General features: G+C 39.1%; 1 protein-coding gene across 1 annotated transcript; it reads left to right on the top strand.

Moving 5' to 3' along the window:
* Positions 1-31,981: 31,981 nt before the first annotated feature.
* Positions 31,982-129,977, top strand: TRPC6 (transient receptor potential cation channel subfamily C member 6). The gene is made up of 12 exons (XM_054381205.1): positions 31,982-32,124; positions 94,039-94,813; positions 104,223-104,408; positions 106,515-106,679; positions 112,200-112,413; positions 114,281-114,508; positions 116,575-116,839; positions 119,689-119,884; positions 121,515-121,718; positions 127,070-127,153; positions 128,283-128,358; positions 129,826-129,977. The coding sequence occupies exons 1-12, from the start codon at positions 31,982-31,984 to the stop codon at positions 129,975-129,977; spliced, it is 2,688 nt and encodes an 895-aa protein (XP_054237180.1).
* Positions 129,978-144,179: the final 14,202 nt, after the last annotated feature.

Here is a 144,179-nt window from a genome sequence, read left to right as displayed (position 1 = left end):
ACGAGCGTCAGGAACAGCCCCGGGGAGGCGCACAGAGGCGTGCTCAGTGAGACCGGAGAGGAGCATCGCCAGGGGGAGGGGTAGGAGGACCCCGGCAGAGTCCATTCCGCGCTGTGCAGGGCCTGCTTCGTCTGGCTGTGGTGCCACTTGAAGGCTTGGTGCCGCGGGGTTCTCCAGCATCCCCACCCTGTCTGAGCTGCTCTTTCTTCTAAAGCTCCAGATGAATTGATTTCCGGTGCTGGGGTTGTCAAACGTTTAGTTGCTTCACAGAATCACAGAATAATACGGGTCGGAAGGGACCTCTGGAGATGTAGTCCACCCCCTCTCCAGCTCTCCAGAGCAGGTTCACCTAGAGCAGGTTCACCGGTGTAGTGAAATCCTCCATACTTACCTATATGCTTCACATCCCCGTAAAGTGCCTGGAAAGGAAAAGTGGTGCCCAAAACTGTCCAAAAATAAGAGCAGCTAAAACACAGTGCACTGCCTGGGAAGCCACCTAAGGTCACTCAAAATAGGATATGTATTAAATATCCCCAGGGCAGAAGTGCCTCATCCAGTGTAGCAGATAAGTGCTTCTCTCCACTTGGGACTCTGAGTCCTTCAGCAGGGATGGCACCTCTTTCTTTCTAAAGCTGAAGCAGGAACAGTTGCTTCTTTTAAAACTTGAGTCTTCAGTATTATGCTGCTGTTCTTGTGCTGTATCTTAGCACTTGCTTGGAATGTGGCACCCTCACATTTAATTCCCTCTTGCACCCAAGTCCCTGGAAACATCCTACTTTTAAGTTATTGTTGGGTTATAACATTCTTCACCTCTATAGGTGAGCAGCAACAATTCCCAATTGGAGATGGAATAAGATTTAATTTCCTCCCCACTCAGTGGAGTGTGAGGAGTGGAGCTGCAACTACTTCATGTCTCTGTTCCTACAAAATCAAATGGTGTAAAGATCAGGCCCTGTAATTCTATAAACTGTAATTCACCTACATGATTTCCTGGCATTGGTTTATGGCTAATTACAGTCCTCACAACACAATTATAGATCACTGTATTTTACCAAGGCAGCAGGAATATTCATGAGTGATACACTATGTGCAACTGATGGCTGCAGCTCTGAGCACAATGTCGCATACAGCCTAAAGTTACAAAGTGCAGAAAAAATTTGATATACTGGGGCTAGAAGATAATTTTACAGCTTTGACTTGGATGCCTGTGTTAGGACCCCAGGTCCCTTTGTAGAAACGTAGCCTTTAGAGAGTAATTTGAGAACAACCACCTTAGGAACCTCCCTCACTCCCCCGCTCCCACCTTAGGCACAAAGTTAAATGCCTTATGTAAGGAGGGTTAATGTTGCCATTTTCATTAAGCTTAGTAGAAAAGGCCAAGTTATCATTTGCTGGTACCCTAGCAACCTTTCAATGCAGTGCTGGTGGTGTAACAGCAGAGAATTTTGTCCTATAGGACTACTGCCACTGTTTGCCAGGAGAAAGGTTAGGAACTGATGAGAACAAATATCCTCACATAACAAAATCTTTTGGATTTGGCATTGGATTATTCCTCAAATAGTGAAAAGCTACATGGAAATTCTGAAGCTTAATGTTTCAAATATCCATTTTGCTGGTGGAAATTAACCCCTTCATGTAAAGACAAACCCAAGATCCATACATGTCTCAACCACAGGACTCAGTATTCAAGCGGCAGCTTAGCTGCTTTTTGAGACGCAGTGTGTGTTCAAGAAATGACAGGTGGCTGCTGATGCCATCTATAGTCCCAGGGCTGCTGAACGTCTCTCAGCATCTCACTGAAAAGCTGGAATGTTTCAGTTACCTTCACTAGCAATGGCTGTAGACAAAGGAGCACACGAAGCACTTTGTCATTCTGCAGTTTCAGACTAACACAACTGAATAAAAAAAGGCATAGGTCTTTACTGAGACTTTAGAGGAGGGATTTTGAAACTTTGTGTGCAGTAATACTGCAGGGGAACTTGAGCTAATACTAACTGGGTTAGTGGGATACTGGAAGCTGTGTGTCTGTTCTGGCAAGGTATGCTCATGAGAAGCTCAGTGACTCCTTTTGGGACAGGAAACTATTTCAAATTAGTTCAGCTGATGAGCAGACGATATTCCTGTAGAAAGTCCACATGCAATTTGGAATCCTCATTCACACTGGTCTCCTAAAGAAACTTACCATTATGGGATACTTATGCTGTACAATTTCTGTTAAAGTTGCCATAAATTTATGTTTTATCATCAAGATTTCTGGTTGTTCTTCTGGCAACTTTTTTGAAATTAAGCTGTGGTAATGCAAACATCTTCAGAATATCTTATCTGAGGTGCTGTAACACTTCTTTAGTTTATAAGAGCAATTTCAGTAAATATTCTTGTTTTGCGGAGTGTAAGGCTGCAGCAAATATGCAACCAGCACAGGATGACCATGCATAGGTAAGAAATGAAAGGTAATGTTGCCCATCTGTTACTGAAATGAGTAAAAAGTATGCAATATTTTTTCCTCACACAGAATTAAAAAAGACAGAATGAAATTAATGCATGCACGTGGAAAAAGCAGCATTGTAGTAGAGTCACAGGTTTTTTGTAAAAAGCATTTGCAGGGCTTGCAAAGTTACATTTGAGTTTGACAGGCAGCTGAACCTGAGCCAGCAGTGTGCCTGGTGGTGAAGAAAGACAACACCACCTGACTTGTATTAAAAATACTGCATCCAGCAGGAGTACGGTGGTGATTTCCCCCCTGTACTCAACACTGGTGAGGCCACACCTCAAGTATTGTGTCCACTTTAGGGCATCTCAATACAAGAGAGAGATCAAGGTGCTGAAGTGAGTACAGAGGAGGGCAATGAAGGTAGTGAAGGGCCTGGAGAATAAATCATATGAAGAGTGACTGAAGGAGCTGGGGCTGTTCACTTTGAAAAAGAGGAAGTGAAGGGGAGACCTCATTGCTCTCTACAACTACCTGAAAAGTTGTTGTAGGAAGGTTGGTGCTGGTCTCTTCTCAACAAGAAATTAGCAATGGAGCAAGAGGGAATGGCCTCCAACTGCAACAGGCTGGGTTTAGGCAGGACACTAGGAAACATTTTTTTGCTGAAGTGTAGTCAAACAGTGGAATAGGCTGCCCAGGGAGGTGATTGAGTCACCAACCCTGGATGTGTTTAAAGGTCATTTAGATGTGGTGCTTGAGGATATGGTTTAGAGGTGAACTTCACAGAGTAGGGTTAGTGGTTGGACTCCATGATTCTAAGGGTCTTTTCTGGCCTGAATGATTCTGTGATTCTGTGTTTATCTCATAAGTATGTATGTAATAGATACATATTACTAAATTGTATGATATGTATCAGAATATATTTCACAATATGGTATTATTTAGGTGATTTAATCCTAAAAGAACTGGTGACTACTGAGCTATTGTGAGTATGAGAAAATATGTTTTATCTTTTCCTTTTTCTGTTACCATTAAGAGCTATATTATAAATAGCATGGCTGGCTGTAGGCAATCCAGGAGATTCCTGGAGTGCCTAGATAACAATTTCTTAAGACAAGAAATTAACAGCCATACACAAGGGGATGTGTTACTGGACCTGTTGGTCACAAATGCAAGTGAAGTCATCAGCTCTTCAAGGAGTTAGTAAATAGGACCCTATGGGAAATGGCCCTCAGAGACAAGGGTATGGAACAGAGCTGGCAGATCTTTAAGGATGCTTTCCATAGAGCACAAGAAATCAGGCAACAAAGGCAAGAGACCACCATGGCTGAGTTGTGACCTACTGGTCAAGCTAAAGGGCAAGTTGGGACTACACAGGGAATGGAAGAAGGGACAGGCATCCTGGGAAAAGTGTAGGGACAATGCCCAGTTATGTAGGGATGAGGTCAGGAAGACCAAGGTGCAGCAGTACAAAATATGTGATTAAGGAGCCCTTCAACATGTCAAGAAGTAATATTTTGTCATTATCAGGCTAAAGTTTTTCAGTGGTGTAAAGCTTTTCACGGTAGAAAACATAAAAGTTTTGATTGTGCATTCCAATCTGAAATTTAATTTTAAATGTACTTTTACCTTGAAAATTTTTCTCCCACCAGGGGCAATTAGTGCAATCTGTTCCTGCTATGAGAGGTTCAACATCTGAGAAGAATTTATCCACAATTGTATACAGGCAGTCTTGGTCTCCTTCTAAAGATTTGAAGGCTTTAAATTTCTGCCCAAGGCCATCCCAGGTTCCTGAAAAGAGGAACAGGCAAATTGAAGAACTGTTATAATCCCTTGAATGCCTTCAAGTACATAAACTACTTTTAAAAATTCCATGGCATGGTTGTTTTACATTATTAGAAACACATATGCTTTTGAAAGCCTTTCCATTAGCAATTAATAGTATGACCACTTCTTTCAGCTCACATTAGCCCACATGTGTTTATAATAATGATACATATAATGTGGAATTCTATAGTTGGAATATATGTTGTTAATCATAGATCATACAAGTTCTGTTCAGAATAATGGCTGAGCACATCTGGTTGTTTCTTTTTGAATTAATTCAGTGTGAGCCTTTGAGTATTTTTGCTTCTCAGAAGGTGCACTCATGAACACTATCCTGATAAAAACAGATGTTCCTTTTCGTTTTAACAGTATGAAATCCCTTGAGTGTCTGAACTGCTCTTTTAGGCATTTAGGCTGACATTATTTATGGTGGTTAAATCTTTCTCTTTCAAAAGATACCAGGTAGATGAAAATTACTATTTTTGAAGGCTTTAAGAGCTAGCCTTTTACTGATGAGGATAAACATTATATAGCAAAACCAGGAAGGTTACCTTACCTTTCAGGACCACTTAAATACTGTCTTAAACTGAATGTACAGAGTAAACATTTGGCACATGTTTCACAGTAAAGATTATATCTTGCTAGAATATATTTTCTGTTAAACACCAATATTTTGATTTACCTGTCTCTGACAATGAATTTCTTCAGAATTAGGATTTTTAAGATTAAATAACAACATAAAAGCTTGTAGAAGGAACATAGGAATGAAAAATCAGAGCTGTGCTATCATTTGATATTTCAGTTTTTCAGCAAAATGTAAAACAAAGTGGTTTTGATTAATGCAGTACAAATTGTCTCACTCAGAGGATCATCTGAGGAAGCTGGGTTTGTTCAGCCTAGAGAAGAAGAGGCTGAGGGAAGAACCTTATTGCTCTCTAAAACTACCTGAAGGGAAGCTGGAACAAGGAGGGGCTCAGCCTCTTCTCCATGATGACAAGCAACAGGACTAGAGGACTGTTTATAAGCTGTACCAGGGGAGGTTTAGGCTGAATATTAGAAATTATTTCTTTGCTGAAAGGGTTATCAAACACTGGAATGGTCTGCCCAGGGTGATGGTTGTTTCTCCTTCCCTGGGGGTGTTTAAGCAGTGTGTGGACCTGGCACTTAGGGACATGGTTTAGTGTTGATCCTTCAGTGCTGGGTCAAGGGTTGGACTGGATGACCTTTGAGGTCTTTTCCAACCAGATATATTTTGTGACTGATTCTATGGAAGCAATCCAAAGATATGTGGCTCAAACATAGACATCTACATACATACATAATTTCAGACATTTTAAATTAGGACTAGGTCTCACTATCTTTGTGTAGGAGGTCTGTGAATTTTATATGAGAACTAAAAACTTTTTGAGGGATTAGACACAAATTTATATTGACCATAGAACCTGTAATTTGATGAATAGTATATTTAGCTACAATATTTTGTCAGGCTTGCAAAAAAATGAACAAAATCCTGAAAATTAGCTGTTATAGTAAGCAAAGATTAAAAAGTTATTAGGAGTGATCATTAGCTTATATAAGAGTCATTTATAATCTGAAAGATGTAGTCAATAGCACTTCAATGAAATTCAGCCACAAGGTGTTGCTAACAATAGGAGAGGAAATGAAATACAAAGGAATCACTTTTAGAAAGGAATGTAGCAGAATATCAGGAAAGACATCAAAGACACTGGACTACAGGAGTAGGGTAAAGCCATGTCTCTTGGATCTAGGAGGTGAACATTAAAAATTGGCAGTGGGAGCTTTCTCTGCTCTACAGGGACTGACAAATCACTTGTGCTTCACAGTAAGAACTGAATATTTTAGGGAAAATACAGAGATATGCTTTTATCCTAAGATTTATAAATAAGCTCTAAAAATAGGATCATAACTGATTTTTTTTGAGCTTTATTCTTAGGATAAGGTCTTTCCTGTTCTGCTAAAGTAATTTCTGATGTAGGTGGTGTTTTATTTCTATTGCACATGACAATATGCAAGATTCAGTTCATTCACCCAACAGAAATCTATACATGGGTTAGTTTTCTGCCAGGCTATTGAGTTGAATCAGCTCACAGCAGGATCTGCCGGAGCAATCAAGGGGGTGGAGGGGTGTGGAGCTGAGAAGAAAGACAGAAACTGTTTTGCTTGGAGGCAGTGAGTAATGTGGTTAGATCATCTCCTTTCATGAATCAGCATCTAGACTTAGGTCACACAGATGTTTCATGCCCAGAACTGGATTTTTGGTTGTCTGCGTCTGAACAAGGACGTCCAGACCTGTGGCAAAACTGCTTTAAATTATCAACAGTGTGTGATTACCTTCCAAATGCTGTAAAGCAGGCTTCCAGTCTCAGCTCTGAAGAAGGGCAGAAATTACAACCATTTGATTTTACTAAAAATCAGGAAAGCATTAATTACCACATTTTCAATAGTCACATATAAGCATGTGCTATCACCTTTCAGGCACCCCTAACAATCAAATGGGATTCCACAGACTTAAAAAATTATTTCTGTATAGAGAAAGCTGTAAAGGGCTTTTCAATGGAGAGTACTGGAAAAAAGTTATGCATATATGTACATGACTACATTACCCTTTGTTGACACCTGAAGATGAAACACTGAACTTCAAGACAGGCACAGATTTGTAACAGCTGCTCAGTTTCACTAAGCTGTAAATAATATTTTTAAACTTTCATTAGACATTTGCTGATTTGCGTAGTGTTGAGAACTGTGGGAATATGCTTAGGAGAAATCCAGGAAAACTTATCACATTAAGTGGCTGTAATGACATGTGACACAGATATGAAATGAAAAAGCCTTGGGCTCCTCCATCTGGGTTCATTTACATAAAAGAGAGCCAAAGATAGGGATTGATTTGTCTTGGTCTTGCAGCAGGGTCTGGGGTATGGGGATGGGGTAAGTTCTTGGCTCAGGTCAAAGTCTCCAGAAACATAAAAAAGCTCAGTACAGTGGAGATGGGCAAGTGGTGAATGGTGAGGGAACTACAGGCAGGCCGGCCAGGAGAACTGCTAATAACTCTAAAGAAACTTTGGTGTTGGAGGCTATGTAATCATACAGAGCTGTTTTTTACCCAGGGAAATCATTGCAGACTTGAGCACTTTCATCAGTCGCCCTTTTTAAAAGGCAAATTCTGCTTCTAAAAATGGAATCCAAAATCATAATTTTATGCTGATGCTCCTGATGAAGTCCCACTAGATACAATTGTCCTGGTTTAGGCCTGAAGAAGTGAATTTCTTTGTGTAACTATTTCGTTACCTCTTTGCCAAAATGTTCTAATGAGATGTTTCTGTAAGAATTGTCAGAGGTATGAGATGAGCATTCTCACCTCTCAGCCTGGCTCACCCTCTCTAGGTGGGGTGGGATGTGGCACAATGTAGAACAGGATGAAGTCTTCTCATAAGTTGAACAGGAATAGGCATTCTCAAAAGAAAGAAACATTTTGGATTAATCTCAAATGAAGTTTTCATGAGTTTTAAAAATGTGCTAAAATATTCCCATTTCATATGAACTTTGTTTCAGCTGTTGGTTTGGGTTTTTTTTTTTCTTCCCAGTCATTTGGGCACTGAAGAGGCATTCTTCATATAGCTGTACATTTAAAGCCATTTGTATATTTTTACAGTGCACATACCGTCACTGACAATAAAGACTTTTGTCTCTAATCCTTTCTAAATGTTATGTCATATGTTTTTTATAAAATCTAACCCATGGAAAATAATCCAGAATTTGAGTGTTATGGTATTTCCAGGATAGATGACTATTAGTATCTCTGGATTTGCAGGTGGAATGCCTGAAATATCCAGAGATTATGAAACTCACTCTGGGCCACTGAAAGAGCTCAAATGGGATTCTGCGTAATTTTTCTGGCTTTTGGCATAGCACACAGTGTTGTGGTGTGTCTTTCACCTTTCTGCTTGAATTTTGTGAAGAAAAGTTAAAGGCACAGCCTTAAAACCATCACACAGAGTCAGCTGTATTTCCTTCTCTTTAAGAAGTGTAATTGTAGAAGTTTATGCAAACAAAATTTTGAGCAGACTCTATTAAACCGTATTGCACTTTTCCCAAGATGTGATTCGAGGAAGCAAACCTAAACAAGTATTAAACAGCAACTGATCTAACTGAGCTTTTACAAATGATTTAGATAGGAGTTGCATAGTTAATTTGGCTCATAAATGCACAAAGCAACATCCTTTCATCCTGCTCTATGACAAGATTGTTCATTGTCTAGTTTTCAAGTAAGCAGAGCCTGATGATGCATAGAAGCAGCCTCCTACGTTTCTTTAATCTTGTTATTTTTGCCTTTCACTGTAGTAGTTCCATGACCAACAATTTGATTTATGCCTCTCCATTGCTGTTCTTTTCCTTTACAGGCAAAAATATTGTTTAAAGGCTCAGTTCACTTTACGTGTATTATGGCCTGCACGTTCCTATCTGTGAGATCCATTTTACATTGTCAGATGGAAAAGCATTTCGTGAAGTATTAGAAAATAAATGCAAGCATAATAATGCCTCTGTCAGCTTGTGAAACATCTAATTTGGGGAATGTTTGTATAAAAATGAAATATTGTGTTTGAATTTCCCAAAATACCGCATGATTAACTGAAGTGCAAGTGTAGCCTGCTACTTTTCCAAGGCACCACCGCAACCAGAAAGAGGAAGGAGGTCTGCCAGAGACATTCCTGATTAATCATGGGTAAATCACTGCACTTTGCTCTTTCTCCGTTCTTGGTTATAGACTGTAGATAATCTGAACTTCATAAATACTTGACATGCTTAGAAATAGTTCCTTGTAATCCTTTCTTGAAAGTGGTTTAAAGCTCAGATGGATTCAGATGATTTTTTCACATTAATTTTTCATGTAATGATGATATTTTCTTAAAAAAAAAAATCCAGGCTTTCCCAACTTGTATTTTCTTTTCCATAGGAATATCTTTAATCTTATGCATAAAAATTTTACTGTAACTTTACCAGAAATCTTTTCTTCCCCAAAATGCTGGACTATACATAAAAGAAAACCAGATTTGCATATTTTGCATCTCAAAAGTTATATAATGATCTGTAAGTCTCATGTAATTTTGAAAGATTATTTGATTTCTAAAAAAAAAAAAAAAGTAATAAATTATGAAGATGAAATGTAAAAATTTTCTTTCTTTCATCAATAAAAGATTTTAACAACACCAAAAATGATCATCCACATTGCAGAACTATAAACATTTCAGGCCAGTAGCATGAAATAGTTTCAAGAAATCTGTTGAAAATTATTGTAAGGCATTGAATGCTTCATCAACTTGGGAAAATGAGCAAAGACAAAAACATGTCTAGTTAAATAGGGTTTTTGTAAAATATTGCCAACAGAAAGCTGAATTGTTGCAGAAAACCAATGGGAACAAATGTGCTCTTATCACACAGTGCTTGAGTTCATGCTGTTGTGTTGGTATCTCATCCACAAATAGCTAAGCCCCACCTAGCCACTTGCTTACTTCCCACCCTTAACTGGAGAGGAGAGAGAATAAGAAGAGCAAAAGCAAGAATACTCATGGGTCAAGGTAAAGGGAGTTTAATAAATGATAGAAAGAGATAAAAGGTAAACAGACAAAATCTTAGGTGATGCAAAGGCAATCACTCACTACCTCCCATTAGTTGAACAATGTCAGTGTCCAAGCAATAGCTACCTCCCACAAAACTCCCTCTTCTTTTTTGCTGCTGAGCATGTTATACAGCATGGAATACCACTTTGATCAGCTGCAGTCAGCTGTTGCAGCTGTGCCCCCTCCCAGCTTTTTGCTAACACCTAGTCTACTTCCTAACAGGGCAGAATGGGCAAAAGAGAAGGCCTTAATGCCATGCAAGTACTGTTCAGCAACAGCCAAAACACTGTTGTGTTACCAACACTTAATTACAATTCCAAAACACAGCACCATTCAGGCTGCTGTGAAGAAAATTAACTCCATCTCAGCCAGATCCAGCACACTCCTATGAAGATAGGCTGAGGGATTGGGGGTTGTTCAGCTTGGAGAAGAGAAGGCTCCAGGAAGATCTAGTAGCAGTTTTGGTTTGGCTTTTTTTTTCCCCCTCTCTCTTTTTCTGGGTAGTTGGGTTTTTTTCCTGTTTTATTTATTTATCCCCCCCCCCCCCCCCCCCCCCCCCTTATTCTGTTTGGGAAGCACAAATGATGAATTGTCTCCAGGCTCTTTGCAGATAAATGACTTCAAAACACTCGGAGCCCTGATTTGTAGTGGATTTGGATGTCTCCACATGTCTGGAAAGGTCAAAATGAAGCAAAGAGTAAAATATTTGCTTGTTCCCCTTTATCTTTACTTCATAGTAGTGTAGTAGATGCCTGCTGCACAATTGTCTGAACATAGAATTAAGTCAGAATCTGCAAATCTGATTCAATATGCTATTTTAGCTGGATCAATTCTGAAGCCTTCAGTAGGCCAAATATGGCATAATATGGTTGGAGTGTCATTGCTCAAAGATAAATTTGTGCTACTCCTCAACACTAAGAAGTTTAAGAGATACCGACGAGTTAAATGGCATTTGAGTTTAATTATTATGTTGTTAAATATCTATCTATCTATCTGTATAGAAGGCTATGTTTTTCATAGATTCCTTGATTCTCAGATTTAGGGAAAATAGGCTGAAAATTGACTGAAATGTATTGCTTATTATATTAATTATCATAATTATAAATGTTGTAGCAAGTCCCTGTGTCCACTGTTTGCAGACTTTCCACAGACATGTATCACTACACTGGTAAAGGAAGCTTCTGTCAAATCAATTTCTCTCTCCCACCATGGAAACTTCAGAGGGAGTAAGGAGGTGGATCCTCACAACAACAGAGCTCAGAAATAGTATAGGCTCTTAGAAAATTCCAGCTAGCATCAACAAAGAGTGATTGGATTGTCTTAGGAAGTTTGCCATTTCCAGCATGGCCACTTCAAGTGTTACCCTTGCAGGCAGTCAAGCAGTTATCTTGTTGGAGTCCAACTAAAAGCATGTTTTTATTCCATACCTAGTTAGCCTTACTCTCCTTTTCCCTAATAACCAGGCTTTGACAATGCAAGTGCAGGTTGTAAATAGTGTTTGCAGCTCCTTTCAAGCAGTTTTACATTGCTGAAGTGGTGGGAAGGGCTCTTTGTAGGAGAATCAGACCTGGCATCTCTGTTAATATTTTTTAATTAATTTATCATGAAAGGTAATATCATTGAGATGGGTTTCAGGAGGCCCAATAGGAGAGTGTTTATGTACAACTGGGGACTGCTGCCTTTGAGAGGCTTTTCAGGCAAAGACTCATGTCTTACAGGAAAGATTTTAATGTCATACAGAAATAGTGGTAAGTCGTGGAATGTAAGGAACAGGAATGAGTTGCAAAACCATCCAGAAGTCTTGATGCAAATTATTCTGTTCTTCATTCTGATCCTCATTTGATATTGAAATTCAGCAAATCAGAATTCTTCTATGTCTTTATTTCTCCATAATTCATTCCTGGCTTCCAATGTTGCTTCAAAGATTCATTAATTAATTGGTGTTCATGTAGTAATTAAAGTCCTCAGATGAAGTAGCTTGTAAGTGCTGTCAAGAAAGAAAAAAAATATAATGGAACTTGTAGAATGGAGAGGGAAAGTTCAGTGATAGTGCATTTTATCAGACATCAGAAAAACTACTGTAGGACTATGAGCAGTTTTATTATTTGGATTGTGTGAAGATGGGACTGTAAAGTACAAAAATATAGATATAAAATCAAGTAAGTACTTGTATGTGATGAAAGTTAAGCACAATAGTACACTAGGCTTGAAAAGGTTTTATGCAAGACATCTCTGAAATACTAATTCCCCCTAATTAATTATTTAACACAAATGGTTGAATTATTCAGGTTTAACAGTTGTTCTAGTTTATCACAGCCTTCTTTCCCTCAACACAGACATGAGGGAAAGTAACACAATAAAACCCCTCTGGGTTGAGATAAAGACTTGAGTTGAAATGAGTTTACTATAAATGAGATAATACAATGCACAATTACCTTAGCCTGCTTTGCAGAAAAATGCAGCAACATGCAGAAGCAGCAGCAGAAGCCAGTGACCTACTCCCACCCCTCATCCCATGCCACCCCAGGGGAAAAGACCAACGCCCTAAACCTGGAAATGGAAAGCAGGAACCAGAACAGGAAGCCACTCATGTTACTTTTAGGCCCACCATACTTTGTTCCAGACAGTATTTTGATTTTGAAGCTGGCATGACAGCAGCATGCTATGAATATCAGCAGCAGGTTCAACTCAACCCATGGCAAAACTATGAGGCTATGAACAACAAAACTCATTGTGTGTTACAAAGGAGGTACTAAATCTTCTGGGACAAGTGCTGAGATGTTTGCTTAGCCTTCACTCAACCCAAACTCACAGGAAACTTTCAATGGAAACCTTGTTGAATGAAAGCCATGCTGGAGAGCTCTGAGGATTTTGCAATAACTGAAGGTTTAAATGAAAATCAGTGTATTTTATTTAGAGTTTGATGATTAGGGGGGGGGGGGGAAGAGGGGGGGAAGTTCTTAAAGTTTCCTAGATCTAAGGATTTTACAGGGAAATGAAAGTTTGCTCAGGCTATTCTAATACCTTAATTGTAATTAAGAATTAAAGTTTTAACATGACAGCTTTAATGTGCATATGTAAACTGTGACGCAGCACTAAGTTGGTGTCATAAAACACTGGAACAGAGTCATAAAACATTGAAGAAGCAGTGCATAATAGCTGCTTAATACTGTTTCAGCATCTTCAGAAACAGATTGCTTAATGATGACTTACTGCTAATGCATGATTAGTCAAGAACTTGGATTGCATTATTTAAAAACCATATATCGTGAACTCTCTTAATTAGAACTGTTGCATGATTTCACTCTCTACTGTATACCAGAAGCAGCAACTAGTGTCCTAGTGAAAAACAGTCAATATGCTTGGGAAATGGCATGGTCCTATGAAATACCACCATTTCTAAGCTTTTGTCACAGCCTCAAAACTGCCAGTTGTTTCTGCCCAAATGACACAAAGAAATAGCTAGCAGTATTTCAAATGACTAAGGGTTCTTACCTAGATAAATGTTGGTATCTCTTACCTTTCCTCGAATAAAATGAAAAAAAAAAGCAGTTCTTTTTCAGCATTTGTTTTCGTCATGCCTCAGAGTGTTATCTGCGTCATACAGACAGAGAATTTAAGGTGTGGAGACAGATAACAATTTAACATCACACAGCAGTTAATGGCAAAATTAACAGCAGTTCCCAAGTCAGGTCCCAATGGGTCCCAAGCCAGTGTTCAACCTCTAGACCATGTTTCATCTGTTACTGAACTCCTTTTGTGAAGTCCAGATAAATGGGTTCAGAGGAACTGAAGATGAGAACAGGAATACCTTGCATAGCTCTTCTGAATGAAGGCTTCATGATCCCTCTGTTGCTATGGTGGTAAATGAGATCCTGTGCATCCCATGAAAAAGGATAAATATGACAGTCAAAGATCTTTTTGTACTGAGGCAATTACAATACCTGCTTCTGAATCTTATTGCTGTAGAGATAATTTTTTTCTCTTTTGATTCAACCTATCACTAGCGTTGTCATGATTTGTCATTCCCCAGATGTGTGTATTATTGACAGTTACAAGGCAAGTAGTGTTCAAATGAATCACATGAAAACCAACATTAGCACCAAAATAGCTTGAAGAGCTGCTCTATGCCTGTTCAACTCACCCCTTTGCTTCGGGAAGAACTGCTACAAGAGATTTTCCACGTATAAATTTTAATTCCAAATGTGAAATGCAGAATATTTCACTTCAGGTAACATTTTTAAAATCAACCATGGTGCAGTTTCAGAAGCCAAGCAGCAAAACAAATGAGCCATGGGCCTTTAGTGGTACTTCAACTAATTTAAAGCTAATGCCTTTAGTCCTTTACTACCCTACTATCCAATAGATGGCTGACCTGCACATTTTCTGTGGGAAATCAGGATACTTTCATGCATCGGTAAATGCACAGAAACATATCCCATATTCAGTTTGACTTGGGTTCAAAAATGCATTTTTAAAATCATGTCTTGAATGTCTAAGTCAGTTCAACACTTCTGAAAATCTGTCCAAGATCTATTCATCCATGAGGGAGACAAGATACATACTGATGTGTGTCATACAAACCCCACAAGTACCATACTGATTTTTCACACAAGGAACAATTGTTTCAGCAAAGCATAGCTTAGCAACACATTACAGCTAAAACTGAAATGAGAAAGGCAAGGAAGGAGCAGCAGGAGAAGAGGAAAGGATCCTACAGTGGTAGTGGGATCAAATTTAGAATACAGAGAAGACAAACCTGGGAAAGGTGACTTCATGAAACACCTTGCTAAAATATATAGGTACTGCAGCCAAGATACGAGGTCATAGTATCTCAGCTAAGCTTAATCAAGCTAACATGGACAACAAGACAAGATCATGAGTTTCAGCCCATATAGCATCAAAATTGTGAGAGACACCAGTTTACATTCACAACCTATTTCTAAGCCTGCACTGTTACCTGGCCACTCAGTCTGCTTTGCATCTCCCCCATTATGGACTTGATGTCTGTGAAAATACTTTCACAGCCACAGATGACAAGACGCTTTCAACTTTTGATTCTCTTTTCTCTCCAGCTTGCACACTCCTTGTCTTCTATAACCCAAATGAATATCAATGCAAACAGATACTGTCATACATAATACCTGCAATCTGTCTGGATGACAGAATAATTTCCTTCATAGTGGGAAATGACAAAGAAAAAGATCAACAGGTAAGTCCTGCTAATGTGCTAGAATTAGATCAGCTGGAACAAACTAATCTCTAGCATTTAACATGCTACATGAGCATCAGTGATGATACATTGTTAACAAAAATGTTGTTTCTTGTCCGTCTTTTTCGTACAAACTCTACTTCCTGTTGCACCTGCCTCTTGATGTTACCATCTTGGCATCTGGAGTTTACACAGCTGAATTTGATTCATGGGATTTTAAAAATATTTATAGTCCTTTTTGCTGCAGTAATGTGGGCATTCAATGATTATGATTCAGCATTATCAAAATCCATCACATCAGTGAAGAATTCGTATAGATTGCAAGTTCCAGTTTTATTTTAGAGTGAGTGCTCTTGTCCTTTTCCATATTAAAGATGAATAGAAAGAAGTTTTCTTACCTTCTGAGGATTTTCAAGTTTCCCAACATTTTCTTGTTTGCTTCAGGATGAAATTTTAAAAAGTTTTCCTTGAAAAAGGTGAAACAGTCTTACATTTCCTCCTTGAGAATTATATTCAAACCCCTTGTTTAGAACAGAGTCCTGTGCTTGAGTGCTTCACACATTCTTTCCTGTTTTCTTTTTTTCCTGTTTTCTTCCATTTTGAACAAATTTCACTTCCAAGCAAAAAAAGCTCATTTACTTTCAATGGGTAAACCTTTTTGGTTTTCACAAAAACAAAACAACCCCAAACAAACAAACAAAAAACAAACAAACAAAAAACAACCACAAAACAAAAACCCAACAAAACCAAAAAACAAAAGACCCAAACCCAGCTAATTGCACAGCCAATTTTTAACAATCTGTTTTATGCTCTTTGGTGGTAGCAAGGAAATGGTCTGGAGTATGGTAAGCATGAGTGGGGTAGTGAGCAGCCAATTCAAACACACTGCAGATTGAATAGAGCTGTCCAGAAATACAAAATATTTCTAAATGAAGACCAGGAATAGGGAGAAATGCTTTAGTAACAAGACCATGCACTAAATCACATAGAGAGGATTTTGACCAACTGCTGAGCCTTACCATTTAAAAGGTATGAAAAAATCTCAGCTGGCTTTCTGTGGTGTGAAATAGTTTTTGAAAGACAGTACTGGTTGCTGGTCTCCAACTATAGGGAAGAGATCTGGACGTCCAACTAGAGGCCAAAGAATAATTTTCAGGAGTACCAAATGATATAAATTGTTTAAAAGGTTTTCACCAGGTCTTGTAAGAATCAGTAGGTAGTACCTGTCTGTAGGCATAACTTTATGCTGCTACAAAGACATCAGTTACCTGTCCTTGTCCAGAGCAGATGAGCTGTGAGCAAGGTCTCTAGGCACAGAAATGTCCCAGAAACACAAAGAAGATGCATCAGCTTGAAATGCAATTTTAGCATTTACTGTGAGTGTCCAGGCAAAGAGTCAAGACTAAAGCTGTTACATATGCCCTATTAGGTTGTTTCAGATGTTACAAGGCAGAAGAAAATAACTGTGAGTTTACAAAACAATCATAACTATAGGAACATATCCCATAGTTGTAACAACTCTATTTATTCCTTGGCTCAGGGATGAACTTGCTTCAGACTCCATCCACTTTCTGATTACGGCTTGTATGAATTTTCTAGACCAGGTGAATTTTGCTTAGTTACTCATGAGAAAATAAGGCACTGGGGGAGGCTCTGCAGCCTCTCAGCTGTGGCACAAGAGCATTGATGACATTGGTCAGTTTTAATTACAGAGGCTGCTGCCCTCTTAGTTCCAGTAGAAAGTAGTTTTGGACTGTGCTATTACAGTTCTGTTTTAATAAGGATGGAAGTCAAGAGTTTAGGAAAAAATATTTGCTTGAGCAGGATTTGGAACATATGAGTTGTGTACACTGTTATCAGAGTTGTAAAGCATCCCAAACACAATATTGCTTTTTGTATTCTTATTTTTCCTATTTGCACCCTATGCAAGGTAGCAATATCTGTGCATTTGGAAATTTATACTTTCCTCTGTTCCTGAGTGGCTGCTATCTGTTCTCAGCAGGATGATGTATGTTGCTTAACATACCATTTTAAACATAAATGTATAATAGATTTTCTAAATCTATTACAACACATTGTTAAAGATTAGGTTTAAAACTTCTCAATTTCACAGCTGAAGATCCAGCTTTTCTGGAAAGCATCAAAAGTGCATCTCAGCTCCTCTCAGCTGCAAGATATGGCTTGGAAGAAGTATTCTCACTTTGAACACAACACTTTGAATGGAATTTAGTGCTAATTTTAACTTGTGTGAAAAAAGTCCTTCTTCTGGACTGCTGTAGGGAGAGCTTAGAAAGGCCCTTTCATTGATGCATCAGTGGGAAAGAATGGAGGACACAGGGAACTTCCTAGAACTGTTGGCTCCAAACTGGAGGTCTATTGAGATTTTTTTCCCCCTTATAACTGGAATAAATTCCTGCTCTACTTGAACTTAGAATTAATCTTAACATTAAAACCTGATTTAAAAAATAAAAACAGCCCAAAAATGTTAATCCCAAGATAAATATGAAGTGTTTTCTTATTTTCAAGTCTAGTTTTGCAACCCAGAGTACTAGTTTTTTGTAGTGAGAACCCTTGTGCAAGTAATATGATCCCAAGAGACGCAGAGGGAAGATGAGCAGATTCTCTCACTCAAGTTTCTAAATAGCAGTTTTCAAAATGCAATGTTTTAATCAGAGACCAATAGCAGCAATCTTGTGGTTCATAAAGCAGTGGCATGGCGGTTTTATCAAGAACTTATTAAATCAGTTAAGTCACAACAATTTATTGTCTCCCATGAAAACAAACTTCTGAAGTAAATGTTGCCTGAAAAATCCCTCTAAATGCTATTGTAGCCCTGGTAACCCTAGCACATCTTAAAAATCTCAGTGTTTCAGTAAAAAACCTGAAGGAGACAGAACCTGAGGATTCATTTTTGCAGAAATTTCCTATTTTTATCCTTATACCTCATATATTTCTTTCCAATGGAACAACATAGACTCTGTGGAAAGTATCATAGCTGAAATAACTTATATACATTTATCCACTGAATGTACCTTAGCATAGAACACAACCCATTATTAAATATGGGATTTAGACAGCAGTTCCAAAGATCTTCAGTCCTACAGATGTCTAAGCATGTACATAGTGCCACCAACAGTGAACAAGGTTTCCTACGTAGATCTAAAAAACCCTGCAGTATTTTAGGTATTACGAAGTGAAAATATGATGATATAGCAATCCATTAGGTCTTCCGGAATTCATTTGCTGTATTTAAAATTGATGATTCTAAAAGCATCTATCAAACAGTCATGATATTGCAGAATATGCTATCAAGTGACTTAATTCGTACAATGATATTTTTCAAAATGGTTTTCAACAATTCCCAGTAAGCAAAGACAAAACAATCAAATGAAATTCCACTGGGCAGGCTGGTAGTTGTGGGAATGTTCTTGGTATTATTATGAACTGGTAATAAAACAAATATTCTGATCTAGCTTAAAGCATTTGTTCCAGTCCTGCTAATATTTAGGATAAACTTGATTCTGCTGTAGTCCAGTGGTAGCATGATTTCCGTGGACTCCAGTGGGATCAGAATTTCATACCAATAATTAGTTTTGTGATGAACTATCGACAGAGGGTGACACCATTAATTTGTTTCTTTATCAGCAATTCAAACAGTTCAAATTAACTGTCACTGTCTGAAAAGATAAAAATGTTCCAGTGCTTAATTGATGGGAAAAAAACTCAAGGGTTTTTTTTGGCTCCTTGAAGTATTTCACTCTGAAAGCATTTGAAGTACTTCATTTTGGTTTCAAATGCAATTACTAAAAGTGAAGTAATCACACAAAAAATACATCAAGGGGGTACATTTTGAAGTGATAAAGAAATCACTGTTTTTCAGCTGGGGATTTAATTGCTTTCCAAGACAAAACCAACAAGAACAAAAAAACAAACGACCAAAAAACAACAAAAACAAACAACCCTCCCTGAAAACAATAAAACAAAACCACCAACAACAAACCAACCAAAAACAACAACAAAACAATCTGTTGAGTAATAACTGAACCTTTTGGAGACACTGAATCTGCTGAACATTGACAGAGAAGAGTTTTGTGTGAAAAGTTTCGCCTGCTTTTGTCAGGATGTAATTAACATTACACAGGTTATCCCCTGTACCTTGGATAAGATTCAGCATTTATGTATTTTTTGATTCTTCAATATGCTCTCTAACTTTTTCTTGGAATTGTTTTCTAGGGACACAAATTGCTTTGACAGAATAAATGCATTCCTTTTGGTATGAGTTTATTGTTATTAATTGAATTTGTGAAGTAAAACTAAGGGTGTTGCCTGCTTGACACAACGTGTATACTGGTGCAGGGGCTATTTTTCTGGTAAGTTACTGGTTTGTTCTTGTTACATGCTTATATATCAGTTAGGAAAGACTTACCAGAATGATCCTGTGGAGACCAGGAGGATATTCTGTTAGCCAATCTTTCAAAGACATTATGTAGAGTTAAAAATACAGTGGTTCATCTATCTGTACAAATGATCAGGGTTTTCTAATTCAAAAGAGGAGATTAATCTATGGTGTAATTAGGAGGCCCCAGTCAGGATTTAAAGTATATTGTATGACAATGGCTCCATAGAGGTGGCATGGAATATGACAGAACCTGCAGGACAGTTACAGAGTTTTTATTGCAAATGTACTGCCATCTCCCATTGGAATTCAGCAAAAAGCACTCTCAGAATTGAGGTGAACTGTGCAGAACAAACTGTTCTATATAACTGATGTGTGTATTGCTGTGTGCATAGATCACTGCTGTGGTTAGTATATATTTAATGTATGTTTTGCAGTCTGTTTTCTTAAGCATACAGGAATCAGCAGACTGGTGAGAAGATGAGAACTGTAAAGTCTGGGACAAGATGTTTTGCAGCTGCAGCTTATCTTGCAACTTTGGCTTGGTGAAGAAAACATAGAGACCTGTTGATTAATCAGAAGTCTGTTAAACTGTACCTGAAAATACTGAGTGAATAACTTCATCTGTCTCTCAGTAGGCCTGGTTTATTAAAAGAAATTGTTTTGGTTGAGAAAGACCTCTAAGATCATTGAGACCAACCATCAACCTAAGACCACCATGGCCATTAAACCATGTCCCAGACTGCCATGTCCACATGTTCTTGAACACCTCCAGGGACAGTGACTCCACCACCAACCTGGGCATCATATTTCAATGCCTGAACACTCTTTCAGTAAAGAAATATTTCCTAATATCCAAACGAAATCTGCCCTGGTGCAACTTGAGACCATTTCCTCTCATCCTATCAATTGTTACTAGGAAGAAGAGACCCTGCAACCTTCTTTCAGGTACTTGTAGAGAATGAGGAGGTCTCCCTTCCCTTTCTTTTTCTCCAGGTTAAACCTCCCGTTCCCACAGCTGCTCCTCATAAGACTTCATTGCCCTTCTCTAGACCTGACCCAGGATATCAATGTCTTTCCTGCAGAGAGGGCCCCAAAACAGAACACAATACTGAAGGTGTGGCCTCAGCAGTGCTGAGTACAGGACAGTGATCACTTCCCTACTCATATTGGCCACATGGTTCCTGATACAGGCCAGGATGCCGTTTGCCTTCTTGGCCATCTGGGCACACTGCTGGCTCATGTTCAGTTATTTGTCAAGCAGCACCTTCAGGTCCTTTTCTGCCAGGCAACTTCCCAGCCACTCTGCCCCAATCCTGAAGCATTGCATATGATTGTGACCCAGGTGCAGGACCTGGCACTTGGCCTTGTTAAACCTCATACAGTTGATCTCAGCCCATTGATCCAGCCTGTCCAGATCTCTCTGCAGAGCCTTCCTACCCTCAGCAGATCAACATTTCCACCTGATTTAGTGTCATCTGCAAACTTACTGCGCATGCACTCAATTCCCTCATCCAGGATATTGATAAAGATACAAAAGAAAACTGGCCCAAATACCTCAGTAGTGGGGAACTCCATTAGTGACCAGGGGCCAAATGGATTTATCTCTGTTTACCACTGCTCCTTGGGCCTGGCCATCCAGCCATTTTTTTAACCCAGAAATCCTCCACCCATCCAAGCCACGAGCAGCCGATTTCTGCAGGAGAATGCTGTAGGAAATGGTGTCAAAGGCTTGGCTTTCAGTCTAGTTGTGCCTTTTACATATTTATCCATTCTTCACTAAGCCTACTTGTCAGGAATGAACTGAATACCCCAGATTTCCTTTTGTGGTGTTCGTGTATATTGATACTTTGCAGAATCTCATTACATGTAGTACATCTGGTCTCAGGGGATAAAATAAGATCCCTGAATATTTATTGAAAAGAAAATGAACATAACAATTCAATGCATTTGTTTTCACATTTTATTTCTTCTCTGGCAGTATTTACAAACACACCAACTATGCAGGTATTTTGCAAAGCCTGAATAGAAAGTGTCCAACCAGTTTAATATTGCCATTTTATTGATTATTGCTACCAAATGCAAGAAATTGGTAGTTTGGAAAGATTTCTTACTGTGTATCAGTTATCATAAGAAAATGGTTAAAAAACCCTATGGAAATATAGATTTTCTCCAATTCTTAGTGAGTATTTTTAATCAGAAGTGGAAAATAGTATTTCTTAGAGTATGACTTCCAGGGGAGGGGGAAAGGCACCCACAACTTCTCTGGGCAGTCTCTTCCAGTGTCTTACCACCCTCACAGTGGAGTATTTCTTGCTTACCTCTAATCTGTATTGATCCTCTTTCAGCTTACAGCTGTTACCCCTTGTCTTATAATTTAATGTTTCAAGAATGATCATGTTTGACAAGACCAAGTCATCTGTCAAATGTGGTGTTCTGAATCTGATAGTTACCGATGCCTGAAGACAGTGCAAAATATAAGGCAAACAGAAAATGTGTCTTTTTTTTTTTTTTAAACAAAAGATTCAGTGAGTTGTGTCTGAAGCATTTCTGGAGTTAGAGTTGACATCCTTTTGCTTGGTGAAAAATGGTATTAATGCATTTAACTAAAACCTCTCTCTCTGATTATAAAGACTAGGCTTCTGCTATCTGGCAGCCCTGCAGTGCCCGTTCACAGGCACTTATGCCATCTCAGGGATGCCCAAAACAGTGAGGATGGAGCTCATGGAGTAAGGCATATAAGTTTCCCTCCCAAAGGTGCAATGACACAGGAAAAGATTCCAAACAAGCCAGGATGACTCCAAGCAAATAAAATCCCCAGAAATGCTGCACATTTTCTATCCTGAAGCCGTATCACTTTTTCCCCAAAACCAATGTCATAACAGTCCAACGCATATGTAGAGACCAACAGCATCTCATATCCCAGAGTCTGAGTTTATCTGGGATTTAGAAAGAAAGTTAACACTTGAAGAACAAATGGTGTCAGAGTCTGCCTTCTTTGGCTAATTACTACAACCAATTTCCCAAAAGAAATCGTGGACAGAAATATTATGACATAAACCCAAAGAGAAGGAAAGACATGAAAATCTGTGCAATATATCACAGTTGCTAGTTCATATAATGATGCCACATGCAATTCAAGTTTCATAAAATGTAATTAAACACCTGGCTGTCCCATCTGGTGTCAGGACACTGACCTTTAATTAAGATCTGAAGTAACAATGGGTAGAACTGACTGTCAAAGCATATCCTGGCAGATGCCACCACAGATCAAACTGGATGGAGGACATATAGAAGCAGAATATATTTACACAAGACTTGATGTTATCCAGCACATTGAGTAGAGTTTGTCAACCCACTATGTGGCAGACTGAGTTGTCTTACATTTTCTATATCAGTCCTGTTTTCTTCCTCAGTATAAATATAGCTAATTATGTATATAGTATGTTTTATAATTTATAATTTAGCTCATAGAATTTGACAATTAATGTATGTAAACAACCTCTATCCTAGAAATCTGCTTTTGTGTTTGCTTGTTTTTTTTTTTTTTTTTCCCTAAGGTTACTATAAGGAAATATTTATCCAGGCTTTATGATATTATTTCTTCTTTAAATTTGCATATGTGGGAATCATCTCCTGAACATGAAAATCACCTTGTGAATGTGACAGTTACATCAAGAAGTGCCTCAATAAAGATAAGATCGTTGTGAATGATCTGTCTGATGTGTCAGCTCTGCCCACTCAGATAGAGGGTGTGGTGGACAGATAAGAGAGGTGGAATTCACTCATTGCCAACCTAGTGTAAGCCCACTGGGAGGCATCTGGAAGTCAGGTATAGAATCACAGAAACATTCAGATTGGAAAAGACCTTCAGCATCACCAAGTCCAACCAATAACCCTACTCTACAAGGTTCACCCCTAAACCATACCCCCAAGCACCACATCCAAACAACCTTTAAACACATCCAGGGTTGGTGACTCAACCACCTCCCTGGGCAGCCCATTCCAATGCCTGTCCACTCTTTCCATTATTTTGTTTTTCCTAATGTCCAGTCTAAACCTACCCAGTCGCAGTTTGAGGCTGTTCCCTCTTGTTCTATCACTAATTACCTGTGACCAATATGTGCATTGTAATATGACAAGGGTGTGGCTATGATGAATGAACCAGTAATGTATAAAACCCCTGAGTTATGCCATCTTAGCCAGGGGAATGTCACCTGGGACATCTCAGGCTGGAAGCAGCAGTGCAGAAGCATCTGCCACTCCTCCCCCACTCAAAGAAGGCCCCTGGGGTGGTAATTATCTCTCCATCTCTCCTGCTCTCTTTCTCCATTCTCTCTCTTCCTTTTCTTTTCCTTCTTTCTCTGTTTGTAAGTAGTAAATAGTCTCATTTTTGATAGATGACTTTGTCTGTATCTTAATTTCACTCACAGAAATGTTCAAAAGAACCGTTGTCTCCTTCCTGACTTCTGGATCGAGACAGCAAGTAAAGAACAGTAGCTGTCTTTTCTTGAACAATCTTAGCCACATGTAGTTGTTAATGGGTGATTGCAGACAAGAATTTTCTCTCAAAACAGTTAATCAAACAAATCCTTGCTGATCTAGAAATATGTGATTACCAAATAAGGGATGCCACGTGTGTAGAGGAGCCAGAGAGTTACTCAGATGGGAGGGCTGGTGGTGTACCTCATACCAGCTGAAAGCCTGTGGTTCTCAGATGGAGCTGGTTTAGGTACAACACAGCATTCCTTTCCAATCTCACTTTGCCCAGGTTTCCAAACAAAACAGATCAGTCAAATATCCTGCCAAGAAGACAGGGTGAGAGAACTACACCACAAATACACAAAATACAGGCCTGCCAGCAGGGAAAGCCTCCCTTATAGTTGGCATGTGTATAGCATCAACAAACAAATAAAAGAACATTCTCAACTTGATGCTAGTTTCTATCACACTGATGCTCTTAGACCCCAGAATGATAAGGGGAAAAAAAAATCAGCATCCTATATTTTAGAAGGTGGGATCCTTTAAAAAAAATAATGCCAGGAAGCATAGAGCCCTCTATACTAAAGTCAATGAGTAAGATGGTGCAACATCTACTTGTAGCAAAATAAACAGAAATAGATAATGGAATGTAATTCCATACTGGGTTAGTTCATTTCTTAGACAATTGCCAACAAGAAGCTTATGGTAGAAACTGATGTACTATAAAACAACATGATGCCCATATGGAATTCAGAGAAAACATAGATTAGAGATAATTTGTGGATCACTTAGAAAATATATCTTTCACAGATAAAGTGTTCTGAGTTATTATTTTTAATACAGCAGGATCAAATCTGTGGGATATGAATGATTATAAATTCCATCTTGAAGGCAGCACTGCAACACTAAAAATATCCATCATGTCAGAATCTCTAAATGATAAAGTCGACAGAGCAGTGAGACACATTCAGAAGATATTCACTACAGTTAGTCTGCTTTTAAAAGCAACAGATCTCTTCTATTGGTCTCCTGCAGATATATTTTTGACATTTTGTGGCTCTATCTGTTTCTTAAAGGCGGCAGAAAATTGTTACTTATGCTTTTATATGAATAATTGATAGTTATACTGTTACATGAGTGTCATCAATAAGCATGGGTAACTCCTCTCACAAAATCATACAATAATATTTCTATGCATGATAATTTGGTTTGAGAACTAGAGCAACTACTAGTTAGTAGTTACTAATCTCCTAATATGACATAGATATATGTCTGATTATTACTGGAATCTGTTAAGTATTTATGTGAAAGGCTTCAACATATCACTTACTTTAATTTGATAAAATTAGGCAGTAAGTAGAGAAACTTTGAATCACTTAGGCATGACACAGAAGTTAGGATTATCTTGTGTAAACATAAGAGTATCTTGTGTGAACATGGAACTTACATAGAAAACTCTGTGAAAGTGTTATTGAAAATATTTTATTTATTTAGGTAATGACAGAAGGTACACAAAGGAAAAATCTTGCTTATACTGATTTAATAGTGCTGTAATTCTGTTGATTTCTGCCAGATTACTCTTGCTTTTCACAGCAGACAAGATATCTGTCCCAACATCCCTTTACATATATACTCTTTTCAAAAAGTTCATGCTTTTCTAATTCCTTGGAAACTAGCAAGATATTTTCCACTTCATTCTATCTAGTTTTGACTTCAAATATCCTCCTACTCACAATACAGTAGGAGTATCACAGTACAGAAGGAGTATCTTATCATCTCTAATGGGAATATGGGCTTGATGACTACTAGTGCTCATTGTCTTTGAGCAGCATGCCTCAGACTACTGTGTTGGAAATATAGTATTTATCCAAAACCCACAAAATCATGTGTAATGAAACTGCAATGGATTTAATGACAATATTTCAGTTGCACTGCCTTTCACAGTGTAGATACAGTACAGGTGGGTGTTAGTGCATTTCAGATTTTTAAAACTAATTGACACCATGTAAACCAAGGCAAATGTAGCATGACAGACATTGTGTGCAAGTGCATAGAGCAGAACTGTGTGTTTCTGGCAGCAAAAAACGGGATAATGGCTGAGTGGGATCCTTTAAGCCGTGCGTGCGTAAGTCGTGTGTGCTTAAGTGATAGCGGTAAGAACAGCAATATGGTGGTAGTCCAGCAATAATCATGTCCCTAGAGATCTCTGTCTCCCCACAAACTAAAGTCCTGAATATAAATGCTCAAGTAGGAAAACATCCTTAATTTCATTCCTTTTCTCTCTTATAGTGCAAAACTACTTCAATGTTTTCTGCCCCTGAACACCACTGAGTCTTCTTAGCCAAAACTTTCTGGACAGCTTTTGAAAACTTTTCTACTGCTTCTGTGATCCAGTCCTAGTGCTCTCATCTGGGTGCCAATATTCATTAGCCATCTGAGCCCATCTCCTCATTCAGCTCTGCTTTACAGAAAGAAAGCCACAGCTTTACTTTCTGACAGTGATTAAAATTTTCACTTCCAGCATACTGTGCGAAGAAAAGGAGTGCAGGTATGAGATACACATGTGAAGGAGTTCGTGGCCAGAAAAGAGACTACTACGGAAGATTTTTAGACATAGAGAAGGTTTCCTACAACATGATTCTGCCCACACTCACATTTAGACAAAGGCAGAGACTAATTATGATTAAAAATGGTAGTTGAGAACAGTTATTTCATTTTTTTTTTTTTATGGAGAGAACTAAAAAAACTACTGAGGAGCAGCGGTTCATTTTGCTGGCTTTATATTTATGAAATAAAATCTTGAGTCTTGTACTATGCAGTAGGAAGGAATTCCAGCAGGCAGATTACACATCTTTCACACCTCCAAGAAACCAGTGCTCCCTGGCTGTACAACATATTTCTTTTCTTTCCAAGTGATGTTGAAACGCACAGCACTAACACTGCTTGGAGAGGGCACAATTACACTGACTTGCCCCTTTCCCATTGTAAATAAGTGTATCTTGGATAGTATTCCTAGTGCAGAGCAGAGAGTTAGGAAACTATGGCTGTGGAGTGTGCTGGAATACCTTTGTTAGTGGAGTCTAACCAGCTCATATAACAAGATTTTAGTTAGACACCAGCAACTCAACATCATTCTATGAATCCTTGAAAGTTTCTAAGCTGCAAGTACAGGTTGATGTTGTCACTTCCTTTTGCTCTTGAATGGGTTTAGATTAGTGTGAAAGTGAGCAATGCAGTTGCATATTTTGCTGTACAGAGACAACCTTTATGTAAGTTATTCAGTGATGCTGAATCATGGTACCATCCTATTCTGCATGGCTCAGCTTTCATTGCCATGGTACCCAAGTGACTTCCATGAGTGCATTAAGCAACGTGCCTGTCACTCATCAGGTGAGTTCACTCATCCTTTCCCCTGTATAGGGAATAGGAGCTTTCAGGTTTTGTTTTTCATCTTTCTGAGTGAAATATCTCAGTCTCTATACTTTATTGAGTAAATGATGATAGAACAGTTTGTAACTTTGCCTGTAATAAAACCAATTAAGCCAGCTCTAAACTAACACTTCCATTTCACACTAAATCAATTCTTTTTATCTGAGAAGACAGATATCTTTTCAGATTATGTAACAAAAAAACGTTGCACATAAGGGAAATATTAAGCAGGGAAATACTGCAATTTTGTATCATCAGTCAGGGTTATAGACTTTTTATTCCAAAATAACAAAAGTTCAATATGTGTACAAGTCAAATAAAGACTCAGGAAAAAAAAAGAGCTCTTTTATCTAGTTCTGTATTCACTCTGATTTAAACTATATATTTGGATGGGAAAGACTGCAGTGAATAACCTTTTCTAGAATATGTACAGCAATTTTATTGCAATTCAGTTTACAATTTTAATGTGTTAATGAAACACTGCATAAATACCAATAATGGGTAATTACTTAAAACCCAGCATATGTTTTTTATCTTTGCAACAGAAACACTGTCATTAGCAAAGCCAAAATAATATATACATTTCATTTTGACATTAGAAGTTTAATGAATAAAGTAATAATTAATCTTTGTGACAGGAATCTCTTTTCTTGTCTCTCACAGACATAAAGGACCACTCCTCTGCTTCTTCATCCCAACATCTTGCCTTGTGAAGCAATTCTCTGTAGCCTCACTAGCTTTCAGGTACTGTTACAGTTTGAAGTGAGAACTTTAGCCTAGTCTCTGACTGCAAAGACTGAAAATAAATTACCATTCGATGTAAAAGGAAAATAATGATAAGGTCTATATAATTAATTGGATTGCTAATGGGAATATAAAGCAGAGGCATAAACAGTTCTTTCTTTTCTTCTTCTGTCGCTTTTGCTTGCAACTTTCCTCTCTCTCTTGTGGTCTTGCCAGGGTATCTCTGTTTTGACTACTGTGTGAGGTAATGGGAAGGAGGGAGAGAGGAGGCAAAGAGGTGAATGGGTCCCCTGGTCTGAGCAGTTTCTGTTGTTTCTAAATTGTAAATATATATAGAGAGAGTACATATATTCTATATTTTGTACATATAGTGTATATTTTGTACATATTCATTGCATTTCATATTTCTAGATTTTAGTTTGCTATAAATATAGCTTCATTTGCTTCCATCCCAAACTGAGCTACTCTGGCAATTTTATGTGGGGGGTAATTCTCTCAAATTAGTTGGGGGTAATTTCAACCCACCACAGGTAGTTACAGAATAGATCATCAGCCATAGACTATTACTCAAAGAAGAAAATTTGTGCAGACTCACTCTTTCTATATCCTGAACTGACATAAATGTGTCCAAAGGACTGTAAGTGCAACAGAAGACATCGTCTTTAGCTAGGGTTTGCCTCACCTTGTGACTCTTGGTACATTCATTGTCTTCAGGGGATGTGTGTTCATCTAACATCTGGTAGAAGTACAGCCCACTCTGTACTGCTGCATGTTTTTACTCTGTAACCAGCCAACAGAGACTAGAGAGTTGATATAGCACAGTAAAAGAGACTTTTAAAAATTTATAAATCAAGTTGTAAAGATTCAGAATTTCATCTCAGCATCTTTTTTTTTCTTTCATGAACAATGAATGTTTTTTGTTTCTGTGACTTGATCTGCTCAATGTTTATGAAAAATCATGCAGTTGTATAACTTAAGAAGTCCTACCAGTCTTTGAGGAAGTGAAACAACCATACTGAGGTGGTTTCCTAAGGGTAATTCATACTTGGCAAGCACGTAGGAATGCAAAAGCATGGATATTTTAATGTATCACCAAACTGAATACAAAAACCCCTAATATAACTACAAGTTGGGGTTTTGTTGTTGTTGTTTTTTCACTGTTCCTGTGTTAATAGGCACTTCTTTGAGATGACCAAGAACTGGAGGAGTTCACATTGCTGATATGTATCTCAACTGTCAAATACTCAGAAGCAGCTATTTGTGGTTAACTTTCAGAAAGTAGTGACTAAAAATACTGAGGTAGGCTTCCCTGTTGATGTTGGCTGGTATTTTCATGGTATTTGGGTTCTACAGCATGCACAGATAAGAACACCATATTGTTTTCTTTCACTTTCCATTGGTACCACTGTTGCAATATGTCCTTAAAGAAACCACTGCAACTTATGAGTGCAGTTTCAGGATTTGTGCAGGAGTTGGGATAGGTAAGAAAATAAGAGTGCCTGAGGTGATACCAAAGTTTATGAGGCTGAAATAAGAATGAAGATCAAGAAAGACTTGGGATCTAGGAAGGGAAGTACCTGAGAAAATGAGAAATGTCACCTGGAAGCTGAAGGAGATAAACAAGTATCATGAGAAAAATGGGAAACACTCCTAGGGACATGCAAGCAGTAAAGAGAAGACTGAAGGAAGGAGATGAAGAAAACAGAGAAAGTGACTGAGCAGGCTCTGAAATCAAGGATCTGATAACAATCAGCAAAGTAGCATGGTGTTAGTTTTGAAAATGAAGTATTTATCCCAGAGGGTGAGCAAGAAAGAACAGAGGGTTAAAAAACCAAAACAAACTCAACTGAACAAGCAAAGAAGACCTAGTAGAGAGAATCTGAGATGCCAGAGTAGTCTCAAATGAAACAGTTGAAATAACAAGGAGAAATTTTAAAAATGCAAGTATTTGGGGAATACACAAAAAAGTCTAAATGAAGAAACACTATATGGCAGCGTAGGGCAAGTGAAATTACATGGTTATGCACAAGAGTCGAGGAACACATTAAAATTCCTCCCATCAGAAAGTGCTCTGTTACTGCCAGTTTTCTTACAATAAAAATATGAGGTATTACCAATAGCATATTTCTTGAATACAAATCCTGCACATAACTTTATAATATCTGTTTTTATAGTAATATGAAATAAGAATCAGTATGAGAACTATAAAATACACATAGTAACATTTCTACTAAATGTATTTAAAATAAAATATCCTTTAACAGAAAAAAATGTTTTGCCAAGAAAGGAAGATTTCTAAGACCCATTAGAGTCTTAGCCATGAGGATAAAAGAAAACTCAGAAACCTTCAGCAGCTGTGGAATTACCTTTGCAGCTGTTACTGCACCTCACCTAAAGACCATGTAAACAATGTCACAACTTCAGTGATTCTATGTATTTCCTCCCTCTTGCAGTTCAGTAGGTGAAACGAATCAGTGGCTGAGGCAGTCATTAAGCCATGTTCTGCAAAAGGGCTGATGAAGAGCATGGGCAGTGTCAGCCTGTGTGTTCGCTTCACAAGTAGTTGTGCTGGGGTTTGTGCAGGTGGCTTCCCAATAATCACTAAATTAGGGAAAAGGGTGCATGCCTGAAGAGTAAAAGGCTGTGTGCTCTTCCAATACAACCACTGGCAGTAGTTTCAATATATGAAGATGTCCAGGAATGAGGGAGAGATTCTGTTTGGGTGCACTCACAACTTCTAGTTATTTATATTCCATTATGAAATAGTACATCTGTAAGTTAAATAATGTGAAAGGTCATATGTGATTTCTTCAATGCTTTATTTATTTTCCTAGAAAAGTTTGCAATTATTTCAGTATATTTAAGCTATCACACACAAGTAAAATAAGAATATCATTAAACACAGAAGCAGAGCTGAGAAATACAAGTGCACTGAATTTTGCCAAAGTGTTATGACCACAAAACTGTCTTTTTTTTTTCTTTCTGCTAAGAAAGGTGGTATTTTGCCCCTCTTCTTGTCTGAAATTATCAGAGATGAGAAAAACAAGCTCTGCTGTGAAACAGGTGAGCCGCGTTTGCAAAAGTACAGAAGCACAGCACACGCTGCATTTCCAAGCTAAAATAAAGTGGGAGTTGCTGCTCTTGTTTCCCGAAGCGGGAGTTAACCACTGGCAGTCCTGCCGGACTCCCAGGGGACAGTGATTTTAGTCAGGCCACCGCAAGTTATGTTTTATACAAAGTAGTTGTAGGTGAGCAATGGCCCTGCCGGAGTCATCTTTAGCGTATCTTTCTGGGGCTGTTCTGAAGCACAGAACCGTACCCGGGAAGCTGCATCGTGCCAGCGCAGGTGAGACTGTGCCACCGCGACGGGCCGAGGCGGCCAGCTCCGCTGTGGAGCAGCGCTTCAGCCTCAGCGCCAGAACAGGGGCGGGATCGGCTCTGGGCCGGAGGGACCGAGCGGGAGCCGGAGGGGGCGGTGCGCAAGGGGCTTCGCGGCCCCTGCTGCCCTCCTACCTCCCGCCCTGTGGCGCTGGCCAGGGCAGCCGCACCAGCTGACGCGCTGCAAACTTTACTGCCCCTGTTCCGAGAGCTACGCTCGCCTCCGGCGCGGCGTGCGGCGTCTCCCAGGGCGGTGGAACCGCTTGATACAGTAACCCCTTGGCGGGGCGTGGAGCGAGCCGGGTCTCCGCGTTGCCCTCCTTCCGCCGACAGACGCGGCGCTGTAAGGAGACAGCTGCAGTGCCCCGCACCGGACGGTTCCGCGCTGCCTCCGCGGCGCCCTGAGGGAGCCGTTGCGCGTCCGGGCGCCTCAGCCGAGCGACAACATGAGCCAGGCGCAGCCCTACACCCCGCGGAAGAGCAACTCCCCTGCGGCCGGTGCTCGGCGGAACGACAGCCAGGACTACCTGCTACTCGACGCGGAGCCGTGCGAGGAGAGTGCCCTGCCGCCCTACGCCTTCTACCCTGTGTGAGTCCCGCCGGCTGGGCCTGGGGGTCCCTCCCTCCCTGCGCGGGCGCGGAGCGGAGCGGACCGGGGAGCGGGGGCTTTGCGTTGACTCCCGTAGGACTGAGGAAGAAAGGCGGCGGCTGGACAGGTGTTGGCAGGCGGGGGCCGGCAGCTTGAGCCTGTACCGGGACCTGCTGGTGGGGACTCGGGCATCGTTCCTTGTCTTCTCCCGGGGTAACTGTGTTTGCTAAAGGCGCAGGAGCAGCGGTGGCACCCCCGCGCCCAGCTGGCAGCGTTCTCCTTGCAAGGCGCTGACCGGGATACCTGCCCCGCTGCAAGGGAGGCAAAGGAGATGTTCAGCTTGTTGTGAAGGGTGGTGCGAGAGATGTCGGTCGTACTTAAAACTAACAGTATCTAATGGGTTTAATATAGATAAACCCATTTTAACTCCTCCAGACGGTTGCTCCCACAGAGAGTGCACATCGTGTTCCGACACCCATAATCCTTTCATTACTGTATTTTGTCAAGATCACGAAGCCTCGTGGAATTGCATTCTCTAAGTTTTGCTGAATAGCTATCATTTAAAGTAAGGTGTAAGAACATATACAATAAAAACTAAATGAAAGATAAATTACAAAGGTTCCAGGAACCGCAATTTTTAACATCCAGGTCAATTATCACTCTGTTCTGGCAGTGTCCCTCTGTTTATGTTGTCAGCATGACTTCTATAATTACCACTTGTTAATGCTTCTGAGGAGAAGCTATCCCACAGAGTGGGAAAATGTGTATTAAGCAGCACAAGATGAATCTTAAAATCTCAGGTTATTACCAGAGGATGTGTACTTTTTTAATGTACAAACTGTTTTGTTGCTTACCTGGTAAATTCCAGTTATCAGCCTCTCAGTTTTTGCTGTTTTATCTATGAGGGAATTAGTAGCCACTTGCCAGCCACCTAGATATATTGGAAAGGAACAGTAGTAAAGAAACTGGTAACAGGCACAGTGTTTGATTATTTATAAACTCAGTTAAGAGCAACCATAGTTTTCAGAATTCGCTGCTGTATTGCTATTCCTAAGTGTCTTAATAGACTACTAATTTGATATGCCCATGTTGCTATAGATAGATGCATTATTGTAGATTGGACTTAAACTCCATCTCAGAATTTATGAATATATCTGGCTAATGAATGTTTTCTGAAGAAAAACCTCACAATGGTTCAGAAATTGGTTTTGACTCATGGACTTCAGCTGTGAACTAATACAGAAATTCTGAAGTTCCTTTCCTGTGCACTGCTTCAGATTGGTTATGCAGCTACACCAAGACACATTTTGCATAAGTGATTCAAAGCATCTCTTAAAACAAAATCTGCAAGGCCTGTGGCATGCGGGTATTTTCAGTTCAGCAATATAAACCTGTGCTAGCAGCTCTTAGTCCTGCACACGTGTGAAGTTTACCTCACCATCTCACAGTGGCAACTAAGGAAGGCCTACATCCTAGTCAAGTTACTTTGCAGAACTATGGTATCACTGTAAGTAGGAATTTGTCACCAATTATGTCAAGGCCTTAGATGGCTGATTCTTGTTACAGGTAGGTCCAGGACTCTAGAGTCCTTCCCTGACCAGAGGTATTTCTGTGTCATTTCTATCCATCTTTGAGAGAGTAGACAGAAGCTACATGATAAGCATGGTGGGTATGAATTTGAGGAATGTGTTCCTTCTCAGATTTATATAATTGCTACTAAAAAGAGTGCTTTAGTAGGCAGTACTTGATTTTTAGATGCACGTTAGCTGTGGGGGACGCTGTCATTTGGTCCTTCCCTATGTTACAGGTACCTGTAGACAATACTTGCACACAGACGTGCCAAGGGCTTTCTTGTCTGGCAGGGGTGAATACAATGACTATAAGCTCCTCAAGGTTATGGTGATTACTAAGCATAGGTTTTGAATTTTCCTGCCCAAATTTTTCCTACACCAGATTTTAGGTATGCTTTGTAGATCTGTCTTTTCAGCCAAAAGCCATTGGTTTTACTAGTGTCCTTCAAATAACCAAGAATGTTATCAGTTGGCCCATATTTCAGATATGTTGTTTATATTCTTTTTCATCTACATGCAGTAAAAATACTTTTCTCTACTTTAGCTGAAAATTCTTAGATGACAAATATTTCCTGATCTTATGCTAAGAGAGTATTATATGAATCTTACCTTGTATGTGTAGAGGCAGATGAATCATGTGAAATCAGTATTTCATACTTGGACTCTGTGTGTGCTGAACCTGTCCGTACACTGACATAATAATAAAAAAACCCAACATAATAAACACTCTGAGCACTTATTCTCTAGGTACTTCTCCAGAGATGTGACAGCTCAGGAAGCTGGTCATGGTGCCAGGTGCTATATTTTCCCATGAAAGTCCTTCTATGGATCTTTGGTGCCCATTGGATTATGTGTCTAAACCATGGGGTTTGTGGGTCTGTCCATTTAATTAGAACTACATGTCCCTTGAGTGGAAATGTTTTTGACTGCACTTAAATGCAAGCACAAGAAAATAACCCTGCAGGTTACATCAGCTGATGTATTAAAATGCTTTAATTAAAGCTACTTGCATTTCACTTAGGGCATTTCTTGGTACATCCAATTGCTAAGGGTATTCTTTTCAAAGTAACTGGAAAATATTAGATACCATTCACACGTGCAGAAATGCCCCAGAAACTTCTTGTGTGATTGTGATTAATGCAGAATACTGCTAATGTCCAAAAAACCCTTACGTGTACCTCCTTTTAAACATTACTGAGTGGCTAATGTGCTTATTGGTGTAAAGTGGCATGTGACTGTTCCTTAAAAAGTGGTCTTAATACCAAGGAATAGTTTTCCTCTAGTGGTCATTTAGTGCTAGTGCTGATGTTACTAAGCGTTTGTAAAGCCTGTTTTTCGTATGTTGTTTTGTGACTGCCTCTAAGTAGTGTAGTGGCTGGATCCTAAAATAACCACTTAAAGAGAACAACTTCTTGTACTTGAAGTTAAAGCCCTAATCCATCAAACTACTGCGTTAGTTCAGTGGTACTACTTCCAAGCCTTGTTACACGATCCCTTTAAAACAGCAAATAATTCTCTGTTAAGTAAAAAAAACACTGAGTTTGCCTTCCCCCCCCCCCCCCCCAAGATGTGGTTTGTTTTTTTTTTCAGGTGATTCATTGCCATAAAGAGTAATTGCATGAAAAATAAGAGGAGTTGTCAGTGGTCAACCCAGCTGGTTCAATGTTGTATGGATAAGTTCAGCGGTGCTTATTGAGTTGTTCTATTACATTTAGGGTGAAACAGTACAGTGTGCTTAAATATTAAATTACCTGTAAATTGGAAAAATATTTGAAATATTGACCTGTCAGTGTTAAGTGACTGTGAGTTACAAGATCACAGAATCACAGTATATCAGAGGTTGGAAGGGACCTCAAGAGATCATCAGGTGTTGAGGTCGCTTCCAACCTCTGATATATTGTGATACTGTGATCAGGTCCAACCCTCTGCCAGAGCATGATCACTTAGGATAGTCCACACAGGAACGCATCCAGATGGGTTTTGAAAGCCTCCAGAGAAGGAGACTCCACAACATCCCTGGGCAGCCTGTTCCGGGGCTCTGTCACCCTCACTGTAAAGAAGTTTCTCCTCGTGTTGAGGTGAAATCTTCCATGTTCAACTTTGAACCCATTGTTCCTTGTCTTAGCACTGTGAACCACCAAAAAGAGCCTGGCCCCCTCCTCCTGACACCCACCCCTCAGATATTTATAGACATTGATCAGATCCCTTCTCAGTCTTCTCTTCTCAAGACTAAGCAGTCCCAGGGCGCTCAGTCTCTCTTCACAGGGGAGATGCTCAAGTCCCCTAATCATCCTCATGGCTCTCTGTTGGATTTTCTCCAGCAGGTCTCTGTCTCTCTTGAACTGGGGAGCCCAAAACTGGACACAGTATTGCAGGTGTGGTCTCAGCAGGGCAGAGTAGAGAGGTAGAAGAACTTCCCTCGACCTGCTGGACACACCTTTCTTGATACATCCCAGGATCCCATTGGCTCTCTTGGCCACAAGAGCACATTGTTGTTCCATGGAGAACTTGCTGTCCACCAGCACTCCAAGGTCTTTCTCTGTGGAGCTGCTTTGCAGCAGGGCAGCCTCTAACCTGTACTGGTGCCTGTTGTTATTCTTCCCCAGATGTAGGACGTTGCACTTGTCCTTATTAAACTTCATGAGGTTTGCCTGCACCCAGCTCTCCAGCCTGTCCAGGTCATGTTGGATGGCTGCACAGCCTGATGGGGTGTCAACCAACCCCCCCAGTTTTGTATCATCAGTGAACTTGCTGAGGGTACTCTCAATGCCCTCATCCAGGTTGTTGAGAAAGATACTGAACAAAACTGGACCCAGTACCAATCCCTGGGGGACACCACTTGCCACAGGCCTCCAAGTTGACTCTGTACCACTGATGATGACCCTCTGAACTCTGTTGTGGAGCCAGTTTGCAATCCACCTCACTGAGCAACCATCTGTGCCACATCTCCTGAGCTTTTCTATGAGGATGTTATGGGAGACAGTATCAAAAGCTTTACTGAAGTCAAGATATATGACATCCACTTCTCTTCTCTCATCTACCCACTTGGTCATAACTTCATAGAAGGCTATCAGGTTAGTTAGACAGGATTTCTCCTTGGTAAATCCATGTTGGCTACTCCTGATAACCTTCTTGTCTTCCATGTGGTTAGAGATGACCTCCAGGATGAGCTGCTCTATCATCTTTCCAGGGATGGAGGTGAGTCTGACCAGTCTGTAGTTGCCTGGGTCCTCCTCCTTGCCTTTTTTGAAGACTGGAGTGACATTTGCTTTCTTCCAGTTGTCAGGCACCTCCCCTGTTCTCCATGACTTTTCAAGGATGAGGGACAGAGGTTCAGTGACAGTATCAGCCAGCTCTCTCAGCACTCATGGATGTATCCCATCAAGGCCCATGGATTTGTGTGTCTTCAGATGGTATAAGAGATCTCTAACCCTGTCCTGACTGACCGGCGGAATGTCCACGTCTCTCCAGTTCTGCTCCCTTGCATCTAGAGACTGGAGGCATTCAGCAATTCTGCCATCTCTGCATCATCAGTTACTGTATCTCCCTTCTCATTCAGCAGTGAGCTCACCTTTTCCCTGCTCTTCCTTTTATCATTGATATATTTGAAAAATCTCTTGTTTTCCTTCACCCCTCTGGTGAGATTCAGTTCCAGGAGGGCCTTGGCTTTCCTTGTTGCATCTCTACATTCGCTGGCTATATCTCTGTAATCCTCCCAATTGACCAGTCCTTTTTTCCACATATTGTAAACTTGTTTTTGTTTTTGAGTTTTACTAAGAGTCCCTTGCTTATCCATGCAGGTCTTCTGCTTGCCTTACTTGATTTTTTTTTTCAAGGGAATACATTTCTCTTGATCTTGGAGGAAGTAATGTTTGACTATTACCAGCTCTCTTGGACCCCCCTTCCTTCCCGAGCCCTAGTCCACTGGATATTTCCAAGTAGAGTGTTGAAGAGGGGAAAGTTGGCCCTTTTAAAGGCCAGGATTGAAATTTTACTTATCACTCTGCCACTTTGTCTATTGATGTTAAACTGTAACATGCCATGGTCACTGCAACCAAGATTACCCCCAACCTTGACATCTACAACCAGTCCTTCTTTGTTTGTTAATATCAGGTTAATAACCAACTCCTCCTTGTTGGTTCTTCAACTCCTTGCAGGAGAAAGTTGTCATCAATGCACTGCAGGGACCTTTTGGACTGTTTGTGCTTGGCTGTGTGATCTTGCCAACTAATATCTGAGTGGCTGAAGTCACCCACAAGCATCAGGGCACTTGATCTTGAGGCTACTTCCAGCTGCCTGTAGAAGGCCTCATCAGTAGCTTCTTCCTGGTTCAGTGGTCTGTAGTAAACCCCCACAACCATATCGTCCATGTTTGTATGTCCCTTCACTCTTACCCATAAGCTTTCAACACTTTTATCATCTCCCCCTGGGTTGAGCTCAACACATTCTAGTTGCTTATTCACATAGAGAGCAACTCCACCACCTCACCTTGTCAGCTTGTCCTTCCTGAAAAGAAATCTGACAGACTTCCTCAAATATTTGAGGCATTCTTGGAATTTCAGTACTTGTGCTTAGCAAGGTACTTCCTATTGAAAGACTGTGAAATCCGTACCTTTCTTTCTGAAGAACAGCTTTTTGTTAACTACTCTGAGGTAGCTGCTACCTCTGTTGCAAATGAACCTTCAGTTTGAGCTTATCAGCCGTGCCAAGCAGAGTCTCACAGTTTTTCAACTGTCAGTGGAGAGAAGGCTCTTAACATTATTTGTGGTATGGTACAAAATGAAATTCTAATGGGATTTTGTGATGAAAAGTCTTGGTTTTCTTTTGAATTCAGAACCCTTGGTAGGAAAAACACAATTCAGGCTATCTGCAGCATTCATAATTAAACAGTTTCCAAAAGATGAGGCTACTTTTAAAGAATTTAATAATTATATGTGAGAAATAATATTCATGTAAACACTTTCTTTTATCTAGTCAGTTTTTCACCCCTAATACATCAAAAATTACATTGTGATGTGTATTTGAAGATTACTTTCTGAAATACAAAAATGTGGATTAAAAAATTTATTTATTTTTTTCCTCACGCACAAGTATTTTATTGGCAAGAAGCCTGAGTGTTCAGTTTAAAACAGGATGGAAAGTGCATTTTCAGGTCTAAGTCCAAATCTGAGTGCTGATGTGTAGAGGGATTTGAAAGTGATTGTACTTTTATGTAAACTTCCCTGCTGCAACAATGTTATTGAAGAACAGATTGTCAGCATACTAAACTAGTGAGAATACACTAATTCAGTCAGACATCTGATTATATTGTTTATTTATACTTTGAAATATTTTGCACAGCAAAAAAAAAAAAAATGCTTTCTTATACACCTGAAGAGAGGTAATTATGTGTTTGAACGTCACTTGTAAAGTAAACGAGGGACACAAATTATCAGCTGAAAACAGAGTGGGAAGGAGTCTGATGTGCATAAGTGTCTTGAGGTGTAGATTATTTTTCAGCATTTGTGGTTTTCAGATCAAGTGTTCCTTTTCACTGTCAAACTCAGTGCATAATTAAAAACCCTTTCTTAGTTAAATAGTATTTTTAATAATTTCTTTCCTGCACGTAACATATCACTTTCTTCCATATTTTTATCTCCAACCTCAACTATCTTGCTTGAAATGACCTGTAAAATTGCCTTCCACACTCTTCATTAGACATAATCTCTTCAGGGAGTACTGTGCAATGTGGCAGCTGTGTTTCAGATTCTGGGCTCTTTGCTGAGATTCTGCATCCCCTGAAAATACATTGCGATAGTTTTGCTGATAGCAAAACAGTAGAAGAGTTAGTATGGGGGGGATGCTGTTTCCTTTTACAACCTTGCAGAGGAAACACTATCCTATGCATCAAGACTGATGGATCTACTTCCTACTGGGCACAGGGAAAAAAAGAAGGCTGGATCTTTCATATTCTGAGTGCCTGAATTTTATCCTCAAAGTCTCAAAGAAAATCCAGCATTTAGTCCCCTCTGCATTTCTTCTAAGTATCTAGAAGGGAATGCTTCACTTCAAATTATCAATACTCTTAATGTTGAGTTCTGGTGGGTTTTTCCCCTAAATATGTGTGGGTTTTGTTAATTGTTGGTGTTTTGTTTTGTTTTCTTTCTTTTTTTAAAATCTGAATGACGAATAAGAAGTATTTATTTTGAAACCAAAAGAAATAGATATATTGTGATATTTCAGCTTGACAGCTTAGTTAAAAAACAAACAAAAAACCAAAAACCCCCAAAAATCAGTCCCATGGTCTGATATTTCCTGCTTCATCAGGAATAAGGGAAAAAGAAACCATAATCATGTTTTCTTAAGTCATTCAATAAAGGTTTCTTTTTAAAAGAGTGGCAAAGCAGACCAACAAAATTTAGTTCACCTTGGAGAACTAAGGTCTCTTGTTAAACGCTGGTCTGTCTTACCTGTGCAGCTCAGTACTGCACAACTCAGCATAGTACTGACCAGGGACAGGTGCTGGTTTAGATGGTTTTCAGCAAGTTCCATTCCAGCACACGCCTGGAGCAGGCTCAGTATTCTGTAGGTAGTGTTTTTTTACCTTTTTTTTTTTTTGTGCTCTGAAGCTGTATGAAGAAACAGTCAGTTTATGCAGAAACTGGTACACAGCCTGAAAAATGCTTCTCAAAGGTGAATCAAACCACATATGTTCATTTTTGGTGAAGGCCTGTGGGATTTGTTGGGTTTGCTTGTTAGGCATTTTGCCTGTGTGTATGCTCACTGAATTAACAATGAACTTCCATTGGTCAGCTACATTACCTGAACAGTTTCTTGTGCTAGTACTTCCTCAATGATTTTTTTTTCTTGACTCATTGCAGTATTTCTGTAGGTTTATTTATATCTGTTCTTAAGAAAAGGGTTTATGTGTGGATCACTCTTACGTAGTTACCAAAAGATTGAAAATCACCTCCCTGTGGGACCTCATTTTCTAAATCTGTAAGCCTTCTGTATATAGTTATTTGTTAAATTTGCATGAAGAAGGTGGAGTAGTGATTAAGAAATGTGTGGGATTTATACTGTTCACTGTAAATGTTAGTAGTAAGTGCATTCTTTGTCAAATGCTCTCCCAGCAGCATTTGCCACCACAGAAACTGAAGATTATAATTGGCTACTTGAAGATTTCCTGCCAACTATCAGTATGCCCAAGTAAAGGTGACTTGGCATGGTGGGTCTACCTCATCATGCTGTGTTCAGGCCTTCCAGCTCTGCAAATATGAGCAAAAGAAAATTTTGGCAGTTAAACTATTTCATAGAATTCTTTATAACTTGGTTTCATACCTCAAACTGTGATGCAGTGCAAGGCAATTACTTAGCAAAAGGCTTCAGTCTTGAGTTGCATAAAAAGGAGTCTTACATACGTGTTTGTGCCCATGCCTGTGAGTGCAGACACTCACACAGAGCCCACTCAACACGAAGCTTAAAGGATTTGTGTCAATAAGCAGTATTTAAATGTAAGTTTTGGTAATTAAACATGGACAAAAAATGTTAGTGATAATTAAATTACATGCAATTTTCTCTGGAATGGTTTAGCATTTTAATCTGACAGTAGAATGGTTGATTTTTTTTAACAGTGACAACATAAAGACAGGATTAAGTATACTATTTTTAGTGAAATAGAAGGTGAGAACAGAAGATAATGTGAAAATGACTAATTGAAGTCTGAATTTATTTTTAATATCCATTTCTATGCATCTACACTTTTTCATACCGTTAATATAGTTGACAGCACAATTCTATTACCTCCCCAAATCTAATATATCTAAATAATTGTTTGTCAATATTTAAAATGAAAAACAAACAAAACAAATGCAAACACCACCAACAACAAAAAAACTCAAACAAACCCCCCAAGTTTTGATGCTAGGAATGACTTGTGTGATTTGCTACAGGAACCCCAAGTAAGTAGAATAGCAGAGGAACTGCATATCAAGAATTGTCATTTTAGATGTCTTCTTAAAGTTATGTGGGAAGTGTGGATAGCTTGTTTTCTGCATGTGGCATGTAATTTCCTTTTGTTTTAAAAAAAAGTTTCTGAATTGAAGAAAATGGTGATATTGTGGATGTGGATTTGCTGGGTGAAAATTTATTGTAGATGGGCTACTTTCTTTTAATGCAGAGTAGTAGTGGTGAAATAAAAATGAAAAATGGTAACAATAATAACAGTAATCATGAATCACCAAGAAGTAGATGTGATACCTGCCTCTTTACTCAAACATGCCTTCAGTTGTGCCCCTAGTGATGCTGCTGTTAATGTTCTCCCTTATACATCACTAATTGACACCAAAACCAACCTTGCCTGCTGCAAGCTCAGAACACCATGTCTGGAGTTCTTTTTTTTTGTTGTCCTTAGAAATTGATTAAATACTGGTTTTGATGTCAGTATTTACCCTAATGAAGAGATTAAAGAACTCAGGATTTTAAAAAATCTAGTATCTGTGAGGCCTTCCCATGCAGGTAGAAAGGAGGATCATGAACTAAAAGATCACAATTGATACAAATTGGATTTAAAAATATCCCAGAAAAGAGAGTACAGGTCACAAGGTCTGGTGCTGCAGCACGAGCAATTTTACAGCACAGTCAGAATGGAGAATTTCTGTGAAACTTTCCTGTTGTCTTACCAAATCTTGAATGAAACAGTACACTCTCAAAAATGGCAACTTGTATTCTTCTGACCTGAGTCCTGGTCTGTAAGTGGGAGTTTTGCTGGATAGCCTGGGTGTTTAGCAGGTTCGTATTGCAACTAGACTCAGCTGTAAATGATTGTCATCAGCTCCTCCTGAGTGGCTGCACAAATAGCTGTTCCAACAGGCTTATGCTTGGCTCGGTTGCAGTATGCCAGTAGTTGTGCAGGTTGTATCTCTGAGCTGCACAGTAGACCTCATATATTTCTAATCAGTTACTGGTTAATTGCTGTTAATAAGGGCAAACTACTGTGGAGCCAGTTGAACTGTTACTTTGAAAAGCCTGATTTCACCATGATGCATAGGGACCCTCTGTGTGCAAGCAGGTAATGTCTAATTCTGAGCTGGACGGTAACCAGCATGAGACTGAGGAGGTTTTGAAAAGACTTGTCAGCCACAGCCATCCTTGTTCCTTTTGAAGTGTTCCTTTTATGCATCCTGATCAGTTTAATTAGCAAATAGGTTTGTGACCAGAAGATTGGCAAGGTGAACTGCACTGCTAGTCTGTTGGTTCTCATCTTCTGTCAGAGCTGGTGTTAGTTCAAATGGACACTTGGTTATGCTGATTTTTTCCCCTTGGCTATGTGGGTTTCCTTCTGTCATGCACGTTGATGGAATTTAGGAATGATGACTGATTGCTCAGAAGCTTTTCAAAAGGGAAGATTCCCTTATCTTTGAGGAATGATTTGTTTTCTTTCTCTTCTGTAAGATTTTTTTTTTCTTGCAGTGGACATGTTTCAGCTGTTCTAGACAGGATTTGTCTTCCCTTGATGTTTAGAACAGTTAGGCAGGTCAGAGTGCTAAACTTGGTTAGTCCTACTCTGTGTACACATCTCGGGCCTACCAAGAGGTAATAATACAATACTTGGTTCTTTTTGTAAGGCTCTTGAAGTGCGTTGCAAACAGACGCATTGCATACCATCCAGCTGTCAGCCTTCCAGCTGCTGGGTGCTTGGCAGCAGACACTAATCCTTACAGTACCAGTGTTTCAAGTCACGAATTGCATCAATTAACCACCTCTATGGCACTTGGCACATTGCAGGAGGATCTAGCAGCTGTACCACCAGTGTAAATCCAGGGTTTGCTTTTAACTGAGGTGCAGCTTGTGAGAGGACGCTTGGGAAACTGGCATTGGGAAGCTTGAAAGGTCTGTGCCATTCACACTTAGCACCCTGAACGTTATAATTACCATTTCTCTACTAATTATGGTGTGGAAAAGAGCCCTCCCTTCCTTGTGTGCCCATGCACATGCCAGGTCACACATAGCACACTTATGAGTGTGAGCTTGTGATAGGCACAGTGTCTGATATGTCTGATCACGTAGTGGTGGGCTTCTGTGTCTGTGCCCCATGAAACAGCTGAGCTGAAGAAAGGTGTGTGTTGACTCTCAGATTCCACCACACCAGGAGCTTAGTGCGATGAAAGATCCAAATATTAGTTAAAACAGTAGACTGTGGGGGGTTTTTCTAAGCGTTTGTAGTGTGTGCCAATGTTTGCGGTCACATTCTGTGAGTTTCTAAACATGTTTAGTGATTTATGTGTGATCAGAACCATTGTATTGATTAGTTTATTTATTTTTAATCCTTTCAGAAAACACCGTGAGCCTCTTTGAGAATTGTTCCTAACCAGCTGTTTTTCATGACTGGAGACTATAAACCATTTTTGCTCTTGTTTTGCAATGCAATGATTAATTTTTTCTGTATTAGTTTAGTTCTACTCTGCTAACCTTTGTTTTTATGCAGCATTTCCTTAAGCTAATTTAAGATCACTTTCAATTTTCAAGGCTTTTAAAAAATTTTATTACTGAAATATCACATGTACTAGAAAGTTCTAGTTTGCTGTCTGCACTTCTTAAGTTTATTTCATTTACACATGAACTGAAGATTTTTTTCCTTGCTGGATTTATTAATTTATAGCTAATTCCAGTAAAATTATTCCAAATATGTTAAGTACAGAAGGATTTTGAAATGGTAATTTAAAGGTTGTAGAGCTTTATTTTGAGCATATATGAAAGAGGAATCTTTTTAGAAGTTAATATAAATGAGTATAATACTAGTAGCTATTATCCAAAGGGAAATCCTATTCTCTGAGAATCACAGAAGTGCACAATGGTAGGGGTTGGAAGAGATCTCTAAAGATCATTGAGTCCAACTCCCCTGCCAGAGCAGGACCACATAAAGCAGATCATGTAGGAACATGTCCAGCCAGACCTTGGAAGTCTCCAGAGACAGAGACTCCACCACCTCTCTGGGCAACTTGTTTCCAGTGCTCTGCCACCCTCAAAGTAGAGAAGTTCCTTCTCATGTTTAGGTGGAACTTCCTAGGTTCAATTTTACACCCATTACCTTGTCCTGTCACTGGGGACTGCTGAGAAGAGTCTGGCCCCATCTTCCTGATGATCACTTGTGGTGGTTTGGCCCTGGCCTGGAGGCCAGATGCCCACCAAAGCCGCTCTATCACTCCGCCTCTTAAATGGACAGGGAGAGAGGGGAGGAAGAAGAAAAAAAAATTGACCAAAGCTAATAATAAGATAGAAGCGAATTTAATAACAATAATAGGCAAAAGCAATAGACCGCGCGGAAGCAAGAGAGAGATGTTAGTCTCTACTTCCCATCAGCAGGACGATGGTCGGTCTCGGGAAGCAGGGCTCTCTAAGCTTGGTAGTTGCTTGGGAGGATAAACGCTATGGACAAATCCCCCCCACTTCCTTCTTTTACTTCATTCTTATATCTGAGCTGACGTCATATGGCATGGAATACCTCTTTGGCCAGCTCAGGTAAGCCAGCTCAGCCGTGTCCCCTCCCAAGATCCTGCCCATCCCTCAATGTACTCTTGGGGCAGGGAAACATTGAAAAGACATAGCCTGGGTACTTATTCAACAGTAGCCAAAACACTGCTATGTTATCAACTGCTGCTGCAAAACACAGCACTGGAGAATCAACTCCAGCTTGGCCAAACCCAATACATCACTCCTTAGATATTTGGAAGTATTAATTAGATCTCCACTCAGACTCTTCTACTCCAAGCTAAACAGACCCAGCTCTCTCAACCCTTCCTCATATGATTCAGTCCCATAATCATCTTAGCGGCCCTGTGCTGGACTCTCTCCAGTAGTTCTTTGTCCTTCTTGAGCTAGGGAGCCCAGAACTGGACACAGCAGCCAGGTGAGGGCTCACAAGGGCAGAGTAGAGGGAGAGGACAGCTTCCCTCAGTCTGCTGGCCACATTCCTTGTAGTGCATCCCAGGATGCCATTGGCCTTTTGGTCGCAAGGGTACCCTGCCAGCTCGTGGTCTTCCTCTTGTCTCCTAGGTCCTTTTCCTTAGAGCTGCACTCCAAAAGATCAGCACCCAACCTGTACTGATACATGGGGTTGTTCTTCCGCAGATGCAGGACTTTACACTTGTTCTTACTGAATTTCATTGCATTTCTCCCTGTCCAGCTCTCTACCCTCTCTAGGGCACACTGGATGGCAGTGCAGAAGTGAAGCACAAATCTGTATGCTCATAGATCTGCCTGCACCATGTTCACTGTCTGGATTTTGTCTTCCTCTGTCCTATAGGAGCACGTGGCCTAGAATTTAGACTCTCTATATAATGAAGATGCTCCACTGTATCAGAGAGGTGACATTAACTGTGTTGTGGTGAGATACTTGAGGACATTTGCAGTAGAACCTGTAAAATTTCTGTTTAGACATTAAAGTTCTGCTCTAAATTATCTTGACAGCTCAGACACAAAAAGTAGAAGGATGAATGACAGCGATGACTCTTCTCCATTGTAGCTCATCTTTTTCTCTCCCTTTAAGAATATGTTTCTTATTAATTTCTCAAGACAACTTCGAAGACTGCTGCTCTCACAACTTTCTCAAATAAGTCTTAGAATCATATTTCTTCCCTTACAATATATGACTTTGTTTCTCTCTCTCTTTGGAAATGTAGAAATCTGAACTAAAAAATGCAACAACTATTGGCAAAAATTGGACTGAAGTGCTGTAGTGCTGACAAAAGTTAGTTAATATAACTTCATTGTCAGGTGGTGGGGCTGGGACGAAATTTTCCAAGGACTCTAGATATTTTGTATGACCACTTGTTGGTATTCTCACTGGAGGGTCTTAAAAACTTAATTAAAATCTCTGGGAAGGTTGCACTGCAGTCTGTGTTACTCTTTGAATCCCAGGGACATCAGTGAGGCTGAGTCTTGCCGGTGAGGAAATGCCAGGGATTAACAGGAACATGACAGATACTGAGGAGGAGGAATAACTGTATCGTGAAGTAACATCTAAGCAACAATTAAAACAAGCAAAAATTGGAGTGGGAGTGGAACATAAGTTTCTGAAGATATGGTCTATTTTATTGAAAATATTTTTTAAAGCATTGCTAACCAAAAGAACCTCAGCAATAGCAGTATCTCCAGAAGGTCTGCAGAATGAACACTGCGGTCAAAGTGGAAGAAGTTAATGGTCTTTGCTTTACTTCAGAGAAGAATTTTAGAGGATTAAGTTGAAAAGCTGTTTAATCATTTAACATCTGATGTGAGCACATTGGTAGGTAAACAGCAACTGATGTGATAGCAAAATTTTCAGCACTGCTTTGTATGATAAAATAATAATGATCTTACCTAACAAGTTGATACATAAAATATACACTGGGATTTCTTACCCCACAGCCACTTCCAGCCTAAAATCAGCAACAGTGTTTAATACATAAGAGGAAGGAAAACTTAAAAAAAGAATCTAGGCAGGGATTTACAGCATAGTAACACAAATGCACCTAGTCTTGCAAAGATGTCTGAGGATCTTTAACAGTAATAGATTTCTGCATTATGGATTTTTACATCAAATCTGGAAAACAGAAATTTCTGTAGTTATCAGTAAGAGCATTGATAACACCTTAGAAGGAAAGATTTGTGAATTAATCAGCTTCAGTTTGTGCACATTTGTTCAAATCTGTAACATGTCTCCATGAATCAATGATGAAGGTGCTGATGCAGGAGTAGTAGCCCTGATGGGTAGCTGTGTGCCTTTCCTGACCTCTGGCTGTGACAAGACTTCTTATTCCTACCATATAGGTCTTGGTCTCTCCAGAGGGCCAGAAAAGGCATGTAGAGGTACTCATACAAGAGGAGGGGAAACAGCAGGACTCACTGTAGGGGAGGTTATGGTCTATTTCTCTGTGGGGTTTCCTTTTCACTGAAATTTGAGTAGGGTGTGGGAGGGCTGGTGCATGACCAGGTATCACCCCAAAGACACCGTGTATTCATGCATGCAAGGAAGGTGCAGGAACTTGGGAGGACTTCCTAGTGTTGGTGATGTATGAACACCCTCTAATTACTTCACATTCCTGAGTTTGTAAGTTCCTCTTTTCATGAGTATGTAGATCATGATCTACATATTGCATATTGTGGATAAAGTGTAATAGGATTCATAGAAACACCACATCCAGTTATGGTTTGTTTTCAAATCCTATATCCTTTACTGAAAATGTCAGAAGCTTTGTCAGGATTTGAGGTGGAATGGTAGAAATCTTGCTAATACCTGCTTTCACCTCTGTGGTAGTCTTCAGACCTTTATAATTAAAGTATAATTAAAAACTTATGCTCTGGTGCAGGAGTGACAGCAAATGTAGGAGTGACAAAGAGGTGTATCTGAAATGAAGCATCCAGCCTGACCTTCCAGTTGTTTCACTGTTGAGTGAAAGGTAATTTCTGTATAATTTTGTTTTCTGGAGTAGTTCTTTCAAATGTATCAGCATTATACTGGGAAAGGGAGAATGTTGCCCCAAATGTGAATTGCCAGCCAGTCCATGGAGAGTGGCACAGCAATGCTGGCTACTTTTTATTGTAAGAAATATGGAACAAGGTTTGGAGCACAGAATGCTGCCTGCAAATTTAAGTTTGTCCTTCTTTGCAAGCTCACAGCTAGACTCAACAGCAGGCTGCTGCTTCTTGGCTCCTTATGGGCATGGAGTGGCTCTTTTGCTGTGTGATTCAGAGTTGGGATCATGCCCCTTTGTCTTCTGGGAGTTGTACTGCTTTGCTATGTGAAGAGAGTAAACAGTCAAGATTGTTGCAATTATCAGCATGATATCCCACCTCTTTACATAAAGTATTTTCCTGTCATGCTCCTTGGGCATGTTCACGTGGTGCTATACTTAAGATCATTTGTCCTGAACAGATTGTTAGTGGAACATGTTCAGTGATACTTACTGGTATCACTGTCTTGTCCGAAGATTCAGTGATCAATCATATTGACAAATTTTAATTAGTTTGGGCAGGTTGTGCCATCTCAGCAGTGAAAGAGTCTTTGCATCCTTATCACTGAAGCTTCTGCGTGTATCTTCTCTTAACAAAGTGTCTTTGAAAACCAGCAAAAAACAACTAATAAGGTCCTGGACTTGGGAAACAGAAGACTGTAAGAGAACCTAGAGACCACACTTTCTGGCTAGAAGACTCCTGCCCAGAATAAACCACTCATCTTCTGAGCATGCAGAGTGAATTGAAGAAAAGCTGTACCTTTAGAATCATAGAGTCAGTCAGGGTTGGAAGGAACCACAAGGATCATCTAGTTCCAACCCCCTTGCCATGGGCAGGGACACCCCACACTAGATCAGGCTGGCCAGAGCCTCATCCAGCCTGGCCTTAAACACCTCCAGGGATGGGGCCTCAACCACCTCCCTGGACAACCCATTCCAGGCTCTCACCACTCTCATGGGGAAGAACTTCTTCCTTACATCCAGTCTGAATCTCCCCACTTCCAGCTTTATTCCATTCCCCCTAGTCCTGTCACTACCTGGCAAAAAACAAAGCGAGCAAGAAACTGACCAATGGGTGGTTAGAAGGTGTTGACATGAGGCATAGTTTTTACATTTCACTATATAAATGCCCCTAGCACTCTCTCTCTTGCACCTTTGTAATGAAAGAATGCCTGCTCGTTAATGTGAAACCCAGCGTTAAGGAGTTTGATTCCTGATTTCAGTGACAATAGGATCAGGTTAATAAGCCCTGAACTGAGGACTGAGCTATGAGGTGGAAGAGATCAAGAAAGCTTCTGTTGTGGCTATGTATACTTGAAACTACCAGCTAGAGAATGTAAGAGGCAGTAAATACCAAATTATGACTGCTAAATACTTTAGGAAAAAAAGGGCAAGCTGCTGAAAATGCTATATCTGGAAAGAATCTTTCAAAGGAATGTGGAAAGTTAGAGATGTATAAAATAAGAATTACTTCTTTTTGTCACTTGTCTCCAATCATCAGTCAACATAATCTCAAAAATTCAAGGTAATTTCCAGAAAACAGCAGAGTCAGCTGAAGCTGCTGTGTATTTTCATGCCCTGGAACTGGACATCACAGAATGGGGGAGAGGTACCATGAAACTATTTTCATGACACTTTCCATATGCAGCACCTAGATATGTTGACTAGAGCAACTTTATATCCCAGACGTAATTTCTGCATGAGAGCTGACTCTCCATTTCTCACACTTCTACACTTACTGATGCACCAGAGAGCACATAGTATAACACTTACAAGAGGATCAGGGGAAGAAAACCTCTCCTAAGTAAACAAAAATTATAAGTGTAACTCTGAAAGCACTTGGTTTTCTTCTCCTCCCTTTCCTCTCATTTTGGGATGTCACTTTGTAGACTTGGCAAAAAAGAACAATTTCATTTTTCCAGTAGAGAATATATGTGAGCACCGTGTTCCCATTTTTCCGAGTCCTATGAAATAAAATTGAAAGCTGAGTAAGTTTAGAATTTCTGTTCACATGCAGTGTTACTGTATTTGTATCTGTTTTTATGATCAAAACCACTACAACTTCAATTTTGCTTTTTCAAGTAAGTCTTGACAGCTTGCCTAGTTCAGAAATTCTCACCATTTACTTTGGTCCAAAGTGTTTCAATTATTTCTAAAACAAGAGTGTATAACTTTGGCTTGTTGAAGACACCCTAAATAATATGGGAATCAATTTAATATTAACTGCTTTTGTCCCCACCCCCCTGCTCCCCAGGTTGACTGTACAGGGGCCAGTTTCTGCTCTCTGCTGAACCTTCCTTCCCAAAGTGCATATGTGGCATGACTCCCTGTGATGGTTTGAAACTGTCTTTTTTAAAAATTTTTCTTCTCAAAGTTCAAGCAAAGAAAGCAAAAGAGTGTAAATAAGTCACTATTGGGTGTAAGAAAGCAAAATAATAATTGTTCTAAACACTTCCATTGGAGAGGTAGAAATGTTAAAGAACCACTTCTCAAAACAGAGTTTGGGCAGTTGGAGTGGGGAGTTCGCTTCCCTGTTGGGCTGTCTGGCTGCTGCTGCTTCTTCTCTTCTGGCTGAAGATAACACACTGACCTTGGTGAGCTAAGTTAACAGCTTCTTTGCTTTTAACTAACCCCCCCTGCTTTCTGCCAGGGGGGTCTGGGGGGTGGAGGCCCCTGGGAGAGAGGCCCCTTGGGAAAGGTCCTCTTGGGAAAGGTCCCCTTTGGAGGGGAAGCAAAGGGAGCTTGGTTGTGCTTTTCTGTTGATTGTATATATTTGTAAATGTTGTGAATTTTGTATATTTGTACATATTCATTCATCATAGATTGTAGATCTGCTTGTACATGCAGCTCTCATTTGCTTTCCAGACTGAGCTAGCCTGGTTATTGTCGGTGTGGGGGGAATTTCAGCTCACACTGACACACTCCCTTGGCAGGCAGCAGCATTTGGAGTGTATCTGTCTATTTGTGTTTTGCCCATGGTGTTCTCTGGGGAGACCAGCCCAGGCATGGCAGTTGTGACCAGAACTACAATTCTATCTCACTTCATTAGGAAAACTATCTCTGGAGGTGATGCAAAGTGGTGCGTTCCTGATGAGTTACAAAGCAACCATACAAATGCTTTCTTCTCCTCCACATTGTTAAGGTTTGTGGATACACAATCTCCCCTTCTTCTCTTCATTGTAATGTATTTCGTTAAAACAGGGTAGGTGAAGACAAGCAAGAAAAATTTCGTTTGAAAGTTTTTGCTTTTCAGAACCTGTATTTGCTACTGGATAAATGAAAAGGCCAATTTGATTCTTTTTCCTCTTGTTTAATTTTATTTGTCCAGTGGAAGAGTTCCTTCCATTCCAAAGAACTGAAGTTGAATGGAGTTAAGAATTGAGTTAATGGATATTAACTCTGCTAGCACACATGTGATTTACACTAAAACATGCCTTATATTGTTCTGCTTTGATTCACTGAATTCTCTGGATAATGTTACAATGTGTCATATGTTAGCATGATGTTTGTATATAACTAAAAGTTATAATGAAATGATAGCTCTTCTCTAGAGTACGTTGCAAAACTGGTGTAATTTGATGATAAGTAGCACTAAGAATGATGCATTTTGGGTTGGTATTTACAATTGCACCACAATATCAGTGCTCCAAAAATTTGCATCTATGTTGCTTTCCATAAATAGCCTATAAGAAGATTTCTTATTTTTTTTTTATTTTATCATAGTGAATTATTTGGCAGTAAGATGCATTCACAGAGTGTCAATGAGTGAGTTGCAAGACTTGTTTCAGCTGGGGCAGAACAGGCATCTCATTCCACAGTTGTAACTTCCCCAAAAAATGTCAGCAAGTTGGAATCACTTCTGTCTGTTCCTAGGGTTTCTTTTTGAAGATAAAGGTCTTGAGATTTTCTCAGTGTGCTTTGAAACTTTATTTTTCCACTGTGAAAGTGAACCCCTTCATTTCCATTTAGGTATAATAACAGTTTTGTCAAGTGGTTGTATAAGTCTCCCTAAGATATTCCATAACCTAACTGGACAGCTACAACAATTAGTGGTATTGCCAAATACACTAGCTGGGGCTTCTATTCTGTAGGATCAAAGGAAACCTGGTGCTCAGGGGATACCAGGGCTTTTTACTCTCTTTTGAGTGGTGGTGGTGGTGAACAGAAAGTTCTTCAAATTTTACAAATATCACTGGAAAATATTCTGCAATTATGGAGTAACTGTTAAAGGTCTCATTTTATGTCTCTGATCTATCAAACCAGGTCTCTTTTCTTCCTATTGGAGCCATTATGACATCTTAGGTCTGAGAAAGGCAAACGATCTTTTCTTGCTGGAATTGCATGTGGGACTTGCCACCAATTCTGTTTTCACTAAAAGTGTCCCTGAGGTCAGGATTTCAAGTACTTTATTTGTGCTTAGGAGGGAACAATGAACATCATAATTGTTTCTTTATTCTTATAAAGTAATTGCCTTTCAGTAATAGTAATTGCAGTTATTAGAAGTTAACTAGAGTAATTACTTTTTTTTACATTGTTTTCCTTTTTTATGTAAGCAGACATTGAAATGCAAAGCACTTCTCTAGTGACTCTTCTTAATCCTGAGATTCTATTGCATTGGTTTTTAGTGATATTTTTGCTGTTGCTGTGCAGAATGGCTATTTCTTTACCCTAATATGCAGCAGGTAGTGGATGACATCTACAGAATGACTCTGCTCCCTCCTTGTTTTCATGGAATTCAGTTTCATGGTGTTTTTAGTTTTCTTCTGGGTAACACCACTCAGCTGTTCTTTGTTGAATACTGCGTTTTACAATTTTTTTAAAAAGCATTTTTAAGGTAAATTTTATCATTGTCTTGATTTTTTTTCTTCATTTAATTAACAATACATCACATTTATCTAATGAAAATTACTTCTAACAGATACAGGAGGAGTATAGACCCATTGCATTGTTTTCCCACAAGCAGAGGAGGGGGGAAAAAAAGAAATCTCCTGTGGAAAGCTATATTTTATCCAAGAAAAAAAATATTGTTTTCTCTGACCTGTTAAAAACTAGAGTTGCTTGTTAATGACAACATTTCATCATTGGTTGAGTTACAAAAGCAGATTTTTTAGAAAATGTCAGCTTTGTAGAAATACTTGGTTATACTAACATTCACAGTAGCTGGTGGACACATTTCATTGCATCAGAGTGAAATGAATGAACTGATGGATAAAATAAAAATGTGTCAGTGTGAGCTGAAATTTCCCCCACACCAACAATAACCAGGCTAGCTCAGTCTGGAAAGCAAATGAGAGATGTATTTACAAGCAGCTCTACAATCTATGATGAAATGCAATGAACGTGTACAAATATACAAAATTCACAACATGTACAAATATATACAATCAGAAAAGCACAACCAAGCTCCCTTTGCTTCCCCCCAAAGGGGACCTTTCCCAAGGAGCCTCTCTCCCAGGGGCCTCCTCCCCCCAGACCCCCTGGCAGAAAGCAGAGTTAGTTAAAAGCAAAGAGGCTGTTAACTTAGCTCGCCAAGGTCAGTGTGTTATCTTCAGCCAGAAGAGAAGAAGCAGCAGCAGCCAGACGGCCCAGCAAGGAAGCAAACTACCCACTCTGACTGTCCTAGCTTGTTTTGAGTAGTAGTTCTTAAACATTTCTACCTCTCCAATGGAAGTGTTTAGAACAATCATTGTTTTGCTTTCTTACACCCAATAGTGACTTATTTACACTCTTTCACTTTCTCTGCTTGAACTTTGAGAAGAAAAATTAAAAAGACAGTTTCAAACCATTATAGCATGTTAAGGGCCTTATTCAAATGTCTGCTAGACTAATCATATACATTACCTTTATGGAACTGGTGTTTGATACTGTGCATCTGTTTTATAGGTAACACAATTTATCTCTAGGTTAATTGCTGTGTATAGTACAGTTATATCTTCCTCAGCTGTTTTTGTGAAGCACAGACTACTTACTGTCTGTTCTTAGGTGCTGAGCAGAACGTGTACATGCTGCTTCTGCAGGAGGGAGTTTGCTATTGCCAAACCCTAGTCACTCCTCTTATTCCAGTAGGTTTCCTCTTGCTGCTTTCTTTTCAGATATTTAAAAGATCTGCAGTGCTTTCTCTGTCCTCTGAGTAGTCCTGAGGTTGTCAATTGTCATTTTCCTAATCAGTTGTTTATGTGGCTTTCGTTTCATTATCAGTCCTTTTTAATCCACAATTCTATCCGCTCATAACTTACCACATGAGGCATTTGTATTCAGCATAAAGGATCCCTGATGTTAAAATCTGTATTTTTCTCTCATCTTTCATCCTTATTTATTGGCAATTTTCTTAAGTTCAGAGCCCTCACCTGTGACAGGTCAAGACTGGTGAGAAATACACAAAGGAGGCTATCCAGAAAGTTATTACATTAGAATAATCTGAATAATACTTCAGCATGAAGAACTATGAATTTAGGGGCTATATTTAGAAATTGATGCTATTTGATGACATCCTAGGACTCTTATATTTTCTGTCTGTAGTTCTCTGAAAAAATCAGGCAGAATTAGTATCAGTGTTAGTGATGAGTGGGGTAGATTTATTTCAGCTACAGTTGATGTTAATAGTCAGATTTTCAAGAAGTAAATGGGCACTGAATAGCTCTCCTGAGGGTGAAAGAATTGTTCAGGTTTTGGTTACAAGCTAGACATGGACAAATATGATTAAAGCACAGTTTATTCTTCTGTTACAGTATTAGTTCAGTGCTGACTGGAGGGCATGCTCATCTGCCATGTCCCTGTTACAGGCTCACCGATGTGTGTCGTACACTACAGATGTATTTTCTCTCATTCAATTAACCTTTTTTAAATTTTCTTGAATTCTCTTCTAGCTTTACTTGCATTGCATGTGGAAATATTGGGGGTGATTTTAGTTGCCACGTTGTTTCCTGCTTAGAATTCCTACTTTGCAACTGGATAGGTTTTTATTGTCAATCTGCTATAGAGGATAAGATTTGTTCTACTAAGGGTCTTCATTTTTGTGTGTTTTTTTTCTAAAACATGCCTGGCAGTCTTGGTTTAGAACAAGCAATAAATTATGTGAATAACTAAATTTAATAAAGGTTTACAAAAATGAAGTGGAAGTATAATATTTGGACTTTTTGCCTTTTGGCAGTGTTTTTCTGACTAAGTAGCAGAGGAACCTGCTAGCTGAAAATCTGTCTTGTTAAGGCATTTTATGTTGACTTTTATAATCCTTTTATCTTGGAGAGGATTTTTGTTTCTCTGACCTTTTTGCTGATACTGTGCCCTGTTTCCTGGAACTACAACTCTGTATAATGAACTGTGATTCTGTAATAGTGAAAATTGTCTGACTCATGCCAGAAGTAATCCATACCACTAGGAGAACAGGGAAAAGGGAGAAAAAGCAACCCTGTGAGTTTGGTCTGAATTCTGTGCCAGTGTTTCACGCTGTGCTTGAATCTCTTCATGCAGTTCCTGGATTGCTGTATTACAATTGAATTTAATGACATCCATCATCTGGGTTGAGCTCATTAAGCTGTACTGTGTTACATGCTTGTTTTCTCTCCTTTTGTAAACACATCATAGAATTATACATGTTCCCTTTCCCCACTCATAGCCCCACCCCCTTTTGAAAATAGATAGCATTAAACAGAATTAAAGGAAGTAGCTCCTTGTTACTAAATGACCAAGGCAGTGAGAGCTCTGCAGAGCTCTTGGCACCATCAGCACAAGCTTCTGTTATCCTGTCATCATACTGTTGCATTCCTCCTCATCTACCGAGGAGTACTGTGAGTAGATGATGGCTGGACCTTACATGGGTATGAAGTGTATGAAGGCAGTAAAGAGTTTCTTCTCCCTCCCCATCAACATGACACCCCCCAAGGGGCATTGTAGTTTCTGAGACAAGGAAATATAGGGCCCTACTGCCAGGATACACTTCAGCAGGGTTACTGAAAGATGCAGAGAAGGACAAGGAGAAGATAGGGAGGGCCATGTCTCTGTCCCACAGGTACATAAAAGGGGTTGCCAAGCTCACCAGCCTTGTGGGATGCAGAGTTATTTTGGATCTAGTACTTACGGAACTGTTTTACCTGGGTTAGTTTTTTAAATGCCACCCACCGCATGCCAATTCTATTTTTAAATGCCAACTGGCATAATTGAAAGGCTTGGACGGTTTGAGCATGAATTTAGGAAGAATCAGTGTGTCCTTAGTTGCATGTTTTAAATACAAGTCTACAAAAGGTCTGAAGCAGAAAATGTTCTCAGTGCCCAAGCACCCCCTTGTTGTTACAATAATATGGCTAAGTGCTCTGCTTTAGCATTTGGCAAGTGATTACAAACATAAGCAAAGCAATTGAGTTGGAGTACGTCGTTTTCGAACAAGGCCCTACAGACCTAAAGACAAATATTTACTGCTTGAGCTTAAATCTGTTCTCTGAAAAAAAAGAATACTCTTGGGCTTTTATATTGACAAAGTATAAAGTTGGAAAAGGAAAAGCTAGAGTTCCAGCAAGCATTGTCACAGATGGGTCTTGTTTGAAATCAATTTTACTTCCTCTGTCTCAGCCTATACTGCCCAATATTTTCAAACTTTGTTGCAGTTGCACGGTTTTATGGCTTATTACATTAAGAATCAAAACATTAAGTTTCCTATAGTATTTATTGGTAATGATTCATGGAATCATAGAATTGTTTTGTTTGGAAAAGACCTTTAAGATCATTGAGTCCAACCACAAGTTATGTAATTAAGTTGATAATAATGATTTAGAAATTTTGCAAAGCATAAAAATTTAAGTTGTGATATTTAACATTGCTGAGCAATGTTCATATGATATGTTAGAAGGATAGGTAGCCAAAGAAGCATTATACATATATTGCACTACTTGTTTCTTTATGTGGAGTTTATAAGGCATGATATAAGGCTTGAAAATACTTGTCAGTTTTGCAGATTTAAAAGGGGATAAAACCATGAGTTAATTTTCATAATTAGAGGTAGAAAGATGATTTGGCATAAATGAGCAGTAAGACTTTATCTGCTAAGAAGTTCTATCAACTGTAAGGTGTTAGAACGAGAATTGATTTGATGCTTTCTTTTTGCTACCTGAGAATTTAAACATGACAGCACTGAGCAGTGGCACTAACTGACAGTAGAGTTAATGGAGAGAATCACCATGTTTCATGCCCAGCTGAAGAAGAATTTGAAAAGGAGGACTTCTGACTACAAGAAAAAATTGACCACCCAGTTGATTTTGAAGAGCAAATGAGAGTACTTTAGCACTAAATCCCAAACCTAAATATATCTGAGGAAGCATTTAAGAACATAGAGTGTATCTTGGCTGTAGTCAAGTTGCTGAAGTATTTACTGCCAGAACTTCAGCCAATCTTAGAGATGACAGACAGTGAGGATGAGACCAACAATCCTGTAGTTTTATAGTTTTCGTGAAATAGCCCTGAAATGTCTGGTTTATGTTATAGAAAAGCGTCAGCACAATTTAGTAATCTAGCATCCCTTCAGTATATCCACTGTAGGTGAATTGGATTTGACTGGGTATTACTGTACTTATGCAAGACTTTCTTTTCTAATTATAAAACATGCAATATGTTTTCTGCACTTCTGCAGATATTTGCCAGTTGTCTTCTTGTTGTATAGGCTGAAATTCTGTGAATTCCCTTTTACTTGGATGAGTTGCATACTTACTGATTAAACTGCCTTTTGTGTGTGTGTTGTGAAGGTTGCTGTGAGGGTTTGATCTGAGAACCTTAATTTGCAAATACCAGGTGTTGTTTAGTCTGGATGCTGAGAGGGGAGACCTGTAGTGATAAGATGAGGGGCAATGGCTTCAAACTAGAGAAGAGCAGATTTGGATTGGATGTTAGGAACAAGTTCTTTACCATGAGGGTAGTGGAACACTGGAACAGTTTGCCCAGGGAGGTGGTTGGGGCCCCGTCCCTGGAGATATTCAAGGTGAGGCTTGACAGGGCTCTGGGCAACCTGATCTAGTTGAGGATGTCCCTGCTGACTGGGTTGGACTTGATGACCTTTGTGGGTCCTTTTCAATCCAGACCATTCTATGATTCTTACCATTCTCTACAACAACCTGAAAGGAAGTTGTAAATGAGGTGTGGGTTGGCATCTTTTCCCAAGTAATAAGTGATAGGGCAAGAGTAAAGAATCTGAAATTGTTCTAGGGAAGGTTTGGTTTGGACATTAAGAAAATTTTCTTCACCAAAAGGGTTGTTAAGCATTAGAACCATCTGCTTGGCGAAGTGGCTGAATCACCACCCCTGGAGGCATTTAAAAGACATTTGGATATGGTGCTTAGGACATGGTTAGTGGTAGACTTGGCAGTGCTAGTGTGGCAGTTAGATTCAACGATCTTACAGGTCTTTTCCAACCCAAATGAGTTTATGATTCTCAAACAGTTTCTACTCATTCACAAGGGTGATTTGGATCCTTTTACTTATGTTGGGAAGGCCCAGACTCAGCATATGCCCAGTGTAATACTTGGGTCAAAAGTTTGTTTCTCAGTTAAAATGTCAGGCACAGTATTTCTAAATGGGTTTCTTGGAAAGCATCAGAAATATAACTGTGGTTTCAGGGACTTTGGAAGAGGCAGAGAACCCACAGACTTCTGAGGTCAGTGACCTCATTGGCCAGTGCCTGCCCTGGAAGTAGTCTTAGAGTAGAATCAAAGGTGTGAATTTCACACTTGGTATGTGAAACTTGACAGATCTACAACAGTTGTCAAATAACTTCAGTATGAGCAAAGATAGAAGAAAATGTATCTGGCAGTGTTTATTATATCATTTGGTGAAGTAGTCAAAGATGCTGAAGTGCTCTGTTGAGAAGTTCCAAAAAAATTCTTAGCGGGACACATATTCAGAAAATATCAGACAATATATCAGAAAATAGCAGAGTTGTAGTGGTTTAAATGGTAATACAGTGAAAATTACCAGAACTAAATTGTTATAAAATTAATCATGGGAGTCTTCAAGGATCTGTTCTTTGATCTGAACTCTCGCCATTACTGGATATAATTTTTGGCATTGCTTCCCTTCAGAAAACCAGCTTGCAGTATGTTGTATGTAACATAGCTGATCATTGATATAATTAATTAGACTAATGGAGTTAACCAATGGTTAAGGTCCCTTTGTAACCAATAGAGAGAAAGAGTATTTTTAGTTTACATCAGCCTGAAGGTAAACTCTTAAGATGTTTAAAATATTGCAAAAGAGGTGAGCTGTACCCGAAGGGTTTCTGGCTCTCTCAGTCACAGTGCAGACATGTGGTCTAGCTCCTGTGCCCCTTGTCAAGTTGTACTTACTATTTATATATTGTTTAGATGATTGTATAGAAATGTAGAGCATAGCATATCTCAGTGGTTGTGTAATGCTCAAATGTACACAGTGGTTGTGCTTAAATCGATCTTTTGGGCAATTTGAATGGAATATCTGAACTTCTGTGACTTTATTCCCACCTCACAATAGAAAGACTGTGCAACACATTTTCACAGAGGTATGGAAATGTCTAAGCATAATGCAGAACACCCAACTAAGGACCCGCAGTACAATTAGCTCTTTTGTCTTGAAACAAGCTGGAACATCTTAAGTATGTTCTACAAGTGAAAGAAGAAGGCTCAGCTCTGCCACTTTACTCCATTGTGTCAGTTAAAATGAGATATAGAGGAATGTCTGTTTCAAAGTAAACCCTTCATAGCCTTGTTCATATGTGTATTTGTCCCCATAATATTTGCTTAATATTAAATCATCTCCTAATTCTTGTGAACTCCTTTTCCTTTTAGAATTTTTTCCAAAGTCTTATTTACTGTTCCTTGAAATATATCCTGCTGCAATCCACTATTTTTAATTTTTTCCCCCATTATACTCTGTTCTTGTATTATAGCCATTTCCCTTTCCATTCATTGACAAGGTTCTCATTTTCCCAACTCAGGCAACTTCACCTGAAATACATAAAATTAATTTCCTGTTGCTCTTCAACTGTATTGTAAACAAAAAAATGGATAGAAGGCTGAAATGAATTTGTGAAATATGATCAAAATATGATAAAAACTAAGCTATGTTTCAGTCAGAAGCTCAGAAGAAGAATTATAAGACTCTTAAAATGTAATTTCATGTTGGAAGAGTTGATTCCAAACATGTTATCAAAATAATAGAGAAAATACTACAATAATTTTTTTTCCAAGGCTAAAAGAACTTTCATTTTCTAAAGGTAATCTTTCCTTTGCCATTTCAGTCTTTAATAGATCTGTCAAATAGGGGTAGTATTTCATGACTGGTGAATGGTTGATGTGCTCACCCTGTCTTAAGAGCAGCAGAAAAAACTGTAGGAAAAAATTTGAAGGAAAGAATAATTAGACAAAATGAAATAAAATACATTGCATGCTAGTACAAGACTAATTGTATATGAATAGGAAGGACAATAGAGCTAATTTACCAGATCTCAATAAAGCAGTTGATATAATGTTGTGTAGGAAACTATTTGTTAAATTGGAAAAGATTGTTGTAAATTGGAAAAGATTGAAGAAATTGATTTTGTGGAAGGCAAAACAATTGTGTTCTGTTTTCAAAATGTTTAACTTCTGCAGTTTTTCTTGATATAACTCCTTCTTCTGTCCAAGACAATAGCTAATAGTTGAAATGAAAACTTCTGGAAAAAGAAATGATCTGAAAACTTTTCTGTGTAGTGGGAATTGAGACAGAGAAAAAATAGTGCAGTTCCTTCACACTTTTCTCAAGAACTCTTTTTTTGACTTCTAATAATTTATTAGCATGTTTGCCAGTGATGCTTGTGTCTCAAGGCTGATCTGGCTCCAGCAGGACGGCAGGCTGGACAGCACATTCTTGCGAAGGGCTCTTGCGTCTTCCTGGGTAAACTGAGGCATGGCACAAATTCTAGTTGCAAGGGGAAGCGAGGCTTGGATCCTAAGGCACATGGCTTCTCAGCTTGCAGTGAGTAGGCTCATGCCTTCTATCCCAGGCCTTGGACCAGGCAACTCGAGGCAAGGCAGTCCAGGCAAGGCAGTCCAGGCAAGGCAGGTCCAAGCAGGCAAGGCAAGGCAAATACAAATCAGCCTGTGTTTATCACTTGCCCGAGATTCAGGTGGGCCAATAGGGCAACCGAAGCCAGCAGTTACCCAATGAAAGGGACTCTGCCAGGCTGTGGCCATAAAAGGCAGAAACACAAGCCTGGTCTGAGAGAAGCAGGAGCCAGTACATGTGCTCTTACCCCAAAAGGAGACTTGTTTACCAGACTTGTTTGGGCCTGTCCTTTTGTCCCTTTTCCTGCATTACCCTGGCTCCTGCAGGAGGGAGGGGGGAGAGTGGGACCATGTCTAGACACATCAGGACCTGTCTGGGTTGGTGCTGGGCCCGTTTGGGCCTACTGGCACACTTGAGCTTGTTGCATTGGGTTAATCCATGCCAGATGCAAGACTTTATGATTGCCTTTGAACTTTATGATGTTCTAGTCAGCCCATTTCTGTAGTCTGCCATCTGAATAGCAGCCCTCCAGTGTATCAAACACTCCCACCTTCTTGCTAAAGGTGTTCAGTGTCTCATCTTCCACATCGTACATTAATTGGAGGGACGAAGTAGTAACCAGCTGCAATAGGAGTTTGTAGTGCTTATCCTTTGAGCCCAAATGTCCTGGCAATTTTCTGCTCACATTATGTTCCTCTACAAACCCTATCTAGCCAATTTGTCTATCCCACTCTGGGATCAAGTTGAAAGCCTTGCTAAAATTAAGGCAAGTGGCAGCCATTGCTCTACCTCAGTGAACTTGGGCTGAGTTTGTCTGGTGGTGTTTTGGTAGAGGGAGCAGGAGCTACTGGTGTGGGTCCTTGGAACAAGCTTCGAGAATCTTCCTGGCCTCCGAATCAGATAAAGTGTTGTTGACTTCCATATCTTTGACCAAATCTTGGAATAAAAAGTTTGAAAGTTCACTGGCATGCTTTTTGCCTAAGCCATCTACAATCTCCCAAACACTTCCCTTCACAGTTTAGGAATTAAGACTGTTGCTGCAACTGTTCCCAGTTGTTGATTTTTGTGCAGCTACTGTTCCTCAACAGTGAGAGTTATTGGAACTAAACACAGTGGTCATAGTTGTGGGCTACTAGATGCCAACAGGTATTAGTGAACTGAAACATTCAGTTTTACTAGTGTAGTTGTAGCTGAAGGTGAGACTCACAGACCTGCCATGCAAGCACTTGACTGAAGTCATGAAGTATACTGCACCAGCTTGTGCCAATGAGAACGTTTCCTTGTTCTGCTAAAGCAGACTTTCTTTAGCTCTGGAAAGTGGAAAGATACAGCACAAAGGATAGAGAAATTCAAGTGTGTGTATTTCCTGACCTGGGAAGGTTGTAAATAGAGTTAGTTGCTGGTGAGAGACAGCTCTTCTCTCTGAACCCCCTTCTCTCTCTTGCTATACTAGTTTTCCTTGCTCCAAAAGCTTTCAGTTAGAATTGTTTGCTTCATGCTGATTCTAGAAGGAAAGCCTGAAGAAGCAGCTGATGCTCTTTTATTTGTCTAAACTACTCTGTGCACACTTCGAAAGTCCTGCATCTAAAGCATGCTCTGGGAGATACCAGGATCACACAGTATTCTTTTCTCACCTTCATCTTCTCCACACCCCTCCTGTCTCTGTTTTTATAGGCTATGAACTCTCATATACAAGCTGGGAAGGAGCCTTAACTCTGGAGTTTACTCAGTGCTGAGTTTTGATTTAAACTGCTACAGGAGATTTGTTTATTAAGACTAATTTAGCTGCATATTATAACCACAATGTAACATTGAAAAAAAAATCTCTGACAGTACGCTAAGGGGAATGTATTTGTAATTGTACAACAGAAGTGCAAATGTGTTTTTGAATCTTTCTAATAAAATCAAAATATGTCAAGGTAATAAAAGAGAAATGGGCCTCAGGAACACTTAGCAATTTATTGTATAGTAGTATTTAATTTAAAATTTATTTTGCAATGTTCTAGGAAGAATTTCTGATTTTTTTTTTTTTAAAACTATTTACAGTATTTCCAGTGGATGCTTTTCTTCAATGGCACTTCAATAGTTTTTTGTTCAGCTCAGTTCTTACTTTCACATGCAGGTGAAAGATAGCATATTATGTCCTATATAGGATTCAAAGTACCCAAGTAATCCTGACATGGCCATTACCTGACATGGCCATTAGTTAGCATGAAACTGCTGTCCTTTGTGGATGACTTTTGCTCACTTTGTTCCATTTCCTAGAAAATAGCATAGAGTTAACAATTATAGTCTTGGAAATATCATTGTTGGATGAATTTTCTTTTTTTAATTTTCCATCCTTCAAACTCCTCCTGTTTACAGAATCTACAAGTCTCACATATATGTATTAGTGCAGATTCCTCCCTTTTTTATTGAGTTACAATATGTTATAGTTGCAAAAATCATTTACACGTTTACATTGCAAACAGCAATGGAAAAAATAATGACTTTTTTTTTAATAGGTGTAAAACTGAATTTATGAAAAAGGAATTAAGGAACACTGGAGGAAAAAGCTGCTGCTTCTTCCCGTAGAAAGTACTTTTTTCATTTCAGGAACATTGTACATTTGTAATAGCTGGGAGATCTTAGGCTTTTTTTGTCTCCCTTTTCTTTCAATCCATCAATAAATGACTGCAAGGCGTTCATTCCTCTTGTTTTGTTTCATTGCTTATCCTTGGAAATATATGGGGGGGGGGGGAAATATTCCTGTCATTCAACAAGCCATGTTTCCTGGGATATGCAAGGTTTATTACTTGTTTTGGAAACACGGGAACTTTATTAGGGTTATTTTTGGGTATCTGCTCTCTCCACATTTTTCTTTCAGGACCCAATGTGCCTTTTTCAACTTTTTGGGAGTACTTGGGAGTTTCACAAAACACCTGCAAATGGAATCAGTTGGTATTAGGAATTGAAATATAATTTATATTTTCATCTGTCTCATAAACCTGTTGATCACAAAGGTACTGTGTTTTATTAGGTGTCTGGATGGCACCTTATATGAAGGATTTGTGCTCAGTGGCCAAAGTCCTTAGGCTATGTCTTTACTAATAAACGAATAAGGTCCAGGGAACGTTTCTGGGCAGTAGAACTCAGCTGTCTGTATGGCTAAAATGTTAGCATGGTCCCTGGTGTGTTTTTGGGCTAAGGCAACTAGCACTGCCAAATATTCCCATGCATTGCTCATAGTTAACCCAGGCTATAGAAAATTTCCATGAGAAAGTCTGAATTCTGCCACATTGGTTTTGCAACTAACAGAGTTTAATAAAGGATCAAGGACTGTTCAGTGCCACTTCTCTTCAGTGGCCTCTGAAGACTTCACTTATTTAACACAGATACAGTATTGGAGCTTTTCCCAGTTCTGTCCTGGTAGGGCCATGACATGGCCCAGTACAAACCCAGACAGGCCTTAAGATGTCTAGACAGGGTCTTTTTCTCTCCCCTCCTTCCTACAGAAAACAGGGCAATGCAGGAAAAAGAATAAAGGGGACAGGACTCCTGCCTGTCTGGTAAACAAAACGTTTGTCTGGGGTGAGAGCACATAAGCTGACCACTGCTCCCCCAGATACAAGGTCCTTGCTTCTGCCTTTTATGGTTACAGCCTGGCAGAATGCCTTTCCATTGGGCAGCTATGCGTTAGCTTCAGTGCCCCATTGGACCAACCGATCTCTGGCAATTTGTATATATACAAGTGGCTAGGTAGTCACCCTTGCCTTGCCTTGCTCAAGCCTTGCCACCTCGAGTTGCCCTGCCCTGCCTTGAGTGCCTGGTCCAGAGCCTGGGTTAAAGCCGCAAGCTATACACAAGCTAGCCGGAGAAACCACAAGCCTAGTCTGCTTCCCCTTGCCACCAGAATCATGCCGTGCCTCAGTTTACCCAGGAACCAAGCAAGTGCCCATCGTGAAGAGCGTCGTTAACTGCCCACCATCCACTGAAGCCAGATCAGCAATCTGCTGTGCTGCGCCTTACAAGAGCGCCCCAAAGCTAGCGCAGCAGCAGCAGCATCTCCCATGTGGGTGAAACTAGCTGTGAGTAACTGATTCACTGCCCTTTAGGTTTAACTGCTCTTATCGAGCCTCCCCCTGCTGTAACTGAGTTCTATCTGTCTTGGGGACTTTCTCTTTCCAAGTTGTTGCCTCCGAATTTGCATAGAATAGTTTATGTTTGCCCTAAGACTGCATAATTCCGTTGTAAATATATCTTCCAACCGTACAACGATCTTTTAATGAGTTTTGGCGTATTTTATTAACAAAGGGTTACTGTTTTTATTAATACCCGTTTGCCATGTCGTTTATTATTTATTGCTGTGAGGGTAATTAATAAATATTCCTCCCGACGACCACAACAAGTTCCCGGATCTGTGTACCACTGATACTCGAACTCTGTCAGAACAAGGACCAAGAACTATTTTTTTTTTTTTTTTTCCCTCCTCACCTTTCCCTCTCATGTTTTAAAGAGTTCCAAAAAGACAAAATTAGTCTTCTGGTTGGAAGGCCTCTGCAGAATGCTACAGAGAGGTGTTCGGTCTGGTCAAGGATATGACTAGTACAATGGAACACAGAGCACCTGCTGTTATCTTTCCTTATAGCCTTACATAATGTTGTCCCATTCTGAGCATAAAACAATTATTTCACTTCTTTTCTTCCTGCAGGGAAAGAGGGGAGTCTGTATATTCTTGGGAAGTTACTTGTATTGAAGTTACTTGTATTGAAATCCCTTCAGGACTTGGTGTGCTGGAGGCAGCTAATTAACCTTTCCTGTGATCCAACAACTCACTGCACCTGGCATATGAGGTCAAGAAGTATGAATGAACAAAACAGTATGGCAAGCTGAGAGCAAGAGAAATTAATAATTTTCATCCACTCTGTCTGGGTTCCCATCTGTAAACATTTATATCTTAATTATAGGGTCGAAGCCAAGTGCACACCTCTACCAAAAATGTGCTATGCAAAGTCTTTCTAATTTACATGGATTGGTTTATGTTTTACATAGTGCAGCAAACCAAATTACTTTTGTCTTTAAGAGTTATAATTTTGATCATTGCCAAGTCATACTGTGAAACTCCAGTCTAATTAAAGTGAGCAACAAAGCTTCTGTAGTCTTTAATAGTAGTTTTATTCCTGTTGGGGTTTTGCGGGGGGGGGGGTGTGCTTTGGTTGGTTAGTTGGTTTGTTTGTTTGAAATTTATTTTTAATGTTGATATTCTAATACAGTGTCATAACTAAAGTAAGATGGCTGCTGATTTTAATAATGATTAATTTCTTCCAAACAGATAGTATTACTTCATTTCATCACAGAACTTCTCAGACCCTTTTTGTCCCTTAAAGGTCCAGAACAGTTCCCACAGAAGTCAGTAACACTTGGATCAGATCCAAAGAGATGTTTGGCTCATGCTGACATGGTACAAATGCCACTGCCTAGGGAATTTTCACTGCATTATTTGACCTTATTCAAGAGCTTAGATTGAATATCAGAAAACCATGTTTTTAAGAGGGCATTACTTCATATGTAAACCTCTGTGATCTGTGCTTTAAATCTAATTTTTGCTACTTTTGCTAATTTTTGGGGGGGTTGGCTGACACCCCATCAGGCTGTGCAGCCATCCAACGTGACGTGGACAGGCTGGAGAGCTGGGTGCAGGCAAACCAAATGAAGTTTAATAAGGACAAGTGCAGGGTCCTACATCTGGGGAGAAATAACAGCAGGCACCAGTACAGGTTGGGGGCTGCCCTGCTGGAAAGCAGCTCCACAGAGAAAGACCTTGCAGTACTGGTGGACAGCAAGTTCTCCATGGAACAACAATGTGCTCTTGTGGCCAAGAGAGCCAATGGGATCCTGGGATGTATCAAGAAAGGTGTGTCCAGCAGGTCGAGGGAAGTTCTTCTACCTCTCTACTCTGCCCTGCTGAGACCACACCTGGAATACTGTGTCCAGTCTGGGGCTCCCCAGTTCAAGAGAGACAGAGACCTGCTGGAGAGAATCCAACAGAGAGCCACGAGGATGATTAGGGGACTTGAGCATCTCCCCTGTGAAGAGAGACTGAGAGCCCTGGGGTTGTTTAGTCTGGAGAAGAGAAGACTGAGAAGGGATCTGATCAATGTCTATAAATATCTGAGGGATGGGTGTCAGGTGGGGGGAGGAGGGCTCTTTTTGGTGGTACACAGTGATAAGATAAGGATCAGTGGGTTCAAACTAGAACATAGAAGATTTCACCTCAACATGAGGAGAAACTTCTTTACAGTGAGGGTGACAGAGCACTGGAACAGGCTGCCCAGGGATGTTGTGGAGTCTCCTTCTCTGGAGGCTTTCAAAACCCACCTGGATGCGTTCCTGTGCTGATTACCCTAAGTGATCCTGCTCTGGCAGGGGAGGTTGGACCTGATGATCTCTTGAGGTCCCTTCCAACCTCTGATATACTGTGATACTGGGATTTAAGGATGTTGGCAAGATAGTGTTTGCAGACAGAGATAATACCTTTTTGGACTAATTAATGCAGACCTGAGTCAGAACAAGAAAAAGTCTCAGATCACTTTAGTGAAGTATTTGTAGATATCTACACCTCAGCTAGACGTGCTTAGCTAATTGTATAATCAGTGGAGATAAATAGGCACTTGTTATGAATTGAGCCTGGATGCCTTTAAGGACCATAGAGAAGTCTTCCAGGATGACTCCAGGTTTGGAGGGAGGTAGACTCTGAAGCTTTGGCCTAAGGAAGTTTTTTTGGAGAACTGTGGCCAAGGTGGCCTAGGAAGCTTTATGTATTTTGTATGCTTTTGTACTGTGGTATGTAGTGATGAATAGTACTTCCATTTAAACTTCTAATTCTTTCCTATCTGGTGTGGAGCATTTTCTTTACTCCTTTGGGAAGGGGTGAAGAGCATCTGCCTTGCTCCTTAAAATGAAGATAACACTGCTCTGCTACTATGCAATTCAATTCATAGGTTTACTTGGGATGATGAATCCTGCTGTGGAAAGGCTTATTTCTGTCTGTCAACAGTGTTGGAGGTTTGGGGTGCCTAACGCAGTTGCAGATGTCTGCATTGTGTACATCTATATTTAGTCAAATCAATTGTATCTGATTGTGTCACACATAATGGACATGATTAGACATTATCTCATTTTCCAAGTCATTTCTAGTGTCAACATGAGTATACTCCATTAAAAGCCACCCGATTTATTTTCTACCCTGCTGAAATGACTAATGTTTACGTTTTTTAAAAGAAAACTACACCATACTGACGTACAGTATGCTGCTTATTAGTGAAATTCTTGTGCAGCTTAAGTCAGAAAGATCTATTGTGGTAACATAGTCTGTGCACAACAGGAGAGAGCATGCTTAATGAAGGAGCTCCTTCCAGATCTCATTAGTACTAGAATGTGAATGAATCCATTCCAAGTCCTTTCAGGAAGTGTTGAAAATGCCTGAGACATTCTGCTCAGGTATGTTCAAATCTCCTGTGTAGCAGTATGAGGACCAAAGGCTAATTAGGTCCTTCTAGGCAAAGTTGCTGGCATCCAAACAGTCCTTCAAAAATGTTGCAGCCATTCGAAGGAACACAATTAAAGATTCATTTGGTAAATTCTATTAAGAACGCTTAACAATTAAAATTGAAAGAAGACATAGTAAGGAACTTGTTGTTCATTGAGATGTAATTTAAAAATAAAGCATTTATTTAGAATTAATATGTACAAAGTTATAGACTTAATCAAGCTCTGCTAAATCTGTGACTTGAATTTGACATATTTAGATATTTCTCCTAAGTTATTGCCCATTGTCTGTACTTCAGCTTTGGGAACAATTACAGTGTTTTTTCCCAGTGGCCATTGGAGGAGGTCTCAGCAAGGAATCTGTACCACCAGGAGCAGTCATGAGTATGGTGAGCAGTTTGAATTTCATCCCTTTATGAGCTGAGTCACAAAATGAGCTGCTTACGTGAGAAATTGTGACAGTAAAACATTATCATGAGAACCCAGTGACAGCTGTGCTAGTTGATGACTGGTTTTGATTACCAGTTTGTCATCTTTGAAAAAATGTTGTTGTGACAGATGGTGCTCATAAAGCTATAGATCAAGATTCTTCTAAGTTCTTCTGAGGCTTCGTGGGATGTCTGTGGAGCAGCCAACAAAGCAAGATATGGAGACTTTAGGTGTGACATCAGTAAAGAATCACAAGAGCAAAGTATTTCTCATAAAATGATTGAAATTTGTTTAGTTATGCATACTATTTTCAAATAACTTCTGTAACATCACTCAATTTAGTGCACATGAAATGGGTGTGAGTTTTTAATTTGGCATGATGTCAAAAGGGGTTTTAGTGTACACAGTCACAACCAGATGTGGATACATCATGCAAAGAGCTGTGTCTGCCTATCACAAAAGCAACTGCAGAAGCTCAGGAAATAGAACATGAAAAGTGATGTTTCACAAAGCAGAGGGTGTTCGTTAGTTTCTTACCAAGACAGCATTTAGGACATAGATCTTTAATCCTGGCAAAGCAGGCCAGTTGGGAACATAATTTAGCTTCTGATAGTGTTCAGCAAATACCCACCCTAGACAGAGCAATGCCTACTGCCACGTAGATGCAAGCAACTGTATTTGGTGTTTAGGGCCTGGCTGGATGAGGCTCTGGCCAGCCTGATCTAGTGTGGGGTGTCCCTGCCCATGGCAGGGGGGTTGGAACTAGATGATCCTTGTGGTCCCTTCCAACCCTGACTGATTCTATAATAATAATAATAATTAAAAAAAAAATTACTCCAGATTTATTTTATATTTATTATTCATTCTTTAACAGTTTTACTTTTGCAAAGCCTAAAGAAAAACATACTGTTCCTCAGGGATCTGGTGGCACAATGATGTTTTTTCAAGTAAGTGAGACCAGACAGGAATTGATTGGTGCATCTCAGAGCTGCTAACACCAAGTATGAGATGGTAACACACAGCTTAGAAGGAAAAAGAAGGCACAAACATGGCAACTGGCAACTAGCTTGTGACCTTGAGGTTTGAGATTAAAATGTGTTCTCTTGATACTGGGCAAAGCACTTAAGACTTTTTAAAACTTTGCACAGATGGGCCTGTAGAGGATCCTAAGTTAGTATTCAGGTTTTCTTCCATGCCTGCAGTCACTGAAACCTTTAATTTCCTCGCTAATAAATTTAAGAACAAAAAAAGTTCCCCTAGAAAATAAGATGCTTCATCCATTAAACTCCTTTAATCCTATCCCAAATACATTAATATCAAGGGGATTTTTTTTTCCTTTGTTGTCTATGGGATTTGGATGTGAGGGAAGCAGAAGCAGCTTAAATTGTTACTTTTGGGAAGAAACAAAATCAGCTAACAGTTATAAATCCATGAAAGTTATGGATGCCCAAGTCAGTTCCAAGTTCTGGGTAGTAGCATCTAGCTTGCAAGTTTTCAGTATTTTTGTACAAGTGATAATAGGTGTAAGAAACCTTTCCTGGGTGCCAGATAATATGAATTTTGGCAATCTAAGAACAGCTGTGAGTAGAATTGGTGCAATCCTGTTATGCTAGAGAGGAGCTGAAAGTTGTACCAGGAACTGTATATTCATTCTTTTTCCTGAAGCCCATTTATGCCCAAGGATTCCTACATACAACCTTGCACAGCATGGCTCTTGGAGTTGCATTTTAAAGATCTGTGGTTCTAGACCTGTAAATCTTTAACTGTTCCAGAGAAGCACATTTAGACCACCTCACTAGTCTCCGTACTTCCAGGCATGGAGAGTACAAAAGATGATTTTATTTTCATTTTAATCTTTGTAATGTTTGGTAGTGTAGTGTGAGGTTTCCCTGCTTTCTGGATAAGCAGATATTTCAGGTTTGGACAGGGTTCTTTCATTGGCACTGAAATACAAATATTTTGCAGGGCACAAAAATTCTTCAAGTAAAACATGGAATATAGAATTTGAACAGAGCAGAGCAGCATGTTTTTCTTTCTACTTCCCCCTCCTCCCCCCCCCCCGCTTCTTTGTGGAAAACTATTGATTTAATAGTTCAAAAGGAGAAGGAGACATGCCGCCAGAAAGGATCTGACAGTGCATTCACCTAGAGTGTGCATGTTCCAAATTCAGGCCATCTCTGACGCCCATGGATTTTAGTTTTCCAGAGAAACAACCAAGATCATATACTGCTTCAGGAAACTGAGTTTATACTCTTGAGTAATTTCCTGACCTGAGGTCCTTGTTGTTAACTTTTCCTTGAATTTTCTCATGCTCTCCCCTATTTAAAGAACATTTTTCTTCTTTGGATCAACTGACTGCCATCATGTCATTTTTTAAGTGCCTCAAATAATCCAGGTGCCATTATGAGAAGTATGTTTATGAGTCAAATTTCTTACGATTTTTTCCTTCTTGTCAGCAGTGCTTCCTGATACAGCTATGGAATGATAACACAACCCTTTTAGGTCATTCAACCCATTTTTTATGGGCCAGTCCAGCAAGTGCTACTCAGAAGACTCTCTCTGAGTTCATTCAAGTTTTTTCCTCTATGAAAACAATCTCCAGTAAAGACAGATACTGTTGATGTTGTTTCAGTAATATAGTTTGATATTTCATATTTTTAATTTTGATTATATATTTCTAATTGTAACTCATTTAAAAATATTTCCCCCTTCTCTGCCTTGTTTTAATGCTTATCTAATGTTTTTGACTGAAATGAGTCCAAAACTTGAAAAATTGTGCCTCAGAGGCAGCAGAAGTGAAAGGAAATAAGTTTTGCATCCTTTCAACAAGTTCATTATTGTTATTGTAAAGCTGTCATGATTGCTCTAGCAATTACAGTAAACAGACATTTCCATGGAGGTAGAGTATACATGGAATGTTATGCAGAGGAACACTGAAGGGTTAGATGATGATATATAGACTGTTATGTTTGATGATGCAAAGGGAATGTAATGTATTAAACTTATTTTCTCCCTGCTATAGCAATGAAAACACATTGCTTTTCTTGGGAAAGATGGGGTGACACATCATATAAGCATACTTTTGCTGTTACTGACCTGTCTGAAGACTGGAACAAGCTAAAAAGAAACACAACAAATTCAATTAACATCTCTGCCCTGGTTTTCACAAGGTTTTTAAGACTCAGTGTTAGAGACTGGTCTAGAAACAGGTACAGAGAGAACAAGAAGAAACTTGTATATGAAGACTTAAGAACAGGGTCTCTGCATTCTGGGGCACTGTGCTGTTCTCCATACAAAATACATTAATCAGGAGAAAGGTAGACTTGAATGAATTTTTATAACGAACATTGAATAGTCCTCTCTTTGTCTGTTATTTCCACTGTTTCTAATTTATTTTATCTTTTCCTTCTATTCAGTCTTGAAGTTATTTTTAATTGTTCTTAATTCTTTAACTGTTTGTGTAAATTTTATCCATTATGGGGAATCAAAGTCTGTTCCCTTCTTCATGATTCTTCTCAGACTTTCTCAAAATGCCTGTCCTTTTCCCCTACTAGTCTTTTCCATTATTGTCTTACATTCTGATAAATAGAAAACACAATACCCAAAAGTATTCAGATCTCAAAAAGAAAGAGCTGAATTCATCCATCTTATTTTTAACTTCTGTTAGTCTCAGGTGTTGAACAGCTTTAAGGGGATACAATAGGTGCTTCAGTAAGGAATTAATTTGTTCTGAAACTAAATGTAGTATTAGATGAATCTATTCACTATTTTGGATAGCTTAACTAGATTTTGTACAATGAACTTGGCCCAAATGCTTCATTATTACTTATTTATAAGTGAAATGTAAGGTATTTTTAGGGGGGGGGGAAAAAAGGCTAATCTTTTACTTACAAGAGTTCTTTATGTAGAATCATAGAATCAACCAGGTTGGAAGAGACCTCCAAGATCATCCAATCCAACCGATCACCCAGGCCTAAGCAATCAACTAGACCATGGCACTAAGAGCCTCATCCAGTCTTCTCTTGAACGTCTCCAGTGATGGTGACTCCACCACCTCCCTGGGCAGCCCATTCCAATGGGCAATCACTCTCTCTGTGAAGAACTTCCTCCTACTATCCAGCCTATACCTCCCCTGGCACAACTTGAGACTGTGTCCTCTTGTTCTGGTGCTGGTTGCCTGGGAGAAGAGACCAACCCCCTCCTGGCTACAACCTCCCCTCAGGTAGTTGTAGGCAGCAATGGGGTCACCACTGAGCCTCCTCTTCATCAGGCTAAACAACCCCAGCTCCCTCAGCCTCTCCTCATAAGATTTGTGTTCCAGGCCCCTCACCAGCTTTGTTGCCCTTCTAGGTGACATAAAAAGAAAGAAGAGGGCATTTTATACAATATGAATGAAATGTGGATAAGGAAATTTAGTTCTGGCTGTGTTTCCAAAGATACCACTCTAGATTCAAGATACAATGAGATACGTAGCAAGTTAAAGAGAGGGAAACAGTTACACCAAAAATCACAAAATGTTAGGGGTTGGAAGGGACTTCCAGAGATCATCAAGTCCAATCTCCCTGCCAAAGCAGGATCACCTCTGGCATGCTGCACAGGGACACGCCCAGGTGGGTTTTGAAAGTCTCCACAACCTCTCTGGGCAGCCTGTTCCAGAGCTCCATCACCCTCACCATGAAGTGTCTTCTCATGTTCAGGTGGAACCTCCTGTGCTCTAACTTGTACGTGCTTTTCCTTGTGCTGTCACTGGGCACTGCAGAAAAGAAACTGGCACCTTCATCTTGACACTCACCCCTCAGATATTTATAGACATTGATAAGATCCTCTCTCAGCCTTCTTAAAGGAAAATTCACCAAAGCTCTACGTACTTCTGCTTCCACAGAGATTTCCCATTAGTATTAAATACTGAAATGCTTTTGCCTTGATTTTCTGAGTAGAGATCATTTTCTGTTGCTATGTGTATGTTTCTGGAGATCCAAGGTGTCGTTCCCTGCAGACAAAATAATGATTGTCTGGGCTCAGTATAATACCACTGCCGTTATTATTTACAAAATGGTCAGTAGCACTAGAAGATGACCTGCTCTTCGTACAAATTTATCACTGCTTGCCATAAAATATATGAATGTGTGAATGGAAATTTGGCATTTTTGGAAATGGAAAGTCAATCCAAGTTCTCTATGGCAACTCCATTTAGACTTATTGACTGTATTCCTCCTGTGTTATTTCCAGTTCTTGTACTTCAATGGCTATCTATTATTCTGTCCCAGCAACAGAATGGGAAAGAATAGTTTGTGGAAAAGCAACTGTATTCGCTATATATGACTACAATAGTTACATTTGATAAATTTTTGTTACGTGAACACTCTGAAGTTTCTGTGGTTTGAGAAATCAGGAAATCCCTGCAAACAGATGATTTATCTATCAATACCTGGAAAATTTGAAAATGGGAGATAATGTCTTGTTAATTTTGTGAAGTCCTTTTTAAGTACTGTAAAAATGTTGATATTCCCTGGACACAATATATTTATGTTTTCTAAAATCACTTGACAAGATTCCTTGCTGGAGGTTATGAGCTGTGGTAAAATGGTGTTGAGTGAAAGATGAAATATTGGCCAATTCCCAGGAACCAAGGAATAGCCATAGATGGATCTTTTCATAATAGAAAGGAGCTAAGAATGGTGTAATCCAGCAGCCCATTCCTGTCAGAAGAGGGACTTTATTACACTGCTGAACTTCTCTCTGTCTCAGAGATAAAGAACAACTGAACACTGGTAACAGAATGATAGAATCCATTGGGTTGTAAGGGACCCTTGAATATCATCCCATCCAACCCCCTGCAATAAGGAGGGACACCACCACTTAGATCAGGTTGCTCAGAGTCTCCCTGTCCAATCTGACCTTGAGTGTGTCTGAGTATGGGGCATCTACCACCTTTCTGGCAACCTGTTCCAGTGGACCACCACCCTCATAGTAAATGTCCAATATACCAATATATGCTCTAGTTTAAAGCCATTGCCCATTGTCCTATTGCTACATGCTCTTGTTAACAGCAGAGGAGAGAAAACCCTGTCCTACATCTTGAATGAATCATACTATGTGCTCTCTGAAGGTCAGCATACTCTCCATATTTCAAAGAATCAGCAATGGACTTCTTTGGTGAAAATGTAATGTGGTTGTGATTTTTTTTTTATTTTAGGGTTAAAACCTCTATAGTTATTTCTTAAAACTAAAAGGCAAGAGATTTTGAGCCCTGATTACCTGAGTAGTTATCTGTCTCTGTACTTCCATGCAGACTTTGTGCAACTTTTCCCTGATATGTATTCCCTGAGGAATTTCAATATAGAATCACAGAATGTAAGTAGCTGAAAGGGACCTCCAGAGATTATCAAGCGTAACTGCCCTGCCAAAGCAGGATCACCTATGGCATGCTGCAGGGGGACACATCCAGGTGGGTTTTGAAAGTCTCCAGAGGAGATTCCACAGCCTCTCTGGACAGCCTGTTCCAGTGCTCCCTCACCCTCGCTGTAAAGAAGTGTCTCCTCGTGTTGAGATGGAACCTCCTGTGTTCTAGATTACACCTGGTTTTCCTTGTCCTGCCACTCGGCATCACTGAAAAAAGACTGGCACCTTCATCTTGACACCCACCCCTCAGATATTTATAGACACTGATAAGATCCCCTCTCAGCTTTCTCTTCTCAAGACTAAACAGCCCCAGTTCTCTCAGCCTTTCTTCATAGGAGAGATGTTCAAGTCCTGCAATTATCCTTGTAGCTCCATACAGTGTGTCTTTTCCCTGTGTTCTGGTTTAGTTGATTAACATCTGTCTTCTAGACTCAAACCAGGTAAAGTGCAGCCCATCAGTGCCCTAAGTAGCTTTTGTTTTGCACATAAAACCAGAGAAGCCAAAGAAATGGGAAGAATGGTACATTATTTTATTGTGTATTATTGTTTCCAGCCAATTTAATAATCTGTTGGCAGATTCTGAATGTGGATGAGTAGATTTAAAATTAAATTAAGAAGTTGAGCTTGGGGAGAAGCATTTCATGAAGCTAATTATCACGTATGTCAACAAGCAGAGTTCAGTTTAAGAAAAAAACAAGACCAACAACCAGCAGAATGAACCAGAACTGTGGTAGAAGGTTGTGATGGTTTGAAACTGTCTTTTTAATTTTTCCTTGCAAAATTCAGAACAGAGAAAGTGAAAGAATGTAAATAAGTCACTATTGGGTGTAAGAAAGCAAAATAACGATTGTTCTAAACACTTCCATTGGATAGATAGAAATGTTTAAGAACTATTACCCAAAACAAAGTAGGCATTCGGCACATTCTGCGTTCGGCAGTGGGGGCAGTTGCTGGGCTGTCTGGCTGCTGTTTCTTCTTCTCTTCTGGCTGAAGATAACACACTGACCTTGGCAGCTAAGTTAACAACTTTCTGCTTAACAAACTCTGCTTCTCTGTCCAGGGGGATCTGGGGGGAAGCTCCTGGGAGAGAGAGAGGCCCCTTTGGGAGGGTCCCCTTGCGGGGGAAGCAAAGGGAGGTCGGTTGTGCTTTTCTGTTGATTGTATATATATTTGTAAATGTTGTGAATTTTGTATATTTGTACATATTCATTGCATTTCATTGTAGATTTTAGACTCTGCTTGTAAATACAGCCTTCATTTGCTTCCAGACTGGGTTAGCCTGGTTATTGTCGGGGGGGGCGGAATTTCAGCTCACACCGACACAAAGGTATAAAGGAACAATCAAAGTGAAGTGAAGAAGTACCAACAAGAGTGAGAAGTTCATCTGCTTTTATGTCTTCCTGTCACCTTCAGATGCTATTACTGATGACTATGAAGTTAGATTTACTCCTAATTTCACAGATTTAGGCATATTTATATGCTGCGTGTACCTACAGTGTTCAGCTATGGTCATCTGGGGTCATGACACCTTTGGTCCCACAGCTAGGATTTTGCTGGAGCTCATAGATGCATAAGTGTACTTGTGAGTCCTACCTCTGATTTGGTGATATGAGCTAGTGACTACTGGTCTTGTCACTTCCATTACCACAGATAGACTGAAGCTGCAGTTATAACTGTCCACTATTAAATGAGATTAACTGTACCTCACTGAAACCCCAGGTAGGTGCATCTTGTGTTTATTTTCTTTAAAAGTCAAGATATGCTATGCAAAGTATGAGTGATACATTATCATGTATACTATCCAGAAGAGGGCAAATAGCTTTAAAGTCTGAACTGTGCTGTCAAATACTTTAAAGGACTTGAATTTCTGCCTGGTGTTGGAGAACACAGGGGAGAATTTTCTTTAGCTGTATTTTTTGCAGTTAATTACTTTTGTAGGTAGAAGCTCATAATCAGAATCATGAGGCATACATCAGTGTTGTTTAGCTGTGAGCCATAGCTGTGTAAGGTTTGTAAATGCAAGAAGAGTTGGCTGTAGAGGATGATAAATGGTGATAAGTCAGTGTTCCTGTGGATTTTATAGGCTGTTGCTGCAACATCAAGAGCTCATGCCATTGAATTTTGACGTCTCAATTCTGTAATTTGCTGATAAAGAATGGACTGTTAAAAGAGTTAATCAACTATTGGCCCATCTTCCTGGCTTTCTGATACAATGTACTCAGATTTTGCTGTCTTTTAAAGCTCTTGTTCAGTATCAGGCTATTAGAAAGGAACCTAAATCAAGATTAGCTGTCTGAACATCTGAGTTCTTAAAATTCTGAAGAAAAAGTGTAATTTGGGCCACTTTCTAATCCTTACTTTCATTTGCACTAATCTCTTTAGTGTATTTTTCTCTAAGGTGTGAAGTGACTTTATAAACAAGAATCCATTAATTGTAAGTTACACTATCCTAAATCATAGTCCATGTCTCTATGATAGATTGTGGCTTTATTCAGAGGTGCAATGGAATTATAATTTCGTCTCTAGTATATAAATACACTTTCCTGTTGCCTAATTTAATAATATTTACCCATATTCAAGTTTATGTAACAAAATGCACATACAGAAATTATTTTTTATGAAGATGCCTTGTTACAGCATGCACATATCTATGTGTTCTCCTAAATCCAAAGTGATTCTAAGTCCTGGTCAGAGAATGAAAAAAAGAAACCCTCCTTAGAAGAGATTCCTGTGCTTTTCTTAGTTATGAGGCACCCAGGGGAAACCTGTTCATCTCTCAGGGTAAGTTGGACAGCCTCAAAACCCTGGAAAACATAATGCAGGAATTTTCTTGTGGTGGGTTGACCCCAGCTGAATGTCAGGTGCCCATCAGGTGTTACTCTATCACTACCTTCTCAGCTGAACAGTGGAGAGAAAATAAAACGAAAGGCTCATAGGTGGAAATAAATTCAGGGAGATCATGCCAAAATGGGCTCGAAAAAAATTATTGCCTATCAAAACATGATGGTATGGGAATGAGAAACAGAAAGCTGTATCTTAAAACACCTTCCCCCCCTCACCTGTCATCCACCCCCATGACCTCCTACCCCACCTCATCCTCTCCCATCCCTGCCCACCTTCATCCTGGGCTCAACTTTACTAATGATTTTCTCAACCTCCTCCCCATGGGCTGCACAGAGAGATGGGAAATGGGGGTTGAAGTCAGTTCATCACATGTTGTCTCTGCCACTCCTTCTTCCTTAAGGAAAGGAACCCTCACTGTCTTCACCTGCTCCACAGTGGGGTTCCTCCCACAGGAGACAGTCCTCCACAAATTTCTCCAATGATAGTCCTTCTCACAGGGTGCAGCTCTTCACAAACCGTCCCAGTAAGGGATCCATGCAATGGGATACAGTTGTTCAGGAACAGATTGTGCCAGTATAGGTCCCTCAGGGATCCATAGGTCCTGCCAGCAAACATGCTGCAGTGGGGGCTCCTCTTTCCCTGGGGTCACAGGTCCTGCCAGGAGCCTGCTTCAGCACAGATTTCCCAAGGGATCACAGCCTCCTTTGAGCATCCACCACTGGGTCTGTCATAGGCTGCAGGTGGACAACTTGCCTTGCCATGGCCTTCACCATGGGCTGCAGGGGAATCGCTGCTCCAGGGCCTGGACCACCTCCTCCCCTGCCTTTTTCATTCACCTTGGTGTCTCACAGATATTTTTCTCACAAGTTCTCACTTGTCTCTTTCAGCAGCTGCTGAGTAGAATTTTTTTTTCCCTTTCTTAAGAAGGGGAATCACTGAGTTACCACAGAGATGCTACCAGCATCAATGATGGGCTTGACCTTGGCCAGCAAGAGGCTTATCTTGAAGCCACCTGCCAGTGGCTCTTTTGGACACACGGGAAACTTCTGGCAGCTTTTCACAGAAACCACCCATGTAACACCATCACCACCAAAACTTTGCCACACAAACCCAGTACAGGGCTCTGTACTGCCATAGGGACCAGAACAGATTATAAGAGAAGCTGTTGGATTTTTGCAATGGGCCTTGCAAAGAGCTACAGATGTGAGAGTACATTTACTGAATTCTTCTGCCCAGTGTAAAAGGCTCAAAGAAATAACTAGTACTTCTCCTCAGTTCTATCTGCTGTTCAAGAAAACCTCATGAGTTGTGCAAATTATATACATGGTTAGGTATGTAGATGATTTTATATACAAAAATATATGTAGGAGGGGTAAACTACAGACCTCACAGTATCCTGTCTCCAGCAGGGACCAAAAGCAACTTTTAAAAGAGAATATGAGACTAGTGAAGAAGTTATAATTTCCTACCTTCCTGTGGTTTACTGCTCAGAAACTTCAGAAACTTGGTATTTGATACCAGCAGTGGATTTCTGCTTGCTGAATTTATTTAGGTGAGTCTTGAAGTTATTGTTAACTTTCAGCATCCCTATCATTGTGTGATAGGTTCCACATACAAACTGCACAGAATAAAGGGTCTCCTTTTACTTGCTTTGGAGCAGTTCTCTGCTAATTTACTTGCAGCTCTCTTTTATTCAAAACCCTTTGTAGAGAAGAGTTACAGGCTCTGCTTGTGCTTGTTCTTGGGGGAAAAAAAAAAAAAAAGAGAACAGGCAGTAGAAGTCATCAGCTCTCCCTCCAAGTTCTATTTAAAAACATGCCTATGTGTGGTCAAAATCAAAGAAGACATGTCAGAAGGAAAATGCACACTATAGACGTGCAGTGTTGTGTTGCCAGATAGTTTTAAATGTGTTATTCTGTCAGTTCATTGGCACGGGCAACAAACAGGAGGAGTTGGAAGCTACCCTGCTACAGGCAAGCTACCACATAGCGGCAATTATGGAAACTTGGTGGGATGAATCCTATGAGCAGGATGTGGCTTTCAGTGGCTACAAGCTGTTCAAAAGAGACAGGAAAGAAAGGAAGGGGTGGAGGTGTTGCCCTCTATGTGAAGAATTGGATAGAATGAGAAGAGTTGTCACTAAAGAATAGCCATGAGCAGGTCGAAAGCTTATGGGTAGGTATTAGGGATTGGGACAACAAAGAGAACCTTGTGAAAGGGGTCTACTACAGACTGCTTGACTAAGTGGTGCCTATTGATGAAGCCTTCTTACTCCAGCTCGAGGAGACATTGTGATCACAGGCTGTCATCCTTCTGGGGGGATTTTAACCACCCCAATATCCGTTGGAAAAGTAGCACAGCTAGCTGTATCCAGGTATCTCCTGGATTGCCTAGATGACAGCATCTTAAGAGAAGAAATTAACAGCCCTACCCGAGGACATGCATTGTTGGACCTGTTGGTCACAAAGTCAAGTGAAGTCATCAGGCATGTCAAAGTTGAAGGCAGCCTGGCCTGCAGCAATCATGCACTAGTGCAGTTCACTGTCCTAAGGGGTATGTAGCCCATGAGAAGTATAGTTAGTACTCTATATTTCAGGAAAGCATGAGAAGTATAGCTAGTACTCTATATTTTGGGAGCGCTGGGGGGACCTTCCAGTACCTGAAGGGGGCCTACAAGAAGGATGGAAAGAGACTATTTACAAGGCTTGTAGTGATAGGATGAGGGTCAATGGCTTCAAACTAGAGAAAAGTAGGTTTAGATTGGATGTTAGGAACAGGTTCTTTACTCTAGTGGAACACTGGAACAGGTTGCCCAGGGGGGTGGTTGGGGTCCCATCACTGAAGGTATCCAAGGTGAGGCTGGACAGAGCTCTGGACAACCTGATCTAGTTGAGGATGCCCCTGCTTACCACAGAGGGCATTGGACCAGATGACCTTTGGAGGTCCCTTCCAACCCAGACCATTCTATGATGCTATGATTCTCTGCTTCCGAGAGGGGGGTGCGTGTGTGTGTGTGTGTAACTGGGGCCCTGCTCTTTTTAGGCTCCTGACCATTCTCTGTACATTCTCAGTAGCAGAAGTTCAGTAGTTGCCTTATGATGACTTAGAGATTTGAGCAAGAGAGTCCTGGGGGCAGGTAATCAGATAAAACACCTGACTGCAAGCGTCTCATTTGTGAACTGTAGGCAGTAAACAGAAAGTAAAGCATTAAATGCTTACAAAATACCCTGGTCCTTCTGGACCCATAGGTTCCAAACTGTTTTCTGCTTAGTATTCAGTAAAATTAGAGGTGTAGTTGCTTTTAGGATTTGATGCAGATCAGCTGAAGGACCATTGTTACTGATTTAAATATGTATAATATGTCCAGGTTCTGTTTATGTGGTTGTGACAGGGCCAACCACGACACAGAGCTTGATACAGAAAATCCACGTTGTTCGTTCTGCTTTTCTTCTGTCTTTTAGATCGTCTATTCACTGATGAGTGAATACAAAATGTTGATTGAAAAAAAACAGGTTTTTTTGCATTGTGGCCTATTTTTCTGACTAATAAAGCTCATAATATAATATGAAGCAAAACAGGGTAGTACAATGGACAGAGGAAAAGCCAAAGTTAAAAATGAAACCATACTAAGGAACTTGGTAGACAGTCTTTATGGCACATACCGGTATTACTGTAGATGTTTGTTAAGTTGCACTAGCCTATAGATTTCTGTATGCTTTGAGGTGATTTTAATAGCCACTCTCACCACAAGAATCATTAACCTCTCTTTATGGACCCTCCCCCTGATTTCTGTCCTCACATTGCCTCCTACGATGAGCCTGCACAAATATTTGTATTTGTTATGATAAATGGGGTTGTATGGTTTGGTTTAGAGTAACTTTTTTTATTATTTTTTTCCCCACAAATATTAATTTTCATTTAGATAAATTTCTTGATTGGGGTCAACCTGTAGATTGCCCAGTACTTATGTGAGAGTAGGAATGAGCAGCCAAAGCAGAGCAGAGCATGGAAGTGTTTCTGGAAGAATGCACATGAAAGCATCATGACCTAATTTACTAAGCAATTAGCAAAACTGCTGCACCCTATAAATGAAGATGATATAGGAATTAAGATGTTTATTTGAATAGAAACTAATCTTAATCCCTTTGAAGCTAAAAGAAAAAGATATTTGTGCCTCCATCTCTATGAGACCAACATTTTGTGTCGCCTGATTTGATTTGGAGAGATGAAACACAAACTTGTTTGCAATTGATACATCGAAACATATTTTCTCTTTAAGAATCTTAGAGTTTCCAACAGGAGAGTACCAAGACCAAGCTGCTTGTGTGTAGTAGAAGTTTACTTTGTTTGTATCCGGTTTTAGCATCAGTACAAGTATCCATGCTCTATTTCAAGTGCTTTTGTTTGTAACCAGTGGGATGCAGCACTAAAGCACATACTACACGGTAGCATAACATTCCAGAGATCTATATGAGAAGTGGATTTTGCTTTATTTTAACTTCTTATCACTTTGTGCCTAAGGAACTCTGAGAAAATAACAAGGGCCATCTTCATGACTAATGTAATAATCTTCTGTTTATAGAAGCATGTTTGTCCGAGACATCCAGCTGTGTTTGTGTTACAGCTGTTTTGTTGATTGTGATTGTTCTAACTGGACATAGCACTAGCTTCATTTTAAAAAAGAAGGAGAGTTATGGATATTTCAGTGGTGGATCTAATATGAGCTAGATAGACCTTTTCAGTGCGCTCGTACCTAGGTAAACACATAGATTCTAAATTGTTATCTCAGATAAAGTCAGACCTAGACTTTTTAGATTGCTAACTGCTGAGCTTATTAACACAGAATCCTTAGTGATAATTAATGGAAAGGAAAAGCTTGCTTAAGTCAGCAAGCCACCTAGCAATTGTTATCTACAATAGGCATTGTGATAGAAGAAGCTACCAATAGTCATCTTTATAATCAAATGAGTAATGAAAGCTGGTAAGTCACCAAAGATAGTGACCACAGCAGACTGTTTGCATAGTACATATACTGTACAGTATTAATAGTTCTGTAAAAGATGTGGTTTGAACTGGATAGCAGGCACTTGACCAGTCTGAATTTCCAGAAGGGAAACTAACAGAAGGAACCTCAAAATGAACCATCAGCTGCAGTGACAAAGTTAGACACTGCCTGGTAACTGGGCAGCAAACAAGGCACCAAACATTCCAGAACATGCAAGCCCAATTCCAAAGACATATAGATACCTCTGGTACTGCAGAATGATTTACTTCATCTCAAAATGGCTACACATAAGACTCTAGGAATAGACTCTAGGAATTTAATATATTCCTTGGAATATGTTGGAAGTGGGGTATGTCTATGGCAATGAAGGCTGTGAGATACTTTATGTATTCCATATAAAAAGCACAAATTAGCAAAGTGGCCATATTTTAAATTTAAGCTAAAATCATACTTTGTGTTTTGTTTCCTTCTAACTTTTCTTTTTTTCTCCCCAGTAGTGTAGGAAAAACACTAGCTTCAGTTTGAATTATTAAGACTTTCTGGTCTTTGTTTTACTGTTGCTGAAACCAGTAAACTTTGGATGGTCTATTTCCAGAGGGGTAGAGTATTTAACAAAACAAAAATACCAGTATAGGGAATACTGGTGTTGTCGAGGGCCAAGCCTGGTAAGGAGTTCCCTCTGGTGGGCACACACTGGTATTCTTTGCCACATGGTGCAAGAAAGTCTCTGGAAAAAACCCAGTCCTGGCTTTGAACAATCTCAGAGTAGTAAGTACATTAATCAAAGAATCTGTGAAAGAAGACAATTACACTTAAAGTGTGGTTTAAAGGGTGAATGCATTCAGCATTTTGTATGGTTGAGGAAAAATGTTTGAGCAGTTATGTATTTAAATTTCAAGGAAATTAAATATAAAGTTTTGTGATGTAGCTAGGCACCATTCTAACCAAGATCAGGTAGTGGAAAATAGCAATTCATTGTTTTATTAATGGCCCTAAAATTAGGCTTTTATTTAAAGCTTATTGACAGAAGTTTTCAGCATCTGGCATGAAATTACACATGTGCTCAGGTACAAGAAGATCTTCAGACCTACAAGTCATACTAAACAGTCTCAACCAATTTCTTAGTTTCATCTATCCTGCCTTACCATCCTATGCTAATATTTTCTTTGCCTTGCAAAGTATGGTGTATAAAGATTCTGGTCTGGTAAAGTGCACTCTTTCCTTTTCCTTAAGAAACAAAAAATAAATACCATTTCTCTATTCAAAAGCGTTGAGGAATCAGAATGCTTTAACCTTTAATTTGTTGTTTCTGATGAATCTCCTTTAAGCAGATGCAGTTACGGTTTTGTTGACTTTCCACCTTGGACCATTTTTCTCTAATTTTCATAATCCTTTTCCCTAAACTCTTCCATTTGCTTGTCATTCTCATTTCAGTGGTGGATAGCTTCTTCTGTCAGTAATAAGCCACTGTTTTTATTGCCAGAGTAAAAGATCAGGGTAAAAATCAGGGGGGATGACAAATTAAATGAGGAGCCTGGGAAATGGTTGTTTACCCTATGTTGTGTGCTTTTTCTCCATCAACCATTAAATAGCCACTAAGATACTTTCCTGGGGAAGAGAGAGAAAAATTTTTTGATGTTTCCTGAAGAAAATGTTTGTCAGACAACTATTCTTCCAGGTTCACATCAACAGATGTGAACTTCTCACCAAGCTGTGGGTGAGGAAATAATCCCCCAAAATAATTTAGGTACTGTACAAAAGTGTTTGCACAAAAAAATCAATCAACTTGGAGAAGACACTTGTCAGCAATATGTAAACAAAAAACTATGGCAATCTAACTCTTAGAACTGCATCCAGGGCAGTCCCAGAAGACACATCAATTTCAACTATAATTTCAATTAACAGTTTTAAGATGACATATTTCATACTCGGAGTTAGATGTGCATTCTCTGATTAAAAAAAGCCCAGGAGTATAAATACTCATATTTATACCTTCCAAGTGCTTCAAAATGAAATACTTAAGGGATGTTAATTATGGGCTTTTCTCAGTCATTGATTATTTGGAAATTTTGTTGTAAATGTTAACAGCTGGTTTTGGCTTCTTATTTACAGAGCACTTCAGCACTAGCCTGCTTATAATTTAATACCAGCGTCTGAGGGTTATGGAGGAACCCATCCTTACATCAAAGTGGATGGTACTGTCACTGTTAATAATTTGCAGCACCAAATTGTAGACAATAATAGGGCTAAGAGAGACATGGACAACTTAGCCAATTTCTCTCAACCAAGTTAAGTCAGCTGTCCCCTAGCTAATCCTACCACTTATTTACCTCAGCTGTTTTTTAAGATCTCTGGAAAACCTAAGGGTTTTTTTTTTTTTTCAGAGACTTGTTCTAAATGTTCACTCTCTCCACATTTAGAGATTCTTCCTTTCTGCAGTCTTACCATGTTCAGTGCTGTAGCACAGTACTGCAGAGAGATTCAAACCATGGGTCTCTCTAAACTCTCATCCTATCTCTGATTGGACTAAGTATATAGTATTTAGTTTTACATATGTTACTATATATTTTATATTTATCAATATACATACATTCTAACATACATATCGCAACTCATTATTATATCATATACTACATGTATTGTTATATTTGCACTGCAAGTATATGATAAGAGTAGAAGAATAGAACAACCAAGTAACCCTCTTCCCTGTGAAATATTTTTTCACTGTCATGTTTCAGGAACTTCAGTGGTTGCCAACCCATCACAGACCTGAATAGAGACAAATTGTACTCTTCCTTGCTTTGAACTCTCTATTTTCCTTGTATCTTTTCTATATTAAACAAAAACTACTTGTACTTTATTTTATGTCTCCCAGATGGCTGATCAGCTCTATAGGCATTCTCTACACTAACTGTATTTGTTCTGTATTGTTCTTGAAGTGCACCATAAGTCTGTGTAACACCAATATTATTTGATACCTTCCCATTCCAAACTAACCTAGGCTATTCCCATCATTTACTATGTACTTATCCTTACTTAGGTACAAAACCTTTTCCTTCTTGTTTTCAAATTGCATAGCATCTAGTGGGGTCCCTCAGGGGTCAGTACTGGGACCAGTACTATTCAATATATTCATCAGTGACCTGGATGAGGGCACAGAGAGCACTGTCAATAAGCTTGCTGATGACACCAAGCTGGGTGGAGTGGCTGACACACCAGAGGGTTGTGCTGCCATTCAGCAAGACTTAGACAGACTGGAGAGTTTGACAGGGAGAGATTTAATGGAAATCAGCAAGGGCAAGTGTAGAGTCTTGCACCTGGGAAAGAACGACCCCACGGACCAGTATAGGTTGGGGACTGACCTGTTGGAGAGTCCCCTGAAGGGGAAAAGGGTCTGGGGGTCCTGGTGGATGGAAGATTGACCATGAACTAGCAATGTGCTCGTGTCCAAGGCGGCCAGTGCCATTCTGGGGTATATTAGAAGGGCTGTGGTTAGCAGGTCCATTGAGCTTCTTCTCCCCCTCTACTCTGCCCTGGTGAGGCCACATCTGGAATATTGTGTCCAATTTTGGGCCCCTCAGTTCAAGAAGGACAAGAAAGTGCTTGAAAGAGCCCAAGTGCAAAGCTACAAAATCATTAAATGAGTGGAACATCTTCCTTACGAGGAGAGACTGAGGGAGCTGTGTCTCTTTAGCTTGGAGAAGAGGAGACTTTTATAAATATGTAAAGGGTGAGTGCCAAGAGAATGGAGCCAGGCTCTTCTCAGTAATGCCCAATGAAAGGACAAGGGGCAATGGGTGGAAGTTGAGGCATAGGAAGTTCCGTGGAAACAGGAGGAAAAATTTTTCACCTGTGAGGGTGATGGCAGGGGCTGCCCAAGGGGGTTGTGGAGTCTCCTTCTCTGGAGATATTCAAAACCCTCCTGGATGCATTCTTGTGTGATCTGGTATAGGTAATCCTCCTCTGGCAGGGGGGTTGGACTAGATGGTCTTTCAATGTCCCTTCCAACCCCTAACATTCTGTGATTCTGTGACTTCAGACCACTTTTTGTCAGGCCCCATTAAAACCCTAGTCTTGCTTTCCTCCTCTTTTCAATTCCCATGCAAAAAACAGAGTTTGTGTTCTGTCATCCACCACATGTAATGAATATGTTAATTAGCATTGGATCTAAGTCCAATTTTGTGGGCATTTGACTTTACACACTTGGACTGATAACCACAGTTTTCCAACCATGTGTGCTTTCTCTTCATAACTTCTTTCAGCCTCTTTCTTTAGTTCTCTTCCTGGATCTTGTAGTTAATTGCTAATTGACTGTTTACCAATGGCATATGAAAATGAAATTTTAAAATCATTGATTTGGTTTGCATTATTTAAAAAAAAAAATTCTATTTATAAAAAATCTGTGGCCTTTTGAGTTTTCTGGGAGCTCACCTGCAGAGAGATTCAGAGGTGATCACTTAATGGTTTCAATGTGGTTTTAGCTAGTTACATGAGTTTCAACAATAGTGGATAGTATTGTCATGTTCACTAATTGGCCAGTTTTCAAAATTCTTGAATTGCAAGAGATTGAGGAGCTTGAGATTAAGCCAGTGTGGTGATGCAATTCTATTTTCTTCATTTACTTTGCTTTGAGATTATTTATCTCTGTGACTTGAGTATTTTCCCTTTGGATATTAGCAGCAGTCTCAGCTCCCTTTTTTCAGCTCCCTTTTTTTTTTTTTCTTCTCTGTGCTTCCAGCCTGTAGATTTGCTGTCAGTATACATATATTTTCTTTTCATGAGATACAGGCATTACATCTGGGTTTGCATTTTATGCACAAGTAAGAATCTTCAGTGTGGTGTCTCTAACTAAAGCATGGTTGTGAAGGCAGAGCATAATTAGATTTTGTGAGTTTATATGCTCCAATTTCCTGAGAAGTTGTGTAGTCTTCTTTCAGTGGTAATACGTTTTTAAAGGTTAGCCAAACCTCAAGTTTTAATCAGTTAACAGAGTACTCTTACACAGCAACTTTGGAGTATAATACACCCTTTCACCTGAATAAAAGGAAAAGAGAAGCTACTGTGCCAGATCTAGCAGCTATTGCAAAGCTTATTACTTTAGATGATAATGCTTTGGATACTCACAATAGTATCCCATGCCCAAACTTTCTCAGAACTCTTCTTAACATGTCCTCAAAGGTAGCTGAGGGTTGAAATTGAATCTTTCAGCAAAGTTCTTTCATTTCGCAAATCGGGGGTTCACTGTCAGACACCTTATTAAGGAAAGTCAGCAAAGGTGGAAGAAAGAAGACTTATCTCTGGCTGACCAAGGAATCCATAATGCCTGAATGATATTTTTGATGTAAATGCACCAGAGAGATAGCCAGGGATGTACATTTTAACACAGAATGGTTACTAATCACTTTACTGCAAACACTGACACATGGGATTACTGGTTAGTTTCAGAAGGTGTATTTGAGTGGATTTTTAATGGCATGGACATAGCAGGAGATGAGATGACCTTGATTTAGCTCAGCAAAATGAAGGTAGAGAGGGGATATGCTTGCTTTGTGTTCGTGTGTTGCAGGTGACCATTGTTAGGGGAAAGTTTACTTAATTTGAAATACAGTTTTGGTTCCCAAACAAAATCAAATAGATATAAATTGGCCTTTATTAAATTTAGGCTGAAAATTTTATTAATGTTTCTGACTGCAAGAACAATCAAATTCTGGATTAGGCTTTCAGTGGGATTAACAAGAGAAAATAGAATTCCAGCAAGACAGCAATTTCCTTTAAAATAGAGTCTGATATTTTAATGGAAATTGTTTGAGATGGTATCTGAAGTTGTAAGGGACTTAACTCCATCATCCTTCTGTCTGTTTTCCTACCAAATTATGTAAATTAAAGGAGGCCTTAGTCAGATAGGATTGTTTTTTAAAAATAGAAAAATTTAAGTGCTCCACATATCTTAAAATAAATATCAAAGGTAGACAGGAGAATTGTTTCTCCTTTATCTACAGAGTAGATAAAAATACACAAGAATCCTAATGTTCCTAAGGTAGAAGTGAGACAAGCTGAACACCAACCACCTTATATAATTCACAAAATCAACTTTATTATAATAAGTAGAAAATAGAGACTGTGTGACCCTTGCTCCTCTCTTGCATTTAATTTATTATTTTATAGAACTGCTCCCTATAATATGATTTCCAGAATGATGATGGTATTACAGGCTTGGCCATGCTGCCTATTTAGTAGTAGTGTGGTCATTTAGACTGCATTTCCTCCAAAGTGCATTAATAGTCTCTTGCAACCAATAGTTATTCAATAGTCTGGGAAGGTTAAGTTTTCAAATGGCTTTAAGAATTACCTGTCCAGAATCCGTCACAATGGATGTTAATATGAGAATCTTTTTGGTAAAAACTGGACTGAAAACACCTTAGTAATGATAAAAAACATGTAGGAGCATCAGAACATAACTGGACTGAACATACTCTTCTGGATGATCAAATTTCTTTCCCTGCTCTTGGAGATAATGAAATACACTCTTTTAAACAAAATCCTGAATTAATATTTATTGTGTGTACCTAATTAAGCAGAAATAATAAAGCAGAATAATTTGTTTTCATTGTTACAATTAAATATGTTTTAGTCTTGTGCTGCAACACCCAATTTTAATTACAAATCCTTAGTGTTAGTTAACTTTAATTGCAAATGGGCAAAATTGGATTTTTTTTTTCCCATACACGTAAAATATATTGATGTATGGAAAATGGATTACACAGATTCTACAGCTCTGCATCAGAAATGTGCTACTGTCCAGCAAGCACTGGAAAAATCTTCAATTTCATTCTGTAATAAGTTCTACTCCAGAAGATGAGCTACTGTCTAGCGAACGTATGCCCTTAGTCTCCCGTTTAAGCAATGTTTTTCTTCTAAATACAGGCCAGGACAGAGGAAATACTACTGGCCAAACAAGCTAGTTCTAATTCTTCTTCACTAGCAATGATTACTCTTTGTGTGGATAAATTGTGCTGGATGTGTTGCTGGAATAGGAATATAATCAGTTTCTATTATTTGATAAATGAAAAAGAAAATTCTTTAATGAACTGCAGTTTTTGGCTGGTAGTTGGCTAAATAATAACTGTAAAAGGTTTGTTTCCCTGTATAAAGATCAAATCCTAGGAAAATTCTTTTATACTGGAATTGTTTAGCAGGGCACATAAAGATATTTTTATTTAAAATCAATGATATCATTACTGTCACTTTGTTTAAATAAGATCTGAATCTAGAATGAATGCATCTTTTTTTTTTTTTTGAAGGAGTTAAAATATGATTTGTGGGCTGAATTTATTTTCTATTCAAATAATTTCAGTACAAATTATTAGAATGATGTTTACTAGTAAATGATTGCTTCACAGATCATGAAGGAAGAGGAGCTCAAGAAGGAGAGTTTACCATCATGCTGCTCAGTAGGATGGTTTCTGCATTTCAGGTTATTGTGCTGTGCAATTCGATGATTAGGTTATTCAAAATTGAGAAGGCAATGGGGAGCTGCAAAAGTTGGAAAATCTGTTTCCTATAAGTAAAAATCCCCCCAGTCACTATGCACTTTAAAAAGTGACATCTACCAGCTCTTTCTAGCCTTGGTGTAGCCTTGTTTCAGGACTGTGTATTCGGTTGGCCCAGGTCAGTCTTCCTTAAATGTAAATAAAGCTGGTGAAAACTGAGGCAAAGAAAGCATTGAGTACCTCAGTCTCACTTGAATCCTTGGTCACAGAGTCCACCACTCTGTATTACAGTGAGACCCCATGAATTTCCTTCTTTTTGCTTCTACTGTACTTTCAGAAGATGTTTTTTTGCTGGTCTTCATATTCTTTACTACTTCTAACTTTGACAATTTGAGGCATTTCCAGCACTGCAGAAGACTATATCTCTGGAACAGAAAAGGCAAGAGGCAACAAAGAAATTCATACTTGAAGTTAAATATAAACAATGTAGAAGAAATAATATCTTGTAATGTTACTTTTTGTGAAGATATTTTGAGTGAAAAATTACTGATTTTTTCTTCTTTTTTGTAATTTAGATATTTAAATTCATATTCATTAGTAAGTATTTAATCAACAGAATATTACTCATGGTTACTATTTTGTGGGAAATACTGAAAATAGTGGTGTATTTGAGCATATGAATGTAAAGAATCATTAGGCTACCATTCAAAAAGAAAAAACAAGATGAAGTCACATGAATATTATGTAGTTTAGCAGAGTATTCTTGGAGAGGAAATGATTTGCAATTGGGATCTTAGCTGACTGGAATAAGAGTCATGAATTAGATTTTCTTCTTGTTTTGTGGCATTCCTCAGTAAACTTAGCTTTGGTATGGTTCACTTTATATTTTAATAATGAAATAATAATTAACTAATTAATACAAGATCTGAGAAATGTCTGAGGGTTTCAGTAGAGTAGAAGAATGGACAATATTTCAGAGCTATCATCAGCAAGGATTGGAAGAATTTGGTGGCAAGCCACTGAGTAGAGGAATAAATAGGATATCAAAGTTATGAACTTTCTTAATGAAAAGGATGGTGGAGATGGAGAGTAACAGATGTCACACAATGTGTTCGATAGGCTTTTATCTGTACAGATTCCATTTATGACTGAGCATTCCATTATAACTGTCAGAAAAACATTAGCAGGGCAAAGAGGAGAATGTAAGCTAAATAGCTGATGAAGCAGTGATGAGAGTAGGAGTAGTAAGAGCAAGTGAAGTCAGCCTGCCTGCTTTTCTGAGGCAGAAGAGAATTTCTGTATTTGTGTGCCCTGCTGTCCTGTGCAGTCCTTCAACCTGCTTCCCATGACTGCTGAGTCCTGTCACACCATGACTCCTCTTCACTCTGAGCTGTGATTTAGCACCCATGTAGATCAAATAAAGAACTTTGGGTGAATTGCATCTTGAGGTCACGTAGGCTAATGTGGGCTTCTCCTACCAGATGAGCAGATGTGGGCTAATCTTGCTGCCTTGTGCTGTTGATACTGGCTGTATCTGGACTGAGGCAGTCGTTGCATGTAATCACTATTCTCCAGGTCATCTTTGTATTTAAAATACATATTTAAACCAGGAACTTGAGATCTGATTTTTTTGCTTGTTTGGTTGGTTTGGTTTTGTTGGTGGGATTTTTTGTTTGGTTGGTTTGGTTTGTTTGTTTTCATACTTTGCTGTTTCAGTGAAATTCTTCAAACTATATACTAGATCTAACAAAAGTGTCAGAAAGTAGAATGTTCGTTTGAAGAAAATACAGTTTCAGTCTTGCAGCAATTCTCAAACTGAGCTTATTTTTTTTTTTTTCTACTGGAAATATCCTTGTAACCAGAAAGTGAAATCTTAGCATGTGAAAATGTTACAATGCTTTCTTCCTTTCTAGCACTTTTTAATTAAGTGGCTGTACCTTAGGGATGTATGGGATACCAAATGATGATAAGTTTGGGTAGAAGAGTGCTAGGAAAACAGAGTGCTTTCCGTGTAAACCTGAGAAAGAACCTTGACAGCACTCATGAGTGCTGAAGTAGCTGGCTAAGGGTATTACTAAGCCACTTTCTATCATTTTTGAAAGGCCATGGAGAACAGAGGGGGTGCGTGAGGATTGGAGGAAAGTCAATGTCACTCCCATCTTCAGAAAGTTCAACAAGTGCAAATGTTAAGTCCTGCACCTGAGGAGGAATAATCCCGTGCACTGGCACAGGTTAGGGGTTAACTTGCTGGAAAGCAGCTCTGTGGAGAAGGATCTGGGAGTGATGGTGGACAACAAGTTCACCATGAGGCAGCAATCAGCCTTTGTGGCCAAGAAGGCCAACAGTATTATGGGTTGCATTAAGCAAAGTGTGGCTATCAGGTCAAGGGAGGTTCTCCTCCCCCTCTGTTCTGCCCTGATGGGGCTGCTCCTGAAGTATTGTGTCTAGTTCAGGACTCCCCTGAACAGAGATAGGAAACTACTGGAGAGTGCAGAGGAAGGCCACAGGGATGATGAGGGGACTGGAACACCTCTTTTATGATGAGAAGCTTAGAGACCTGAGATTCTTAAGCCTAGAGAAATTACTTGGAGGGAAATTTATCAATAAATGTAAATATCTAAAGGGTGGAGGTGATGAGGCTGGGCTCTTTTTAGTGATGGCCAGTGATAGGACAAGATAAAAACTAGAGCAGAAGATGGTTCACTTGAAGTTAAAGAGAAACTTCTTTATGTTGAGGACAATGGAGCACTGCAACAGGCTGTGGAGAGGTTGTAGTGTCTCTTTCTCTGGACACTTTCAGAACCTGCCTGGATGCATTCCTGTGTAACCTGATCTAGGTGTACATGCCTTAGCAGGGGGGTTGGGCTAAATGATCTCCAGAGGTCCCTTCCAACCCCTATCTATGGAACATGAAGCACAGTCCAGCTTTACTAAGACCTACACAACAGCTGTGGAGGACAAAACAGTGAACAAGAGAGGGGAAAAACCAACCTGATTCCAGGGTTCTGTAGTGACAGTGGTACACAAGGTGTGTCAAAGTCAGGGTTTGTGGTGTACATGCTACATTCAAAACATACAGCATAAAAGTGATAAACATAGTTGTATTAATTATTCTTTAAAATGAATATGTCCTTACATAAACCAGAACTAATAAGTTAATCTCTATCTCCCCACAGCCGAGGCAACGAGAACAGACTAGCGCTACGACGCCAGACCATCCTCCGGGAGAAGGGGAGGAGGCAGGCCAGTCGGGGGCCAGCCTATATGTTTAATGACCACTCAACGAGCCTTTCTCTCGAGGAGGAGCGCTTTCTGGATGCAGCAGAGTACGGAAACATTCCAGTGATTCGCAAAATGCTGGAAGAATGTCCCTCGCTCAATGTCAACTGTGTGGACTATATGGGGCAGAACGCCTTGCAGCTGGCAGTTGCCAACGAGCACCTGGAGATCACAGAACTTCTGCTGAAGAAGGAGAACCTCTCTCGGGTTGGGGATGCCTTGCTTTTGGCTATTAGCAAAGGTTACGTTCGGATAGTGGAAGCCATCCTGAACCATCCAGCGTTTGCCGAAGGCAAGAGGCTTGCATTGAGTCCCAGCCAGTCAGAGCTCCAGCACGATGACTTCTATGCATACGATGAAGATGGCACACGATTTTCCCATGATGTTACACCCATCATTCTGGCTGCTCATTGCCATGAGTATGAGATTGTCCACACCCTCCTGAGAAAAGGAGCTCGGATTGATAGGCCACATGACTATTTCTGCAAGTGCAGTGAATGCAATCAGAAACAAAAGCATGACTCTTTCAGCCATTCTAGATCCAGAATCAATGCCTACAAAGGTCTGGCCAGTCCTGCTTATCTATCTTTGTCCAGTGAAGACCCTGTAATGACTGCCTTAGAGCTCAGCAATGAGCTGGCTGTACTTGCCAACATTGAAAAAGAATTTAAGGTGAGTAGAGAGATACTGATTCTGACAGACACAAACTCAGTCGAAGGTCTTTTTCCCATTCCTTGAGCAGAAAGAGATCAATATCATCTTCATAAATAAACAGGATAGCATGGGAAAATATGTAACTGTTTAATTAATAGAAGATTTAAATCTGTGGGAATGTCTTATTGCTCTGCGCAGATTGTAATTCACACTGCTGATGTGGAACGTGCCAGTGAACTTATTTTCCACTTCCTGTCAGGCAGGATAGTAAAGGAGGCCCATCAAACCCATAGGTGAAGCTGGCTTAGGACAAAGGAAAGCAGGGAATAAAGTGGTACCTTAGTAATCTGAATTTTTAATGTATCACAAATGCATGATTTTGAAAAGAAATAGTTGAGATCTAGGGATTCATGGCACCTTAGATCCTTGAAGCATGAGTGTTCTTTGGGAGATTTTTGTTATGTAGATACAATGGTGCACAGCCTACAAAAATATGTATCGGTTTATTTATGTTAAGAGAGTAACAGGGATGTAAACTTTTTACTGTCAATAAATTACAAATCAGACATTGTGCAAACTTTGGCAGTGTTAGTTATGACTTAGATTAGCTAAAATCCCTAGGACTGGGTTTACCTAATGGGACTGTTGAAAGCAGATGTCAGTTTATGATACTACTGTGACAGAGCAAGATACACAGACTTCACTAGTAGGAGATCCAACCCCCACCAAAGCAGTAATAGAATAATCTTCACCACTGTGGTGGGAAGAGTCTGAAATTGTCGTTATCAGTATTTAATGTTAATCTTCTTAACAGTGCCACAGTTCTCAAGGCTGTGAGCACATCTCTGCTCAGTGAACCTGAGGTGAGATGCTGCCATTCAGAGTTAATTACCCCTAACTTGTAGGTGTATCTTTGTGGCACCAGTCTGTTGTAAGAACCTGAAATCTTTCTTGGAGAGGTGAAAGAAGGAGGAGGAATGTGCGAGGGGATCTTAAAAGCAGCAGCTAACCAGCTGGGGAGAGTTTTTTACTTTATATCAGTAAGATGAAGTGCTGGGAGGAGCATTTCAGCATAGCCAGTAGGTTAAGGGAGGTGTTTCTCTCCCTCTGTTCTGCTCTGCTCTGCTCTGGGGAGACCCCACCTGGAGTACTGCATCCAATTCTGGAGCCCCTATTACAAGAAGGATCTGGAGGTGCTGGAACGTGTCTAGAGAAGGGCCACCAGGATGATCAGGGGGCTGGAGCACCTCTGCTATGAAGACAGATTGAGAGAGTTGGGGCTGTTCAGTCTGGAGAAGAGAAGGCTCCAAGGAGACCTTATTGTGGCCTTCCAGTATCTGAAGGGGGCCTACAAGAAAGCTGAGGAGGGATTTTTTAGGATATCAGGTAGTGATAGGAGTAGGGGGAATGGAGCAAAACTAGAAGTGGGTAGATTCAGATTGGATGTTAGGAAGAAGTTCTTCACCATGAGGGTGGTGAGACACTGGAACAGGTTGCCCAGGGAGGTGGTAGAAGCCTCATCCCTGGAGGTTTCTTAGGCCAGGCTGGATGTGGCTCTGAGCAACCTGTTCTAGTGTGAGGTGTCCCTGCCCATGGCAGGAGGCTTGGAACTAGATGATCCTTGAGGTCCCTTCCAACCCTAACAATTCTATGATTCTATGATTAATGCAGAGGATGAAGTTCCTGGCAGAAATTTTTAGGACCTCAGTGTACAGAGATTTCATCCACTGCTTTCATGTACAGTTCAGAGAATATTTAAACCACATACTCTGCTTCTTTAGCAGCTGCTGAATATGTGAACAAAAGGACTTGATTAACTTAAAGGGAGGTAAATTTAGAACAGAAAAGAAAAACATTTTTCATATACCATAAGTGCAGCCTGTTTAGTTCACAGCTATGTTGAGATAAATAGGATGTCTGATTTGTAGGGACTGTAAACCTCTGTTTTACCACAGTTGGAGTGACACAGGCTAAGATTATTATAAAGATAAATAACATCATCATCTGGAACAGTCAGCAAGAAGTGTCCTTGAAATGTATGCTGCAGTATTTGTCCCTGGTGCTACAAGGACAGAGAATGTTGCACTTGAGAAAGGATGGGCTAGTTCAGAGGGAAAGCTTCTTCATCCTGTCCTGCAGTACCTTGAAATGGCCCTCCTTGGTGTGATCTGGCTTATCCCCAAGTGAGTTCTGGTTGTTAAATTCCCCTTTTATCTCATTTGCCTTCTCTAAAACTAGAGCTTCACTTTTAGTGTAGTATTGTATTAAGGATCGCAACAGAGGTTTTGAGGTACTGTCCCTCAGCAGGACAACAGGAGGCCAGGCAAGAGCCAGAGCAGCTCTGTATTGCAGGAAGTTAATCAGCCAAACTCTGCTGGGGATATACATACTGTTCAGAGTGAAGGAGAACAGGAACAATGAGGGGCAGGCCCACAGTGCAAGAGAGAAATTTAACTCTCCCTGAATTCAAGGTTTCACCAGGAACAGGTGGCTAGTGATGTAAGGTCTTTTGGGAGTGATTTGTTGGATACTAAAAACATGTGGTGGTTCTGGGTAAATATTAAAACCCATGGAGTAGGTTTGTATGTACATTGACAAGAGTTAACATTTACACTATTGGTAAGTGATAACATTTACAATATCTGGGCAGGCTGGGGGCTTGACTGAGAAATCCCCGAGTTAGGTTAAGTGCAGGCAGTACAAAGGTTGTGTGTACAAGTTGCAGGAAATGGACACTGTTGTCTTTACTGAGTCGGGGCTTGTTTGTGATCCTGCAAGCTCATGTTCCTGCTTGCAGCAGTTTGTGTGAAAAAGTTACCCTTTATTTCAAGAGTCTCCTACCCTGCATAAAAATGCTGTTGTCATGTGTTAGTGTAATCAAAACAAAATTACATCTTAAGTAAGTGCATAGATTAGCTGGACAGGGCAAATCTTTAGCGCAACCTATGGTTTGCCTGAGCCATTTAAAGTAATTCAAACTTTATCTGAATGAAAATTCAACTTTATGGTAATACACTGGTCTAAAAATCACGTTTTTAATTTTTTTTTTTTTTAATTGCTGGTGGGGTGTTGTTGCATGGGACCTTCTTAGTAGGTGCCTACAGCAACCAGTGACACAGATACTTCCCAGATCTTCATCAAGAGGCAATGGTAAGGGTTAATGTTCAACTGTAATGCTCAAAGTTTCACGACTAACTTATAAATTACTTCTCTCTCCTGTCTTACACCATCAGTTAATGTTAGAGATAACACTGATCATGAAAGTGTGACTTGTGGAAAACAGGAAATGCCGTAATCAGCACAATCCACTATTCTCTGGAATAAACTCTTATTTGCCTCAAATGTCTCCTGCAGTGTCATGTAGTATTACATGCCTGTTATATTTTACTGCTGATATTGTTTTCACAGGTGTTTTGAACGATCATTCTTTATTAGGAATAAACCCAGAAAAAAGTAGAAGGTGACTTCTGAAGAAAGACTAACTGGACAGATGTGTCAGTCACAGTATAGGAAAATTGCTGTACCAAGCAAATGGCTAATTCAGATTCCTGAGTGATTCTGAGATCATCGGGATTTTCTGAACACATTTTTTGTGGCGTGGCTAAGTGTGCAGCTTTACCCTGTTTGATATTATATAGAATATTTTATTTTGGGGAATTATGCTCATATTTTCTGTCATCTAAATTGTTTGTCCACCCCAGAGCATATCTCTGCTATGTCCATAAGGATGAAGATGATATCTGACAAATGTTGTCCTGCAGAGATGTGGCCTGGAGTTTTGAGAGGGACAGCTGTGGCCCAGTACTGTTCAAAATGGATAAGATTTGCATTTAGTACAAAGTCCACTGCAGCAGTAATGGCAACAGAATGTTTTATTGTTTAGTGGGATGGAGTTGAAAGTGTATTTTTAAATCAAACATAGATATGTTACTGTTTGCGATAAATTAATATCCCTAATAAGGTCATCTGAGTTTGCTTTTCCAATAAGAAGCAAAAAATCAATTTATCATCTCAAGGTCTAGCTTTCCTTTGCTTTTCATTTATACAACTCCCATTACAGAAATCAGATCCCAGTCTTCACTAAGGGTGTTGTCAGTACCCTTAGTGAAAAGGTAACATCACCTTTTGGAGAAGAACTGAAGCAGTGAAGGAGTAAGGGCCCCCTTTATCAGGGGGATAATGTGTTTATCTGCCTACTAAGATGCCCTAATCCAACATTTATGTCCCACTTAATTCACAAGGCACTTGGAAATCTGAAAATGTCATATAGAAGTACCAATGTTTCTGGTCTTGGCCTCTATGGTCCATTAAGATAGGCCAGGATGTGGTCTGGAGAGCTGCTCCATCTCATCTGTGGGGTTCAGTGTCAGCCTACATCCTGAGAGTATTTTCATCCTGGGCTCAGTCTGGAGGAGAGCAGGAGCCTGTGACTGGTCACAGGAGTCTGCATGAAGAAGGTCCCTTTCTTGTGAGAGAAGTGGCTGTGGTGATGCTTTCTTGGCTGTGATCTCCTGCTTACATGGTCAGAGGTAAGGCAAATCATGGTCAGATGAGGTTTACAGAATGACTGTGTCCTCTTACCCAGGACACCAGGGCAGTCTGTGGCTGCTCCTACCACAAAGAGGAGGTGACCCCTCCCAGCAGCAGCCGCTATCGTACTCACTCCTGTCATTCCTCTGCCACCAGCATCTTGTTTCTGTGATTCCTGATTCCCCACAGTGCTCAACCCAAATCATCACCATCCATTTGCAGAGTGGGAGCAGCCAGTGCTTCCCATTCTTCCTTGGCATGGCAAACTGTTTTTTATCCCTAAACTACCAAGGAGCCCTGAACCAACATTGTCACATGTGTAAAGTAAAGCGCACACATACGTTATTGCAGAATTAAGGGCTGATTCTTTGTTGAGCTTCCAACTGTAATTTAATTGCTAACTTCCTTCTTAAGTCTCCCAGGACTACTTTTTAAATTCATTAAGTTTGCAATTTGCGTTAAAAGAGCCTTTGGCCCTTTTCCAAAATCAATAGAGACAAATTACCAATTTCTCTTTGCTCATGTTAATGGCAAGAGACATGTGAGACTCTGGGGGAATGGGAACTTTCTGTGCATGTGTAACGGAGAGACACTGAAACAGCAAGAAGAGTGTACGAATAATTTTTGCTGTCACTACACATTTAACTGGACTAAGGAGACAAGGGACAAGAGATGGCTCATTAGGTATTCTCTGCAAGTTAACACACGAATTCTTAGAAACAAACAGGCCTACAGGGAAGATGGGGAGGGACACTTTATCAGGGAGGGTAGTGATAGGTAACATTTTCAAACTGAAAGAGGGTAGATTAGGTATAAGGAAGAAATCCTTTACTGTGAGAATGGTGAGACTGGAACAGGTTGCCCAGTGAAGTTGTGGATGTCCCCTCCCTGGAAGTGTTCAAGGCCAGGTTGAATAGGGCTTTGAGCAACCTGGTCTAGTGGAAAGCGTCCCTGCTTGTGGCACAGGGTTTGGAAATAGATGATCTTTAAGATCTCTTTCCACCTTCTGTCGTGGTTTTAGAGCTGACAGAAGCTCTTTTACCCCTCCCCAAAGGAGTAAAAGAAAAACTCTCCACACAGGATCGGAAAGAATGGAATGACAGAGTAAAAATTAGCCAGGCCCCTCAAGGACAAAAGCCTCAATGCCCCCAAAATACTAAACAAGAGAGAGCAATCTGCACTGGGAGCAAGAGAGAGGGAAAAGGAGGAAGAATAGCTTGTGCTGTCCATTTATAAGGGGGAGTAGATGCAGGCATGATGGGATGAAATAACAAAAGATTACACTTTCCAGTGTCCACTTCCTGGGCTATTTAGTCCTTCTGGAGGACTGTACTCTCTGGTTAAGACATCCAGCCTTGAACCCACAACACCTTCCCCTATTTTTCATAAGGGAATATGTCTCAAGACAGCAAACTGAACTGGAGCAGGGATTTGCATTGCCTTCAGCTAACTGTTGTGTTACAACCACCCTGTGCTGTGCCTGGGATGGAGGTGGTGATGCTGGGTACCACCCAGTTCCCCAAAGCTTAATTGCTGTAACTGTCCACTGAGGACATTTCAGCTGAGCTACCACAACTGATCACAGCTGTGGCAGTATGTCACAGGAGGGGAAGTTATTTTATTGCATTTGCAAAAGAGAAAATAAACTGATGGAGATTGTGGGTAAAATTATTGGATGCTAATCTATACTGTGATACCTTGAACAAACCTAAATTTACAAGGGCTATTTCAGCAAAGTGTGAATGAGAAAATGTAGCTATTTTTTAAAGTGCCCATTGAGTATTCATTTTGGTAAATAGGATTACACTCAGAGAAAGATAATATTCTTCATTAAAATAATTTGTCATAGATGATTTTTGTTTCAAGACTACCCAAAGGCACTGGACTACACCATGGAGTTACTGACTCCTCACATACTGTTCTGAAAATCTATGCCACGTCTCAGTGACCAGAACTGGAAAGTACTGATGAAAAGTGTGAATGTGCATGTATATATGTATCTCCTACCAAAAATATGCATATATCAATACATTAAAAAATATATTACAGTTTTTGTAGTAGGCATTTATGAAGGCCAAATTATTTCATTCCTAAATCTATTGAAAAATATTCCTCTTTTTCATTTGATGTTCAAGGGTCAGGGATCAGCTTGAAAGAGAGCGCAGTACCTAAGTGTAAAAAGGTGCTTAGGTTCATAGATTCGTAGAACACTAGGGGTTGGAAGGGACCTCCAGAGATCATTGAGTCCAATACCCCTGCAAAGCAGGACTGCTTAGGGCAGGTCACATAGGAGTGCATCCAGGTGGGTTTTGAAGATCTCTAGGGAAGGGGACTCCATAACCTCTCTGGGCAGCCTGTTCCAGTGGTCCATCACCCTCACGATATTTTTTTTTTTTTCTCATGTTAAGATGGAATTTCCTGTTACTGAGTTTATGTCCATTGCCTCTCATCCTGTCACTGGTTATCAATGAAAAGAGATTGTCTCCATCCTCCTGACAGCCATCCTTCAGATATTTGTAGACATTGGTAAGGTCCCCTCTCAGCCTTTTCTTCTCCAGTCTAAACAGCCCCAGATGTCTGAGTCTTTCCTCATAAGAGAGATGCTCCAGTCCCTTATCCTCCTAGCTATCCATTGAACTCTCTCCAGTAGTTTTCTGTCCCTCTTTAACTGGGGAGCCCAGAACTGGACACAATATTCCTGATGTGGTCTAACTAGAGCAGATTAGAGGGGGGAGGAGAACCTTGCTCAATCTGCTGGGGACACTCTTCTTAAAGCACCTGAGTATACTGTTGTCCATCTTGGCCAGCAGGACACATTGCTGTCCTATGGATAATTTACTAGGAACCAGGACTCCCAGGTCCTTCTCTGTAGCAGATCAACCCCTAACCTGTACTGGTGCATGGTATTATTCCTCTCCAGGTACAGCACTCTACACTTGCTGTTGTTGAATTTCATTAGGTTCATCTTTGCCCAGCTGTCCAGTCTGTCCAGGTCTTGCTGAATGGTGAATGAGGTTGACTATGTTTTTCCTTTATCCGTGAATCTCAGATGGCTAATTTTCTTTCATTTAAAAAAGGACATTTATACATTAAAATGATTGAGTACTGAATTTTACAATAGCTCCTGCTACAAGAATGAAAGCCAAACAGAAGGTAATATATTACCCTAAAAATTTCTTTCTGTAGTGCCAAGTACATCAAGATTTTGCTTAATCTCTCTTATTTTTCTGAACAGAGGGAAAATAAAAACTACAATAATAAAATATACAGCATGTCATGAAATGGTTAGTTTTAGTGTTTAGCTTCTGTTGTCTTTGTAGAGAAATTGAAATTTTTTTCTGGTTTATGACAGATCTGAGATATCTTGCTTACATTAATTAAAAAAATAAATCACAGGCAGTTTTGCACAGACATGTGATAGTGTCTGTAACTATTTGTCTTTGTTTGCATCCCTCTAAGTAAAGTGAAATGTAAAACTTGGATGCAATCCTTTAATATATCCAAGTAATAAACTGGTATTGTGGTGTTGTGGGTAATAAAGCACAAACATGCACCAAGTACACCCTTGGCAAATAAATTAGGGTATTCTGTATGCTCAAAATAATGGTTTCTCTTCCAGGGTGTGCTTTAGATTACAGTTTTATGAAGGAGGTAATTAAATAAACAAAGAGTAGGAGAAGGGGGGGAAGCTGTGAGGAGCAGACCAGAAGGGGAAGCTGTGAGGAGCAAACCAGAGGACCATAGCATTCATAGCAAGATACTATGAACATGAAACAGAGAGTACATGAGCAGTATGGCAAGCTGTGATTGAAGTTCTTTTCACTCTTTTATTTGGGAAAAATTCTACAGCAATTTCATCTTTGTAAGACATGAAAATTAGAAGAATTTGTTGACACATGTACCAGTAAATCTCTTATAAAGTCTAGGTCAGGGTTAATATATCTGTACTCATTTTAGAACATTAAATATTCATTTGTATATCTGTGTAGCTCCATGTCTAGCTATATCCATCTTTAATGACACAAACAGCTTCAAGTAAACAGTTGTTAACAAAGTGTGGAATGCAGTGATAAAAATATCTTTTTCTGGTTTGACTTAGGCATTTTTGAAAATAGTGACTGAGAAGAGTATTTGGCAGTTAAAGCAATAAGCAACTGAACATGCAGTTGATAAGCAAAGTTTTGGCTTACACAGCAAAGTCTGTCATGAGCTACAGACTATTGTGTTGGAGATGTGGTATCACCTTGCTCTCTGCAGCACTGGTGTTTGCAACCTCAAAGAGATTTTTGGAAATGAGAAAGATAAGATTTACAAGAATAAGTCAAGGCCTAAAATAATTCAGTATATTTATGTAATTCTTGAGAAGGTTGGGAAGTTGTTTAGATGTGTTCTCTGTAGGATACTCATCCAACTGAGATGGCCACACTGTAACTTTCTACATCTGAACTGGTTATTTAGACTTTTGTGACAGTCAGTGAATAGAAAACTGTCCCCTGTGCTTTTCAACTCAACTTGAGATAGTCATTAAAATGTGTCATACAACATTTCCAGAAGTGTTTGGGTGGGTGGGGTGGTGGGGTTTTTTTTGTTTGGTTGGTTGGTTTGGTTTGGTTTGGTTTTTTTTTTACTTTCCATTGGTTCTAAAGCACCTCTGGAGAAGTAATGCTGGTGTAAAAACTGATGATAGAGATCTCCCAGGTAATCAAGGTGAGATGAATCCTAATGTTTGAACATTCATGAGAACAAAGTGCTGTTAATTTATCAGAAAAAAAAATGAAACAAAAAACATAAGGAGATACAAACCATTGGTGCTCACACATGTAGCTGGGATGTAGAACTATTTATCATGTATTAGGTCTAAACAGCAAGTTATGTTCTTTCTTCTTTTCTCTTTTAGAATGATTATAAGAAATTGTCTATGCAATGCAAGGATTTTGTAGTTGGACTCCTTGATTTGTGCAGAAATACAGAAGAAGTGGAAGCTATTTTGAATGGTGATGTAGAAATGAACCATAATAATGGAGAACATGGTCGCCCCAGCCTTAGCCGCTTAAAACTCGCTATTAAGTACGAAGTTAAAAAAGTAAGCAATTACATTGATCAAACAGACATCTCATGATAGTGGTATTAAACTGTGCTATCATTAAATATTTGTATTTTGATACCCTGTGACACTTCAATGAACATTTGGACCTTTCTGCACAGTGTGCTTTATAAACAAAAGAAACATTGCCCCAGATAGCTTGCAGTGTAAACAAGAAGCAGATATCCAGGGTGGATACTGGTCACATATCCAGGGTGGATACTAGCTGCGCTGAGTATGAGAGCAAATGGCTCTTAAAAATGTTTAGCTATATTCAAAATGCAGGTATTTGCTTGGTTTTAGTTTAAATCTATTTGAAAAGAAAAATGTATGGAAGAAATTTGTATTACTTCCGCAGCCTGGAAAAAGACAAGATTACATAAAAACCAGAGGATAACACAGCAGTCCTGTGCACTGCATGGAAGCAAATATTGATGCACGTTTTGGTCAAAATACTGTGTCTTAGTCAGAAAGTTGAGAAAAGTTAGTGAAATTTTGTCTCTCAGAGAATGTGTATTTGTTCCTGAAGAGGGTCAGAGCCACAACCTAGGAGTAATAGTAGTCATTCTCACTTCTGAAGAACAGCAGGCTCCAGGCAGTCTCAAATGCAGGAATTATCGTCCCTTCTTTCACTTTCATTTCTACTGTTAGTTTAGTGCTCTGGTCTGCACCCGAAAAGTGCTCAGTGAAAGCACTTTTCAGTAGTTAGTAGCTCTACCACCTGAAAAACTTCTCTTGAATAATACAGGTTTGGAAAGTTCTAGATGACTTGTGTGAACCAGGGAGAAATGATTGATATGATGAAAATTTGTACAACCAAAGATCAATAAGACATAGAGCAGGAATATACTTCAAAAGCAAGTTGCCCTAGAGTAGAGCTTTCTCCTGACCTAGCTTAGAAGGCCTTTGATAAAACTGCATACATAAATGAAATGGACCACATCAACACCATGGATATAAACAATACCTTATTTTAGCATCAACAACAAAATAGAGAATCAGGACTCTTAAAACTAATATGGACTAAATATACATATCTAATTTATTAGGAAAGAGTTGCAGATTTTTTACAAAAATTGAGTTCACATCTCTGGGGGGCACCTAAAACATTTACATTGGAGGAGTATTTATGTGTTCATGAAGGAAAGAGAAGAAGAAAACCATTTTGACTGAAGAGCACGTATTAACACATGAATACAAACTTTTAAAACAAATGAAGCAAGCCAAGGTCACCAAAGAGCTGAAATAACTTTTGAAGGCCTTGTCCTTCATAGCATTTAAGTCTTATTTAAGTCTTGATCCTTCCTTTCATGTGAACTCTCTTTTCATGCTTTCTCTTGCCTGACTAAAGACATTCCTTACACCTTCCGCCAGTCATCCCTTAAACATGGAGGAGTGTTCTAGAAAAAAAATATTCAGCTGAATTTTTAATTGTATTTCCAGATCTAGACTTTAAAAATTATGGTGCACAGGAATCCACTCTTTATTATTATCTGCCTCTGAAAGATGTTCCTTGTACTCTCCAGAGGTTTTGACCAAAAAGAAGGTTGTAGGCCAAACTTAGAGGTTTTGCAGTTTGTCAAAAAGATTCCAGAACAAGTTATTTCCTCCAAAACTGATGACTGTTTTTTTGTTCCAGTTGGAAAAAAAATGCATTTTCATGTTAACATGTGAAAATATAAACATATTATTTCTTTCTTAGCTAAAGACTATATAACATCCTCTGCATAAGAGTAAGTTTTGGAAATTCTGAAGTAGTAAGGTGAAAATTATAAATGTCAGAAACAAGTAGAATTGGCCAAGATAAAGTTTATGTTTAATTACCCTTAGATGGAAAGTAATAATTTCTGATGGTACTATTATTGTGTCAATATTTTTAAGTTCCAAGATTTATTGTTGCTCATATCAATATGCCTGCGTGCTGAGAGATTATGCTCATCAAAAATCTTTTTCTTATACCCCTCTTTATGCTCCTTTGAACATGAGTTGTTGCTATTCCACCAGTGTTAATGTGCTTCATAGAGTTATGTGCTTCATACAGCTCTTATTTTAATAAAAGATACTCTGATTGCAATGCAATTTTTATGTTCCTTTTCTTTGTTGCAGTTTGTAGCACATCCAAACTGCCAGCAACAACTTCTCTCTATCTGGTATGAGAACTTGTCAGGTTTACGGCAGCAGACTATGGCTGTGAAGTTTCTGGTTGTCCTTGCTGTTGCTGTGGGACTGCCTTTCCTTTCAATGGCTTACTGGATTGCTCCTTGCAGTAAGGTCAGTCTGTGAAATCTTGACTTCTTAACTTCTTTGTTATCTTTCTGGCAAAGATGAAGCATGACTGTAAATTACTGACATGCGTAAAAGAGCCACGAGATGATTAGGGGACTTGAGCATCTCCCCTGTGAAGAGAGACTGAGAGCCCTGGGGCTGTTTAGTCTGAAGAAGAGAAGACTGAGAGGGGATATGATCAATGTCTATAAATATCTGAGGGGTGGGTGTCAGGAGGAGGGGGCCAGGCTCTTTTCAGTGGTTCACAGTGCTAAGACAAGGAACAATGGGTTCAAACTAGAACATAGAAGATTTCACCTCAACTTGAGGAGAAACTTCTTTACAGTGAGGGTGACAGAGCACTGGAACAGGCTGCCCAGGGGGGTTATGGAGTCTCCTTCTCTGGAGACTTTCAAAACCCATCTGAATGTGTTCCTGTGCAGACTACCCTAAGTGATCCTGCTCTGGCAGGGGGGGTTGGACCTGATGATCTCTTGAGGTCCCTTCCAACTCCTGATATACTGTGATAAAAAAATTACTTCAGAAGTGTTTTAAAGATGATGTAGAATTGAATGGCTGCAAGATTACATGTTCTGACAATTGTAATTGACAGGTAAATGTATTGTGTTAAATGCAATGTATATTAAATTACAATGGTTGAACAAGAGTTGCCCTGTAGAAATTATACTTTAGCAATAATCAGTCAAACTATTCTTAGTTTACTTGTTATTTTAATAGACAGCTGTAGAGTATCCTTATTTCCCATGGATTTAGAGACAGACTGAGTTTAAGCTGTGGGTCAATTCCAGTTACCCCAAAGGCAATTTTATTCTTGATGACTAAACTCTAATAAATAAAAGTTGCTGAAACCTCAATGCCAGATTAAAACAATCATCAGCAGTTTTCTAGAAGTCAGAGTCAACTGTGTTTGCTTATCAAGAGAGTGCTCACACTCGTGATATTTCATGAGGATTTTAAAGGCAGTCACAGCAGACTGACCTTTCTGAACTTTGTGCTGAATCTCTGTTTTAGTTGGTCATTATCCACCTTAAATGGGCATCGACAGAAAATTTCCCTTGAGCGTATGCTAGAGAGCAGCCCTCTGGAGAAGGACGTGGGAGTCCTGGTGGATAACAAGTTATTCATGGGTCAGCAATGTGCCCTTGTGGCCATGAGGGCCAATGGTATGCTGGGGTGCATTAAGAGGAGCGTGTCCAGCTGATCAAGGGAGGTTCTCCTCCCCCTCTACTCTGCCCTAGTGAGCCCTCACCTGGAATATTGCATCCAGGTTGGGGCTCCCCAGTTCAAGAGGGACAGGGATATACTTGAGATAGTCCAACAGAGGGCTGCGAGGATAATTAAGGGATTGGAACATATGCCCTATGAGGAGAGGCTGAGAGACCTGGGGATTTTTAGTCTGGAGAAGAGAAGACTGAGAGGGGATTTAATAAATGTTTATTATTATATCTGAGGGCTGGGTGTCAAGATGGAGGGTACAGACTCTTCTCTGTTGCTCCCTGTGATAGGACAAGGGACAATGGATATAAACTACAGCACAGGAGGTTCCACCTCAACATGAGGAGGAACTTTTTCACTGTAAGGATCACAGAGCACTGGAATGGGCTCCCCAGAGAGGTTGTGGAGTCTCCTTCTCCACATCAAGACCCATATGGATGCATTCCTGTGTGACCTGTGCTGCATTCCTGTGTGACCTGTGCTAGATTCTATGGTCCTGCTCTGTCAGGGGGGTTGGACTTGATGATCTTCAGGGGTCTCATCCAGCCCCTAACACCCTGTGATCCTGTGATCTTAAAAGGATTTTTCAACAGGTTACAGTATAAGAACCATTATTTTGGTAGATTTTATCCCATACACATACAATGATTCCAGGGGAAGAGTGGACTGAGATGTTTGTGGGTTTTTATTATCGTTCTCTGGTAGGAGAAAGGTGGGCCTTTTTTGTTTTGCCATATTTTTCATTTCTTTCTGTGTAGGCAATAAAAATCAGTTATATCACTTTTCTGTTTAGTGACTAGGATTTTATGAATACTTTTGTCTTAAAACACACCTTGAGATTCAACATATATCAGTAATTGATTTTCAACTATAGCAGTGACTCATCTATTTGTCATTTTTCTTTTTCAATGATTTATTTGAACTTGAATTAATTTTGAACAATTGCACATTCTGAAAATGTTATTTCAGAATAGTTTTTTTACAGTCAGGGTTCAAGGGACAACATCCTTCAAGGTCTCACTTCCTGTGTCACTGTTTGTCTCATTGTGTGATTTATATGTCGAAAACAAATGTAAAATCTATTCCACCTTTTCTACCACCTGCCATTTCTTGTTTTGTGCTTCACTCATGTCTCAGTACTTGATTCTTTTGTTCTCTGAAGACAAAAAAGTTCGCTATTTAATTTCAGGATAGGATGGCTCCAATACAGAACATGATCTGTATCAACAGAGTCCATCTGGTGTATGAATTGTTGGAATTTTATGACAAGATGAAGTACCTATTGTTTTTCCAGGCTTGGCACTATAGGTCAGTGACAGAAGAGAAAGAAAATACAGTTTTTGTTGTGGAGTTACTCTCAGTTTGTGGTGGAATTATTCTAACACGTCTTTACATTCTCATGCCGTAGCTCTGAGAAAGGCAAAAATATCTTTGTGGCATTTAAAATATCTCAATCAGTCACCTGTGTTGCTGACCAGCTTCCTTTTTGGGAAAAAGTTAATTTGAGCTTGGACTACAGATCATGAGTTGAGAGTTTCAGATCTGGAAAAAAATTCATAGAAATACCTGAACAAAGTCCTTAAGATTTGACAGGATTTCACTAGTGTCAGATACTGAAAGGAATTAACATTGCCTGTTATTTGAGTTTCAGCCACCAATCCACATGCAGACACTTAGCAGTTTTGTGAACTGTTTGCTTTGTATCAGTGTAACTACTGAAATAGAATCCTGTTTTAATGCATGGCATTTAGAAAGAATAATAATTTTTAAAAAATTATTTTTCTGAAAGAATGCCTAATGTCTGTATCATTGAAACTGAGTCTTGTTTTGCTGTTCCTAGACACATGGGGCTGGCATTTCTAAAGGAGTGACTTGATAAGTCCCTAAATACTTTCTATAAGCAGGTTCTGAGGTTATTTATATTCATCTTTTGAACTGTGATGGTGGAAAGTAAAGCAAACATTATGGCCAGTGTATGAAGAGCTAGGAAATTATTCTTCCTAAATAATAATAATAATAATAATAATAATAATAGTAATAATAATAATAGTAATAATAATAATAATAATAATAATAATAATAATAATAATAATAATAATAATAATAATAATGTTATTATTGTTATTACTGTTATTGTTATTATTCCTTTTTGATAGAAAAGCTATCTGGAATTTATTTTTTATCATTTCTTTGTCAATGTTGTGCTCCATAATGTTACGATACTGATTGTTTCTGCAGATTCACAAGGGGGGGAATAATGTGAATCTCAGAGTCCAGCCCCCAGACAGATAGATAAATACATGTTGAAGTATCCACAGTATAACTATTGTATAGCTTGTCCTAATCCAAACCAATCTATAAAACACTCTTCAAAACTTTATAACAAACTCTGCTTGGAAGGAGATTTAGAGAAGATCACGCCCTCCATCTGTGCAATGAGGGGGGATCAATTTTGTATCAAAATGCACAATGGAAGTGTATTAAAGAGGGACTCTCACTTGTAGAAAAGTCTAAACTTGCAAGATGATGACCTTGACCATATTGTTCTTTCTTTCCTTGATTCATATTTTCTGACTGGTATCTTCTGCATAAAGAGACTTGGAATTTTGGAAGTGTCGTTTCAAGATGTGACTGGATCACTGTTATATAGCAGTCACAGTAACTTCCAGAGTTTTTCTAATCAGTTCAACCATAGTCAGTCCTGCTTCCAAAGAGATTTTACGACATATGTGTAGAAAACACTTTTCTGTCTCTTTTAAAGGGGTGGGTGGAGGAATGCTAGTTCAGTCTTTTCAATTTTGTACTTTTGGTGAAGGGATATATTAATATTACCTCCTTCAGTATTTTTTCTTCTTTTCTGGCTATGTCTTTCTGGCATTTGTCACCTAACCCATCTTCGTTTGTGAACACAAGAATAATGCATTTAAATGGACACTGTCAAGGTACTTTATTATTTTTCATCTCTGCTTTATTGTGTGTTATTTATGACTGTTCCTTCCTAGGTTGAAATAAAATCTTTCCCCGTGACTATTACCTGTTCTTCTTGTAGTTCATGCAAAGTAATTGGTTGTTGAATTTAATCTCATGAGGCTGACAGAATATTTTATTTAATAAAAGATAAATTAATTTTATTGAGTAAGAAACAGTGAATGGCATGGGTTTGCAAAATAATATAAAGGAGAAAGAAAATCAAATTTTCTGTCTACTAACCTTGACAGTGTTCCTTTAAAAGTATCTTCTTTTTACATTTGTCTAGTTTTCTTAATGTTATTTGTATTTGAGACCTTACCATCACATCCTGGGCTGCATCCTCTTATTCTTTATTTCTGCAAATGCAGACTGTAAGGACAGCAAAATTCTGACCTTGTTATTGAAACAAGTGTAGCAAAAATACTAATTCAAATAACTTCTTTTTCTACCTTCCCCTCCCCTTTTCAGACCATAGATTGTTATATGTTTCAGCTGAGACCTGTGACACTTGCTTTCAATTCTTTCCAAGGAATTTTTGTCAGATACAGATACTATTTTAATAGTAATAACAAAAAAAAGTATTTCTCTGCAGGCACTCTCAAAAATAAATTAGATAATTGCTTAAAGTTCAGTTTTATGTGAGTTTGTATGGAACTTTAAGATTTAAGTGTTGTACTAAACTGTTTTAAAGTTGTTCTTAGTCATGACCATGCCCATGGTGGGGAGGTCGGAGTAGATGATTTTTAAGGTCCCTTCCAACCTAAGCCATTCTGTGACAAAGTTGAGGACATTTCTATTATATGAGTAAGGAAGGAAATTGAGAAAATATAGAATTATAAACACAACATTTTGAGGCCTCATGACTTTTTTTTTTTTTTTCAAAAGATAATACACTGGGAAACCTGTACAATAACTGTGCTAAAATGAGTATCATGTCAGCCAGGAAACAGAATTTTTTAGTCATATTTCAGTCCTGGTGATATTCTAAGTATTAAAATTTCATTTAAATTGTTGTTTCATATAATTATTAGAATGTAAAAAATTCAGAAACTATAATCTTTTTCCTTTTCATTTTCTATTATAGATATAGATGCTAGAAAATACAGAATGATTTCAGAACACATAAAAATACATATATGGTGAAATGGATAGATTGTCCCTCTGAAAACAGCAAATCAGTACATTTAAAGGTGACTGTCAGCAAGGTGTTATAGGATACAAATTTTTTCCCAATATTTGTTCCTATGTTGAAATATGTATTTCTAAATATTACTGTTTTTTTTAAACATTTTATCTTGTGTCTCATAACCTTTGTTGCAGCTGGGGAGGATAATGCGTGGACCATTTATGAAATTTGTAGCCCATGCAGCCTCTTTCACCATTTTTCTCGGTCTGCTTGTCATGAATGCAGCTGACAGATTTGATGGCACCAAACTCCGACCTAATGAAACAACAGGCAATGTAAAGCAGCTATTTAGGATGAAAACATCCTGTTTCTCATGGATGGAGATGCTCATTATTTCTTGGGTAATAGGTAATGATAAATTTTCAGTTACATTTGTCTTGTGATTTCAGTGAAGCTTGACCCAGTTTAATCCTTTGCTATTATAGTTATGTGCAAAAATTGCAACAAAAGGAATTTATTCGACTGGCTGCATTCCCACACTGGCCTCGTGTCCCTTGCTGGATGTCAGTAGGATTCACATGTGCCTAGGTAGTCACAAACATTCACATGAAGATCTTGGGTGAAATCTGTATTAGCTGAATATGAATGCATATCAAAGGAAAGTGTCCACAGGTTTTTTTTTGTTTGTTTTTGTTTTTGTTTTTGTTTTGTTTTGTTTTGTTTTTTTAATCAGGCTGTATCAGCTCCCAAGGGGAAAGATTTTCTTATCATAGTCTAAGGGTTTTTTTGTGTCCAATTATCTTTTTTTCTGGTAAAATCCTTTTATTTTACAAGTATGCCTGCAGAGTTAATAGCTGAATGTATTATTGACAAAAGGAAAGAAGAGTATAGACTCCTGAACATGCAGCAGTAGATTTTTCCATAATGACAGAGGAATGAAATGAATAGTATGAATAATACTCAATGCTGAGCCATTCAATTCAGTGATGCAGTACTATTCAGCGCCAGAACTTGAGCACAGGCTCTCAAGAATATTTTAGCTGTCTAATTCTTATTTACAAGTCTAATAATATTTATTCCAATGGGGCTTAAATGCCAAAGTATTTTAGGGATATGGGTTCTGGTTGTTAGTTAAATCAGTAATACGGGAGAGCTAAATTTCAGCTAAGTAAAATCTGTTTCCATTCAACAGCTTATGCATTTAAATTATTTTGCCTTTATGAGCTCCCTGTGATTAAAATTTGGGGCATTTGTACACAAATTAATTCTTAGAGATTTAAAAGACATTCACAGTATTTATTTATTTCATCATGAAGCACTTTATTAATTAATAAATAAATTAATATAATTTTTTACTATAGGAATATTATGGGACTCAGAATTCAAAATATTCTATACATATCAATGTTTTCAGCTGATAATGAAGGAATAAATAATAATTTCCCAATGTGAAGTTCTAGTTTGCTTGTTTAATGTATTTTTATTTATTTCAGTGTCATGCATTAGACAGTTTTTAAAAAATCTATTGAGTGCATACAGAGGTGGCTTTGAATTTTATTACTGTAGTTAATATTATAATTGTCTTTATTTGAAAATTATGAAAAGTACCTTTGGACAATTTGATAAGTGTAATAAATAGTGACATTATTCCAGTTCATATTTTCTGAGCTCTTTTGAGAATCTTAGAAATGCAGTTCATGATTAAATAAATACTATCTTGAAAAGGAATAGAATTTGTTCAATAAAAAGTATGCCACAAACTAATACTGTACTCCTATATTTTATTGTTTAGGGGGAATGATTAGGAATAAAACAGATAGCTTTGCCCTGGTGAAGAAGCATTAGGTCTGATTCTTACTTTCACACTTATTTGTCACATGTATTTCCAATTGCAATAAAAGTGGCTGTACCCAGGATACTCTCCAAATAAGAAAATGTGAGTTCTGCTGTTAGCTCTACCACTGCTAAATGATCCTCCTGGCTCATATGTCTGTAACAGATGGTGATACTCATATCCCATTCTTCTCTTTGAAAGCTTCTCTAGTTGCACAGGAAAAAGTAGTATGAAAGATAGGTATTATTACTTCACATGAGAAAAAAGCACTGGAATGCATATGAATTGGCAGGTTCAAGGGGTTTAGGTTTTGTTTGAACTCTCCTGGACTAAAATTGTTTGAGTTTAACTGCAACCAAAAACCTGTACAAAATAAAATGTCAAATAAAGCAAATGTGAAGGTAAAAGAACACACTGATTTCTCTGTTCTGACCTATACAGGCATGATATGGTCTGAATGTAAAGAAATCTGGTCTCAAGGCCCAAAGGAATACCTTTTTGAGTTATGGAATATGCTTGATTTTGGTATGTTAGCAATTTTTGCAGCATCATTCATAGCAAGGTTTATGGCATTTTGGCATGCATCAAGAGCCCAGAACTTCGTTGATGCAAATATGAAAGATCTGACAAGTCCAACACTGGAACCCAACATAAAATACTACACCTTGGGTGAGTTGATTGCATGGGATTATGATCTACTTAGACCAAGATAAATTTATTTTCTGTTAATAAGTACCCAATACTTTAGTTCCACAATGTACTGATCAAGAATTTGCATCCTTTCTTTCATTTTCTCAACCCTACTGTTAGATCACAGTTCCCTTGACTGTGCTCATACATCTCTTTGGGGACTGTTTTAGATGTCAAGTACTGAAATGGTCTAAAAACAAAATAACCCCACTGTCACCCCACCCTTTTCCAGATTATTTTAATCCAGGTCATTGTATCTGTTCAATTGCACAAAGGTATTCTGCAAACACTTGTTGCTTTAACAACATGACCAATGTAGCCTATATGTATTTGCTCAGAGGCTCTGTTATGTTATTTTAATATATCTTAATCCACCCTCTTTACCAATACGAGATAAAAATGTTAATAAACTTGCTTGTCATGTATGAGAAGCGACTAAAAGCTATTTTGAACAAATGAGGAAAAAATTAAGCTCTGTTTACTTGTGTCCACTCATAGCACCACCTCATCTCTCTTCCCTTTATTACACATATTTTTCTCTAAGATACTGAGTTACATCAGTTTCTATCTCTGTTCCATTCCTCAAATACTGTTTCTGATAAGGCTGCATTTTTTCATTATTGGAGCTGTAGAAAAACAGAGCAATAAGTACATATATTCTAAAATCTATGACATTGCAGCCTTACAGATTTTACTGAAAAGTTACAAATTTCTCATAAGCTATAAAACAGCTAGCTAAATATTAATTCAATTTTCAGTAACATCCTCTTGCAGAAATTACAAACAGGGACTGTTTATGTTCATAGTTTCTGGGTATGACAAGCACAAGTCTCATAACTCATTTATGCTATATAATACCTCATCATCTAGCAAGGCAGTTTCTGTTGACATCACTCATGAGTTGAGATTTTGTTATGCAGTTAAGCAGAGTTGAGTAAATTTTTTTTGATGTGTGCACATACACTGAACTCTGCTTGGATAGCATCTATGTGTGATAGTGCTAACATGGAGAACATTCATAGTGAATATTTAATGCCACAGGTTTTATCATAGGCTAGCAAGCACAACTTGGTGGACACCAGGTTGAACTCAGGCCATGAGGGCACACTGCTGGCTCACCATGAACTTGTCCACCAGCACTCCCATTTTCTGGCTTTACAGTAGAGTAAACACAGACAGCATTCTCCTGGGATTGAGGTAGCCTACTCCAGGTTAACCTCTTCTCTTTACCTGAAGCACAATAGTCAACTGAATTTAAGATTCCCACACCACCAGAGAATGCCTTAATCTTCATCAAGGAAGTATTCTGAAGGATACTGCTTTGGGTTTCTTCTTCTGATGCTTTTTTGTAAATATTTCTTGAAGTATGGTTTTGAACCTGAATATTCTCCTCTGCAGCTGAATATGTTCCCTGTCAAACATCATTGTCACATTCACTCGTTGATCTAAAGGAGATTCAAATAATTCACACAAGTGGCTTAACATCTACAGAAGGGTTGGATAGGAATTATGATAGAAAAGGTGGTAGAAATGAATATTTGGTGTGTGCCAGGAAGAAAACATTATCATTTTACTATGAGTAAAAAGGTGGAATAATTAAGAAAAAAGTAGAGAAATGTTATTGTTCCCACAATTTTGGAGTTGTGGATGGCATTTAATGATTCCAGATCCCCACATCAAAATAGTTAATTTTGTATAGCTCACACAAATCACATTTCTGATTTAATATATTCAGTTGTCATCACCTGATACTGTAATCTGAATTTTACTTACATTCTCTAATAAACTGGGATTCAGCTTCCAAACAGTTACTTCCATGATCTCACACTTCAGCTTTATAATCAATGGAGATCTAATCAACACAGTCAGTGAAGATGTGAAATGGTCCTAACACTGCATGTCTCAAGTCAATTGAGTAAATATGTGACTAATGCTGTTTGAGTTGCTTTGTGTTTCTTCCCTCACCTACAGCCGCTGTTTCAGGAAGGCCTCCCATTGACAGATATATCAAAATACTGACAGAAATTCTCATCTTTTGTTTCTAGCCAGAATAAACTGGGATCCATCTGATCCTCAGATTATATCTGAAGGCCTGTATGCAATCGCAGTAGTATTAAGCTTCTCCAGAATAGCTTACATCCTACCAGCTAATGAAAGCTTTGGACCACTGCAGATATCACTTGGCAGAACTGTGAAAGACATCTTCAAGTTCATGGTGATATTTATCATGGTGTTTGTGGCTTTCATGATAGGCATGTTTAATCTCTATTCCTACTATCTGGGTGCAAAACAAAACGAAGCATTCACAACGTAAGTACCACTAATTAAACTGCAACAATTGAGGCTGCTTGTATGGATTGCTTGCACTGTATGTATTGTTTACTAATTTGTTTTATAAGGTTTGCATCTCATAAGAATTTCTTTGTTTTAGATTAAGTAGAAATTTTAGGTCTTGTTCTGGTGCCTAAAGGGTATATAAAAAGATAAGCTCTTGATCCCAACAATGCTGGAAAGGTGAGAGGTAGTTGTCCTATACATAAGCAAACCACAGGAATATCTGTACCTCTTCCTAGGGAGAGATGAAGGGCCAGAAAGAGCTTGGCACAATTAGAGGGCATACCAACATGGATGATGTTGCAGTGGATTTCTACTCTAGAATGCCTGATCAGGAAGACAAAGTAGATAAGGTCTTTTCCAGAAAACTCAACACTTGCAGGCCCTGGTCCTCATGAGAATTTTTAACCAACTTGGTGTCTGCTGGAGGGACAATACAGCAGGGCACGAGTAATCCAGGAGGTTTCTGGAGGGCATTGACAATAACTTCCTGACACAGGTGAATGTGAAGCTGCTAGGGAGATATGCTTTGTGACACCTAACTTTTATGATCAAGGAAGAACTCGTTGGGTCTGTGAAGCAGCCTTGGCCAATTATGAGTGATTATGATTATGATTATAAGACTATGTCCTGGGAAGACAGAACAGGCAAATAGCCAGACCACAGCTTCAGACTTCAGGAGAGCAGACTTTGGGCTGTTCAGGGAAGAATCTCATGGGATAAGGCCTTGAAGAGAAGGGCAGACCAGGGAAGCTGATTGATTTTCAAGAATTGCCTTTTAAGTGCTCAAGAGTAGTCCATCTCAATGGGGTGCCAAGAAGGCCTCATGTTGATGAACGAGAGGGACTGATAAACCAGCTGGTTGTGATGCAACTCAGAATAACCTTGACAGGCCAGAGAAACGGGCCAAACAGAACCTCGTTAAATTCAACACAGAGAAAAGTCACATCCTGCTGCTGGGGGGAGGAACTCCAGGCACCAAGGCAGGCTGGGGCTGACCAACTGGAAAGCACATTGGCAGAGAAGGAGCTGGGAGTCCTGACAGACACCAATCTGACCATGAGCCAGCAATGTGCACTTGTGGCAGAGCAGACCAACAGCCTCCTAGACTCCATTAGGCTGGGGGAGCTTATAGAAAACCAGAAGTACCTTAGACACCTTACACTGTCCATATGTCAGATGACTGGCAGTGCAATCTGTAATAGCACTTAACGCACAGGGCTTGTTCCCAGGGTGGTTTGGGGATTTCAGGACTCAGTCTGTGTTGGAGCTCAGGCCTCTGTGACATAATCCCACCACCATGCTGCCTAGGAGGGTGGTTGGCACTCACGCTTCAGAGCGCAATGTAGTGGTTCCCTGCAGCACATGGATGCAAGGCTGGTTCCATCAAGTGCCACTGCCACCTGTTAATTGAAGCAGGCTAGTCACTACAGTGTGATATGCATTATAAAACATTTGTGATTTAATTCAAATAACTCTCTATATTCTTGCTAGTCAAAGAAAACTCAGACAAATTAATCCCTCTTAAGACCTGTCTCTCTAGTGTATCCAATGGCAATAACTATTCCATCTTGAGGGAAGGAAATATATTTCCTTTCTTTTTTTTTATTTATTTTTAATTTTTAAACTCTTTCTTTAGCTGTTGTTTTTTTCTTCTCCCACCATAAGAACAGAAATACTGAATTTGCTCTGTCAGGAGTTATTTGGTATATATTTGTCACAGCTTTCCTTTCTACCTGTGATTTTAAGATTCTCTCTTGAGTGTAAACTTGTTCCTTTCCGTGCTCTGCAAACCTTGTCACTTAATTTCTGGCTGTCATGATATTCAAGCTATAACTGCTATGAAGTATACTCAGCCAGAAAGCAAACTTGGTCGAGAGGGAAAAATTTCTTACTAGCTTTTTAGTACTGTTCATTCACACAACAAAGTACAACTCAAAGAGGGAATACTGGTAAAATATTATAAACAGAGAAGTAAATTCACATCTAAAAATTACAAATTTGTTTTAACTTTTTTTCTGAACACAATAAAACCCCAAAATGTGCTTTTCAATACTACTGCATTTTTAGATATGGGGAGCTGAGATCTCTTCACCAAAGCAGGGGAAAATATGTGTTCAAACAGCCAGGGGAGACAGACTACCTTGGACTTCTGTTTGTGTGTGTATACATGTATACATATATCTACTGATCAAGAAGAAATGCATATATTTAAATAAACTAAACTGGGGAGCGGGGGGGGAAGGTGTCTCCACATCATGGTTTATTACCTTTACCCTAAATTTGTGCAATAGTGGATACTCAACTGGAGAGTTATGGTCTGTGAGACTCATTTTGTTGAAAAATGATGCTTTGCAGTCAGGCATTCTGTCTTCTTCACAGGTTCAGAATGTTTGTCATGTTAATGGTAAAGTGAAATAATTAATACTAAGTGAACTAGTGGTGCAATTAAAATAAAGTATTTGCAGGTTAATTATTTTTTTTATTACTTTTCACAATATTAGCAAGCTTGTAGCATGTAGTATAAAGTAATAATAAGTGAACCATGAATCATTGTAATATTCTTTTGAGGATGTATATACAATTCCTAAACTGAATCAGACTGTTCTATTGTCAGTCCTAAATATTAGGAATCCTATTACGAAACAGCCTGTACCTATGAAATGAAATAATGTATTACTTTGTAATATCACTGTGGTAGAGGTCTACATTGTAATAATAATGGAAAAGTCTGTAAATTGTATAAAAATGGTAATTGGCAATTCATACAGTAAGAATATACAGCTTTTCAGTAACATATGCATATGTTCAATTTCTCCTTTTAGTGTTGAAGAAAGTTTCAAGACATTGTTCTGGGCTATATTTGGACTGTCAGAAGTTAAATCCGTTGTCATCAATTATAAACACAAATTTATTGAAAATATTGGTTATGTCCTTTATGGAGTCTATAATGTTACCATGGTCATTGTCTTACTGAACATGCTCATTGCAATGATCAACAGCTCATTCCAGGAAATTGAGGTAAAATCTCCATTTATTATGAAATAGCACTACATCTACTGTTATAGCTAATTGTTTAATCTCCTGGAAAATTTTCTTGTTGACATCTTATTTAAGAAAAAATTATACATAGGCTTTTGGAATATATTAGGAGAAAATATTAATTCTACTGTACGTTTTCATTATAAAATACCTGGAAATTACCCAGCTGCATGAGCTTGCAATAGTAACAACTAGACTGAACTAAGAAAGTGCTATTGGACTGTGTTAGGTTCCTGAAGAGGATGGGCCATGTTATGGGGCTCCATGAATCTTTCATTTACCTTATTTGTATTATTTGAGTGGTGTCCCTCTTGCTGCAAGGATGTTCTTCTTCTTATGCCTTGATCTTGCAAGCATGTATAACATGCTTTTTTCTTCTTTTACTTAAACAATACTTGCTCTAGTCCTCTGCAGTGAATAAAACTTTACTTGACAAAGCAATCAGCAGGGCTAATGAAAATCAACATGACTTTTACATGCCATGGAAAACAAAGGGCTAAATCATTTAGACAACAAAATGGAAGCAGATCTCCAAGAGCTAGGTCATCCCAGCCTTTCCCACATGATGCCGTTGCCACAAAGCAGTAGACTCATGTTTGACACCTATATGGTCCCCGGTTCTGAGCTCTTGTTTGGTGCTGTAATATTGGCGAGCTTGAGCAAGAGAAACACATTGTCTAGGGAGGTTCGGAGTTTTCTGATTCAGGAGACCACAGAACAAACTATCCAGTCCAACGCAATAAAACCCAGGCTGTTACCCAAAATTATGGTGACTGGATATGAACACCTTCTGAAAACTCAGGAGTATTGCTACAGTAATAATGAGTCATGTCCTTGAAGATGATGGCAGTCCTTTCTGCAGAAAATGCTCTTGAGCTTTACAGGGAGGAACAAAATAAGCGTTTTGGTTGTTATGGATTTTAAGCACAAACCATGGTGATGACAGCATACCTGATTTAACTATATATTCCAGCAAGTGGAAGGATTTAGGTCACCTAATCTTACTTAATGTCATGTTTCAAGTAAGAGAATAAAATCTTAATTTAAGATTCTGATACTCTGTCTTCTTCACCAAAAAAAAAAAAAATAGAGTAATTGCTACAGAAGAGTCTAATAAGAAATCACAACTCATAATCTCATTGAGAGTTGTACATTTTTAATACATTAATACAGGATTTTTCCTTTTTATTTACTGAGCATGACATTGTCCCCAGCAAGTCAAGCCCTAATGGATGAGTTCAAGTGCTGCCATGAAACTTTAACTTGGGCATGATATTCTGTGCTTTCAAGTTAGAGCTTTTATTCTTAGCAGTGGATTTACAAGGAGGTCTGTTTTTGTGATCCTGTATTGCAAACTATTAGCACTCACTCTGGACTAACCATGTTTAAATCAAATCCACTTTTTTCTTCTGTTAATTGCATGATTTTAAATGGATTAATAAGAAGGGTTCCATTCACTGAAATTTAGGTTTCAGAGGTTATAAGCAAGTTGTGTTTGAGATTAACTTCAGCCAGTTACATTCACAATACGCAAAAAGTTTAGCTACAGCAGCTTCAGTATTCATGGTGGTATTAACAGTGTATTAACAACCATATTTCTCTTTTACAGGATGATGCTGATGTAGAATGGAAATTTGCAAGGGCTAAACTTTGGTTTTCTTACTTTGAAGAAGGGAGAACTCTCCCAGTACCCTTCAACTTAGTGCCAAGCCCAAAATCTTTGCTGTATCTCCTACTCAAAATCAAAAAATGTATTTTAAAACCATTTCTGTGCCAAAAGAAAAGCTTTCAGGAAGATGCAGAGATGAATACGGTAATTTTATGTGTATACTGACTGCTAATTTTAAAGATAAAACCAATTTTAACTTCGTTTTTGTTGCTGACCTGTTTTTCTCATGAGTTCCCAACATAAACCGTACAAAAGTCTGTCACTATGTACAGGCTGAAACTCTTACTTTGTTTTTTAATATAACTATTTGTCTATATCTGTAATCAGTTAAGTAAAAAAAATACCATTGTAAATTTACAGTTCTTACTATTTCTTGTCACAGAATTCAGACCAGGAGGGACTTCAGGAGGTCTCTGGTCCAACCTCCTGGTCACAGTAGGGTCAACTCTGAGGTCAAGCCAGATTGCTCAGGGCTTCAGCTAGTCCGGTCTTTAAAACCTCAAAGGATGGAGACTGCACAACCTCTCTGGGCAGCATGTAACACCACCTGACTGTGATTCTGGGGGGGAAAAAAATGTTACTTCTACCTCTTGTTTGAATTTGAGTATTTTCTCTAATTTTCCTGTCCTGCAATGCTGTGAAGAGCCCAGCTCCAGTTCTTCAATGGCCTTCTTGCATGTGGTGGAGGCTGCTGTTAGGTATGCCTGATGCCATCTCTGCTTCAGGCTGAACAAGCCCGTATTACCCTAGTGTCTCTTCACAGGGCAAGTGCTCGAGCCCTAAACATCTTGGAGATCTTCAACAAACCTTGCTGCAGTTTTTTAACATCCTCCTCACTGTTCCCTCCATCCCCCAAGTCCTTTTCTTCAGATCTGCTCCTCAGCCAGTCAGTCTCTAGCCTGTGTTGAAAGAACTATTCCTTCCCTTTTGTCCTTACTATCGCTGGGTACCACTGAAAAGGGGCTGGCATCTTTATCTTGACACCCACTCCTTAGATATTTATAGACATTGATAAGATCCCCTCTCAGCCCTCTCTTCTCAAAACTAAACTGCCTCAGGGTTCTCAGTCTACCTTCATAGGAGAGATGTTCAGGCCCCACAATCATTCTCGTGGCTCTCCATTGGATTCTCTCCAGCAGATCCCTCTCTCTCTTGAATTGAGGAGCCCAAAACTGGACGCAGAATTCCAGGTGTGTTCTTACCAGGGTAGAGGGGGAGGAGAACCTCTCTAGACCTGATGGACACACTTTTCTTAATGCCTCCCGGGATGTCATTGGTGTGCATTCTGGGTAAAACAGTAACAGTTGTGTCTGTTCTTAGAGAACTACCTCGACAGTCAGCTGTAAGGATGCAGCCATCGTTTATCACATTTATTTTCCTAACCCTGAATTCCTTTTTAGTCTTCATATATTAATGCTTTCCACTCAGAGCTGATTGTAGGATAACCAGTGCTAAAGGAAATGTGCTTACTGTTCAGCCAAAGAAGTTATTAAACTGCAAATCAAATATTTTTTTTTTGTACATATAAAAACATAAAGCAGCTGAGCCATATCTATTCATTCAATGGCTTTTCCAGCAGAGTAACTGATACTGCCAGACAATTGTCTTTTGTTTATTTTTCAGACTGCCACATAGTGTGAAGCGGACTTTGTCTGGCTCTGTCAGATGTCACCATCCTTCACACTTGTCGAGAGTAATTAAAATGGTTTTGTGCCACATTTTGACCCACTGTTGATGATTTGTCCTTGTTGAGACTGTTTTAAGGCACCTTCTCAAAGGCATTCTCAGGCTTTCAGGTTTTGACTTTTGACTCATTCTGTGCTGAGCACATTGGTGCTGTTGTGGCTGCTGAGCAAGGAACAGTACGAGGAGATACTATGAAGACAATGAGCTGTGCAAAGATAAGAAAAAGATTGGCAAGACCAGACCTGAGGCGTGGTTGCTGTGGCAGGGACACTGATATCAATTCAGGAATTGGTTGTTCCCTCAAATAGTTTTCTTCCCAAAGTAGGGCTGCTGAAAGATACTGTCCCCAGACCGGTCTAGTTGTCAAACTGATGCAAATCCTACTTGAGAGGATACTAAGTTTACTGATAGAAGGCACTGTATTGCAATATCAAGAAATGTTAACACATGCTTGAGGTTATTGATTCAGTCCCATCCTGGGGGTCTGACTTCTTCAGAGCCTGTGTCTTCTCAATGCAGAAGCGACAGTTGAGTGTAAAGACAAGAATTAGGATCAGAAGGGAGGCGATTCTGTCCCTAAAGCCAGCTCTGTCCTGATTACTGTTGGCAGAAAATGAAGCCAGATGCCATCAGTGCTAAAGAGTGAGTGATTTCCATAGCTGTATTCAAAGTGTGGCACAACAGAAAATTTCTTGAGACATGTCTACATATAACAATAAAGGCCATGAAGATGTTTTCTTTCAGGGTGTTGAGTAAACACCAAAGATGTCTTCTGTTTCATGCTAGAATTGGTGTGTATCAAGTATCAAGTGAACAAGAAACTCAAGCCAAAAGAACCAAGAAATGATTGAAGAAAAAGGAGAGTTTTAAATAAACTTAGTTTTGAGTGTTATTCTAAATTGAAAAAAAAAAAATTGTCTTGCAAATGAGAAAGTTTGTGATTTGAGAGTCACAGAACTTGTTCCTCTTCCTGAGCTAAGAACCCGTAGTGCTATACGATATATTTAAGTCTTTTTCTTAAAATGTGGGCTTTGAGAATAGAAATAATTAACAACTAGTTATTGAAATATCATTAAATTCTCACTCAAATAATTTTAAAAAATGTTGTAATTTACTTTCTTGGTATAAAACAGTGCTTCTGAAATTTTCACAAAGAGACCTCTGGCTATAGGAGTGCAGACAGAGACATTTTCTGGAAACCCTTTGTTCTGGTCCAAATCCATGCAATTTGCTGGTATTCCAAACCATCAGCTGCTCCTGAAAATAGAGATTTAAGATACTGACAAAGTGCTACCCAAAACAGCTGTAGTCATTGCATTACTATTCTGACTGCTTTGAATTTTAAGTAAAACTGGAGAATGATGAAATGAGAAGCAAATTCAAAGGTGTTTTCTAAGAGCAATGATCTGTGTATGCTGTTTCTTCTCTCACAAAACATTCTCTTTGCTGTGGTTTTTATTATTGTTTTATTTAAATTCCTTGGGTTTGTTTTTCTCCAGTTACTTGTGTGCATGTTGTCAATAGATACTAATTAAAAAAAAATGAAATCTAGTTTTCTAGTTCAGTCATTAGAGTGACAGGCTGTATTCAGGAGTAACTTCTGTGAGAGGGGGAAAAAAACCCAACAACATAGGAGAGAATTTTAAAATGTTGAGTAAAAAAACTAAATGATAATGAAATCTTGGCAATCTCTGCCACCAAGTGGTCATTCAGCAATGTGCAACAGATGCTCTGTCCTGTGATTGCTGCACGTATGATAAAAGTTACATACTTTCGATTTACCTGCCCACTTGCAAGGTGGTCTCCATCTAATTAAAACAACTTTATTCTATTCAAAAAAAGGCAGAGTGATGGAGTGTCAGAGGTCAGATAAAGATGTTACAGAGTTTCTGGTTTTATAAGCTTGCAGTGCCCCTTAGCTCATTTCACCACATACTACCAATTTTGCTATTTCAAGTAAAAATCAAGTTTGTAGTTGCTTTAGACTAACTTTTGAAGTGAACCAGTCTAACATAAATTTAAAACTGGTAGCCAGCATAAGAGATTACATCTGAAATAAATATTTTTTTTTTTAAATTAATGCATTTGTAGATTATATGTAAGCTGGTAAGTAACAGGATCATGAATCATATCACAGCTGTAGACAAAGTCAGAGATCCAGAAGGCTGGGAAACCAGCTGAAGCCCACGTCACACTCTAGAGCAGCTTTGGCCAGGGTGACTTCCTCTGCCCACTGCAGAGGAAGCATAGCCTTCACCTAATTTTACTGATTTATTTAAAAACAAACAAACAAACAAACAAACAAAAAATATCAGGAAATGAAAAAGCAGTAGAAGTGAGACTCCAGAAATTATTATTAGTTCTATAATCCTGAAAGGCATAGTGATTACAGAGTCATGTGTCAATTCCCTGTTTGCAGATTCATGAAGACTTACTTGCTACTCTTTAGGTGGATAGAAAGCTATTTGAAATTCTACAAATCTATTAGATTTTTAAGGAGCAAGCTCTGCAGCAGAACTGAGAACTAGAGGGAGAACTGGAAATTTTAATTGATGTGCTCATTGCTGGCTAAAGAGCTGAATCTAGTGCCTCATTCAGCTTTTTTACATCTCTACAAGTCCTAGCTTTTTCGTTCTAGCCTTGGTTTTAGTATATGTCTGTCAGAATGAAACCCCTGTAAAGCTCACTGCTGAGATGTTTTTAGCACTTTCTGATTGACATCAGGTGAATATTTATCACATACTCCATATTCCTATTTCCATTTATTATTGAAGTTCAACCATGGGAAGCCCTTGTTATACCTCAAGTAGTTATAATGACTTCCACTGCAGGAAAAAGGGCTCCTGAAAATTTTAGCTTTTATTAACATCAGGCATTGTGTTGTGGGCTCCTTTGATATGTGACATACCTGTACAGCTGTATAAGCATCTAAACTTCCCCTGTTTACCTCCCTGCTAAACTATATCCCATCATATCCCACATACCACTCCGGGATTCAAAGTGCCCCAGTTTGCTTATCTGTAGGTGCTCAGTGCATTAAGACACATGTAAGAACTTCACATGGAGACCTTCACTGGAAGTGCAACACAATCCCACAGGATGTGAGACATTGCAATAATAGCCCCATGTTTTAGAAGAGAGAGAACTGACTTTTTAGTGAGTCTGAATCAACAATGAATTTTATTTCACTTTTTATGTCTTGCACTACTACTCACTGAACTGGCTCCATTATTAATATAAGTTAATATCATTCATTTTGCTTTGACATTTGCTGTCCACTCTTACAGCATCCTCATTCATCTTGAGTCTCAGTTCACAATTTTGTGATGCTCTAGACCTTCTCAAAGATGTAAATCTGTAATGAAACCTGCAAAATGCATCCATGGTGTGCCTCCTCTCCTTGTTTCTTGACTTCTCCCACATGCTGCCCTGACTCTCCTTCATCCATTGCCTACAAAGTTGTGCTGCATCAGTGCTGCCTCCCTCCTGATGTGGATTCCCCTTCTGTGCACCTAAGGAGCAAGGGAAAGTGATGGCTGCTCTGCTCTGGTCTCTTGGGCATGGTAGGAGCAGATAAGAAACAAAGGGAGAAAACCTCTTAGTTCTCAGTTTCCTACATCACAGTCTGAAAGTGTTTGTTTCAACTCACAACTAAATTCTGTTCAGGTACAAGGAGTTTACCAAAGTAATTTAATACTCCCCAAATTGACCTTAACAGTTAATATTCTGTCATATGACACATACATGAGGTAATTTAACCATATTGTTTTTCTATTTTTTTTGTACTATAAAAAATGTTTCCATTTCAGCTTGGTCAAAGGAAGCAATCAAGTATAAGAAGCTCAGATGAAATCCACTTAAACAGTTTAAACAATCCTCCGAGGCAATACCAGGTAAAACCAGTTTATTTTAAAATCAAGAAGTAGTAGATCTGACAGACTGACAGTGTGATGATGGTTTTGAATTCATGTTAAAGAGCATGAACTGGGAATACAGACCTTGTGTATATCAAAAATAAGTGTAATGATTTAGGTATTTGCAATGCAATCTGAGAGTGTTTTTTCTCTCCTCATTGTATCTTAAATGCTGCCCTTGTAGTACAGTATTTTAAAGTGCATGAAATAATGTTTTAATTTAATTGCACAGTGCAAATTAAGAAAACCAAACCAAACCAAACCAAAACAAAAAAACCTAAACAAAATCTTCCTGTTCCATTTGCTGAACCAGATCAGGTTACAGTGCCACATCTATAAATAACTGATATGATATGATAACTGAATATGATATGATAACTGAAGCACTGAAAATATTTTTCAGTCTTTATGCTGCCAATACAAACAACTTCAATGAGCCCCTGTGCAGTTCAGTATAAAGAGATCCAGCATGATCCACCTACAGCTCAGCTAGTTTGTTCAGAGGCTGCTCCTTTCCTTCCTGTAATACTACGGAGCAGGTGGAAAGGAAGAAGCAAGAGCTGGTTGGGGAATAAAGCAAGATCTTCTGAATGCAAAAGGGTACAGAACACATAAGACAGAAAAAAGTGTTTCCTCTTGGGCAAGCTAACTCCACTCTTCCTATACAAGTGTAATATAAATATATTCAAATATGATATAAGATTAAAATAAACTGGTTGCAAAAGGGCTTAGCAATTAGCACTGCTAATCAGGGTCATTATCAACTCATGGTAGCAATAAAGGTTAGATCATTTCACCTACATGCAGATCAAAGCTGTAACTGTATTAATCATTCTCATAAACTCCAGTATTAGGCTGATCTTTGTGAATGATAACATTTGTAAGATGTGTTTAGTTTTCTAACCTTCATGTAGATGTATGCACAGGGTAATACAGTTTGAATATCCACTGTAGATGAAAGCAGAGATTTTTACATTACTTTCCTTTAACCTGGTAAGCCCTATTCTAAAATGTCTGAATGCAACAGAAGGTAACAGATCTCATGTTTTGAAATGTCTAGCTAAGTCCAACTAAGAAGACTCTTTTTACCTTTCTTTCTTGTCTGCAGAAAATAATGAAGCGCCTCATTAAAAGATATGTACTGAAAGCTCAGATAGATAAAGAAAGTGATGAAGTCAATGAAGGTAAGTGTGTTGATGAATTCTGTGTTTATCTCTAACCAGAGAATCAAAATAAACTAATGGAAGTGGTTACATGTGCCACTTGAGAAATGTTTCCATAATACATAATCCACTTGATAAGTTCCAAAGTGCAAGATGTAAAATTAACATGAATTTCAGTTAAAGAAGAGATGTGACTTTCTGCTCTCCCACCTGAAAATATCACTGAATTGATGACTCCTTGTGAAAAGTGTTGCTGCTTCTAGCAGTGCCCATGTATGTCCTATGGTGAGGCTGCATTTAATGCAGCAGCTGGTTTAGGGTACTGGTGGATGAATTTTCCAGTGTTCTTTGAGATTCATACATGGAGATACACATGCTTCAAACTTTTTTTGTGCGTGTAACTTTTTTAGCTGCAAACAGCTAATGAATATGCTTCATAAAAATGCTCTGATGATGGAAAGACAGTGCAGTAGGAAAAGGAGAGGACTGCTCTCTTATGGACAGTGAGCGGCCTTGTTGCTGGCCAGGAGAACTCAGACACCCCTGATGTGCATGCCTGCAGAAATGGAGCTGGGAGTGTTGGCCAGCAGCCTGTTGAATATAAGCTGGCAATGTGCCCAGGTGGCCAAGAAGGCAAACAGAATCCTGGCTTGTATCAAATTGCGTGACAAAGCAGGACTAGGGAAGTGATTGCCCCCTTGTATGGCACTGGTGAGGCTGCATTTTGAATAATGGCCAGCTTGGGGCCTCTCTCTACTAGAAAGACATTGAAATGCTGGAGTGTGTCCAAAGAGGAGGAAAGCTGGGGGAGTGTCTAGAGAAAAAGTCTTATGAGTGGCTGAGGGTACTGGGGTTGTTTATCCTGAAGAAAAGGAGTCTAGTGGGAGACCTTATTGCTCTCTACAGCTACCTGAAAAGAGATTGTAGTAAAGTGGGTGTCAATCTCTTCACAAGGTAACAAGTGATAGGATGAGAGGAAACAGCCACAGGTTGTGCCAGGGAAGGTTTAGATTGGATATTAGGAAAAATTTCTTCACCAAAAGGGTTATCAGGCATTGGAACAAGCTGCCCAGGGAAGTGGTTGAGTCATCATCCCTGGAGGAATTAAAAGCTGTGTTGATGTGGTGCTTAGTGACATGATTTATTGGTGAACTTGCCAGTGTTAGGTTAACAGTTGGACTTGATGATCATAAAGGTCTTTTCCAACCTAAACAGTTCTGTGATTTCTCTTGCAGCAGAACAGCAGCAGCCATATAACAAATCATTTGAGTTTTGTGAACTCATCTGATCTCTCTCACTTTTGCCTTTAGATTTGTTCAGTTCCTAACTGCATCTTCATATTCTTATCCCTAAGCCTCTCTTCACTTGTGGGTGAACATCTGCTTTTTCTGTTTCAACAAAGAAATCCTGAGAAAACCCATGAAAACTGTGAGATACTTGTTTTTTCCTTCATTTCTTAATTGTGTGATCTTGTGGTGTCTGTTACAGGTGAGCTGAAGGAAATTAAACAGGACATCTCAAGTCTTCGGTATGAGCTCCTTGAGGAAAAGTCTCAAAATTCTGAAGATCTTGCAGAACTTATCAGGAAACTTGGTGAAAAACTGTCAATTGACACTAAGGAAGAGGAAAGCAAGAGATAACCCAAATGTTTAAGAAATGCCATAGATTGTTAACAACCCACTTAAAGCCATATTTCTGTTTTTCTTAAGTCTAGCTCACATTTCTACAGCAGATTCAGAAAGTAAATCATTCTAGTTCTTTATTGAAAAACCACAGTGGCAGATCCTCTGGGTCTACAGACAGTAGGGAGGAGACACCACCTGAGTGAAAATACTTATCTTTTTTTTACCTGCTGAAGAAGAGTTAATCTGAGATCATTTTAATATTTAATTTACCTCTTTTAGAATTCCAGTGGAATCTTGATAAGCCCATTCATGAAAGATTAAAGTTATAAATCTAAAAGTTTCCTATATTAACTGATTATTTTTGAAAATTTCCTTTTATAGACAGTGTTACATATATTTTAGTGAAGAAAAAAGAGGAAAATTCTAGACTTTTACATATTTATATTGAAAGCTATTCAACTTTACAAGCCCTCCCAACTAGCAAAAAAAAAAAAAAAGGCAAGCAGCAAGTTAACTGCCTTTCTTAAAAATGTGCAGGATATTAGTTTATTTGAATGTTTCCTTGAAGAGGTAGGCATCATAATACCTGGAGCACTGTGTTACAGTTCTCTCTACTTGACCCTATTACCACTGAACTATCCTGAAAGCTAGGTTCAAATAGGAGTTAGTGAGTTAGTTCATTAAGGAAGAAATATTTTTCACCAAGTTTATTGGAAAGCTCTTGCTGAGGCATGAAGAAAACATATTTAACCCCTTAATTTCTAATCTGTTCCAAAGTTCCCAAATTCTCCATCTTTTATGTCTTGAAATAAACTCCCAAACTGCAGGTTAGAGGTCTGAGTGTAAAGCCAGTAACATGTTTTTTTAATGTGAAAGATACTAAAACATCAGGTGCAAGACCTCTCTCTGAATTCTGGGAACATCATACATTGGGTACCATGTTTTTTCACAGTTAAACCAGCATGAAAGTTTATTCAGCAAACAAAACATGTTCCAAAAATTAATGAATTCTCACCTTCTATGGATTTGTATCCCACATCCTTTTTTTCCACTGGACAAAGCTTGGCTCTTGTGCTGCATTCCCTAGGACTCCTCCAATGAAAAATCTTCAGTCCATGTTATCAGCAGAAGCCTCCAATGTTTCCACCTTGCCCACCACAATAATACTTCTATGTCTTCTTGTTTTGAACTGGACAAGAAATGTCCATGTTTGGATGATAGTTGTGTTACTGGCCATGAAATGTATCCATGCAGGACAGTCAGCTGGTTTCTGTCTCTTCGGATAGATGCAGGCTAAATTCCCTCTTTTTCCTCTGTTGCTACAGTAATTTGGGTTTCTCACTTCTGTCACCAGTTCTTGAGACTGTAAAAAATCCCTGTTTGGAGATTTCTGCTCCTCTTTAAGCTTGGTTGAAATTAGCGAAAGGGCTGTGAAAAATTTACAGAAACATCAAAATGTGTAGCACACCTGTAAAAGCCTTGAATGTTTAGGCAACAAAGCTGAAAATGGTTTGTCAGTAATTGCTTTTAAATTAGCTTTGTGAAACAAACTTATTGTGGAATGTATCAGAATGTTTTTGCCTGTCTCTTTTAGGCTGGAGGTTATTATTTTAGTGGGTTTAGATTAGTTACTAGCTGCATTTACTAATAGTCCTTTTAAAAAAACCCCAATAATTAGTTAAATCAATTTTTAAAAAGTATATTAGAATGAGTTTTGAAATCTTGTGAAAAACAGGTGGAGGTAGGGGCTGTGTCCTGCCTGGAGAGCAACAGAAAGCTACTGTGGAGGTCAGCCTGCCCTGAGAGGTGTTTGTCATGGTTTGGGGGAGCTGTTCAGCCTTTTGCCTGCCCTGTTAGTTTAGTCACAAATGGAACGTGTGAGACGATCCATGTCCTGTGGGCCACAGGCACAATGAACTCAGGGTTTAGAAACTTTTAAGGCTTCTTCCTTCTCTGGGAGGAGAAGGAAAGTGAGATTTTCAAAGGCAGTAGAGCAGTTTTTATTAAAAACCACAGTGTGCAGGCCTCAAACCTGATGAGTTACAGACTGGACAATTTCATAACTTGCCTTTGATCACCAAAGTGCACCTCATCACCTGTATTATGTCCTGTGGTAGTCAACAGGGGATACTGCAGACTCCAAGACGACCCAGCTGGCTGGTATTTGGCAGAAGGATTCTGGTTTCTGTATCAGCCATTGTGTGGAAAACAAAGGTAGTTGGGGTGATCTCAGGCTGGAGGGCAGAGCGAGGTAACTTTTCTGCCTTTCAACTCATGGATGATTCCTGGCCATTTCCCTGAGCCACAACTGGCCATTGAATTTGACCTCCTACTTGAGTATTTTGTGCCTGGTTTTCTGATTCAATGAGCACTTACTAGGGGTCCATTGAATGCCTGTGTTAGAGGCTGTACTGCTCAAAGCAGAGCATGTCCACCTTAGACAGTCTTTTCGAAAAATCTGTTGTTCTGAACTCGAGGCAACAAGGCAGTCAAAGGTCACCTTCAGTAATCAAAATTCTTTCTTTTTGGTCACTGTAATGTACAGTTTGTATCTGCGATCTCGTGCTAGGTGATGGTAAAGCCTGTGATCTCCCTAACCCTGCTGTAAGGAAATACCTGAACAGAGTGTATGATCCAGGCACTTTTAAAGTGAAGATTTTTATTACAGAGGTAGAACGGACACTGTGAATTTGTTTATGCCCATATTCTGACTTATCTATATGATCGTAATGTATATACTGTATTTCATGAAGAAAACACATATAGATTTTTTTAATTCAATGAAGATAATTTTATATGTAGCTCTTACTCATGGAACAATTTGTTAAATATATTTGAAGAGGTCTATTGCCAAATGTAGTGTGACAAGCAATGTAGTATTTAAAACGAGCACAACACCAAATATATTATTCTGATAAAAAAATTAAATGTATCAGACTCAAAATACCTTTGTGATGCATTGTATGAACACATTGCTCCTTCACTGGGAACCTTTGGCTGCTATTCCTTGGAAGAGAGCTGCAAGACAAATATGGTAAACTATTTTAATGTGCTAGCAACACCAGTATAAAAAAGTTTCACAGAAGGAACAAAGGTCTTTTCATAACTGACTAGACTCAAGGTCAAGTATTTTGTCTGCTGTGACTAACTGTGACTGATGCTAGAGATTTCAGAACATCTGTAGCAGGTAACATATAATTTGCATTCTACATAGTTTTCCTGGTTGCTAATAAGACAAAATTGACATAACTTTGATCAGGAAGAGTTTCCAGATTTTTTGTGAATTATTAAGATAAAAAATAGTTGTGCTATCTACTTAATTGTTTCTTTAAATCTTGTTAATTTTTTGTGCTCAGCAATGTTTCTGCAGCAGCTTCAACATCTGAACTAGACCTACTGTGAAGAAGTATTGCCTTTATAATTTTTTTTCCCAGAATATTTCTTAACCTTGACTTATGAGGCATAGTGAGCGGAATTTCTTAGACAGTCTCCTTTATGTTCATTTAAACATATTTCATCAAAAGATATAGGAGGGCTTAAGAAATTCTGAACAGAAGGAAATGAAGTAAGGAAATCCTCAAATCAACAAAGCTTTGCCCAGTGGTTTCTCCTGCTGTTCTACATGAAAGCAAATCACACCTAACTATTACAAAAAAAACTTTATACATCATGGGGGACTGCAGGTATTAGAGAATGATAATGCAAGGCAAGCTTAAGACACTCATGGTTTTGCAGTAGCAGGTCCTGAGTAGGAGCTAGCATTTTACAGATAGATAAAGATATACCAGGTTAAAATCCGCTGTATTTCACCCTATACTATGGCCCTGCCACATCAAGCCTTTGAATCCTGGTGCGTTTAGAACTGAGATATACAGGTCCATCTGATTTTAAATGTCAGCCACAAAGACTTCTGCATCAGAGCTCCTCTAGACTTTGAGTGGATGGGGATGGTCAAAGGTATGATTTTGCTTCATCTTAAAGTAGACAAGTATTCCAGGTGAGTAGTAGAAGTGAACATTTCTCTCCAGTTACTCTAAAGAAGCCACTGTAGCTGTTAGCAGTGATTATAATGAAGTGTGAGAAGCCCCAGCTTGGCAGAAATGAACGCTGCAATACACTGAATCATTACAAATGCTCATCTGTGTGATGAAGTGCTTTAACTCATGAGTTGGTTCATTGAAAGGGGCAAGGTCTAACCTGACTTCAGAAGAATCCAGCCCATCCTCCAGGGATGACGGATGAGGATGGTTACTTTACTGTAAGCAACACCACATTTTTTCCTTCCTAGTGTAACTGGGTAGGCACAAATGAAAATACCATTAACTGCATCTACCCCAGATGTTAGAAAAACTGTAACTTACTGTGCACATGGCAACCAAAATCTTGTTGATAAGCCAGGAGGTTTGTGATAAAGAGAATTTCATATCCCATGTTTTAATACGTTGTAGTGATCATGTATTTTCAATATTATGTCTTTGAAGTTTACAATATACAATTTGGTCTTGGCAGCACTTCAGCTATAGCAGCTGTATCATGTAATTTACTAAGAACATGTTCTCATGACTGCAGTGTCCCAAAATGAAGTTTAGTCCAGTGAAATCTTGCATCTGCCTCTTAGGGATTTCCCTCAAGCTTCAAATTTGTAGCTGAACATTGTAATTAATACAGTGCAGAGCTCATAATGTGCAACTGCACTCATTTGCAGAACATTAGAAATCATCTTTATGTTGAAAATTTCTCATTTTTCTTGTAAATATTTAGCACTTCTTTAAATTCATTAGAAAATGCCTTGTGTGAAATTTCTAAGCACTTATGTTCCTGCTTAAATTTTAATTTGGCTTTTGGAAAATAGAACTGATAAATTTAAAAGTTTGTGTTTGGAAAAATACTTCTACTTCAGGAGCTCATACCAAAAGCAAAGTTAGAAGAGGCTGAGGAGCGTACCTTAAATTCCATGCACTTAGAAGGTCAAGGAATCCTGTATGACACACTGCCCTTCACTGGTGTATATGACCTTGAGTAGCTCAAAATGTTTCATTTGTTTTCTTGCTTCCATTGGTGGAAAAACCCAAGTCTTCTGTTACTTTCTGTTCTTGTCACTCCCCTTAATGTGACAGTGGAGTAGGGCTCTGACGGGGGGGCCTGCTCTGGCAGGGGGATTAGACTTGATGATCTATTTGGGTCCCTTCCAACACCTAACCTCCTGTGATCCTGTGACCACAAGGCACAATCTTTCAATGCTTCCTGCATCCAAGCAACTATGTTTTAGTAGCACCTGGTTTTGTTTTAACCTTTTCAATATTCTGTGATACAGCTCCTTGACATCTACTTTTTGCTCCTTTAATTGATGGACCTCTGATCAAAGTAATTGAAAAAGATCTTATAGTATGCAAAGTACAGTTCAGCAGATAAGCAGTCAATGTTAATAGCAATATTTTAATACACTTTTATGTATGAACACTTTTTTACCATTTTGCTATTTCATTGTGCTTTACAAACAATAAGGAGTATATTTTGGTAGGTTTGCACAGTCTGTCCAAAAGGGTGTAAATAAAATGACGATCAGTCCAAAACCCTCTTGATGTAGGCAAAACCTACTCTCTCAGCTAGTGAATGGTTTTCTACAAATAAATTTATTTTCCCACAACTTTTGTCAAGCCACTTCAGCTCACTATTCATTATCTACTTCATTTGTGCCAGAGGTGAATGATGCTAACTGATGTAAACATGCTTAAATAATCTGGAAAATTTATAAAAGCGAAAATGTCAATTCTTTCTCAAGGAAATTATTTCCTTGCTTCCAGATTAACTATAGCAGAACTCCAGTGGTGTAATCCATTTCAATAAAAGACATGGGATTTCATGAGTTTCGTGTCTTCACAGCAAAAGGCATTGCTAGGGACTTGGTCTTCAAAACTGCAGTTCTAAAAATACCAGTTAAGACGCTCAATGAGACTGTCTTGTCTGTAGCCCAGCTATTTGGTCCCCATCTCCTCATGGTAAACTGAATCTTTGCACCTGGCTCATAAAACCATACTTGCTTCTGAATGGAGAAAAATCACTGACCCAGGAAATGGTTAAAAAACACATGTATTATGAGCAAGTCTTTCTGGTGAACAGAAAAAAAAGGCACGATCTCAGGTTGCTGTCAAGTCAGGTTGGTAGGAAAAGATTCAAGGCTACTTTGAGTGGCTGTGATAGAGCAATGTGTGATCTCTTCTGAGATGGTGTTTCTGTTTTCAAAAGATGATTCTCCTAGAAACTACCTTGTGCTCAAATTTGTCAGCATCATTTAAGAATGCTCTATCTTCCCTCTGAAGTGGACCTTACACTTTTCTTTGCTACATCCCTTCAGCAGGGACTTCTCTCTGATCCTACAGGATATCATTGACTGTAGTACCACCAAGACTATTAAAACTAAGTCATCGTTGGACCAAGAAAGATTTCTCAGTATCAGAATGGGGGAAATAAAGAGAAAATCACTCCCAAAGAGCCTACAGTTCTTTTACTGTCTGAAGGTTGCCTGTAACCATCCATGAACGTTTCACCTGTCTGCTGATTTTGTCCCTTCTGGTTTAGATATCCATAATACAGATAATTCTGCAAGCCATCTAGGCTACTTTTCCAGTTTCTGAAAACACACAGAAAATTCTAGGACATAGGTTTAGATATCTAAAATATGCCTGCAAAGCATGCTTTCAAAAATACTTGTTCCTCTCCTCTGCTTGGGAAGATCCCATCTATTGTCATAATAGCCTCACACCTAGTTGTGAAAACAAGCACAGGTCACCAGCACCATCTGCTTTAGAGCAGAATTCCTTTGCTAAAATCATGGTCATGGATGTCCACACGTGGACAAAGAAACCATTCACAATTCATCATCAACATTCTTTTTGTACTGCTATCCAAATTAAAAACAGTTTCTCTCTGGATCAAAGAGAGGATTTGACATACCCTAGGAGAATATAAAATTTTCTCTATTTCAGGTGAGTTACATGCTCTCTGGTTGTGCTTACGCTGTATATATGAGTCCAACTAAACTCTATTTTCTGTTAAGTCCATCCCTGTAAATAACTTGAGTACGAATACATGAAGTATCAGTCTCTTTCCAATAAAGGAAGTATTTTAATAATTTTATTTCCCAACTGTATTTCCTTGTTCCTTTATCTACTCTTTTCCTAAGTAACAATGAGCTTGAAAACAATATTTTCCTACAGCAATTCCATGGCCTTGCCAACATAGCTCATTATACTGTGGCCAGAGGCTTGAATTAACAAATACAGTTAGGAAATAGTATTGATTCAGTAGCACTTATAATACAACCTTCTTGCTTCATGCAGTACATGGGGAAAACCAGAAATCTCGCCCCTTTTGTCTGATCAAAGTCAATTCTGGAAATCAGAACCACTGTCCTCAATCTTATTTCTTCTTGTGTACAGCGTAAAAGGGCTTGAGTATTACAAACAAGTTTTTAAAACTACTGGGAGAAGTTACCCTTAGCACTACAAGTGATTGTAAACAACTAATACAGTTAAACCCCCTTCAGCAATTTCCACCCCTATAAAATTCATGCCTTAGAGTCTGGTTCATATTCTACCTGCATCCACAAGCTGCAGCAGTGGTGAATGTAATGTGTGTCCTGGCTGGGCATTGTTGTAAATAGAACACATCAGCCCCTGATAATCTCATTTAGATTATTTGTATGAAAGTATTAAGAGAAAGCCAGGCATATAGGCTGAGCCCGCATTTATTTTCAAAGTAGGTACAAGAATAGTCCAAACTGTGTGTATGGACCTAACATGTTAATATAATGTTTACCTGACCTGAGGTCTCTGTTGTACTGTCACAATACGGTTACTTGACTCCATTTGGCTCACTCAGGACAGTTAATTGGCCTAAAATGCTACGAATTGGGTACAACGAGGCCTTAACAATTATGCAGGTGCAAGAATTACAGGCATCGAAAGGCAGCAGTGATGCACAGCATGCCAGTGCACATGCTTTAGGTGATGTGGGCCTGTGACATCACTTTTCTATCCAGGAGTAGAGCAGAGCAAAGCAGAAAAGAAAAGCAAGGAAAAAAGCAAAGAGAAAAAAGAAAAGAAAAGAAAAGAGAAAAGAAAATAGAAAAGAAAAGAAAAAAGAAAAGAAAAGAAAAGAAAAGACAAAAGAGAAGAAAAGAAAAGAAAAGAGAAAAGAAAAAAGAAAAGGAAAAGAAAAGAGAAAAGAAAAGAGAAAAGAAAAGAAAAGAAAAGAAAAGAAAAGAAAAGAAAAGAAAAGAAAAGAAAAGAAAAGAAAAGAAAAGAAAAGAAAAGAAAAGAAAAGAAAAGAAAAGAAAAGAAAAGAAAAGAAAAGAAAAGAAGAAAAGAAAAGAAAAGAAAACAAAAGAAAAGAAAAGAAAAGAAAAGAAAAGAAAAGAAAAGAAAAGAAAAGAAAAGAAAAGAAAAGAAAAGAAAAGAAAAGAAAAGAAAAGAAAAGAAAAGAAAAGAAAAAATGTGGTATGACTAGTGTTAGTGCCTCTGTGAGGTCTCTCAAACACAAGGTAACTGACTGACCAAGCTGTAGGAAATCACAAACACAGACATCACTTCCACCAAATGTTATGAATAATGTGTTGAATAGTTTATATTAATTTACAGTATCTTTTTGTGTATGGTTTCTTAAAACAAAAAGCGAAGCGCAACAAATTTGCAGCTGCCTAATTAAAAAGCAAACCCATTATTTGAGGTTCAGGCAAACTGAAGTACAAAGTAACCCAAAACTCTGAATCTGCATCAATGATGCAAAGCTTTAAGAGTGAAAGTGCGAAAAAGTTGAGTGAATTCAGAACTTGACATTTTAGAGGCCCATGCAAGATTTCGATCCACCACAGTGGGGCAGTAATTCCCTGGTTTTGCTTAAGAAGCAGGTGATGGAGTGACTGCACACAATCCTTCCAAACGGCCACCTCCTCTCACTGAGCAGCAGTGGGATAACACGCTCACACTGACACTGACACCCTTTATTTTATACCTGTGCATACATACATGCTAATACACACCCATGTATATATCTAGTATATATAGACACACATACATACCAAACTTTCTGATTTGATTTTCACAGTCCCATGGGGATCCCCATGCAAGGTTTCCTAAAAAGCAGACTGTCAAGAGAAGCTGTGATTGCACACAATGGAATGACTCAAAGGCTACAGCAAATGCTGTGGAAAATGTTTCAGACTTACAATTATGCACTTCAATTACATGAGGAGAATAAGGGGCAATGAACACAAACTACAGGTGGGTAAATCTGGGTTCAATAGTAGGGATTTTCCCACTGATCATGCTCACACACTGGTACAGGCTACTCATGTGAGCAGGCACACCTCCAAACAGATCAGTGCCCTGGGCCACATCAAGTCTGATCTTGAATGTCTCCAAGGATAGGGCCTCAACCAAATCTCTGGGTTAACCTGTTCCAGTATTTTACCAGTTTCATTGTTAAGAACTTCTTCCTTATGCCTAATCTAAACCTACCCTGCCCCAGTTTAAAACTATTGCCCCTTGTCCTATCACTACAAGCCCTTCTAAACAGTCCTTCCCTAGCCTTTGTGTAGGTCCCCTTCAGGTATTGAAAAGCATCTATAAGGTCTCCCAGGAGCCTTCTCTTCTCCAGGCTGAACAGCCCCAATTCTTTCAGCCTGTATTCATAGGAGAGAGGCTCCAGCACCCTGATCGTCTTTGTGCCCCTCCTCTGGACCCACTCTAGCCAAGTCCATGTCTCTCTTGTGTTGATGGCCCCAGAGATGGACACCGTACTCCAGGTGAGGTCTCACCAGAGTAGAGATCTCTTGAGCTTCCATCAAAATCAAGCTATTATCTGATTATTATGGATAACTTTATATGCATTTGCAAGCCTCAGTGACTGACAGTGTTAGCTGTATTTATCCAAAGCAACTATTTCTGATCCTGGACCAGCCACATTTGTAAATTGTGTTTGTAGGTCAGTCATTGAACAGATGCGAGAAATCCTCTGAGATTGCAACATTTTACTTTTCCCTTGGTGGCTTTGGGAAATTGATTCATTTTTTTATACATCTTCTAGATCTATGATTAATGACTTCCCTCTCATTTAAACGCAGCAGTTGCCCAGTTTGTTTATTTTATTTTCCCAGCCAAGTAAAAGAACCAACAAACAAGTAGCCAAGCAAAAACCTCAGGCAGACACACAAATACAGGCAAACAAACAAGGGCTTATGTCTACTTGGGAAGGCTGGAGACTGCAGAATGTTACATTTTTATGTAGCATAAAACATTATTATTATTATAGTTTAATGCACCAGAGTTAAAAAACTGCCTAGAGAGTTGTCTTTACAGAAATATAGCAACTCTTTATAGTATCATCAAACTAAAGCTTTATAAAAGAAATCACATCTCAAACATAACTCAATAGAAATGTTTTAAATCCCTGAACATGGGAACTTTTAAAATACATCTGCTGTCACTCCTAAGCCTAACTCTCCAAGGACAGAATGGGTGCTCAAGCTGTTACACCTGTTTTCACATGATTCTGTTTCTAGAAACATGACTCCAAATGGAAGCCTTGGTCATCAATGTTTGCTGTCAGTTTTGGAATAGCTGGCTAGAGGTGGGAGTCAGAGATTGTTTAGGATGGGAAAAGCTGAGAGAGAGAAAGAGGCAGAGAACCTACTGTGGATTTACAGCAAAAGGTCAACGGAGTCGGGTTTTTTGTATTTTAATTGCCACGGATCAACTATAATAGGTTATAGGTAAATATGAGATATATTTTGATTCCTTCTTTCCTTTGTTTCTGGAGTTGTAATACACTTATTCAGACTTTTAAAAAATAAGATGATATACTGTGATCTCTATTTTAATTCATTATTCCTCCACTAATGTAGACATCTTCTGATTCAAACAGCCAGCCAGTGCTGTAGCTTTGCCACAGGACTTGTGCTGTGTTTTCCTCACTTTAAAAGGATGGCATCAGGAGTTTCTAACAGATGCCCCTGTGTAAATGGCCTCTTTGGGCATATATAAGCTTCCAAAATAGAGCAGGTGTCTTCCAGCAGCCCTGGAGTTCAAACACAGCTCATGGAAAGCAGCTCTGGTCTCTCCCCGATGCAGGCAGCAAATCTGTGCTTCCCAGGCCTGGAACTCCTTCCAGCTCTGCATATACACCACAGCTGGTGCTCCTCACCCCAGTTCTCAACTGCTCTGGCTTCACAGTGATTGTGCTTGCAGAGACACATGAGAATATAACCCTCAGCTCATTTTTTCGGCCCTTCCATGTTAGCCCTGTTTACAGGCTACCAAATGGCTCTCATTTCAGAATGGCCTAAAGGCTGTCTTGGTTTCACCTATAAAAAAAGCCCAACATTTCAGCCATCTGTCCCACCATCTTGAAGCATCACACAAAGCAATGAACAGGCTGCATGATTTTGGCCTGGATGTATTTTCTTAGGTCACACTACAATAGTGGACACTAAAAACCTGCAGCATTGTCAGCCTGTATTTTTATATTTCTCTCCATGCAATTCCACACTTGCTAACTGACTGCCCATTGTCTCGTTTATAAATATGAAATCTCATTATAATGTTCACTGTCCTTGTGACTGATGTTTATCAGTCTGATGTCTAGTGTCTTCTCTTGAAGTTGGCAGAACTCCAATCCTTGCAGGGTCATGAAGGCTGAATTACAATCAGTCTCTGGGGCTTATTCTGCAGAAAAGGGATTAGGTGACATGACCTTGTGCCTATTTGCTTCCTTCCCTTGCTGCAGAGAAGAGGGTCTGTGAAATTATATGGGATCCAAGGAGGACTCAAAAGAACAACTTGTGGCTGGGAAATGTTCTAGTTCTTACTAATTTGGGGGGAAGGACAGCTAGGCAGTGATGTCTGAAAGATCTGCACAGCTGCTTTCCAAGTCCTATGGGAAGGGGATTGTGTGGAACAAACATGTGATAAAGAACATGTCCTCCCACCAAAATAAAAGATCGAATCAGTTTGCCCAACTGAGTTTTGGCAAAACAAAAGCACTTCTTTAATCTACATCAAGCAGATCAAAGGACAAATATCTCATTGTTTTATGTTCTGCACAACATCGGTGCTCACTAAGAAAATACTAAATCATTCCCTACACTCCTCCAGCTATAGATAGCAAGGCTGTAGCCTCTTTTAACCCAAAGACAGCTGATCTGTGTGTATTTAGTGGCAGTACTTTGTGATGAGCAAAAGAAGGGACAATAGGTTTCCAGTGTTGGAGGAGAAAAAGTATCCTTCTACTTTAAAAAGAAATAGTAAGTTCTATTTACTTGGAGTTTAGCCCTAGATGTGGTGCTGTCACCTGCCTCTTCTGTCATTACTGCTTATATGGCTACCTGATTTCTAGCATCAAAACCAGCACCTTTTGGAATAGGAATACATCAGGAAGGGGCCTCTGTGTCCTCACCTCCAAATAGCATCCCCAATTAGGTAAGACTGTGCCTGTGGGAATCCACCAACCCTCTATGCTCCAGAGCTCCAGTTGCTCCTACATGAGCTGCTCCCAAGCACTCTGGAGGTCCACATCAAAATTTATTTCTCTGGGCCTATTTATTGCATATAAAGGGGAAAAAATAATTATTATATTTTCATTAAAAACAGTATTACTTTAATTCACATTATCACTCACTACACTTTTACATAAAACTCCTGGAGTTTGACCTCAGAAAGCATGAAAATAAGAAGCACAGGATTGGAGTGACAACTTGCCGGGGCCCTAAAAACACTGTGGGGTTTTTTCTCTCCCTGAAAATGAACAAGGTAGGCTGAAATGGGAGAGTGAAGGTTTCTCCTTTATCTTCTTCTTTAGAAGAAAACTCTTTTTTTTTCCCCCCCTCCTCTTGACCAACACCATTTCCTGTTGCTTCTGTATAGGAAAGGCCAGAAACTTCACTGTCATACAGTAAGTCCAATTTCCTGTTTGGAAAAATCCATTTGTTTTCCAAACTTCCTTATTAATATATATATATATATATGCATATATATATATATATAAAAATATATATATATACATGTATATATATATAAAAAAATTCTGTACATACGTATCTATACAATGTAATTTATTTATGTGCACAGGCATCTATATTTATATGAAGACAGTTTACAAAATTCATACTATTCTATATAAACATACATGCTTTATCCAAGGTCCAGAGCACTCACATCTAGGGCATAATACTCTGACTAAAAACCACTGGACTTTCCTCAATGGTCATCAGTACCAAAGTAGCAGAATTTTCACTTTAGGGTTAATCCAGATGCAGGAGAAGGCAGTGTTTTCCACTTTTAGAATGAATTAAATGAACTATAAATTCAGTCTTCTGTGAGTAAAGGGTTTGGCAAAATATATCTGTCTTCTAGACTTAAATGTCACCAAGACATTTGGCTTACAGGATTCTGGCACTCCTAGACCAGGTCTGTCACTGCTGTACAGACTTCAGCCACAGTCATGTGCTATTAATACAGGTTACAACTCAAAATCCCCAGAATTCTAACATTTTTTTTCCAACTTACCACTATATACCACAAATGAAGGGCCAAATTCCAAATTCCATAGCAAAATAAATCTCCAGTCTCTTCCTAGTAGGAAATTATTTTAAAACTGAGGCTCACAGGCTATTAAATGGTTGAAGTTATCAGAAAAATTGTCATGATCTTTTCAAAAGTAGCCACAGCTTCTGTACTTCGAGTTCTAAACAGGTAACAGATTCAGCTCACTCTAAAAGAACTGCTAGACATACTGCAACTGAAAAGTCAAGTGGGAGCAGCTTCCTTCTGGTCTGAAGCTCAGATCCTATAACTTCTTAAAATGTCTTAAAAAATATTTCTCAATCAGCTCCCAGTGACATCCACAGCATCACTTTGACTTGCCCAAATAAATTCTGTAAGTTATCCTCAAAGTTATCAGTGTTTAGGGAAAAGCCATGCATGGAGTTAACTCTTCCCAGCACAGGATAAAAAAAAAGCATTTATGCCTTAAACTACCTGTGGTGGTTTTTATAGAAATGGTTTCAACACTTCATTTTCAGAAAAAAAAAAAAAACAACAAAGAGAAATGGCTGATCTGAGAGAACAGGCCCAGCAGAAAAGACATTTCAGTTCTAAGATATTTGAGTTTTTTTCAATTCACCTGGCAAACAGAGATTGTATTCAACATGCCTTTCAGGTA

This window comes from Indicator indicator, chromosome 1 (assembly GCF_027791375.1).
Source record: "Indicator indicator isolate 239-I01 chromosome 1, UM_Iind_1.1, whole genome shotgun sequence".
Lineage (NCBI taxonomy): Eukaryota > Metazoa > Chordata > Aves > Piciformes > Indicatoridae > Indicator > Indicator indicator.
The sequence above is the reverse complement of the archived record's forward strand: the minus strand, read 5'-3'. Positions and strand labels throughout refer to the sequence as shown.

What these genes read in the sequence shown, in the direction of transcription:
- TRPC6 (XM_054381205.1), top strand. Translation starts at nt 31,982, where the DNA reads ATGAGCCAGGCGCAGCCCTACACCCCGCGGAAGAGCAACTCCCCTGCG. An exon ending in CCCTACGCCTTCTACCCTGT is followed by an intron (nt 32,125 to 94,038) that starts GTGAGTCCCGCC and finishes ATCTCCCCACAG; the next exon opens with CCGAGGCAACGAGAACAGAC. An exon ending in CAAAACGAAGCATTCACAAC is followed by an intron (nt 116,840 to 119,688) that starts GTAAGTACCACT and finishes TTCTCCTTTTAG; the next exon opens with TGTTGAAGAAAGTTTCAAGA.